General features: G+C 39.2%; 14 protein-coding genes and 1 non-coding gene across 19 annotated transcripts; 7 read left to right on the forward strand and 8 right to left on the reverse strand.

The window, feature by feature from the left end:
- Positions 1-3,351: 3,351 nt before the first annotated feature.
- On the reverse strand, positions 3,352-5,728 carry LOC131467660 (D(1) dopamine receptor-like). The gene has a single exon (XM_058641688.1). It carries the CDS (start codon positions 5,625-5,627, stop codon positions 4,251-4,253), a length of 1,377 nt encoding a protein of 458 aa, XP_058497671.1. The 5' UTR covers positions 5,628-5,728; the 3' UTR covers positions 3,352-4,250.
- Positions 5,729-6,041: 313 nt separating this feature from the next.
- On the reverse strand, positions 6,042-9,725 carry LOC131467661 (glutamine synthetase-like). The gene is made up of 6 exons (XM_058641689.1): positions 9,475-9,725; positions 9,218-9,358; positions 8,985-9,131; positions 8,688-8,809; positions 7,968-8,164; positions 6,042-6,884 (listed from the first exon to the last, which is right to left on the reverse strand). Exons 1-6 carry the CDS (start codon positions 9,641-9,643, stop codon positions 6,536-6,538), a joined length of 1,125 nt encoding a protein of 374 aa, XP_058497672.1. The 5' UTR covers positions 9,644-9,725; the 3' UTR covers positions 6,042-6,535.
- A 1,294-nt stretch (positions 9,726-11,019) lies between these two features.
- On the reverse strand, positions 11,020-13,564 carry LOC131467658 (GTPase IMAP family member 4-like). Its single transcript, XM_058641687.1, has 2 exons — positions 13,455-13,564; positions 11,020-13,161 (listed from the first exon to the last, which is right to left on the reverse strand). The coding sequence occupies exons 1-2, from the start codon at positions 13,510-13,512 to the stop codon at positions 11,609-11,611; spliced, it is 1,611 nt and encodes a 536-aa protein (XP_058497670.1). The 5' UTR covers positions 13,513-13,564; the 3' UTR covers positions 11,020-11,608.
- Positions 13,565-14,193: 629 nt separating this feature from the next.
- Positions 14,194-19,408, reverse strand: chrna9a (cholinergic receptor, nicotinic, alpha 9a). Its single transcript, XM_058640983.1, has 7 exons — positions 19,117-19,408; positions 18,890-19,035; positions 18,229-18,383; positions 17,959-18,139; positions 17,051-17,402; positions 15,445-16,037; positions 14,194-15,353 (listed from the first exon to the last, which is right to left on the reverse strand). The coding sequence occupies exons 1-7, from the start codon at positions 19,160-19,162 to the stop codon at positions 15,183-15,185; spliced, it is 1,644 nt and encodes a 547-aa protein (XP_058496966.1). The 5' UTR covers positions 19,163-19,408; the 3' UTR covers positions 14,194-15,182.
- A 4,493-nt stretch (positions 19,409-23,901) lies between these two features.
- On the reverse strand, positions 23,902-27,741 carry rhoh (ras homolog family member H). The gene is made up of 2 exons (XM_058640912.1): positions 27,228-27,741; positions 23,902-25,934 (listed from the first exon to the last, which is right to left on the reverse strand). Exon 2 carries the CDS (start codon positions 25,534-25,536, stop codon positions 24,940-24,942), a length of 597 nt encoding a protein of 198 aa, XP_058496895.1. The 5' UTR covers positions 25,537-25,934; positions 27,228-27,741; the 3' UTR covers positions 23,902-24,939.
- A 993-nt stretch (positions 27,742-28,734) lies between these two features.
- Positions 28,735-40,539, reverse strand: n4bp2 (NEDD4 binding protein 2). Of its 2 annotated transcripts, XM_058640946.1 has the most exons (16): positions 39,952-40,537; positions 37,714-38,725; positions 37,490-37,614; positions 37,229-37,317; positions 36,471-36,547; positions 36,184-36,324; positions 33,348-35,941; positions 32,753-32,838; positions 32,563-32,608; positions 32,082-32,239; positions 31,845-31,969; positions 31,608-31,734; positions 31,114-31,290; positions 30,522-30,690; positions 29,831-29,954; positions 28,735-29,731 (listed from the first exon to the last, which is right to left on the reverse strand). In XM_058640946.1, exons 1-16 carry the CDS (start codon positions 40,163-40,165, stop codon positions 29,686-29,688), a joined length of 5,310 nt encoding a protein of 1,769 aa, XP_058496929.1. In that variant the 5' UTR covers positions 40,166-40,537; the 3' UTR covers positions 28,735-29,685. The 2 variants fall into 2 exon arrangements, with proteins under 2 accessions (XP_058496929.1, XP_058496930.1); XM_058640947.1 differs by lacking the exons at positions 28,735-29,731; positions 29,831-29,954; positions 30,522-30,690; positions 31,114-31,290 and having other exon boundaries at positions 31,845-31,964; positions 39,952-40,539.
- Positions 40,540-42,713: 2,174 nt separating this feature from the next.
- pds5a (PDS5 cohesin associated factor A) lies at positions 42,714-62,591 on the forward strand. 3 transcript variants are annotated; one of them, XM_058640062.1, is made up of 33 exons: positions 42,714-42,836; positions 43,763-43,913; positions 48,729-48,932; positions 49,836-49,922; positions 50,250-50,347; positions 51,394-51,520; positions 51,717-51,797; positions 51,927-52,067; positions 52,723-52,838; positions 53,233-53,327; positions 53,457-53,602; positions 53,885-54,036; positions 54,278-54,391; positions 54,600-54,681; positions 54,785-54,833; positions 54,959-55,098; positions 55,624-55,739; positions 56,139-56,244; positions 56,381-56,541; positions 56,838-56,961; positions 57,112-57,270; positions 57,483-57,551; positions 57,736-57,872; positions 58,089-58,212; positions 58,331-58,535; positions 58,638-58,752; positions 58,873-59,005; positions 59,355-59,474; positions 59,870-59,932; positions 60,189-60,340; positions 60,424-60,505; positions 60,677-60,945; positions 61,612-62,591. In XM_058640062.1, the coding sequence occupies exons 2-33, from the start codon at positions 43,800-43,802 to the stop codon at positions 61,613-61,615; spliced, it is 3,885 nt and encodes a 1,294-aa protein (XP_058496045.1). In that variant the 5' UTR covers positions 42,714-42,836; positions 43,763-43,799; the 3' UTR covers positions 61,616-62,591. The 3 variants fall into 3 exon arrangements, with proteins under 3 accessions (XP_058496045.1, XP_058496046.1, XP_058496047.1); XM_058640063.1 differs by lacking the exon at positions 42,714-42,836 and adding an exon at positions 42,885-43,079; XM_058640064.1 differs by lacking the exon at positions 42,714-42,836 and adding an exon at positions 43,364-43,454.
- A 270-nt stretch (positions 62,592-62,861) lies between these two features.
- Positions 62,862-71,100, reverse strand: ube2kb (ubiquitin-conjugating enzyme E2Kb (UBC1 homolog, yeast)). The gene is made up of 8 exons (XM_058640068.1): positions 70,576-71,100; positions 69,434-69,797; positions 67,785-67,878; positions 67,624-67,682; positions 66,776-66,858; positions 66,574-66,673; positions 66,327-66,455; positions 62,862-65,025 (listed from the first exon to the last, which is right to left on the reverse strand). Exons 2-8 carry the CDS (start codon positions 69,494-69,496, stop codon positions 64,951-64,953), a joined length of 603 nt encoding a protein of 200 aa, XP_058496051.1. The 5' UTR covers positions 69,497-69,797; positions 70,576-71,100; the 3' UTR covers positions 62,862-64,950.
- Positions 71,101-71,727: 627 nt separating this feature from the next.
- Positions 71,728-77,475, forward strand: smim14 (small integral membrane protein 14). Its single transcript, XM_058640070.1, has 5 exons — positions 71,728-71,905; positions 72,799-72,894; positions 73,736-73,784; positions 73,929-74,080; positions 74,980-77,475. Exons 2-5 carry the CDS (start codon positions 72,820-72,822, stop codon positions 75,016-75,018), a joined length of 315 nt encoding a protein of 104 aa, XP_058496053.1. The 5' UTR covers positions 71,728-71,905; positions 72,799-72,819; the 3' UTR covers positions 75,019-77,475.
- Positions 77,476-77,565: 90 nt separating this feature from the next.
- On the forward strand, positions 77,566-83,127 carry map9 (microtubule-associated protein 9). Its single transcript, XM_058640065.1, has 13 exons — positions 77,566-78,782; positions 78,879-78,969; positions 79,850-80,314; positions 80,401-80,579; positions 80,675-80,783; positions 80,876-80,943; positions 81,029-81,081; positions 81,172-81,334; positions 81,625-81,711; positions 81,802-81,966; positions 82,049-82,194; positions 82,520-82,655; positions 82,803-83,127. Exons 1-13 carry the CDS (start codon positions 78,711-78,713, stop codon positions 82,920-82,922), a joined length of 1,854 nt encoding a protein of 617 aa, XP_058496048.1. The 5' UTR covers positions 77,566-78,710; the 3' UTR covers positions 82,923-83,127.
- Positions 83,128-84,746: 1,619 nt separating this feature from the next.
- ugdh (UDP-glucose 6-dehydrogenase) lies at positions 84,747-90,894 on the forward strand. The gene is made up of 12 exons (XM_058640066.1): positions 84,747-84,898; positions 86,118-86,279; positions 86,711-86,812; positions 86,930-87,130; positions 87,203-87,400; positions 88,316-88,463; positions 88,559-88,653; positions 88,739-88,869; positions 88,983-89,122; positions 89,914-90,005; positions 90,098-90,208; positions 90,382-90,894. The coding sequence occupies exons 2-12, from the start codon at positions 86,118-86,120 to the stop codon at positions 90,472-90,474; spliced, it is 1,473 nt and encodes a 490-aa protein (XP_058496049.1). The 5' UTR covers positions 84,747-84,898; the 3' UTR covers positions 90,475-90,894.
- Positions 90,679-97,524, reverse strand: lias (lipoic acid synthetase). Its single transcript, XM_058640067.1, has 11 exons — positions 97,367-97,524; positions 96,642-96,814; positions 95,723-95,816; positions 95,089-95,169; positions 94,546-94,702; positions 94,377-94,434; positions 94,153-94,281; positions 93,168-93,313; positions 93,014-93,084; positions 92,801-92,912; positions 90,679-91,675 (listed from the first exon to the last, which is right to left on the reverse strand). Exons 1-11 carry the CDS (start codon positions 97,475-97,477, stop codon positions 91,614-91,616), a joined length of 1,194 nt encoding a protein of 397 aa, XP_058496050.1. The 5' UTR covers positions 97,478-97,524; the 3' UTR covers positions 90,679-91,613.
- Positions 97,525-99,373: 1,849 nt separating this feature from the next.
- rpl9 (ribosomal protein L9) lies at positions 99,374-103,890 on the forward strand. Its single transcript, XM_058640069.1, has 7 exons — positions 99,374-99,420; positions 100,047-100,162; positions 100,845-100,940; positions 101,093-101,225; positions 102,325-102,405; positions 102,993-103,120; positions 103,734-103,890. The coding sequence occupies exons 1-6, from the start codon at positions 99,375-99,377 to the stop codon at positions 103,097-103,099; spliced, it is 579 nt and encodes a 192-aa protein (XP_058496052.1). The 5' UTR covers position 99,374; the 3' UTR covers positions 103,100-103,120; positions 103,734-103,890.
- A 1,787-nt stretch (positions 103,891-105,677) lies between these two features.
- On the forward strand, positions 105,678-117,261 carry rfc1 (replication factor C (activator 1) 1). Of its 2 annotated transcripts, none has more exons than XM_058641369.1 (23): positions 105,678-105,835; positions 107,361-107,510; positions 109,236-109,311; positions 109,655-109,771; positions 110,102-110,388; positions 110,510-110,584; positions 110,813-110,890; positions 111,016-111,378; positions 111,518-111,628; positions 111,721-111,900; positions 112,063-112,167; positions 112,588-113,005; positions 113,145-113,254; positions 113,379-113,493; positions 114,019-114,107; positions 114,424-114,565; positions 114,688-114,779; positions 114,866-115,119; positions 115,571-115,688; positions 115,868-116,013; positions 116,102-116,315; positions 116,394-116,582; positions 116,759-117,261. In XM_058641369.1, exons 1-23 carry the CDS (start codon positions 105,833-105,835, stop codon positions 116,852-116,854), a joined length of 3,528 nt encoding a protein of 1,175 aa, XP_058497352.1. In that variant the 5' UTR covers positions 105,678-105,832; the 3' UTR covers positions 116,855-117,261. The 2 variants fall into 2 exon arrangements, with proteins under 2 accessions (XP_058497352.1, XP_058497353.1); XM_058641370.1 differs by lacking the exon at positions 105,678-105,835 and adding an exon at positions 107,086-107,228.
- Positions 117,262-119,480: 2,219 nt separating this feature from the next.
- trnaa-agc (transfer RNA alanine (anticodon AGC)) lies at positions 119,481-119,553 on the forward strand. The gene has a single exon. It is a non-coding gene; the product is annotated as a tRNA-Ala (tRNA).
- Positions 119,554-124,129: the final 4,576 nt, after the last annotated feature.

A 124,129-nucleotide genomic window follows, 5' to 3' on the forward strand; every position in this document is an offset into this window, starting at 1 on the left:
CTTTTCTCTACGCAGCTCCCCCGTGTGCTTACCATTTTATCCAAAAAAAAAAAATAATTCTGCACAGATCCACTTTAAATGTTAGCCGTGAACATAGCCTTTGAGACCTCCAAATACAATTCATTATTTACGCGTGACAACCTCATAAAATGGAAAAAGAATAATACCAGGACACCCATCAGTCAGTCAATACTATTAAATGTAGTCATTTTTCACCTCACACTTCTGTCTGCACTCTTGCGTCAGTCGTTCCTGTATTGACTTTTCTCTCTTAACCTACATGCAACTTCTGTAAATGAGAGACACGTTATTAAAAATGTATTAGAACTCTGTTTTATTAATCCTCTTTGGTATGGTGACGACTATTGCATGGAGTCGGAAACATCTACAGCTGATGGATGTTCTCTGTGGGTTACAAGCCCATTATACTAGCCAGTGAACTTCATCAGACTGCACATGCGCTTTTTCACCCGCAAACAACTGGAACACTTTGTTATCTCACACCTGCATAGTTATTATAACACATAGACACACACATGTTATCTAACATGGTGTCTAACAAGGGTAATGCAGGTATTCATTGTGTGGGTTTTCAGTGATATCTCTGGAATAGCACTGAATTGTAATCATTTATATGGGAATTTGACATTTTTGGTAAATACAGTACATTATGTGGTTGCATCTGTCCGTAACCCACATAGCATGTGGTTATGAGCAACTTCTGGCAATAATGTGGTACTGCTGGCCTTCATCTGACTCTGAGCCTGAAGTGGCCAATATGTGAAATGGCAAAAATGGCCCAAATATCCTTAAAGAAATGTGGGCCTTTTTGGCCATAATGCAGTGCTCATAAATAATAAACATGGCCCGACAAGGATGTGGCACAATGGCACCATTCCATATATTCCATTACACTTACTATTGCCAAGAATCTGGACAGAGCTTAAAGTTCATGTTTTTTCTTTTTCTGGGTGGGGGGTTATGAAGAAAACGGCCATCATTCCTGTCACTTAAACATATACAGATCAGCATTCTTTCTCACCATGATAACTTTGGCTTCTTCCTGTGTTCCATTTATTCAGTCCACACTTTCCAGTTCTTCATCCAGGTTGCTTGAATTGTCTTAAGTTTCCTGAGAATCCTGGCTTGCTTTGGGGTTCTTCTTAGTTACTGTTCACCATTGTATACATCCACTCCTGATGAAGTGATTCTTTACTCGCTGTCCTTCCTTGAAAGTGCATGGCATACCATTGTCATTCCAGCCAAAGAACTGTTGTTGAGTACCTGTTGCTCCAGGGAGTGCAAGTCTCCCAGCATGCCATCCTCACCCTCTAGTTGTTCCCTTGCGTAAGAGTGGTGTCTGTTCTTGATTCTACTCACAATCACATCATTCATTCTCATGGATTGTTCCACTTCATCCACACGTCTTTCACTTCCTCTTCATAAATAAATAGAAATGAAACCGCTACACTGGCTCAATCTAACAAAAAAACAAACAACAACATCTGCCTACAGTTACTCAAACATTAGAATATTGATTGTACGGAAACAAAAGTGCAAAAAAATACCTGTTTCTGGTTTTATGGTAATTATAACTATTATAACAACTGTTGGCTTCATAACAATAACATCAATTGTCTTGACTCTCAACATGAATGCACAGGAGTAATTAGTATGTCCCCTCAAATTTTGGTAATCTACAGACAAAGATTTTTTCCAAATCTGATCCAGATTACGGATTTAAATTTAACATGGAAGGTCCCATTTGACAAGATTAAAAGCATATATCTCAGCAATATCTTCACAGAGCAGGATGAATGTTGTTATGCTTATGTAAGATGGTAACACATTCTACACAGATAAAGAAAGTCTTCTCGATGCAGTGGGTCAAAATGTTTAAATTACAGGTGCCAGTGTGTAAAGTGCAGGTGACAAAGTGTTGGTAGAGGTCTCTTGTTTGTTTTCTTGTCATAGTGATGTCAACAACACAACCAACTACAAAACATTTGCTGCTCACAATGACATGATTCTTATTGACTCGTCGGCTTGAGGCTCCTTGTGGCTACAGCATATTTAACACTACCAAAATAAATGTTAATCCATATATAGCTCGTCACAGAGCAGGATGTATGTCTGCAGGCTTTTCCTGCGTTGGCCTCACAACAATAACCATTGCTTGTGTTTTTGCAGGTTGTCACAGTAAAAGCTTCTGCCTTCCCACTGGTCATGGAGTCTTTCACAGGAACAACCTTTACAAATTATTCATGTTTGTTTCTTTCAGCACATTGAGGGGGAAGCAGAGTGCACGCTGCACCGAGTTGCACAGCTGATGGGTGCTAAAGGGAGTTACTTACATAATCCCATTTCTAGAGATGCAGAAAAATCCTCTAATAACCACGGGTGATGGGGAAAGAGAGTGAAGCACAGTTAAAGTGTTTGGCCTCAAATGGCCACACTGCAAACCCCCCACTGGTAGAATTAAAAGTTCAGTGTTTTTCCAAAGTAAATTGGTGGAATAATTTCCTTGCTTCTCTCTCTCAACACTGAAAGTGTAAAAACCCACTTGTTTGAGTTTAAAGCCAGAGTGTCTGTTTTCTTCCTTTCTAATTTCCTGTTAAAAAACGATACTCTTGACATATAGCCTTACTTTATCCGTCCAGATTTGACTGTTTTCAGAAAAAGAGGTAATGCAACAAGGATAGACCTGTATCGTCACCTCAGCTCATCTTGTCACTTTCACACCACCTCAGCATGATCTTATTGCACCTGACTGGAAAGCTGCGAGCTGGCTGTGAGTTGGTGGTGATTGTAGGCAGGTGTGTCTGGCTGTGTTTTCCACTCAGTTGCCTTTTTAAGTTGTGTGACAATAAGACTGTGGAGGGTTTTCTGTGAGCTCCTGTTGTGCAGGCTAAGGTCTGCTCCTGTCACGTCTTAAGACGAGAGTCGGGCTCCTGTAAAGCTGAGGGTTTCCCAGCAAGAGTATTTGCAACTAGATGAGACGTGGACTCTTAAAGGAGCATCCGACCTGCGGCACAGCTGACATTTGGCTTTGGATTTAACCTTTTGGGCAAGACTATAGGACAGAGACATCCTTCTACAAAGACTTTGAGCCTTATGGACACTTAAGACGTTTTTATTTAGTTTTAGCTTTGTATCAAATAAACCCTTTTTGTAAAAAAAAACAAAGACCTTCCCAGTCGTGTGATCGTTTCCTTGTGCAGAAACTGTTCAGATCAGATTTTAATCTAAATCTTAAAACACTTTGGGGGGGGGGGGTTATATTAGTGTTTACACAGATTTTTTTATTCAAACACCCTTAACACACAAGTGTTAAGATGCACGTTTCAAACATGAAGATATTTGTTAATGTCACTTTTGAAGCTTGTGAACTCAACCTAAAACATCCTAAAGTAAGACTAAGTTTGACAAAGCACTTTGCCTCCTACAGATTTGGTAAAGAAAATCACATTTGCATAACAATAGGGATAATAGCAGCCTGTGTATTTCTGTTCCTTGATACTTAAAGGGATATTTGAGATTTGTTTTTTAGTGGTTGCTGACACATCAGCTATGTTTACATGGACACAAGTAATCGGAATGATTTGATTGCATGTATACGCACACCACAATCGGATGGTTTAAATTGTGCGTCCATGTGAACCATGAAGTAGTAGATTCCAGTTAGAATGAAGAAATTGTGCACATGTACACGTAGCTAATGTCAGTGCTGACCGCCGACTTTGCCAAGGCTGCTGCTGAGTGCACCGTCGTCACAGAGAACCAGCCGAAAACGCCAGACACTCGCTCTCACTCACAACATGGCTGCCTGCAGCGACACAAGGAAATCCAGAATTTGGCTACAAATCTGAACAGAGGATTTCTAACACAGATATCTTGTAGTGGAACTTAGGCGCAGGGAGTGAGTGGTTTACATAGTGACACAAACTTCACTTCCCTATCTAACAGGAAAGAGTGGCAGACACAGTCTTAAGATATGAGCAGACTGAAACTGAGATAGATTTTTTTTTTATTTCGGGGGCCTTTTGTTAAATGGCTAAACTCAATTTTCCTTGTGTCCCCCCTGGCAGTCATGTTTTCAGAGTAAGCCTCCATTTATCAGTCTGGTTCCTGGTGCAGGTGGATTGCCCGGGGTGTAGACCTGTGTCATCCCTCATAAGTCTGTATCGTCCCTACCTTCTTTGCTTATCTGACCTGTTCCTGGCCTGAAACCTCATGATCCTCTTTGTGTCTTATTGTGTCCCTTGTATGGGGATCTGTGTTAGTCTGTCTGTGTCATTACTCTCCTCAGTGTCCTTCACCTGCTCCGAGGCTGTCATTCTGTGATAACACACAGTCACTGTGGTGTTCCCGCTGTCCTCGCTCCCCCTGGTCTTGGAGGAGCAGGAGACGCCCAGCTTTAAGTTTGGCGGGTGATCGTGCCTGAGGGTCACCGCCTTGTTGTTCACTATCACAGTCTCCACCTCCGAGGCCCAGCAGCCTCGTTCGGGGCAGCGCAAAAGGCGCAGGAAGGCGTCTCTAAAATCTGCGTTAAATGCATAAATGACTGGGTTGAGGGATGAATTGCTCCAGCCGATCCACACAAAAACATCAAATGTTTTTTCATTGACACAGTAGGGGCCCCGCTGTGACCCCGGGGCCCCTGGTCCGGGACAGAACGGCATTGTACAATTCAGGATGAAGAATGGCAGCCAGCAGCAGACAAAAACACCCATGATGACGCTCAGAGTTTTCAGGACTTTTGTCTCTTTTCTGATGGAGACTCTGAGCTCCCGGTGTGACTCACTCGTCCGCTCTTGCAGGCTGATATGAGACTGGAATGAGTTGGTATTGATTTCCGTGCACACATGAGGACAAAGGTCGCGCGCATTCGAGCGGCAATTCTGAGCGTGCTCCACCGCGCGCTCCAAGGAGGAGATCATCCGGATCTGCATCTGGGCTATCTGGTAGATGCGGCTGTATGTGACGATCATGATAGCGACGGGGATGTAGAAGCTGATGAGGGAGGACGAGATTGCGTAAGTGCGGCTCAGACTGGAGTCACAACTTCCGTCAACGCTCTTACCGTGAAGTTCAAAGTCCTCCTCCTCAATCCGGTCACCGATCTCCGCTCTGTGCCAGTTTAGCTGCACGGGCACGAATGAGATGACCACGGACACGGTCCACGTCACGCCGATCATAACACAGGCCACTCTCTTGTTCATACTCCTCTCGTAGCGGAAGGGGCTGGAGATGGCCCAGTACCTGTCCACGCTGATCACGCACAGGTTGAGGATGGAGGCTGTGGAGCACATGATGTCGCACGACAGCCAGGTCTTACAGAATCCTCCAAACGGCCAGAAACCGGCCACCTCAGACACAGCCTTCCACGGCATCACCAGCACGGCCACCAGCAGGTCCGAAAGAGCCAGGGACACGATGAAGATGTTGGTCACTTTTGCGCGCAGGTGCCGGTAGCGATACACGGCGGCGCACACCGTGAAGTTGCCTAAAAGCGTCCAAATGATAAGCAGCGCCAGGACACAGCCCGTTAAAGCTCGGTGGGCTGTAAACTCCTCCCGACTCCCACCTCCATCTCCCACCAGTGCCACGCTGCTCGTGTTATTCATCGCCTGCTCCTGCGCTCAGCCATTCAAAATAAAAGGACCACAATCACAAGAGGGGGGATCGTCAGTGAGCCACTGAGCCTGCTGTCGCTGCTCCTGACAAATCTGTGCTGCTCCTGCTCCAAGTGCAGAGCAGATTTACTGATGCAGCAGCAGCAGCTGACCACAGATACTCTGACCACAGAGCGCAGAGGCGCGCAGAGGCGCGCAGAGGCGCCCAGGACGCACGGAGAAGTTTGTCACCCGTGGAAGAACAAATACGGCGAGCTTTTTTAAAGCACTGCTGTGATGTCCCATCTCTTATTCACTTATTTTTCCCCATTATAATCCCACTCCGAATGGGAATAAATAAACACAAGGAGGTGGGGAAGAATTGTATACCACCAGAGAACAATCCTTTTATTGTCAGTTTGTCAGAACATCATGTACAATCACATAAGAACATGCTGTCCCCAAATCAGAGAAGTCTTTACTGAAATGTACAGTCAAGAGGCTGTAGTATTGTAAAACATTTTACCATTAAAACAGACATATGTGAAATGGAAATAGAACTAATATACTGAGTGAAAAACATTTAGGATAACAGAAGTTTGGGCACACACTAAACAGTATAGAGTTTTGAAAAAGTGAAAACACAAAGCATAGGCAAAGTTCTTGATCTCCTTTTTTTCTTGTGAACTGCTTTGGTTTGTTGCATTTTCATAATTCCATAAATTGGGTGATTTCGTCTTGAATTGTACAAAGTTTTATGTTCATTTCTTGAGTATATGGGCCACAGGTTTGTGCACAAATGCAGAACCTTCCTGTTTGAATAGATTTAAGTGTTTGCAGGGCAAACAGCTCTGTTACTGGCTTAAATATTTTAGTGTTTTTTCTTCCCTCATTCATGCAACACAGTTTATTTAGGCTGTTTAAACGTGCAAATTTTTAAAGGTTTTAAAGGTCTCCCTTTCCTTGTCATCATCTTGTTTAGTGGCTCCCAGCAGGCAGGTTTCGAGCAGAGCCTTTATTACACTGAATGGGTCACAGTTGGCAGCAGGACGTCTGTCCTCAAAGTACCCACAGCCCTTGCGAAACACATGGCCTGGGATGCGCACACTGACATCACGACGGCCTACAGCTGAAGAGAATTTATTGAATTCTGAAGTAGTCTTCTGACCGGTGAGGCGTCGTTTGTTGTCAGCGCCACCATGTGGATCGTAGACACACAGGTGCTGAGAATGATGCTTGCTCAGTCTGCTGATCGCCCCCTCGATGTACCTGCAACATCGACACATTTAATCTATGCATCTAGTTCCCAGTCCTCCCCACAGCCAACTCTGCCTAAAGCCTGATTTTGAAAAAGAAGTGGGCTGAGAGTTGAATGAGGGAGAGGGGGAGGGAGGGGGTGTGGTCTAGTAGTCAAATCTGTAACAACTGTCAAATGGTGCTTTTACATTATATTTCAAGATTTCTTCATTATCATTCCAACACACATTAGGACATGAGGTGGGAACGAAATTGCAGTCTCTCTAAAACCCAGTAAAACACAAACAAACAAACAATTTAAACTTAAAATTCAATTTAACAATTTAAACAGTTGTAATACTACTCAGCTTTACTCTATTGTTATCAGACACATCGTTTTCTGTTGTTATAGTACCTTCTCAATGTGGGTGAAGTTGTCAGGGCCACTAAATACACTAGACTCCTCTGTTGAATACTGAGATTTTAGAAATGTCCATTGCTAAATGCTGGAGTTTAACGCATGTCTGCTTTCTAAGTGATCTACAGTTCAACATTGTTCAGTTTGATTCCTGTGTCGGACGTCGTGCTCATGACTCTTCCAGTGAGCTGAACCAATACTGTGTCTGTCAACGTCAGACACAGTATTGGTTCAGCTCTCTTGGAACCTTTTAGCAGGTATTTAAAAAAAAAGCACCAGATACCAGGTACTAATAGAAAAGCATGAAAAAAAATAAATAAAAAATGAGTAGAGCCGAGCTAGAACTGTATAGCAGAAATGCTCCACAAGTAAATGCTGCTCACACTGTGCTTCATGTGGTGGAAAATGTATAATTTCAATTCTTTCATAAAAAAAAATTAGAGGTTTAGTTACATCATTACATTACTCCACATTATGGAGACTTGTATTGCTAATATGGACGAAGACCAAGTGCCCATAAAACAAATAATTCTGTTATAATTAAAAATACAAAATGTAATGGTTATAATTATTCAAAGCTATGAAAACCAAATAGTTTTTATTTTAAAGCAATTGTTCACTCATAAAACACCATTTCTGACAAAAAGCCCTGGTAAACAGGACCCTTGAGGTTAGGTGTGTGTCGCCTGTAAACTTACTGAAGTCCCCCTTCACTCCTCATCTCCTTAGTGCTGAAGTTGACGTGGCAGCCTGATGTAGTGCTTTCATCAGCAGGTTTCACGTCTAAGGAGGCAACAGCATCAAAATCTTCACACACGCGGTGCAGAATGTAACGGGCCATCCACAGATGGTCCCCCAATTCGGTGCCTTCACAAGGGCCGACCTGGAACTCCCACTGATCAGACAAACAGAAATACAGTGATCACATGGACCAAATAAAACATCCTTCATTCTGGTTTTGTGCAGAATCAACAATGAGGCCTTAAGGTGAGGTTTATCTAGTGATTTGATTATGCTGGCCTTTATTTGGATCCTTAAAGTGTAATTACAGGCAGGAAATACATAGATAAGTAAGTTGCATGTAAAGGCTCTGAGCCAGAATCTGAGGTGCATATGTTTATAGATCTTAACCACTGGAATATTAAAAACTAAACACAGTAAAATATAAAATGTTGATGTCATATGAAGCATAGTCGTAAATTTAGGGATTGTACTACTGCACACTTGGTGCCCAGTTTACTATGTTCGAATAGCCAAAACTGTTATTAAACCTAACTTTTTGTCTGAGCAGCAGTTTTTGGTGGCTCGTGTCTCTTTGGCTGAGAACAATTACCTGCACCTCCAAGAGAAACAACGATGGTAGATACAGAATCAAAGAAGTTCTGGACCAGTGAAAAAAAAAAAAATGATGTTCTTACCTGGGAGCCTAATGTCTCTGAATTGGTGCCACCGATCTTTACCCCTGCATACAGGCAGGCTCTGTAGTGACAGATAGAGATGTCTCTACCATACACGTTGTCACTGCCCACAGAACAACTGACTGAGAGTAAAACCAGCACAAAAGAGGTTTTGGTGAGGAAACTGTTTCAATCAAAAGTCACAGTCATGATTTGAACTGTTCTACTGAATTTGAAATGAAAGTTTTATCATTACACTTAATCTGCTATCAACTATAATAGGTTTTTCTTGTATAACTTGAGTATTCTTAATTTCACCTCCTCTAAACTTCCACCCTTGAGCTGGCCGACCGTACGGCTTTCCATCCGAACCACACAGCACGTACTCCTGCTCCATTCCAAACCAGGGCTCAAACTCTTTCACTTCCTCCGTCACTTTAGCACACAGCGAACGCTGACTATTTCCTGTCATTAGAAAAATAATAACAGTAAAACACAAGGCTAAGAATCATCAGGAGCTGTTAAGTTGATTTTGTGCAGTGATCTCTTACCTGTTGGAACATATTTATCAGTGAGCACTTCACACAGCACCAGTTTATTCGGGTCAAGAGCGAAAGGATCTCGAAACATTCTGACCGGGACCAAAATTTTTTCATTTAAAGCATTCGAGGCAGTGTCCCACTCAGGTATATCTTTAAGAAAAAGAGTCATGTAACAGAAACATGTCTGACACCATATCTGTATAAAGCAGGAAACTCTCTGGCTGAAGGCCTCCAAAGATGTTTCAATATTCAGTCTTCTACTGTACCTCTGATTCCTGCTGGCTCTTGTTGTAGAGTCCTGGTTTTACTCAGTAGATTTTCCTTGTCTTCATTAATCCAAACATATGTGACCTGGGACTCTGCACCAAGGGTAAGAGACAGATAGTGCTTTCTGGTTGTCTTGTGAAGAATGAGAGTTTCTGGAAGGAGCGACATGATGATTTTTTCTTTTTTACCCCAGACACTTAGAACAGAGCAGTCCTGCTTACAGGCGGATAATCACTCTGGTGTAATTTGGTTCCTAGACATGTATTATTATATATCCTAGATTCATATATTAACATCATTTCTGATGGTAATGATTTTAAAACCTGCTCAACAACCCCCTTATCTTAATCTTGCTGTAGGGCTGCGTAGTAGTAATGTAGTAATTTATGTTAAGATGACGGGGGAAACGAGGACATATTCTTCACACCCAATTTTTTCAATGATGTTCATTACAACCCAGAAAAATCTCTGGGTAAATGTGAGAAAAGATCAAATTAAAAAACATTCAGTTGTACTTTGTGTGAAACACGAGTACTTGTCGTCACAATGCTTATCATAAATATCCTACAAGACAAATTTAAAGCCCTTTATGCATATCTGACCTACTCCCTGAATTTTAACAGCTTGTGTCTGTAACTAAGCACTACATGAATGTTTTCCAACTCAATAGCTCGACAAACCTAATGCCTTTTGAAATTGATTCTGTTCAAATCTATAGAAACAGAAGATATAAAATGTATAAACTTAGAAAGACTCTACAAAGGATGTTACAAAAATTGAAATGAGCCTTTATTGAAATGGAAGGCTGTTCTGCAGCCCTGCTATCCGTCTTCCAACTATCTCTCGGGAAGAAAGTGAATATGCACACAAAGCATTCATATACTTGGTTTTTATTACCAGAACAAGATCCTTTATTTATGTGTGAAACAGAAACTGGTGGAATCTGCCTCAATTTTTGATAGGAATGCCTCTGCTTATTGTACGACAGAGATTCATCACAAAGTGTGCTTATTTTACTCACCACTGTGTCTTCTGTTCTGAGTGAAATGGTCGTCGTTATGTGGTCGTCTCTTCAGTCAGTCAGTTCATCTATAAAACCACGCTTGTACTTAACTTATTTTTATATACAGTGGAAACATGGAGATCATCACTTTTGGCCTTTGGTCTGATTGTGATTTCTTGTTCCTAACGTTCATACTGAAATGAAATGGAACAATTTGTTCCAGTCTGATCTAAACCTTCAAACCCCTGAAGCCCAGTGTTTTGCATGAGCAGTGTTTTTAATGTGTTCTAACTGTAACTGCTGCAGTCTTGGCTTCCCTTATAAAATGATTTACATGCTGCCACCACAGTGTAAATATAACACTATTCTTCCTTCAACACCTGAGGAGATAGTGTAGTGTGTGGACAATGGATACATTCTCTACTGTGAAGACTTCCTTGAATGATGAGTGCATCAGGAATCATTTACACGTCACACTTTCATGTCAGTGTCAGCACAGAAGAGATGAGGAGGATTTTCACTGATACACAGAATCCATTAATTCAGGAGATATTATATTTATTTACATCACATATCCAGTACATGTCTTATATTACCTTAACCAAAACCTAATTGAAACCTAAGCCTTAAAACCTTAATCTTAAATTCTAACGATATACATACTAGCACATTGCCTGTGTTCCTATAAGTAAGATAAACCACCTTAAAATGTTCTTATTCAGGTCCCCACAACATGAGTAAAACACAAACACACACACACACACACACACACACACACATTTATGGGCACATATGGCTAACGTTACAGCATCAGCGAGGAAGACTGAAATTGTAATGGTAAAAAGTGTTTTGTGTAAATACAGATTTAGATGATGGAGTCAGAGGCAGAGTCTGAAGCAGAGGGCGGGGAGCTCATAATCAGATTATCTCCCACTATTTTTGTGGATTTGCTGATCTAGGACACACTGGAATTACATCCATTTGTTGAAATGAAAATTGCTTTTCATGTGGCATTCATTTATTTCCTCTCCTTAACTGTGAGTTAGTGGTTCAATCGAATAATAATTGTAATTTTACAATCACAACAGAGTTAAATACTGTAAATGCTGTCAGTATAAATATTCATGCCGTTACTGCAAAATGTGAACTCCAATACTCCCTAAAGCTGCGTTCAGGCCCACCAGCCCCATCTCTTGTGCATATCCAGTCACAGTTGTCAACACTCTGTTTTTCTTTGCAGAACACATGTTGTCTGTCTGATCGCACATCTCTGGACACTTTTTGTCACACTGTTTTTGCAACATAGAGATTACTTTGAAATAGCTTTCTCTCACGCACTGTAGTATCTCCTCCAGGTGTTTCTTGAGACTTTCCTCGTGTGCTTTATGTTTCTCCATCGTCATCTTGATAACTTTTAGCTCGTTGCTCAGAGCCTCGGTCTTCCTTTCCTCTGTTCTGTGGTTTTCCGTGTGTTTGTCCAGTTCTCGCCGATTCTTAACCCTTTCATTCCTGAGCATGTCCTCCATTCGCTTTTCTTCCTCCTCTTCTTTCCGTCTCTGCTGCTCCAAGCTAATGATGAGTTTCTCCAGCTGTTTCTGCAAAGCTTCCTCTTTCATCAGGTTTTCCACTCTATCCTTTTGCATCTTCTCCTCCATTGCTCTTCTATTTTTCTCCTCCTGCTTAGCTTGCTCCTCCAGGAGTTTTGTAACCATGTCAAGCTTTTCTTGAAGAGCTTCCCTCTTCTTCTCCTCCTCTTGACGTATCTCCGTTATTCTCATCATCTCCTGTATCTCTCTCTCCTCCTTCTCCTTCCTGTTATTTTCCCCAATCTCTTGTTTAAAGGCCTCCACTCGTTGTCTTACCAGTTTCTCATCTTCTTGCTTCTCCAGCTCCCGTTCTTTCTTCAGCTTCTCTATCACTCTTTTCGTATTTTGCAGAACAATTTCCAGCTCTCCTTCATACCACTCTTTTATTGCAGCCTCCTGTTTCTTTTTTTCAAGCTCCTCCTTCTCATTCTGCAGCCTCCTCTCCTCCTGCAGCTCCAGCGCCAGCTCTTCCTCTGCTTTTTGGAGAACCTTGCTGGTGTAGTAACTTCCTTCATTACTCTGCATCAGGGTGTCCACTATGGTGAGCAGCTCATACACCTGCCCCTTGTCCTTGGAGTTGTGGTTGTTGAAGACACAGTACCTGCCCCCACATTCATCCACCAGCTCAGCGAGATCTCTGCACCTGTCAATCAGACACTCCTTCACAGATGTTCCTTTCTGCAGAAGGTCGCCATGGGTGAAAACCACAACTGTAAAATCCAGAGCCTTAGAGCCCAACGCCTGTTTGAACTGCCGCACTGCCTCCTTCTCCTCCTGAGTGAACCTCCCAATGTGAATAACAAGTAGGACTACATGGGGCCCAGGATACAGGAGGCTGACACTTCTCCTTAGCTCCCTTTGCACATCCTGCAGAGTCTGATGAGTGTCCAGCAGGCCTGGGGTGTCCACGAGTACCAGGTGCTTCCCACGAACATCTCCATTGACACTGCGACAGTGCTGCGTGACGGAAGAGCTGTAACCCATTGAGTCAAAGGCCTTACGACCCAAGATGGAGTTGGCAGTGGAGCTTTTTCCACTGCCGGTCTTCCCAAGCAAAACTATTCTGAGCGCAGTCGTGGACGGAGGTGGCTTCCTGGCTGAAGAGGCAAACAATTGTGAGAAAAGATTGTGAGAGAAAATAAGGTGAAGTTAACGTTGTTGTCCATAATGTGGACAACTGCCTTTGGCTCCATATGAAAGCACAGCATATACACACAAAATACAAACTTCAAAGAGCCCAGAGTTAAGTTGCAGGTAATCAAAACCAATTTAACAATTCAACCACTTCATTGTACTTGACTTAACCCTAACCCTCTTTTAGGCATTTTTTGTGGATTGTAACAAACATTGGTTTCACAAGAAAGAAAGACTGAAAAAAAGAGACATTTACCTGCAAAAGTGTTGGTAGACAGTTGCTTGCCGTTGACTGACATTTTGTTTCTGTTCATTCTGCTCCTTGAACTGGGAACAAATGACTGCAGTTCATCTCTATTTAGATTCTGGCATGGTGGGCGTGTCTGTCTCTGTGAAACATCAAATCCCATCTAAACTCTAATATCATCATCAATCTCTAAATCCACATGCTCAGCTGCACTGTCTGAAGATAGACAGATAGATACTTTATTGATCCCGATGGGATACATTTTGCCTTGTGGGAGGGGGCTTATCTGAGCAGTGATCAGTTTAATCAACATCCAACAGACTAGTCACGGGACGGTTGTATTGTTTGATCTTAGAAGGAAGTTGATTAGTTGTTGATCAAGAGCCGCCAGGTATTAATGCCCCTTTTCCTGCCAGTGTCACATGACTGGACAATAATGCTGACAGGCAAGCAATGACACTGCTGAAGGATAAAAAATAAGCAATGTTGCAAATTTCATGGATTGAGGAAACTTCCTGAGCAAAAACAACTATTTGACTCCAGGCCAGTGTGTACAGATATGTACTGTATGTATTCCACTAGATGGAGGCAAAGTTCAATTCAACTGATCTGACGTGCGATTTGGGGAGAGTCACAAACAAAAATGACCTGACAAACTTTGTTTTACAGAATTTATCAGTTCTTAAAATATACTTTGTGAGCTGATATTGAACAATCTCCCCGTATTTTGTGTCCCTTCTGAATAACTGCTTACACTGCACTGTTTGCACTAGTCCCACTGTATACATAATGTATACACACGTAGATGTCTCTATATTATTTTATATTGAATGCGATGAATCAGGATGTATCTTTTTTTTTTAAATGAACAAAGCAAAATAACACCTTGTATGCACTAAAGCAATACTTTTTTTTCAGAAAAAACATGTAGACATAAATGAACAATTTATAAGCAAACGCATTATCAAGTGTCGTGAATAAAGCATGTAAAACTCTGGATGCAGGCTTTAAGGTCTAAATGTTGCATTATCAGTGTAGGGCTCTTTTCAAACACACATGAAAATGCCACTAAATATGTCACATTCACTACTCACAATCATAAAACACAAAAACCAATCCAGACTAGAAAAATCGCATCCGCTATCACCAGGCTTTAATGTCTAAAGCTTGTGGGAATCACTGGTGGCGTGATTCACTATTCGTTTACAGCCTGTAGAATGTCTCACTGACCTTTGCCCTGTTTGTTAGATGACCTTTAAGGTTGTTTTACAGGTATTTAGGTTATTCAACTGATGCTATCACTGTAACCGTCTCTGGAAAACAGTTGCTTTAAATGTAATGTAAATAATGAAATGCCTATAGCTGGATTTCTGGCTGTTGGCTCATCAATAATAGAAAGATCATGCATGTCCAAGGCGAGGCCCAGATTGTCTTACCACTCCAGTGCTCATGACACATGGAAGTAGATCTGACTTTAACTAACTGAGAGCCTTGGGTGATTCTGTTTGTAAATGGATGTGTTGTGTGCGGTGACCTTGTGTCAAAACAAAAAACAACAACATGTAACCCACACAAGCACACAACACAACACCGCTGTATCAGTTGCAAGCTTATTTTAGACAAAAACAGTTTTAGAGTTTTTAAAGTAGAAATGAGGTAACTCTGGAGTAACACTGAGGTCCAGCAGCGTCCGGGAATGAATGTCTCAATGAAGGTCAAAAGGAGAGGATTGGGATGTCAGGAGGCCTTGGCAATGATGAGGATGCTCATGAGGAAGACCATAATGAAGAAGATCCACATGAAAAAACGATCCATCACCTTGGCAACCTTCTTCCACTCTGCTACCTTGACACATGTAGCTCTCTGCTCACGGAAGCAGTTGGCGATATATTGGATGTTGCTCACCACCTAAGGTCAAATCAGGCAGATAGGACTTAAAGGACTGAAATTAATTGTGATCAGAAATGTAGGTAAAGCAAACAGCGGTAATTTCATGTACCTTTTCATGCTGGCGACAGGTACAGCAGCAGGGACAGGCAGGGATTTGATACTTCTCTGTTGGATAAAGGAGCTGCTCCTTCAGCACCTGATTGAGGTGCTGCAGGTTTTGTGGATGAGAAGGGACCTGATGGTCCAGTTCATCTTGTCTGATGTGGTGGTAGTGCTTTCTCTCACCCCTCTCCAGTCTGGAAGCGTGGTTGTTATGGTTGTTGTAATGGTGATGATTCTTGTTCTTGGCAGAGCCATTCACCTGACTTTTGTGATGCACGTTGTTATGATGCACACTGTGGCCATTGCTGTACTTGTATTGGTCATGATTGTGGGTACTTTCATGGAAATTGTCCTCATAGTAGCAGCCTTTATCGCCTAAGGGTTCCTCAGGGTACAGCGGTGTCCGTTCAGTCTCTGGTGTGGTGCAGTTCTCCCCCACCTCGTAGACGAAGAAGATTTTGGACATGTAGTCGATGATGAGCACCTTAGCCCAGTGAGGCACTGGCTTGGCCTCAGCACCACAGAAATGAATGTTCATGATGAAGATGGTCAGAGAGGTAGAGGCTGTGATCATAGTCATGGTGGCGATGTAGTATTTTCCTTGGGGGAAGAACAGAGAGAAAAAGGTTCTATGAAAGGGAATGGGCCCTTTGCACAGCAGCCATTTTAAACAGCTGACAGTTAGAATAATCGAATGATAGCTTCCTCAGTTTCTGGGTGTGTGTTGTTTCACTGTCACACTGTCCTGCCTGACATTAATTGAACAGAGCCATTGTTAATGTGATCAGTATCACCTATGCTTTTCCTGCTAAAACATCAGATAACATTTGTATTCTATTTGTATGTGGCCTTATGTGACCCCCTAGCTGAGTGATAACGGCACATATCACATGGGTGATAAGCCCTGAGCAGCTGGTCACTCCTGCTCTCAGAGATCTATTGCATGTCTCTTCCCAATTCTTTCACCCTGTGTCCTGTCTCTATCCCTCTATCTCTCACTGTCTCCATGCAAATAAAGGCAAAGTGCAGCAACGAATAGAGTTACAAAAATGTTGGCCTCAAAGCAAGAAAACGTAACGTAACGTAACGTAATCAAGAGCTTTTCTTTGTGGAGTTTGTAAGTTCCCCTGTGTTCGGGTGGGTTTTGCCTGCAATATGTTGTCACTCAATGTCAACTGCAGCCCCCTCCCCTTCGAACTTCATACAAATACACAAAGTACAATGTGTGTGGATTGATATTACCTCAAAAATATGAGCCACTCAGTCAACATTATTAGATCCCCAATCAGTATTACAAGCTTTTAGATCAACGTCATGAGACAGGGCGTAGACATTATGAGCTTTTAGGCCAAGATGGAGATTCATTCTTTACAGGTAGTGTAGAGTCACCAGGTAACCTGATGTTCATGTATTTGGGCCAAGGAAGAAACTGAATACCCAGAAAAAAACAACACAGACACAGGAAGAACATGCAAACTCCATATAGAAGGGCGCGGCCAAGCCTTCTTGCTTTGAGGCAAACATTATGTTTGCCAACATCTCGTGTATCTGACTTCTTCATGCTTTTCCTGGTACAAGAATAATTCAACAAATATGCCAAGACAAATGCAAACCTATATATGGCATGCTTTCTGCAGGAGGCATGCTCTCAGCCACCAGCAACTGGAACACAGTGAGTGCCAGCAGCACCGTGACTCCAAGGGACACCTTCTCCCCAGAGTCGGCCGGCAGGTAGAAACCCAGTGGAGCGAGAAATGAGATGAGGAAGCAGGGCAGGAGCAAGTTGAAGATGTAGAAAGAGGAGCGGCGCTTCAGGAGCAAGGTGTAGGTGATTTCAGTGTAGGGGTCAGAGCAGCAGCCATACATCATAACATTTCTGACTGCAGGCATGCCATGGCACTCCCATTCCACATTGTCCACAAAGTCAGACAAGTCTCCGCTGTCCATGCCCAAACTGATGTCCACCTGTATGGAGGATACACAGACAGTGACAGTTTTCTATTGTATTTAGCAAATATATGTAAACAAGTAGAATGTGATGCTCACAACACGCTAAAAGAAGTTGGGACAGTTTGCAAGACTCATACAAGTAACATTGTTCTGGAAGGTTCCACAGGTTAAATGGCAGAGAGAAAGGGTGTCGAATGTGTGTGAACATTGAGCCCAAATGTATAACACAGACGTATTTAAGGTCATAAATCCATAATCGAATTTTTAAAAAAAACTCATCTGGGAAATTTCCCATATTTATATTTCAAAATATTTAGAAGACCATTGTAGTAATCCAGAGGCTGGTATGTCCTGTGTGGTGATTAATACTCTGAACAAGTATTGCAACATGGAAACCAAGAAATGCATGAGAAAAACATTACGATTGGATTGGTATCTGTCATTAATATACCAAGTTTCAGCAATATACGAAGTATTTCATGGACAGCACAAAAGTCGACCAAGGAGTAAAATGTCATGAAAGAAATGATTTCCTCTAATTCTCTCCCCACATTACACTGTTTATACGCACTTGGTTGCCGTTATAGGTCCAGGAGCCAAAGGTGAGGTTACACTGCTGCCAGTCAAAGGGGAAGTAAGCGACATCCACAACACACGTGCTCTTTGTGATGGCAGGAGAGTCCCAGATGATCTCTCCATTATAACGCAGCTTTACATTAGTGCTGGATGGATCTGACGGGTCCTCATCTGCTCTACACAGACATCGAGTGAAAAAGACACATTTGAAGGTATTTGTCTGCACCACATCACTGTTGTTATATATATACTGTCTATGACTGACTTGTTGTAGAGGACAATGTCCGGCTTCCAAACCAGGTCACTGGGGATGTTGATCATCTCCAGGTCATCATAGTCCTCCTTTTCCCACTTCAGGTAAGCATCGTACCAGACCTTCCTGATCCACAGGTATGTGGTTAGAACCTGGTTCCTCTCATCCTGCACAGAGAGAGATCACAATGATTAAACTGAACAACTTCATATTCCAGTACAGTGAGTGTGATGATAGATAAACTATAAAAACTTTAAACTATAAACTAAAAACTTTGAAAACGTTGAAGCTTTACGGAAGGATGGGTTATGATCAAATGAATGGGTTATGATAGAGAGAAAGATATATTAATGACGTCTTTATGACAATAATATACAGAAAAATGAAAATAAGTCTCTTTTCCTGTTCTACACAGTGGTGCAGTGATAAAACGTCCAACAGATTTAAAACAGGTGCAGAATATTGAGTGTTTGTAACCTATATTTTTAACCAGAGTTGAATTATCTAAAGAGATATGGAGGAGCATCTAAAGACAGTTGGTATAGTATGGATTCAATGGGTAAAAAGCGGTATGTAATTACAAGAATAAATCACAGAGATAACAAATAAGTACATGTTTCTGATCTATGTTAGTCCGTGACATACACAGCATTAAAGTTTCCTCTCTATTCACCATGTCTTTGATCTGTGACAGCGTGATCTGCAGCGAGACGTTCAGGGCTTTGTCTGTATCATCCACGGGTCTCAGAGCATTGGAGTAGTTCTCCATCAAGTCATTCAGGAGTTTGTAGGCATAATGACCCTGGGCACCCTGGGACACTGAGTGAGCAAGGGCAGAGCAGAGGGTGGGTACAGCACGCAAAGACCAAACATCAAACTCAAACATCACGCAGAACTGACCTTGCACCAAAAGACTGATCCAAACCATCAGCACTGCCTTCCTCATTTTCAGCCTGACACGAGCTGAGGGATCAATTATTCAGCAAAACACTCACTGACAGAGCTGGGGCCAAAATCTTGTGTCACTCTATTCTGATCTCCATTTTCTTCCTGTGAGGTTGAGCAAGATGAGGCCACAGAAAATGCTCAAAATCTTACATCCTCTCAGACGCTCTGAATGCCTCAGTGGTTGTTAGTCGCCGGTAGTCTCTGTCACCATGTCTCTCTGTGTGATCGCCGCTCTGGAACAGGACCTGGGGGCTATCATTCACACACAAACACACACACATATAGGTAAAGTGCAGTATCGAATAGCCCACAGGCAGCACAGGGTGAAATGTGATGCCTGTTGCTCTATCCTCTCGTGTGCTTGACCAGCTGTACAACACACACACAGGTTTGCACAGCTATCCTTTCAAGGACTTGCACTGAACTCATTTGGACAACCTTAACAAAGCATTATCCCTGATCTTAACCATATCCGGGTAATGACTAACCCTAACTTTAATCGAACCACAATTCAAATCTTAGCACTAGACTTAACCAGTTCCTCAGAAATTAGGTTCTGCCTCATAAAGACCAGGTTTTGTTTTTCTCCATAAGGTATACTGGTCCTGACAAGGTCAGTGTTTATGCCAGAAAAGCTCCCTAAAGAGGTAACAAATACAAGCACACACACAGTACAACACACGCACACACCTTACTGCGTTACACAGTCACACAGTACAGTGACACTTACTTACCCACACACATGTGTCAGTGATGATGTGACACATGTCAAACATATCACATGATAATGAACATAACACAGAGCCGGGGTCAGGTTTCAGGGGTCACGTACACAAACAGAGCTCCTTGATGAAATATGTGGGTCAACTAATGTAATACTGTCCAGCCATGATGACATCACTAAGGTTACAAAGCATCAAACTAGTGTGTGACCTTTTGGGGTTGTGTTGAGTCAGTGGAAAACATGGCTGCCACAGGGACACCACATGCAGCTTACAGTTTAAAGTAAATGGATGTGATCTAACCGATGAGAATCTGGATCAACAAAATACATGACTGGATACTCATAACAGCATAATTGCTGTGTCTACAGAGTATTTGTTTACTGTAACTTCCCCGTTGTGCCATGTATTACTGTGATTAAGCAGTGTTTTCTTAGAAATACTGAACTGTGAAAAAGAAAAAAAAAGTGATAAGCCACACACGTGGTGATTTCAAAGAAAAGCACAATTTTGAATTATCAGATAAAGCCTGTGAAATGATGAATTGTCTACTGATAGTCTGTAAAACTCTGGAAATAATTTCAAACAACCAAAAAAACGACTAATCTTTTATTTTATAACAGTTTTCTTATACTAATCATTTCAGTGGCTACAAAGAATAACTTAAAATCAAAACTTCCCAGCGAGATTAAGAACCTTTTGTCAGTTTAACATATATATGTATATATATATAGTGTATATGTATGTATATATACTGTATATATACATATATATCAGCAACATAAATAAGAAATGTTACTGACTTTGTTCACCACTGCAGAGTAAGACACGCAGTGATGTGATGTGTTAATATGTCACAGTTTCTGTGGTAGTGAGCGTGCATATAAGACAGGTGTTTCCTGTGTGTGCGTGCATGTGTGTGAGAGAGAGCAATAGAATCCAGTGAAAGAGTTAAAGTTGTCTGTTACATGTGCAGGTTATGTGCAAGACGGACTGAAATATTGTGTTTTTTCTCAGACATTAAGAAAACTAACAACAATTTAAATGTATCCACTATGAACGATAGAGACAGTGTGAGTTTGTGATAGATCAGATAGATCAGAACCGTGTGATCTGGTGTTCTTGCAGTAAATGGGGGAGAGATGGGGGCACAAAGGAAGGAAAGCATGTGAGAGGAGTTTCAGAATCGGAGACAGTGTGTGAATCTTACCTACAACTACACATGCGATGTTAAAGAATGATTTAAAAAAATCATTCCTGGACGCATAACCCATCTATTGATCATAAAGTTTTGTCAAAATCTACTTTATTTAAGGTTGTATTTAAGGTTTTTACATTAAAATAAGTACACAAACCAAGCATCTGTTAACTAAATGAATTGAAAGGTAAGAGATTGTTAAATCAAGCTCTGTATAGCTTATTAAGACATCAAAATAAACAAATACATAAGGAAAGAATACTTTCATCTACCAGAAGAGTCATACACAATCAAACAAGAATGCAGAGGAAAAACTAAATCAAATCTATAATCTTCTATAATCTTGATGAGAAATAAAGCAACAGGTGGCTTTGGGGGAGGCCATTATTGAGAGGACAACACATTGTTAGTTTTAGTCTTTAGTCAACCCACCATGAGTGGTACAAGGCTGGGAAGTATGACATGAGAAGTGGCTGCAGAGTCTTTGTTACCAACAGGCAGGAAAAACACAGGTATAGGGAACAATGATGGCTCATTTCAGTTTATTCCTCCATAAATGTGTCTGTAATTCAGTGTGCACAGAACCACAGCCTTGACTCCTCAATGAACTGCAACAGTTGATAATGTTATTGGTTATAAATGCTCTTCATCTTCTTCTGCTGTGTCAAAATGTCTACTGTTCACTGTACAACCCGTCAAAGGTCCTTGAGAATGAAGTGACTTGCTGTTGACTGTCTGTGTGTGTGTGTGTGTGTGTGGGATAAGACCTTGTGGTAGGTGTGGGAGAGAACACAGTGATGAGACATGACAGATGTGACCACAGTAGAGGCAGGCAGTCAAACTTTTAAAAGTGTTACATCGCAGAAACGACAAATAAACAGACTTTTTCAAATGTATGACTACATTTTAAGAGAAGTAAAAAGGATTTACTTTTTTACTTTTCATACTGCCTCAAGCTGTACAAAGTTTTCGAGGTATCCAAGGTTGCATAATTACACAAAATGTGTAAGTGTCACACGTATTAAACTCACAAGTGTGTGTGTGTGTGTGTGTGTGTGTGTTTGCACAAGGTTCACTATTTAATCTACATATTGTGTGTGTGTTTATGTGTGCTGGGATGTGGTTTGGTGTTTTTCAGCATATCCTTGAAAAGCCTGTGCTGTACCTCTCATCCTCAGCAGCTCTGAACACCACATGACAATTCGTAGAGAAAGAGCGGGACAACATGTGAGGGGGGAAGGAACAGCTTCTCTAAGAAGTAGGGTTTTTTTTTTCATTGCCAGGCTCCTGCTCATCTTTCAATATCTTTCACTCATTGCGTTAAATAGATGACCTCAAACGGCTCCTTATTTCCTGATGCTGTGCTTTAACATGTTGAACACGTGTCACATACGTGGACATACAATAAATAGTGAACAGCCGGTTCGAAGAGGCTGAGGAGGACGAGAAAGCATGGCCACTTAATTACTCACACCAACGCCAAAACCTAAAATCATCATTTCCTCCTAAATCACAACCACATTTACATCAGAATCTTTTACGCTGCTCACAACCAGACATGCGTGGCCTAAAACATGGCCTGTAAATTTGCTCTGAATTATTGAAACCTTCAGACTCCTCTCTCATTTATGCGTGGAGCACAGCACACATATATATATATCAAAAAAAAGCATATAATGTTTGATAACGGCATGAAAAACTAACAATCATTCAAGAACCAGTTCGGGAAAAAATCAAAGTCAGCGATGTGACACTAAAGCCGACGTGCATCCAAGCGTCTATGAGAATCACATGGACAATTTGGATTATTTCGATACAAACCTTTTTGATAAGTGCTTTGAATTGCAGCCTGCTACCTCCACTGTAACGTCTATACTGTCAGTATAGTATATAAACTCAGTATCAGCACACAGCAGTTACAGTATATCCTCCTATAGAACAGGAGGTGAGGAGGTGAACAATAGACTGAATGATAGAAAGACAGTAGTAGTGGCCGACTGGATCCAGATCTTTCTTCTCAACGCAAAGATGCTTTCCATTGTTTCAAAAAGCCTAAAGACTTTTACATGCATATACATATATATATATATATATATATATATATATATATATATATATATATACCCAAAAAATATACAGTAGACATTACTGTGCAAAAGTCTCAGGGCACCACCAGCTCTGTTGTTTCTATGTCTGTCGAATTCTGAGTGAAATAATGTGTCTCATATATTAGCAAACAATGAGTTTAACTTGTACAACATGTGTATGTGATGCTCAGGCACGTCTTGAATAAACCTGGGGTAATTGATCACAGCAGATATTTCTGTACAAGAAATAGTCGGACAAACACAGGTTTTACCACTAACGTTAATTAGGGATCCACTCCAGTTTTGAGAGTTTTGACAAGTTCGTGCTATTCACTTTAACTTGAACACTTGAACAATTGAACAATAGCTGTTTTTTTTCCTAAGAAATTGTTATTTATTAGTTATTTCTTCTCCCGGGCATCTTTTTGATATATCGTTTCATGGACTTCTCCCCTCATTGTGGATTTCCCTCTCATTTATTCCTATTTATTCTTATTTCTAAATTGCATTTTAGTCATTTTAAATGATTGTTAGTGTTTTTAAGCTGCCAATAAATGTATGTGTGCAGTTTTTTTTATTCTGAAAGTGCATACATTTCCATATCTTTTAAAACTAATCGACTTTTGCACAGTACTGTATACCTCCAAATTCAAAAAGGAACAATGTGCCCATTTCATGTTTTTGGTAGTATGGTGATTCTGTTATATAATATACTATATTTCCATGTGTGTATATGAAACAAACGTTTAATAAAAATTAGACATTACACACAAAGTAGACCATATATTCACAAACAAAAAGTATAAATTAGAAGGGAACATTGAAAGATAACACATCCAATGCAAAAGATCGCGCACTACGTTAGTTTGAAATCCATGGCATAAAAAACATCACAACAGTGACAGTCGCAAATCATATCTTGCTATTCATTTGTTAAAAAAAAAAAAAAAAAGGTTTACAGTTCACTGAAAAAGTCCAATGAAAAATATAATGTACAAAATATCTACTGTTCGTATGTGTGCCATGTTTCTATTGTGATAGCTCAAAATTTCATACAACGTTATCCATGCGCCGTTATTTCAGGTTCCTCTAACTACAGAGTTCAAGACAAATCTCGAAAAAGTATTCGTTTTTATGAATAATATGTGTTGTTGACAGTGATAACATTTCATTTGAACGTACAGGCACGTTTGTCTGTTCTTGGCTGAGTTTATATCAATGTCATCTGCCTAAAATGACTCGTACCCTTGGACTCTTTGTGAAGATACCCACATTACTGGATTCTTAAGAGCTGAAAAACTGCAGCACTTGACTTGAGCTTCTTAATTCATTAATAGTGATGTATTTTTTAAAAGTATTAGAGCTGAGTGACAATAATTGTCATGGTGTAATTTTCTTCAGTATCAGTATAACAAAGATTCAGTGGATATCGATGCGTTTATGCACAGTTTGGGAAAAACAAGTGTTTTTCATTTTCCACCAACAAAGTTCAAGACCACAATTAACTTGTTTCTTTTCCTCATCGCATCTCAGATATTAATAATTATAAAAATAGACAAACAATGTACTTTATACATCCATATTAAAGCTTCAATTGTTTCAATTGTCTGATGTCCCGCTTGAAAAAAACTGGACGTAATGTATCGATCATGACAAAGACTTATATAAAACATATACAACTCGGATTTCTTAAACCTCCTCATGGCTTCGCTGAGTTGCAACAGCAAGTCATATCATGACAGTTCAAAGCAAGCCCCCAAGTCAAAGGTCAAAAGACTTTGCACTGGTTTATGCTGAACATGCGTCTCCTGGCCTGCTTCCTGACATGGTTGACAGCCATCCGCACAGCGTACTCAAACACCTGCTGCACACCTCGGTTGCTCAAGGAGGAGCACTCCAGATATCCTTTAGCATGGAGTTCCTGAGCCACACGTCTGCCCTCAGCAGCAGAGATGCAGCTTCCCCGATAAGCCCCCACTTCCCGCAGGTCCGTTTGGGTGGCCACGACCAACACTGGCACCTTGGGCAGGTTCTCCCGAACCTCGGCGATCCACTTGTGCTGAGCGCTGGCCAGAGAATTAGGGTTGGCCACAGAGTAGCAGATGAGGACGATGTCGGCCTGCTGGTACGATCTTGGCCGGATTTGTCTGAAGTTGTCGTTACCTGCTGTGTCCCACAGCCCCAGGCTGATCTGAACGCCGTCCATGTACACCTCCACTCCTGTGTTGTCAAACACCGTAGGCTTGTAGGAGTCTGGGAAGGTCTCTGAGGTGAAGCGGACCAGCAGGGCTGTCTTTCCTACTGCGCTGTCTCCGACCAGGACACACTTCACCGCCATCTCTTCTATGCCATTCATGTTTGCCATTGGTAAACTGTAGACGTGATTATTCGATGAAAGTCTTACTGTACGTTGTTGACGCGGAGAGACACCGGATTAACAGGGGAGTCAAAACCAGCACTGACTCTGTGTTTGCTGTTCTTCCATGTTCTGGTGGTAATTGTGGTAATTACATTCCTGCAGATAAAGAGTCATTCAGCTTCTTAAACTGAACTACAATGTCCTTAAACATCTAACGTACACAATGAAAATGTGCAGTTCTCCAGCAGTGGGGTTCATACACTCTTCACAGTAGGCTCGCTCGGCTCACTGCACTTTGCGACGCAATCGTGACGGTGGTCATGTTTTGCTCCTTCTCTCTGTTGATCTTCAATACTGACATTCTGTCCGGTCTGGTCTCACCTCCCACCATCCAAGAAGTAAATCTGTTTCCAAAAGATAGGCAAAGGAAGAAGATGTTGGATGGTTAAAACCATTATTTATTATATGTTTCTCCAGTTGACAGTAGAACTGAACGATTTTGAATAAACATCTATTTGTGATTATTTTGACAGCAATTGCAATAAGATTCGCGGTATCAGAGGGAATGGTCATTTTTACATCATTATTCTCATTTTCATTCGAAAAAAAACATATTTAAAAGGATTACTGTGTGGTATACTGTGTGAAACAAAGATGTCCTCTTCTGTCTGTAGAATAAGATGTGTATCGATCACGCCGTAATTAATATAAAAGGATATTTAGACACACATTTTGGCTTTAACAAATATTGCGCCTCCTGCGATTTGAAAATGGCAGCAGGCTGTATTGCGATTTCGATAAAATTTCGATTAATTGTTCAGCCCTAGCTGAAAGATTATGTAGAATATACGGATATACATAGAAGATGTGATGGAAGCTCTTTATTAAATACATTTTGTTACAAATGACAAAGTTTGGCTTTAACAATATGGAAGCAGTCAACCGAACAGCTCTTCTGAAGCAGCAACATTTGATTTTGTTAATGTTGTACACACGAATGTGACAGAAAAATCATTACAAAAAGAACTTGAATTGAATACGGAAGTAAAGATTCATGTGTTTGGGTGTGACCCAGAATTCACAGCTTGCTCCTGAAGGCATTAATAACAACACATATCCATGTGCATTGTTGTCAAGGTCATAGTCATATAAAAGACAAGTCTCCCATCACTTCAATATTTATCTTTAAACACATGAATAACCATGTGGTAGTAGGTGCGCTTTAATGGCAATGATATAGTTTGAAACAAGAATATTATAATGATAAAAACAAACTCCAAAACGATGGTTTCTTACCATGATTTATGTGGTGCAATAAACAGTTTGATAACTGTATTAAATTATTATCTAAGAGAATAAGACCTGACCTCAGAACTGCTTGTTAGTCACAGCACAGTCTTCTAGCTGGAATGAGACGTTCTCACTTTCCTCGATTGAAGTTTCTACTAGGGTTAGGGTTAGGGTTTCCTCACGAGAAGAACATGCACTTTAATATTTTCAATCTATTTACAGAAATTCAAAATACAAACATTGAATAAAGAAGAAAATGTATTATTGATCATATTTCTGATCATAAACTGATCCAACTCCTCTAGCACAAACCATATTTTATTCCATTTTACACATTCTTGGTAATCGTTTTATTCCGATGAAATACGATAAAGTAAGTGCGGAGAAAATAAAATAAAGACAATTACCTGATTCTCTTGTCAGTGTCAAAGGTTTCAGTCTTCAAAAAGGACGCACGCCTTCAAAAAGAAAACATCCTTCAAAGTCCTGACTGAGGTTTGCGATTAATTGATGAATTCATTAATTCTTAATTCTTCTGCCGACGATGCCCCAACACCCCATATCCATATCCACCGCAGTCCAGTTATTAATTAGACCAAAAGAGGAGGCGAGTTGTGTCTGCACCTGCCTGACAAAGCTGAAGATGGAAGGAAGACGAGGGAAGTGAGAGAGAGAGAGAAAAAAAGAGCCCAACACATCCGCTCGTTTTAGTGTGAAGGTGTGAATCACTCACTCACTCACTCGTTTTGTTCGCCTCCCCCACAGCAGATGCGCTTTAACATACGACTGTAATGTTCTGTGTGCGCATTGTGCCATTTTGTTTGCAACTTTACGCAGCCGCAGCAGCAGAGCGCGCAGACACAAGCCCATGACGACGATAATAGACATGAGTTAAGTTCACAGAGAAGGGAGACACTTTACAAATCACCATGTTCAGCAGTCCTCGTGTTATCCACACTGACTGAGCACACATGGATGCTTAGTATAGGAGTTACCTATGATTATTTACGGATGATAAGTCAATCACAATCATTGAATAGTCATATATTACATCATGGGGCCCATTGCACAGCAGCCATTTTGATAGTGTGGTAGCAAACCTATCTACATGAGAGGTCAAAGTTCAGAGAACAAAAACAAGGAGCCAAACTTGGCTCCGGCGAGCTGGACACACTGGAGACAGGAAAACATGTTCTTAGTGTTCAAGTAGTCTTGGGGAAATGATCCCCCTGAACTTATAGGAAGATCATGCTGACCCTGTGAAAGTGATAGAGTGGCTTTAGATGTTAATCAACGGAATGGGAAAAACATTTGGATTCCTGGTCATGTTTCCAGGAATAGGGAGGAATTCCAAGTGACACACACACATCCTCTCACACATACACACACATGGGTGCACTATCATTGAGCTACAGTATGTGTGTGGAAGTTCAGGAGAGGCTATTTGACTGTTGCTGCATTGCTGTGTAACATGTAAATTGTGCACATCTGTCTGCATTGTCTATCATTTATTCCACAATAGGTGTTACTGAAAATAAGGAAGATAAACAGCCATCATTCATTTGATCACTTACACTCGTCCCTCTCCCACTGGGACCTGTCAAACGGCACACAGAGGTATTCATTGGTGCCAGAGTGAAGGTCATGGGTTCACATACAAGTCCCTCACTCGGCAAACCCTGTGGTGATCATGTCATCAACCTTCTAGACTTGTGTTTAGACAATCACTCAATTTAAACACTTTTTAAGAAACGGGAAACAGGATTAAGGATAAAAAAAAAAAAAATGTCTCAGGCATCTCATCTTGAAACACAACTTCACGCGTTCACACGTGAGTGAAAAAAGCCCACAAGCTAATTTATATTGTCAAAAACTACAGATTGGTCCCAAATAATTATGTACACCTACACAATGTAAACAGTAAACTTGTTTTATTCAACAACATAGTTTTCTCTGTAAAACCATTTGAACAAATGAATAATAACAATGATAAAAAAAATACAATCTTCTCTTTACAAGTCATATACAACCAATAAAATCTGCCAACACTGCTGTTGTACCACTGATAAAAGCATCACAGGGAGGAAGACAAAGGTGAGTTTAAGCACCCAGTATAGGTTGGGAATAAAATTCAACAGTTTGATAATTACCTGAGTTTATATAAAATGTACAGTATAAGCAGTTTATCTTGGCCTTTGGCACTGGGCTAAAATATGACAATTGCATGAGTGACTAATGTTAATTAATTAAACCTATTTATTGGCCATTGATCATGTGAAATTTTTTTTGCAGTGTTGCAATGACGGAAAAATCCCTAAAGCAATGCTAAAAGTGTTTCAAAAAAGATCATACTGTTTAGAACTCTCAAGAACAACGTCCAAGCAAAGACTATGCAATTATGATTCATACACGTTTTCATAAAACACTTTCATTATGTCTCAAACAGGAAACACTTTATACAACATGGACCAATCTAAATGCAGGGATCTTTTAAATGTAATTACACCACAGTATAAGTCATTTTAAATATAAAATATACTGTACATACATTCTAGCAGACACATAAAAAAATACCCTGGCTGTGTTTCACAACAATGCACCTCTGTTTCATGAACACAAATGAAAAACTATGTTCAATTAAAAACAATTTCACAATATTCACAATTAAGATTATATTTCTGGCATTTATGTGGATGTCTAAGAAGAGAGATGAGTATAAAAAAGTATCATACCTATATACCTAAGAAACAAGTGTAACACACCGTTTACTGTATATCATAATTACTGTAAATGTGGATGAGTTTAAGAGACAGAGTGTTGTTCGTCATAGCAGCTTTAGTTTGGATCCAGTAAACCAGACTCTTTTCACTTCAAAGAGACCAACACGAGGCCTGGCTTCGGCTCAGTGAACCTGGGAGATAAGCAGATAGCAGGAGAGAAAGAGGGAGACGATGAACACATCACGTGTGTGTATATACACACTGTATATATGTGTCTTGAGTGTGTGTACCTGTAGTGTTTGTTAGTGAGGTAGTCTATAACGGCGGGGCGGATGCGGGCCACGCCCCCCTGGCTGTGGTTCCCTCTTCCTGTGATGACAGAGAGCTGAGGTCGACACAGACCCTGCTCACAATCTACACAGAAAGAAGCCATAGAAGAACAAAACACATAAAACACAGAATAGGGTTAACACGGGTGTGTATGCACACGCCTTTAAATGGTGCAAAAACAGACTTAGAAGACAATTGTTGGCTGTTGTGAGTGTCCACAATCATTCAGATACACATCACCCACCCTGACAGGAGTCTGGACTCATGCCAGGGATACTTTTATTAGTTGTAAACATCATGCTCAGTTTACTCATCATAAAGAGTGATGCACAGAGGTGTGTAGTGGAGAAAGAGAGATTTGGTTAACTGGAGAATACAATTATATAAATCGATGTTGGACATAAAATACATAGTGATAGTTTCATCTACTGTAGCTGTTAAAGTGATTGATTTTGTTATTCAGACAGAAAGGTCGTAGTGATCTTTCTATGTCCAATCAAGTGAGATAAGATCAAGTAAGCAAAGTTAGTTGACATTAAAGTATTCATACAGTACCTTCTGAGACATGAGATTGACATCTTAAATGTTCAATTCTGCCATCCAATAAACAGTGCAAGCAAGGAAGCCACTATACACTACATTGTTAAATACCTGTAACTTTCTCCTCCAAGACCCGATCCAGGTGCTGCAGGGCCTCATCTACATGAAGCCCATGGAGGTCCAGAATGTTCTGGGGCAGCAGTGACGAGTTAACCCTCTCAAAGATCTGAACCGCTGCACGGTGATTGGCATCACGCATCTGCTGACCATGTAAGTGTCCCTGAGAAAAAGTTGATCAAAATGAATTCTTCAGCAGAGCATTTTTAACCATGAACAACAGGATGGAAGTACAAAACAAAGAAAGAGGACAATTATACTCAACAAAAAAAATAAACACAACAGTTCTTTTTTTCTCCCATTTTCCATTAATTGAAGTAAAAGACTTTCTAAATGCAAACAAAAGGCTTATTTCTGTTCACTAATCTGTTAAAATCTGTATATGGAATTACTTGACATCAACATGCAAAACACTGACAAGTTTTGAGATGGTCAGAGATCATGCACCCAGACAGCTGATCAAACAGTTTTTACTTCAATTCATTGAAAATGGGAGCAAATTCAATTTGGAAAAAATGTGATGTGGGTGAAAATAGAGCTGTAAGATAGAATCCAAATTGAAAGTGTGTTCCTCAGTGTAGCTTGCCTGCTGTGCGTAAAATGAAGCCACTTCTTTGTGTCCTTGTTTGTAGGCCTCAGCAGCCTTGGCAAAGTTCTCGAGCTGCCTCTTCCTCTGTAGGCTGGCCTCAGCCCTGAAGTCATCATATTCTGGGTCCTCTACATCCTGATAGTTAGGAGGGGGTCGCTCTGGAGGTTTTTGCCTCTGACAAATTAAAGGGACAGAGTCAAACTGATTCAAATCAAATATACATTCTCTTAAGGTATTTTCCATTATCAGGTAGAGACCTTACACTATTTGAGAGAGGAGCAGAGACACACAACAGATAGCACAATGTGCAACCAACTACCTTAAGAGGAAGAAATCTTGTGGAAGAACCAATCTCAGGTATTTATCAAGATGGTTGCAATATTGTTTATAGTAGTTTTATATTATGGTCTCCTGCTAGTGTTGTTTGTAAAGATAGTGATTCTTCCTTTTTTACTGCACATATTTGAAGTGGACAGTATTTGTGAGACTACCTTTTCCCTCTCCTTGCTTGCTGCTCTGTGGTGATCAGACCGAGGAGCCTCTGGGGCGACGACTGTCTTGACAGGTTGTTCATCCAATAGAGAGCGAAGGAACAGCTCAGTCTGGGTCAGGTTGGAACTACACAAGTAGGAGCACACACAGAAATGAGTCTCTTGCATATCTTTTTTGAACTAAAACTACACTGAAATCTAAATCAGAATGTCAGTTGACATGGATAAACAACTCACTTGTGGTCTCTAAAGATGTCCTGAAGGAAATGTCTGTCAATGTTGGGAAAGAGGGAGAACAGTTTGTTCTCTTTCAACTTGGCAGATCCATCTCGCAGATTGAGGTCTGCGCTGCTTTGTCTGCTCTGAAAGGGAAACCGTTGGTGAGTAGTGAAGTTGACAGACAAACAAAGAAAAACAAACAAGAGAAGTATTATTCAACCACTGCAGGTACAGTAGATGTCTTTAATGTATTACCCTCTCCACATTCTTCTGTAAAGCCTGCTCCTCTTTTATAATATCTCTTAGAGACACACGCTGAGGGGAAGCATTCCAGTGGTCCATGAATGGCAACTGACTGCATTGTTCTCGTGAACCTCGCTTGGCCACCTGTGATTCACCCCTGTGTTCTGGACCTTCACATTTAAAGTTGAACATTTCATTGTAGTGAAACAAAACCATTATGTCTCTATTCTCTCATTTATTGTACGTATTTGATTAACAATACAGGCAAACATATCCCCATAGTAATTTTGCAAGAGATTTAATGTAACTAACGTAACTATCTTGCAGAAGGCAGACATGGATAAAAGACAGCAACTCAGCAGGTTTGTGCTTTAAATTGGTTCTTGTGAATGCAAGTACTACATATTAGTTACGTAACACAGCATTGATCATATATACTATACTATATAAATGCTCTGTGGATCTTAATTTTGTTTCAAGTGTGTGAACTTACTTTCCTGAAGCAAGTGGAACGGAAGTGATGCTTGTGTATGCCTTTCCTGTAAAACACCATTTAAAGTCAGATGAAGCAACAGAGTCCATCCCGTTACAAGATGTATGAAGAAATCCAAATATCAGAATGGATTAACATTTTGATTAATTATTGATGGTACTGTATCACCGTCAGACATTTAAGAACTTACCTGAATTGTTTCCTTCCACTTCTCGTGGAGCAGTTTAGCCAGGTTCAGGTCCATCTGCACTGCATAGTCGTCAGTGGAGCATGAAGCTGAATTTCATGAACCAGAGAAAACGGATACACCAGGATAACAGAGAGAAAGATAAAGAATTATTACTGTTACTGGTTCAGCAATTGATTAATGAACAGCAGAGGCCTGACTTTGCTTTGTCAGATGACCAGAGAGCGTACCTTTAGAGTCATCTGGTAAAATCACATTCATATCAAACAGTGACTTGCCAAATGAGAGAAGCTCATGTACAGGCTTAAAAAACATAAGCAAATCATTTTGTGGCATCTAGTGTTGAAGCTGCAGATTGCAACCAACTAAAAGAAGTATTAAGAACTGTACTGAGGCAGAAAATGTGACCCTTCATGTTAATATGAAAGACTCATTCTAAAATAATGAAAACATGATTCTGTTTCAGCCAAATGTTCAATAATGAAAACGTACTTATCAATATAGTATTCAGTTTCAGTCTTTTAATCCAGTACAATGGTTATTTAAGAGCTGCATTGTATTTATCCATTAAATGTACATTTCTTTTTGAGTGAGTTACCTGGGTCTACTCCCACAGGACCAAAAAGTTCAGTTAGCTGTATTGCCAGCTCCGTGGGAAGTTTCAGCTCCACACTTTGAACCTCAGCCAGGCTGGCAATCTCATCCCTGAAATATTCACTGTTCATATCATCATCTTCGCTCCAGCCACAAGCTCCGCCTTCTGAGTCAGGTGCGGATATCACTTTGTGTTCACTGTCATCCCTTTCTCTTGTGTCTTTCTGCAGATCCGTTTCAGAGCAGGATGTTGTATCAGGATCGTCTCTGTTTCTACCTGGAGCAGCTTCATCTTCATAAGTTGGTAAGTCCACATGATTAAAACTCTCGTTTGACTCACTAAGTGCTGCAGAAGGTGACAGCTCAGTTTCCTCTTCCAATCCAGCTGGCCTTCCTTCTGCCAAGTATTTAGAGTGGCACTCATTTGACACATTAGGATATGTGCTGGTTTCTACATCTCCTAAAACTCCACATAGATCAGGTGTGCCCTGGTCATCTTCATTTTGAGCACCATCATCATCCTCCTGCTGCTCCCTCTCCTCCTCACCATCCTCATCTTTAAAGAACCGCTCCCCAGAGTCCAGCAGCAGGTTGGTGGTCCATTCTAGGTCCTGATGGCATTTGTCATACAGATCTTCTAATGTATCAAAACTAACTAGTTTAAAGTGACGGCTGAGAATGCATAAGCTTTCAAGTCGGTCTTGAGTTCCTCCAAGCTCCTTCTCCTCCACTTGTGTGCCTTTCTCATGCACCACTCGATAGAGTACTTCTTTGTGGCTAAAGGGGTGAACTGCAACTGCTGCAAAATCTGCAGAGGTCTGTGCCGGCACAAAGCGAAAGGAGTCGCCATACAGGACGGTGAAGTCACTGGATTGGCTGTGTGCACCAAGGTTGTTCTCGTCACAGCTATCTCGACGATTGAGACGCCAAAGAACGGCAAAGTCTTGTGGTTCTGTCTGGGTGAAGCAGCCTACGTCTTCTAGAGGAAGAGGGGGCGAAGGAGGTTGCACCTGTGTGTCAGATTTGGACTCGGTGAACATCTCAAAGTCTGGTTTGAGGTTTAGGCTGGTGTTACAGTTGGGACTAAGGCTGGGTGTGACGTCTATGTTTATGCTATCCAGACTACTGTCCATGTTGTGAGCTGTGGTATTGTGGGATTCATTAGTATTCAATGAAGCACCAAGACAATTTTGAGTGAAGGTGAGGGCGAGTTTGCACTGCTTGCCTGATCGGCGACGCTGCTGCTGCTTTCTCTCCTGAGAGGCTCCACTGGCAGTACTGCCAGTGCCTTCTGCTTCCAAAGAACCTTCACTTATCAGACTCACCTCACTAATATGGCTGCCATCACCCTTGATTCCAGTCTCTCTCCAATCCGGCGTACAGTTATCAGTGTCTAAATCAGCAGGACCTGAAAAAACACCACCTTCATCATTGTGGCTTGTTACTGCATCATGGCATTTACTTATCTCTGGAGTTGTCAAGGTAACAAGTGACTCAGCTGAGATAGGATTTGTACTACTGCTGGTTTCTCTGCCATTGTCTGGCACATAGCCATTCCCCTCTGGTGTACTACTTGCTTCCTTTTTCATTTTTAGTTCCTCTTCATCTCCATAATCAATTCTTGACTCACTGACTCTAGAAGAGTCAGCTAGCCTCCAGTCTAACACACAGTCAGGCAATTCACCTCTGCTGTTATTAACACAACTCACGTCTTGCTCTCTTTCTTCACTCGCGGAGTCCTCTGTCCTGCCACATGCCTCCACTTCTTTTTCCTCTTCGGATTTCAAAGAGAGGGGAGAAGAATGGGTAGAGCTGGACTCAACTGCACTTACACCTGTCTGAATTATATCAAGAGCCTTCTGAAACTCTGATAAATCAGGTCTAGACTGCATTTTCTTTTCATGTTCATTTACTTCTTGAGACACACAGTCATTTTCCTTCGCATTTCTTTCTTTGTGCCTTTCTCTTCTTATTTGTCGCTGATCAAGGGATGCTTGGGAAGGCCAGTCACCTACAAAGTCCAGAGTTGTACTAATTTCCCTTTCTGGCTCATCTCTCAAAATCTCAAATCTCTTGGCTTCATCTCTGATTGTTTCATCTTTCTCCATTCTCTCACTCTCCGATTGGTTAGCATCTTTCACCAGATCTGAAGGCTCCATCCTGTCAAAACCAGACCCCCTGCTGGGCCTTTCTCTCCTCACCCTCTGTCCAATAGATTGTGAAAAAGCCACAGGTATTTCATCATCTCTGTGATCTTCATTCATCACCGATTCCACAATACAGTCTGGGATTCTTTCATCTCCTACTGTATTATTCATCTGTAAAAGAGCATTCAGCTCACAATCTATTTCCCCAAGATACAGGTCATCATCTCTATTGGCTATTTCAGCATTTTCTGTGGGTCTTCCAGAAAGTTGGAAATTGAGTGACTCAGTGGATCTGTAGGTGTCATCTTCCAGCTTTCCCACCTCACTGGATTGACCAATAGATGACACATCAGGCAGGGAGGAATACAGCTGAGAGCGGGATTTCTTACTGCCCTCAGTTAATCCAGGTTCCCCTACCAGATCTGGGCAAGGTGCTTCAGAGGACACCAGCCTGGAGAAAAATGGAAGTATGAATGGTACAAATGCAATAATCAATTACTAAGTGTCTAATATATTGGTCCATAGTTTACATTTTTTACTATAAATGTATTGGACAAAACAAGAGAGCTTTATTCTGCAGTAATAATAATATAAAAGGAAGATTTTTTAAATTTTAGTTTATACAGAGGCAAGTCACCATAAATGAGATAAAAGTAGATAGGTATCAAGAAAAAAGTTGACAATGAAACTAACTGTGAGCTTTTGTTCTCCAGGAGCAGTCGCTGTTTGCTCTCAGGCATGTGTGAACCCATAATAGACTGGACTGTGACAAAGCGCTCATATCCATTAAGCATGCGGCGAATTGTTTCCACTGGCACCCTATGTGAGGAACGTCTGCACATGCATGAAGAAAAAGAAACAAACAAATGAATGAATAAAAAGGCATAAAACTGGAATATACAACCTTTCAGCTCTAAAAAAAACCCCAAAAGGTTTACTTATGAGATCATAAACTTGTACTACACTAATGCGTCTCTCACCTCTCCAGTTCTCTGGGCTTGTTCTTCCACCAAGTGTCTGGTTCTCGAAACAACACTTTGTATCTATGTTTCAGTGCCTAGGAGAGATATGACCACCAATCATTATTTGCAGTGCATACCTAAGTTATGTGAACCAGCAGCATTACTTAAAGAGAGTAATGAGTAATAAAATGTATATAATCCTAACTTTTACAATTAGGCAAGGGCCGATAGCTATCAAGGTATTAAAAAAAAACAAAAAACACAAAAAATCCATCATACCATGTCTGAGGTATGAGCTGTTTTTAATGAGTCAAAGTGAAGGAATTACTCAACCCAGGGTTGGGGATGTTTTTCAATGATAAATGGCTAACGGAGGTATTGTTTTAAAAACTGCAATCACAATATTATACAGTTGTAATCTCATAATGTCCCAGGCCTATTCACAATGTAAAGTAATCTCAGTTCTTTTGGGTTAATGTATTTATTTTGATTGGCCAGTGCAGCAGGTTGTGGGATGACATGGCATTGCATTTGAATTGCAGTAAAAGGGGAACCAGGTTTTTGCAGGAGGTCCTGCATGATTTACCCCAAGCCACATTTACATTCGAATTAATAGGCAGGTGGTGTTTTTGATTAGTGGATGTTAGTTTGAGCACTGCCAAAACCATTTACAGTGCTGTGCATTCACAGGATTAACTCTTCTCCAGGGTAATTAGTGTAACAGCAAATTTCATGAGTTATTACCCTGCTGGACGGATTTCCTGAAACCAACTGACCTGAGCCACGTAGGGTTTCATCTCCCAGCCCTGCATGTTGGTATTGTCAATGATGATGGGATTACTGCCTCTCTCAAAAGCGTCCTTCGCTATGTGATAACATTTGCATAAGAGACAAGACAGGGGTCGAACAGATTGCATCCAGAGGGAAACCACAGCAATCAGTTACAGAGATGAAAAATCTTTACAGGTCACAGTGGAATGTTGACTTGCTGGTGCTGCATCATTTTCTTATCAAAAGTGTGTGTGTGTTTTATTCACCTCGTTTATGATTCCACTCATGGGCCTCTCCCAGAACAGTAGGGTCAAACCGATATTCTCCGTAGCGAGTAAAATAGTCATCAGTGCTCAGTATAATTCCACCTGGGTTATGCTCTAACAAGGCTCTGCAAAAAAGAGGTATACATGCGCCTTTAAGTGGTGGACCAGTGGATGCGCTTGCTGCTGTGGTATGTCAATGACGATGTTACACTGTCAATATTTACCTTGCCATAGTTGACTTGCCAGACCCTGGAGCACCACGTATCATCACAAGCACATTCCCTTCCAAATGAAAACGATGGGCAGGAAGCCGTGGAGCAGCAGACAGCGCCAAAGACTTTGGAATAGTTGCTGAAGGTACAAGAGGTGCTTCACTGTAAGGAGCATGGATCAGCCATGGAGAAACTTGCCTAGCTTGGGCATGCCAGTTGGAAGTTGTTTGAGCCCGAGGAGTAATGAAGATAGGACCCTGGTTTCCGGGATAATGTGGAGAAAATGCTGGTGCCTCGAGGTTCCAGGACATATAGCCATGCGGTTCCCGATTAAACATGGTCCCCTTAGATCTTGCTCCTCCAACTATCACATCAGAGGGCAAAACCCCTGCAGTCTCTGGCAAACTATGTGACAGGTCTTGTTTTTTATACACCTGGAAAGCTGAGGGACGACCCGAAGCTGCCAAGTCCAAAGGAGGATTTGGCTTGTCTGCAGGTATTGGTGTCATCAGATGTGTGAAATCCACCTCTAACTTCTGCTTCTCAACAGTTCCATCGTGGCTGAGCTGGTTGACTGCAGACGGAGCAGACTCTTCCACACTTCTTTCTGCACATGGCTGCTCAGCCGAGAACCCTGTAGATCTGGGTGTCAGGCTGGACTGAAGAAGCTCAGGAAGAGGCTGCTGTAGAAAAGATGGTGGAGGAAAAGATGAAAGCGGTGCACCAGCAGAAACATACTTGCCACTGTGATGCTCTTCCATAACGCCATGCGTTGCATTAAGTGTCTCCATCTCCTGATCAACTAGAATGTCCAGCTCATCGGTCAGCAAGTTAACCAAGGGAGGAGAAGAAGGAGGCTGCTGTGATGGTCTGGAGGAGTCTGGGTCTGGTCTTGGTTCATGGAGGTGTGGTGCACTGAGGAGGGCTGCAGCAGTACGATCAAAGCCAGAGATGGGAGAGGGAATAGGGGCTACAACTTCAGCAGCCTCAGACAGCTGCAAGAGGGAGTCCATTGCATGTTCAACTACATAACAAACAGAGAAAACAAACATAAAAAACAAGCATGAAAATAGGTGAAAAGAAACCATTTCTATATTTAACCCAAAAGACTGATGATTCTTGTTTGACCAATGTTTGAAAGTAGTTTTAAATTCCAAACAACTAAACAGAAATGTCAGGAAATGGCACTGAACAAGTGGTAAAAACTAGCCATGTAAAACTAAACCTTCCATGTTTAAAATACTCCAAGTGGCAACAAATAAAAATTAATTATATTTACATATCAGTATATCCGTCTTTTAGTCTTCAAACACAAAAATGTTTCAGATCTACTCCACCGGTAGTTGCAGGCCATACACAACTGTTAATGTTCAGGCAGGGCTTAACTTGGATTAAATGTTTGCTGCCTCTTGGCTCATGAAAAACATAACACTGTACACACATTGAGACATTCAGCAGGGTTCTTTCATGCAGAAGATGGGAAATATAGAGAATAGCTTTCATGTTGTACTGTTTTTGTTTTGTTTTTTCCTGACTTCAGTCAATCAGGTAGTGATAAACAAGACAGACAACTTAATTTAAAAGAAACTAGAGTAAATGGGACACATAAATTGATGAAGCAGATTGTAAAATACAGCTGAGGTTTGCAATTATGATGATATAGGATCATCTTGACTTGTGCCATTTACTTTGTACATTTGAATAAAATTGCCCTATTATTATCATCATCATCTCTTGTATTGATAATCAATTGAACTGCACTTATTTATGAAGGTTGATGTAAAAATACAACTGTAAAACACTCTAATTTCAGGGACTTTTTAAAAGATAAACATGAAATTGTTGCAGGAGGAATGTACCCGATGACACTATTGATTTCATGGAGTGCATAAACCTGAATTAATAGAACAGAAACACAGGGAGACACATTTTTAAGTGGTAGATGGTATAAAATACAAGTCTGTTATATGTAATGGGGATCAGGTACTAGTGTTGTCAAAGGCACAACAGGTGGATGGTGCACGGGCAGGTGAAGTTTTACTGTTAATATTTGCTGGTAATATTGTTATTAATACACACGAGACCTTAACTGAGCAGGAATCTCGTGGTAAAAAAATGCTTCTACCTTATCGGAAATATACATCAAACAGGGTATCTGCTCACTTCAGTGAAGGAAAAACAGTATGCACAAAAAAATACAATCACACAGCAGTTGTTGTTTGTTGGTCAGTTTCCCGTGTTTGGTGCTACCTTTAAAGTCACACTCGGACAGCACGATGTAAATTACTTCTGGGTCCAGGTGTGAGAACATCTCCTGCATGCTTTCAGCGATATGCTCCTTGGTGCCCCTGTCGTGACCCTGCGGGAGTCGGTTGCCCGTGTTGTAGCCGAGGCTTCCCTCTCCTGACCCGGGCCCGCCAGGACCTCTTGCCGGGCTCTGACTGCTTTTCTTTCTGCGAGGCATTCTGTCGCTAAAATGTCGCAGCCGGTTACTCTCATGGGAAGCTACACGGAGCTAACTTAATAGCCGGGGAGCTACAGAGGGTGGGGGATGACCGAGAGTTGAAAACCTGCTAATGTTATGGCGGTGACATTAGTAAAGTGAAACAAGTAAAGATAGTGATGCTAACCGACAGCACTCCAAGTGGTGGAAATGCAACGGAAACACAAAAAATGCTACTGTGTCTTCTTCTTCCTTTATCTTTGCGGCTCAACCTACTTGAGTTGCATTACTGCCACCTTGTGGTGTCAGCCTACTCTTCAGTCAGTTACAATTTCCATAATGTACACTCACTAGCCACTTTATTAGGTTCCTGTTCGACCGCTTGTTATCGCAAATATCTTTACAGCGAAATTGTAAGGCAGCAACTCAATACATTTAGGTGCGTAGACATGGTCAAGACGACCTGCTAAAGTTCAAAGCAAGCATCAGAATGGGGGAAGAAAGGTAATTTCAGTGGCTTTGAATGTGGTATTTCAGAAACTGCTGATCAACCATCACTAGGGTTTACAGATAATGATGTAAAGAAAAAAGGGAAAAAATATCCAGTGAGCAGCAGTTATCTGGGTGAAAAATAATGATGAGACCAGAGAAGAATGGCCAACATGGTTTTAACTGATAAAAGGGCAACAGTAACTCCTTCACATTCAAGGTCTCCAAAAAACACAAAAGACTCTGAACACACAACCTTGACCCAATTCACGACATAAATTGTGACACAAGCAAATTTGTGTGTAACATTTCTGACTATTTTTACTACAATTACTGCTAAGAGACAGAGTACATGTTTTATAAATAAATGGTGTGTGTAAGGTGACAAATCTTAACAAAGTCTGGGGGAAAATTCAACAAATTTATGTGGCAACCAAAAAAAAAATACCAGTGAAGTCAGACTCTTCCAATCAGTCCAGGCATCTTAGTAAAATCAACAACATGTGTTTAGCCATTTTAATATTTAATAGCTAATTGGTCTGGATATGTATTCCAGATATCCATAATTAAATTCTTCTTAAGATATAGACTATTGATATTATGGATGGTCATAATTTAATTGCAGATAATCACAATTTATATTCATATCTGCAAATGAATTACAGATAACTGTAATGACAAACCCTTAAAAACTGCTGTGTCCTATTTGTAGTCTGCATGCTATCGCCTCCTTTTTCCTCCTCTCTATCTCTGAGTCCCCACTCTGTCATGTATATAAGGTAATGTATGTTTGTATGTATGTATGTTCTGCTGCCACTCTCTTTATTGCTCCATTCTTCTCCTCTGATTGTGAAAGTTTCGTTTTGGTGTCTATTCATTTTCACAAAACTTGTCCAGCCGGTTTATCTGCTCTTTTATTTTTCCTGTGATGCACATGTGGGCAAGAATCCAGATGCATGTATGATAACAGTACCTTATCTACTCACAAAAGTCATGCTTTGTCCATCACAGAGCCTAACACTGGAAATCAAGACAGAGATTTCAAAGTAAAAGTATTTCAAAGTACTTAGAAGAAATTATATTTAATTGAAACCCCCATTTCTCTCTAAAAAAAAAGGATTTTGACACCTGCTACTTCTATTCTTTGTTTGTTTTGTTTTTACCTGCTTTCTTACAATACAAATATTATGTCTGTTTTATTAATGTTTAAAGTTTAACAAAAATGTAACATTTCAAAATGCTGAACATTTAAGTTGTAAAATGTGTGACTGTAGACCTTGAGGCATGCACAAACTGAGCTGCCCTCTTGTCCACAGGAGGCAAATCTCATGATCAGATGGACTTTTTTTGGAAGACAATTTAAAAACCCCATATGATTACAGTGACTTTAGTCTCTGCATTTGTGCCGGGTGTCTCAAAAATACATAAAACTGTATAAAACTACAAATAAACACTCAACATACAGATAAATATTGCTTATTATTGGAATACATATCAGAAATGTATTGGTAAGAGAAGTGGGTTTGAATGATTATAACTTGAGCCATTTAAAATGAAATGTTTAACTAATACAGTTATCATGGTGATAATTATGATGATTAATATTAGTATGAAATATATTTTAAACATTATAAACGGCATACTGCCACTTTTACACAGCTTATATCTATATATTGGACATTATTAATTGTATATACAGTTGTATTTCTGTATTTATATGTCATTTATTCAACATTTTACCAACATTTGGTGCCCATTCTTATTCGTCTTGTTTGTTTTTTAGTCTTATTGCAGTTTGCTGTTAAATTCCGTGCTGCTGTGTCAATTTAAAATGTCCCTGTGTGAGATAAATTCAAGTAATGTAAGGTATTTTTTCTTAGATAAATGAGCAAACACGCATAATACAATCATGAAATAACTAAAACGTTATAATTACTTTTAATAAACAAAGGGGGAGAAATGTGCATATGCGGGCGATAATTTAATAATATTATACAAACAGAGTGGTGAAGACATGGAGATGAAGGAAGACGGTTTTCCTCCCGCCTGAAATATGGTGGTGCAGTACTCCTAAGAAACCGAGGGGGGCGCTCTGCACCCAATCTTCACACAGACAGAACTGACTGAACGGACAGAGAGCTTTGTGCCGAAAACTAAACCTAACCTGTGTCAGACAAATGAATTAAAACGGCCCACTTGAGAGGTAAATACTAACGAGGAAGCGTTTGGCAAACATTTTCGGGGTTTCCGCTGCAGTTGTGTATCTGAAAGCAGATCCATTTTGCATTTGCTAGGGTGTTTAAAATCTTCCGTGGGGGCAAGTTGTTGGTGAGAGGAGGGTTCAGGGCGACGGTAGCAGCAGAAGCAGCAGCAGCAGCCCTTCTTCGCCTGTGTGAACTAGCGGCAGTACGGAGCGATGCGTTGAAGTTGAGAAAGACAGTAACAAGTAAACAAGCTTTATTCTTAAACTTTACAAAGTAGTTGCATTTGTGGAAAACCACAGAAACTAACCAGGGACTTAGCTGTTTTATGTGGAGATGTTTGGACTCTTCACTTCCTCTGTGATAGTCTGTAGAGATGTGATGGGTACCAGAGTAGTTTGCGGCCTAGGCTAATCTGTTAGCATGTACGGCTAACGTGTATTAGCCGCTCGCTGCTGGCTATCACGACTTCCCGCAAAATGCTAGCCGCTAGCCAATGATGTTTGCACTGCAACAACTAGCTAGCTGATTTGATAACCTGTGTGACAGTAGACGTTCATACCAGATGCTACCATGTTGATTTAAAGTGGTTTTCCAGCGGTTTAGTTGTCCAAATACATGTAAGGTTACCGACAGTGCTGCTGGTCTTGTTTGTGTACATACACAGTGTTCGCTTTGAGAAATGTACGAAAAATAATGGAGCTGGTGTTTAGCTGGGACACTTTAGCATGCAAGCTAATAATATGCACAGTAGAGCTTTCAGTTTGAAGAGTCTTCTGGATGAGGTTGTTATCACATGTTGACGCACAGTTTGCGCCCATTCTGGCGATCGAAACGGACGGTTGGCAAATGGGAATAGTGTTTATTAGGAGGTTTTTGGAAAGTGCGGTAGCATCGGTGTGTTGAACTTTTGTTTTCCGACCCATAGAGGCCAGTAGAAGACCGTGTGGACTACATCAACAAGCATGGAGTTCCCGCAACAGCAGAAACCGGCGGGGGACGCAAAGATCGTCTATCCTCCTGGAGTAAAAGAGATTACAGACAAAATCAGCAATGATGAAGTGGTCAAACGATTGAAGGTATGTTGACGAAGATTCTTGCTGTCATCAAATGTCTCAGTCTGGTTTATGAACCCCTGACACGATGACATAACCCTTCTAACTTTGCTCTTATTAATAGATGTAGATTGATTAATAGTCAGTTCTCAGAAACTTGATAATTATTGTTTTCACGCAGTAGTTTCATGTGTTTTATAGTTAGTTCAGGGGTGTCAAACTCAAACGACCTGGGGGCCAATGCTGTCCAGTCTGGTCATGTAAAAAAAAGTTGTACTATGTGAGAAAGTCATTTAACAAATCCATCACGATAACACCATCACAATATTCATGCTATTTTCAAACATTTCAACGTAGAAGTGTTTGTTGTGATATGGAACAATACACAGTTCACAATAAAAAACAACATATTTTTGATGCAAGATGAAATAAAACCTGTTAGGGCTAAATGATTTTGAATAAATATCTAATCGCGGTTATTTTGACAGGAATTGCGATTGAGATATGATTGTGTATTTGCTTGTTTTTTATATATATGTGTGTATATATGTTTATGTGTGTGTATGTGTGTATATATATATATACATATATACATATATAGATACATTGACATTAAATACCTTTAAAACTGTGATTCATATAACCTTAGGTGTTATTATTGTTATTATAATAACAATAATAACAATCGGAGGCATTTCCGATACTGGTATCGGAATCGGAACAACTCTTACTTTCATACACAGTTTCTATGTGCAGTGCAGTTTTTCTATCATTCATCCTTCATACCCATTCACATGTTGAGTGTCTAGCCCAAGGACACATCTGCATGTAGTTGTGAATCAATTTTTGAATTTTATTTATCCTTTATTTAGCCCGGAAGTTCTCATTGAGGTACACAATCTCTTCTTCCAGGGAGTCCTGGTCAAGATAGCAGCATAGATAGTACAGAGAGTTACTGAGACAAGACAATTTCAGAAAGGTAACAAAAGAGAGTAGAAAAGATAGATATAATAGTATATAAAATTGAAGAAGTATGCAGGCCATACCAACAAGATACTTAATACAAACCCCTCAAAAGGGTTATGTAAAACATGTTTCTTTCATGACGGTCCATAAAATGCCTTTGAATGTGTTTAAAGAAGGCTGTGTCTGTCGTGAAATTAAGTTTTGCAACACATTCCATGTCCATTGGGTATAGAAGGAGAAAGCAGTTTTACCAAATTCTGACCTCATTCTGGGACTTCATGCGTTGAAAGACGACTCTCTAAATACCACTGAGCTACCGTCGCCTCTACTGATGTTTCTATAAATCTTGAATGCAGTTATGCAATTTTGTGTATCAGATGGCATTATTTAACTGTCATTTACTTTATTGGATGAAGGGGAAAACACTATCCCTAGAAATGCCCCATTGGTCGACCTCTAATTGTTAAGTAATGGGAGAAAGGCAGTTTTCCCATTCCTTCATCTTCTCATAGTCTATACAGCAACACAATTACATTATCGCTGCCAGAGTATTTTGATGTAGTCGAACTGTAGGTTAACATATTATAAAATATAATTTAATAAATACAAACTTTGAAGGCTTCAGCTTTACCATCTCTTCATCATATTCCCTTGAGCTGTGAACAGTGAGACAATCCTAAAATGTGATTACATAAAGGAATAATTTCAGCAAGTCATGTTTTTAGAGAAAAGGAGGAAAACATGCAATTCAGTTCCAGTTGATTTTTATTTTTGTAATAAAAGCAGGATTCAATAATTTAAGAGGATGATTAATTGGAGTGTACCATCTTTTTCAATATTAAAATGTTCATTGGAGAAAGCATTGGGATCACAGCCCTCCACCAATGCAGAAGTTTTGATCTTTGTCAATCCACTCCTGAATCCAGATACGGATTGCCAACAAACTCTACTCATTTCTTTTTTTGTTCATAACTTATATTTCAAGAAAACTTTATTTAAATCCATCTGTTAAATCCTTTTGAACAGATGTGTTATACTGTACTCTCCCCCACCATCATCAAAATTCAAACAAAATGAATATTCTTTGGAAGAGAGTTAGTGTTAAGTGACAAGGAATCAAGGCATATGAATCAATGTTAGGGCACACTGAGGCTGCTCTTGCCAGCTGTTAATGTTTTTTAAGGTCCCCTTTATTATTGTTGTTTTACTTAAAATTGTGTCTCTGTGTTTAATATATCAGTGTCCTGAAATTAGAATCATGGCTTGTAAAGGGAGGGAATGGAAAATAGATGAAACATATGTGGTGATATTATGAATTTAAATACTCAAGTTAATTATTATCTCACATGATTTTCCTTAATTTGTAATACCACGATATACTATTATTGTACATCCTTAATGGATATTTGTTAAAGTTGACATAGCAAACCTGTTAGCAAGTTACTTAAGCCAAAATTCATGCAACTACAGAGAAATTGAATTATTTATTTCGAGTTGTGTTTCTCCCTGAGGGAAATATCTGGCTTTTTTGGCTGCTAAATGTTTCCCATGTTCACAGTTAGTCACAGCTGGGTTTTTCTGTTAATAAGTGCTGGCCAGGCAGCATACATTGTGTTCACAGGAAACCTCCTTGTGGAAGTTGTGATGGGGTAGTTGTTAATTTGTATGATTATTCTGTGAAGTATCCTTTCACAATACAATTGGTTTGCATAACCTCTTCCTTTAACTATCTTGCTCTAATTTGTACACATGAGATCTGTGTCATACCTACAGATCCAAGAAGATTTTTCTTCACTACTTTTGTTGTAAAACCTTCCCTGATTAAAGGGTTTTAAAGATTTTTTTCTTATCCAGTTTGAGAGTCTTGGATAGAGTGTATATTTTAAACCCCCTGCTGCGGGGTTGTTCTAGTGATATAAGGAGTTTGACTTCACAACTTTTTTTTTTTACAGTCTGCTATTTTACTTCAGAAAGTCATTGTATTTGGAATCCATTTCTTCTGCAAAGATGGCTTTCAATAACATTTCAAGCAAAGGCCTGTCGATAAACAGGTTCAAAGGTGATATAAGTTGCTTGTATGAATTACACATGTTAAGGACAAGTACAGTTGAACAATTTGCAAACAGTGAAAAACATGCCACTCATACATTGTGTTAAAAGTGTTTCCAACTACAGTGTGAGCACTGGGATCAGAGATGCATGCACAGCATTACTCTGCAGCTCAACAAGCCCACACACTTGTCTCTGTAGTCTGTGCTGGCTGTGGTGTGACTGTTGCTCGTAAGACCAGCAGAAGAGTTTGTGTGTGATGTGTGTGTGCAGGCAGAGTGTGGTGTTATGCAGTTCTGTTGGAGCTGTGGACCCATCCCCCACCCCAGCTGGCTGCCTAGCTGTTCAGCCTGCTCCACTGCTGTGTTTTACCTCTCTGCGTTTATCCATGCTAATACATATCAGACTACATTGACTCTACTTTGTTTTCTCTTTAATGTGCATGCACTCTGTTGGTGCTAGGCCTATCATGTGTATGATCGTGGTGTTTTACGCTAAAAGGGAAACTTTTGAAAATACTGCTATCTCCCTCTTCATTTGAAAAACGAAGGGACTGCTTTTACAGCCTGACCAGGTGGAAACAGAGACCAGAGACCTCTCGTTCACTTGTCAGTCATAACTTACCTATTAACTGTGAAAGAGTAGCTCTGTTAAAACATAGTTTTATTTTAACAGAAGCATTCACTTTAAAACATTTTCGCCTCTGTTTTTCTGAATTAATGAAATTATTTTTGCTGATTTGTTTCTCTTCTCTTTTCTGAATGATATAATTTACCAGAAAGATTTTTTGGCCCTATATTTCTGAGCTAATGTGAAAAATTTTCTACAAACTCTTCAAGTCCGATGGTCTTTTATCAGTTTATTATTGAATCTAGAGCTGAAACAATTATTCAATGAATCGATTATTAATCGATTACTAAATTAATTGTCAACTATTTTGATAATCAATTAATTAGTTTGAAGCTTTTTTTCATGATTAAAACAAGATTTCCGATCTTTTAAGCTTCTTAAATGTGAATATTTTTTGTTTTTTTTTTCTTTGCTCTGGATAACAAAAATCATTAAGTGAATATTTTGGTTTGTGGACAAAACAAGACATTTGAGAACATCGTAATTTCCAGGTTTGACGAACACAATCAACATTTTTTAAGGTTTTCTGACATTTTATGGACCAAATAATTAATTGAGAGATTAATCGATTATGAAAATAATCGTTAGTTGCAGCTCTAATGGAATCTACGTGCCACAGAAATGTTGTGGCATGTCTACAATGTGTGCATGATGCAAGTCTATCTGTCGCTCTTGTTTATACATGGTTGAAAACATAGCCAATTTTTCTAAGTCCCTAAATATCAACATCTGTAGCAGTATATCACCCACTCGAACATGAGACATAATAGGAACAACCTTGATAAGAATCTTATCTTATTAATATTTCTTTTCAGAATGGTACCCAAAATATGTAGTTTTCTGTTTTAAATAAATTGAGAATTCAATGTGTCGCAGATCCAGATAAATTTTATATTAAATTATATTAGATTAAATCTGCTAATTTATGAGTCAAGTGTGAGTTGAAGACTTTGTAATAATGAAGCTATTTAATATTTAAAACACCTGTCCCTGAGGGTTAACAGTTAAAAATAATTAAAAAGAAACTGAAATTGGTTGATTCCTCTTTTGAATTTTTCTGTATTTTCTGTACTTTCTTCACAGGAAGACAACATATCAAAGGACACTGGACATAATCATATGATTTTATTTAAGCTGTCAAATTTAAGGTGCTGCTTTTTTCATCTCACCTCCTTTCTTGTTCCTGTTTCCCAGATGGTGGTGAAGACCTACATGGACATGGATCAAGACTCTGAAGAGGAAAAACAGCAGTATCTCAGCCTAGCACTTCATCTCGCCTCAGAGTTCTTCCTCAGGAATCCAAATAAAGATGTACGGCTACTAGTAGCCTGCTGTCTGGCTGACATCTTCAGGATCTATGCTCCTGAGGCCCCTTACACCTCCCACGACAAACTCAAGGTGAGGAAGTTGGGGGAACTCTATAAAATTCTCAAATGACTCAACACTGAACCCACGGAGTTACTATTCAGTAGCTGTGCTGTGTAAATGTGCCATGTGGTCATTGGGTCATTGAAAGTGCTTGCATTTTGTGCAAGAAAGAAGTTCAGTTGATATTTAGGAAAATGTTTCCCACCACCGTTGTGCCTTATGACGCCACCAACTGTTTCATGTGCCCTGTATTGCTTTATGTACATAGACTAGGCCTACGCAGAACAAACATTGAGTCATAATTACTGGTGGTGTTGACACTACATGGCCCCTGGCATGAGATTCCATGCAGAACAATGAGCGAGGAACATTTAAGAACATTAAGAGCACAAATTACATGATGTCTGTAAAATGATCTCTGGCTCACCAAAGTAAATTACAAAGACTGAAGATTACGAAGACTTGCCCAAGATCCCAAGGACAATTCACTTGTCCAAATGCAGAGTGTGCTGCTACTCAATAAATGGGCGAAATGGCTCTTACAAGTTGCCCTCCCATCTTAAGCTGTGTCAGCGCATTCGTTCCTTGAATTTGAGGAAATTGGTCCTGAAAAGTTCTTAAAAAGCCACTGAATTTTATGTCAACCAAGGTGTGGGAACACTGTAGGTAGTTTGAATTGTAACTTGTAATCACCAGGTGCTATACGCTGAAGTTTCAAAGTGAAGTTACTGTATATTATTTGGCTTGTTTGCAACAGGATTGCCATGTGAAGGTGCTGTCCAGAAACTTATGTTTACTGTAAAACCACAGTGATCCATTGCTTTACTGCAATGTGTATGTGCTGTGCTGGGAGCTTTTCAGAGAGCCAATTTGTTTTTCGAATCTCCATTAACTTGATTACATTCCCAAATGTTCCCCTGTCTCTTTCCTCAGGACATCTTCTTGTTCATCACCAGACAACTAAAGGGGCTAGAAGACACCAAGAGTCCTCAGTTCAACAGATATTTTTACCTGCTGGAAGTAAGGCACTTATTCTATAGAAAAGATTTAAAAGATGAAGATGTCCTTATTCATCATGTGTCAGAATGTGTTCTCTGTTATTTATCAAAGTATTACAAACCCCTGGTCAGAGAAAAGACATTTTAGGACTTGGGCTCTGTGGGGTAGTTGTTTCCACAATTTTAACCCTTTTTGACATTTTATAAATAAAACAATTGCAGAATGGAAGCTACATAATAATTAGAATGAAAATGATAACTGAATTGTTGTCCTACCCGTGTTTTATGAAACGTAGCGTGAAAATACACTCGTCAGCTTATTGAGGAATCACATTTTCTGTTTCCGCAGAACCTGGCATGGGTGAAGTCGTACAACATATGTTTTGAACTGGAGGACTGCAACGAGATCTTTATTCAGTTGTTCAAAAGCCTCTTCTCCGTTATTAAGTAAGTCCCCTGTTATCTGCTGCTGTGACCTTGTGTATTCTCCTAGTTGTATGTGATCATTTTCCATCCACATTCTAAAATATAAATGAATCAGCCATTATGGTCCACCACTGTTCTTCTAGTAGCCCTTGAATCTGTCACACACCTCCTTTTTAACACCTGATGTGTCAGTTGGAAACTGATTGGTTTATTTAAATGTATTTTCTAACTTCCTTAGTAATAATTACATAACACAAAAAATTATTAAATACACTCGAGCACAGGATTTGCATACATAAATTCTTAATATATCTAATCAAACATAAAACTATGGTGTATGAATGAGTAGTATTCATTAATATATGCAGTAGATAAAAGTAGTAAAATCAACTAAATGTGCCTTATTCTATGTCTTTTGAATGTAACATTGATATATTTTATGTCACTCTAAATGGACCTAAATTCTGCAGTACTGTGCAAAGGTTCTAGGGCACCATTAGATATAGTTGTTTTAGCAACGCACTATTGACCATACAGTTTAATTATTTCTCAATCACTTCATTGGAACACATCCAGAAACTATGGGAAATGTGTTTGCAGTTTTAAAATAACATATTTTTTTAGAAAAAAATCATAGCTTCTACAGGTTATAGTGTCAAGTATTTAGTGTGACCTACCCTTACACTTGAATAATAGCACAACCCTGTCTCTCTTAAAACTGGACTGAAACCCTAATTCCTGTTACTGGTAAAACCTGTGTTTTTCATGTGCAGGAATATCTGTTGTGAAAAAGGTCTGTTACACCAGGTTAATTCATGCCATGCTTGAGCATTACACACACATGTTGTGTAACTTAAGCTCATTGACATCTTACTAATACAAGACCAATTTTCTGTCACATTATTCCAATCCAAATGCCAATGATCACAGACTTTGACGGACCTAAAACAACAAAGGTGGTGGTGCCCTGAGAGTTTTGCATAGTACTTAATATTTTCAATTTCATCACCTAGCACTTGAGAACAAAATGTTCCAGTCTCAGACTCTCTGTCCTTCTCTCTCCACAGTAACAGCCATAACCAGAAGGTTCAGATGCACATGATGGATCTGATGAGTTCAATCATCATGGAGGGAGACGGAGTAACACAGGAGCTGCTGGATACCATCCTCATTAACCTCATTCCTGCACACAAGGTAAAACACATGCGTACATTCTGAGTTCCACATGTACAGTGTAAGAGTCACTATGGTTTCAGCCACACCATTCTCAAGCACTAATTGTAGGTCTGGCTATGCAAGACTCTATCTGACAGACTGAAGATGTTGAAGTTCTGTGCATCTGTTCTGACAGTTTGACTTAAATATCTGTGATTAACTTTCCTCGTAACAGAATTTGAACAAGCAAGCGTACGACCTCGCCAAGACTTTGCTTAAGAGGACCGTTCAGACCATAGAGACATGTATCGCAAATGTGAGTAGTATCCTTTTTATTTTCTCTCCATATCTCAGTTATTCATTGTCATTTGTACCCTGTTGGTTTCCAACATCAGAATATATTCCTGTCTTTCTCACAGTGTTTTTTATTATTATTTTCCCCTAGTTCTTCAATCAGGTTTTAGTGATGGGCAAATCATCAGTCAGTGACCTATCAGAGCACGTCTTTGACCTCATCCAGGAACTGTTTGCCATCGACCCGATGCTGCTTACCTCCGTCATGCCACAGCTGGAGTTCAAACTCAAAGTAAATATCACACACAATGATAGCAGTACACCTCACACCTTAAAGCATAGGTTTCTGTGCATGGCTTTACAATATTAACATCGACTATACCACTGCTGAAATACTTTCCGATCGTGTTTATGCCTCTGTGCCTCAGATAATCATTTGTCCTGTTGTTGTGGATGTTTGTTTTGAATTCACTCCTACTGTAAGATTAACTGACTTGAATGTCATGGTCAAAGTCACTGTGCCTCTTGGGTAACAGCATGAGGGAAATCCTTTGATTTCCCTCGCGCTATTTGGTGTGTGTGATACTAGTTTTCCCCCTCAGTAGTGGAACATGGCCTAACCATTTCCCTTACACTAGTAAAACAATTTAGAAGCTTCATCAATTTGTACTTTTAGATAACTTGCACAGAACATAAAAAGTGTAAACTAATGAAATGGCACCTTTTTGTGATCTTTACTGTGATCTTTAAAGCCCATTGTTATCGGACCATGGACTCTTGCTACTGTTAATACCACTGTAAAACACTAAAGACTTGACTTACTCGTATTTCTCAGTGGTTGTTTTTATTTGGAGTTTAATTATGACTGAAAATAATCATGGCGTGCATAAAATATAGTAAAGCATCCAGTCAGATATAAGAGAATTGTATGTATATGGTGTTTGCAGAGCAATGATGGCGAGGAGCGTCTTGCTGTTGTACGGTTGCTAGCTAAGCTGTTTGGGGCCAAAGATTCTGAGCTGGCCTCACAGAACAGACCACTGTGGCAGTGCTTCTTAGGACGGTGAGTTACATGACTGTTGAATTAATTATTATTATTATTATTTTTTTTTTAATTACAACAGCAATAGAATGTGAATTAAATATCAATTGAAGAACATACCAGCAACAAGCTTAATAGATTGTGTGCCACAACATGATTCTGTAATGGAGGATCATATGAGGTAACCAGAGGGGAACTCCCACAATCAGCTCACTGAGTTTACATTGCGAGGAGTGTTCTTATTCAAAAAGAGAGCAAACAAATTTAGAGTTGTCTTCTGAGATATTTATTTTTTGTGTGGGGGATGGGGGGGACTGTATTATCATCTTTATTATTATTGCTATTCTTCTTATTATTATTTTGTTCGCTTTCTCATAACTCAGTTGAATTTACTGTTTAACCGCTTTTGTTCCAGTTTTAATGACATCCATGTTCCAGTGAGACTAGAGTGTGTTAAGTTTGCCAGCCACTGCCTCATGAATCACCCAGACCTGGCCAGAGACCTGACAGGTGTGCTTTTATTTTACTTCCACTGCACTGCCTTCTTCACTCTCCCTCCCCCTCGAATCTGGTAATCTGGTAATCTTATTGTCTGGGTAATATTGTGATAACTTGTCTATGTCTTCTTTATGCAACCAGAATTCTTAAAGGTACGTTCCCATGACCCAGAGGAAGCCATTCGTCATGATGTCATTGTTACCATCATTAACTCTGGGAAGAAAGACCTCAACTTGGTCAATGATCAGCTGCTGGGCTTTGTACGTGAAAGGACTTTGGACAAAAGGGTGAGACAAATGTGTACTCAGCTGTGGTACAGATTCAATTATCTGCAAAAGTGATTTTTGTGTCGTAGTAGACATTCTTTCATTCTTATGAGGATTTAGATCTAAATCTAAAAGATTTAGATATTATCAGCAGTCTTGGACATCTAATCTTATCCATAATTACATCTCACATACATGTAACTACAAACTGCACAGGAATTTCCCTCAACACTTGACTCATTTGTCATAAAACAAGTAATTTGATCATCCTCAACTCCACCCTCTTTTTCTCTCCTCCTACAGTGGCGTGTGCGTAAGGAGGCCATGATGGGTCTGGCTCAACTTTATAAGAAATATTGTCTGCACCATGAGGCCGGAAAGGAGTCTGCCCAGAAGATCAGCTGGATCAAAGACAAGCTGCTGCACATATACTATCAGAACAGTATTGATGACAAGTGAGAACATTCATACTGAATTTTCCAACTCATTAGCATGCAGTTTGTAGAGAAATCAAACTAACTTTTCAGAACAGAAACTTACAAAATATCTTCTCTTATATGCAGAATGACACAAAGGATCAATGCACAAATCTTTATCAATAATACATTTGAGTTTATTTTGCAATTCTGTTAAGTTTGTGTTATTTCGCTCTTCATTGACACATCATTTATTGTAAACTTTTTTTTTTCCCTACAGATTATTAGTAGAGAAGATCTTTGCCCAGTTCATGGTCCCTCACAGTCTTGACACAGAGGAGAAGATGAAGTGTCTCTACTACTTGTATGCCTGCTTGGACACAAATGCTGTCAAGTCAGTAAACCTGCAATTTGACACCACTCTTTTGAAGCAAACGCAACCACACACTTTATACTGTACACATAAATACTGGTCTGTTTATTGACCAGTTTCTCGACACAAGATGAAAACAAATGGTTGGCAAATATGCATCACAAGGACAATGTATTGATTGCTTCCTCACTCACTTTTTTCTTATCCCATTGTGTAATTGGTCTTTCAGAGCTCTGAACGAGATGTGGAAGTGTCAGAACATGCTCAGAGGCCTTGTCAAAGAGCTGCTGGACCTTCACAAGCTACCAGTGGTGTGTTCACACAAATACACATACAAAACACAAAAAAATGCCAGTGCTATGTTTTTAATCCAGATATCTCAAACCGTGACTCTTTTTCTATTTCCCATTGTAGTCTGAGGCCAATAACACAGCCATGTTTGGGAAACTGATGAGTATTGCCAGTAAGTTGGGAACTCCCTAACATAAACAACCTTCCACTCATAAATTCTTAAAAATAGAAGTAATGCCAGAGGCATCCTGATGCTAGATGGTAAAACCTGATCCTATCTTTGATTTGTCTTTCCAGAGAATCTGCCAGATGCAGGAAAGGCCCAGGACTTCATGAAGAAGTTCAACCAGGTTCTTGGGGAGGATGAGAAGCTCAGAATCCAGCTGGAGATGCTCATCAGCCCGACCTGCTCCTGCAAACAGGCTGAGATCTGTGTGGTGAGAGGACACTGAACATCACACTCACCCATCTGAGCATTTACAGTCACTCGCACTTGGACAGAAAACTCATCGGCTTTTTCAAAGTGGCGGTTGCATAAAAATTGTATTCTCTTTGTATGGTAGTAGTAGTAAATTATATCATGCTATTAAATGGTCTAAAATTAGGAAAAGTGTCTGAAAGTAGATAATTGATTCACAAATAATTGACACTTGGGCCCTGGCTCACATAAAGCAAATTAAGCAGCATCTATTTTAATTTTAATTTTCAAGTAGGTTATTCAGCTGTTACATCATCGTGGTGACATCTCTCATGGTGAAGTGGGTTGATCATTATCTCTGTCCAGTGAAAAACAACATCTACAAAGGCACCTCCTGTTGTGTTAACATCTAGTTAGTGGAATATGAAACGGCACAGATTGGTAACACAATTCCTGGAAAAATCTAATACCCTGTCCTAAATCCATTATAAACACAAGTCCATGAATGTTGGTATTAATACCATTTGTGCTTTCATTTGTGTAGAGAGAGATCACCCGGAAGTTGACGTTTCCTAAACAACCCACCAACCCCTTCCTGGAGATGGTGAAGTTCCTGCTGGAGCGCATCGCTCCCGTCCACATCGACTCTGAGGCCATCAGGTCAGTTATGTTTTTTTTTTTTGGTTTTTGTTTTTGAGCATGCTCCTGTGTTTGGTGGTTTTGGATTGTTCCATCTGATTTCAGTGTACTTAAAATACTTTAAAATACACCAGAAGCAAACTAACTGTGGGCATTTCCCTTTCTCAGTAAAAGAGAGTTCTAAGTACTCTGTATTATCATTGTGTAATACCATGAAACAGGCTTTTCTCATTCACTGAGACACCTAGTGGGGGAGAGTTGTAACTACAGGCCTGAGTTGGGGCACATATTTAACCCATTGTGCTTTGTGGAAAAATACCATGACAGAGGAACTCAAACCAAATCCTTTTTGCTTATTAGTGTTTTGTTGATTTTTTTCTTCAAAAATAATTTTTATGATTTTCTGTAAATTTTTCCTAGTGCTCTGGTCAAGCTGCTTAACAAATCCATTGAGGGCACAGCAGATGATGACGAGGAGGGTGTAACCCCTGATACAGCCATCCGCTCTGGTCTGGAGCTACTCAAGGTAACGTGTCATAGACCAAGCATAGAGGCTTGAAGATGGCAAAATATTGCTAAGTCATTAAAGCATCAATAACGTACCTCTGTAGAACTATTCTTTCTAATAGATAATTATTTCTATCTAATCATATTCCCTCTAGGTCCTGTCATTTACTCACCCCACAGCATTCCACTCAGCGGAAACCTACGAGTCTCTGCTCCAGTGTTTGAAGATGGAGGATGACAAAGTCGCAGAGGCAGCAATCCAGATTTTCAGAAACACTGGACAGAAGATCGAGACGGAGTTACAACAGATAAAATCGTAAGATTGCTTATAAATTATATATCATTAAGTCAGTGCCAGTGATACATTCAAATATATGTAGTTTCATTTATAAACATCATCAAGACAAGGTTTATATACACTGTAGTTTTTGTTTAACAGGCCTATTTTAATAAATATTATTGTATAGTGATATGGTGAATATTTAGTCTGTATTACTTTTTCTATTACACACACATATTAGACAGTGTATATGAGAACCAGAATGACGAAAACCAAAGCAGATGTCGTCTTTGCTTTGTGAAAGTCTCCTTAATAACTGCCGTATCCATTAGGACCCTGATTCCCGTCCTGCATCAGAAAGCTAAGCGAGGGACACCTCACCAGGCCAAGCAGGCTGTCCACTGTATCCATGCCATCTTCAACAACAAGGAAGTGCAGCTGGCGCAGATATTTGAGGTAGGTGATAATTTCCTGATGTAAAAATGTTTTATTTTTTTCTTGTTAACTAGCATTGTACAGTATGTCCTTATCTCCTGTTTTTTCCACCACTTTTTAATGACGTTTGTGTTGCTCACATGCCCCTCCTCTGTTTTACCTCACTCCCAGCCTCTGTCACGTAGTCTGAACGCAGATGTCCCAGAACAGCTCATCACTCCCCTCGTGTCATTGGGCCACATCTCCATGCTGGCCCCGGATCAATTTGCTTCACCAATGAAGTCCATCGTGGCTAACTTCATCGTGAAGGACTTGCTCATGAATGATCGAGTATGTGTGGATCAAACTATACAGACACATGTAGTCTTGCCTATTTAATTGCCCACTTTGCATATCTGTTTTTATTGTCATACCCGTGTCATGGGAAATGTTGAGAAATGATTATATCAAGGATTTAACAAATCGGGGTTATTCACATTAAGCAGTATTAAGAAAGCAGTGATGTGGTGCATAAAATTTGATGCATATCATTGTATCTACAGTCGGTGGGAAACAAGAATGGCAAGCTGTGGACCACCGATGAGGAAGTCACTCCAGAAGTTCTAGCGAAAGTAAGATGCAACTACATTTGGGATTTATTCCTCTTCAGTTTGATGAGATTTTTCCTCTCATGCACAATCATGTGTTGATTCAAAGATTCCAGCTTTGGTGGTGGTTGTAAACAAAAAGTTAAGGTTGTTTATAAGGATAAAGAGACCCCGCTTTCAGTAATCATTCATCACCTGTTTTCCATAGGTACAGGCCATCAAGCTGCTGGTGCGGTGGTTATTAGGAATGAAGAACAACCAATCCAAGTCGGCTAACTCCACCCTGCGCCTGTTGTCAGCCATGTTGGTCAGCGAGGGCGACCTCACAGAGCAGAAGAAAATCAGGTAATACTCTGTGATTACTGTGCTGGGTTAGAGCTGGCGTGATGTATAAATCAGAAGTAGATGCATGTACATTTCTGTAGATTTAGAGTTAGTGTGTTATTTGAGTTACACAGAAACTGACAACTCTATAGGGAAATAAATGCTGTCCACAATGTTTGTTTGTTAACACTTCGGAAGTCATAAATATATTCAAATATTTAATTTTCCTTCCTCCAGTAAATCAGACATGTCTCGCCTGAGGCTGGCCGCAGGTGGAGCCATCATGAAGTTGGCCCAGGAGCCCTGTTACCATGACATCATCACACCTGAGCAGTTCCAGCTCTGCGCCCTTGTTATCAATGTTAGTCTTGCTTTTGCATCCTTTTTTTCCTTGGCCTGATTAAATGAAAAGAAATATTCTCATACGCTCTCCATTTGTATGAGATGTGTGAACCGAGTGTCTTCCTTCATACGTGCAGGATGAGTGCTATCAGGTTCGTCAGATCTATGCTCAGAAGTTGCACCTGGCTCTTGTCAAACTGCTGCTGCCTCTGGAGTACTTGGCTGTCTTCGCCCTTTGTGCCAAAGACCCAGTGAAGGAGCGCCGCGCCCACGCCCGACAGTGCCTCCTTAAAAACATCTCCGTCCGCAGAGAGTTCATCAAACAAAACCCACTCGCTCAGGGTTAGTGTTCCTGTCTTTTGCAAATATTGAAAATGCTCAAACTAAAAACTGTAAGGTGGATACATAATTGTGGACTTTAAAATGAAATTTTCTGTCCATCAGAAAAACTTGTCTCCCTCCTTCCTGAGTATGTTGTTCCCTATATGATCCACCTGCTGGCTCATGACCCAGACTTCACAAAACCACATGAATATGATCAGCTCAAAGACATCAAAGAGTGAGTTTTGACATCCTGTGTCTTGTGTCTTTAACTTTCTCTGACATTTTTCAGCAATGACACTAAAACAACTCTCACATGTAGTCGCATGTATGACCATGACATGTTTATGTTCTGTAGGTGCCTGTGGTTCATGCTGGAAGTACTAATGACCAAGAACGAGAACAACAGTCACGCTTTTCTTAGGAAGATGGTTGAGAACATCAAACAGAGTAAAGATGCACAGTGTCCTGAAGATGCCAAGGGCAATGAGGTACACACACACACACACACACACACAAAACATGCATGAATACATCAAACAACACAGAGGTTAAAAGAGGTGCTGATGTTAAAAATGCTATTAATGCTTTTAATATTTTATTTTAAATTTTTTAACTTATACAACAAATAGAAAAAACCTACATACAAGATGGAATACAGCACCTGACATTGCTACATGAAGCAATAAAAGAGAGACAGAGGCTATATGAGAATATATACAGTAATCAAAGTCGTCCAGTGAATTTCCCTGATTTTTAACAGCAGACTGTAGAAATGTGACACTTTTTTTTCTAAAAAGAAAGGACACTCTATCCTAACAGTGGTTTTTGTGTTTACAGAAGCTTTATATCGTCTGTGATGTTGCTCTCTTTGTGATCGCCAACAAGAGCACTGCATGTCACCTGGATTCCCCAAAAGACCCCATCTTGCCTTCCAAGTTCTTCCTCACACAAGACAAGGTAATACACACACTCCCCATTGTATCACAGTCATAGTTGTTAGATTGGTAAATATCTCAAAGAAACCCCTTTTAAACATAAATACTTTACCTCCAGTCAGTGAACATTTCTGTTCATGACTTGATCTTTTCAATGATCGATAAATATGAGTGCACACAATAATAGAGCCAGAATTGTGACATCTGTGTTAGAGATGTGTTAAAGTCTACTGAGAATAATAATTTTAACTAATGGTCAGTGCCAAAAAAAGTAGGAAATATTCATAATAAAAAAAAAAGTCACACAGTCCAAGGTTGGGCAGCCCGTGGCCAAGTGGAAAGTTTCACTCCTATGTAGATATTTCACATCGAGCTGTTCATGCTAATGAAATGATCTGTCGTGATTTTTCTCAACAGGACTTCAAAAATGATAAAGAATATCTGATGGCAGACATGAGACAAATGCTGCTCACTGGGAAGGTAAATACACAACACTTTCTGCTTTCATGACCAGTGTGAACTACCCACTAGTGCTGAGAATCCATGTTGATTTAATAATCAGGAGGTTATTTAGATTTAATAGAACTGTGTCATTAACAGTTTTCCAGGGTCCATATAAAAATATTTGTGTACTGTGTGTTTATGTGTAATTGAGTGCTGTTTATAAAATATTAATACAGACTTGAGTGAGTTACTGAAGTCCATCACTTTATATCACTATCATAACGCTTTGCAGCCTAAACCGGCTCCAGTGCTGGGAGCTGTGAACAAGCCCCTGACACTACCAGGGAGGCGGATCTTCATCAAGACCACCACAGCTTCAGACACAGCCACTAACCCCAGCACAATCTCCTCTCCACTGAGCTCCTCCACCATCAACAAAAACAGGTAATAAGCACACGCTCGGAAATCATTGCCCATTCCAACCAGGCAATTGTTTTAAAAATTGAAATGCGTCTTGTGTTCCTTAGCAATGCTGTCATTGAGTCGTCAGAGAGTCGGGTACAGGAAAACAACGAGAACCCTACGATCAAGAATGAGGAGGGGAAGAAGGCAAGCTAATTTTTTTAGTTTGTTGTGCTTTGAAAAAGCATACAATTGTTTCAAAACATGTATTGAGAATTATAACGTATTTATTTTCCTATTTGTTTAAAAACACATTTCTATGGATGCCTTAGAAATGTCAATCACGTCAAGATTGTTCACATAATTTTCGTTTTTCAGGAGGAGCCGAGTCAAAATAAGACTTCTGATGCTGGCACAGAAGCGTCACCCGTCAAACGGCGTGGTCGTCCACCTAAGACGGCTGCCGCTCCTGTAGCGGCCGAAAAAGAGGGAACAGCGGCACCGACGGGGGGCGGAGCTGGCAGAGGCAGGAAGAGAGCAGCCGACCCCAACTCCAATCCATCTGCAGAGACCGTCAATATCAAGATGTCAAAACAGCAGCAGCAGCAGAATGATGAAGGGACAAAGAGACAGATTGACTTACAAAGGTAAAGGAAACGGCTTTGGCTTGTCTTGACTTCTTAGTGTTGGATAAATAAATAACGAGTGAACACTGAGACCTTCACAATGGTGCTTTTAACCTTTTAGCTCCACTTTGGACCCTTGTTATGAGCACCTGTCCTCAGTGATCTGATCACATGTGAATAGACTTTTCACACCTACATTAAAATGTTCTATGATCACATATAATCGGATCTGGCTTCATGACTATTTGCAAGTAAACATGTTTTTAACGTGTGTGTGTGTGAGCGTGTGAGCGAGCAACAGCAACAGAGAGAGGGAAGAAAATATATAAATAACCATTAGAAAAAAAATATATCATATGGCGATGCAAAATTTTGTTTCGCCAACTTCAGCTGAGGAGGTGGTTTCCAGTCCTTCCTGAGGCTCAAGGATGTGTTCACTTGCGTCCTCCAAGCACCTCAGAGTGTGGTTTCTGTGATCAGATCTAAGGTGGCCCTCAGTACACCTTTTCTTTTGATCATCACACATAAATGAAGCAGCTGTTACAGCCAGGTCCAACACACACATTGTCCGGGGTGATACCAAGTTGACAAGGAGGGGAGCTCCCTCTGGAAAGCAGGGAGAGCCCAACATTGGAGAGAAGGCATGCATACTTCTGCACACCGTGTAAAGCAAACTTTGTCTTTCAGGTAGAGAGAAAACCAGTGAAGGGGAAATCAAGACTGTAGAGAATGGGCCGGACTCTCCCCTGTAACCCTCCAAACCTGACGCACATGCTCCTGACTCTTAAAGCTTTCCTGTTTCCTGGACACATTATGGACCTTTCCTAAGACACACAAGTATGTATACACAAAGTATACATACATACAGTACATGTACACAAACACAAACCACTGACATCCTAGGTTTTAAACACCTTGTTGTCTTGATTTAAATCTCACTGTATGTAGGTGTTATATAAAAAAACGTTCCCCCTTTGTTTGTTGCCCTTTGCTTCTTTTGTGGAGCTGTTTTTTATTTTAAAGAACAGGATGGACATTTTAAGAACATTTTAATCTGATTATGATTGTTGCTTATTAAATACCCTGGGAAAAATATTTCTGTCTGCTTACCTCTTCCTCTTTTGTGTCTTACTGTCCTCTGTTGCACAATACTCTGACTTTAAGCTCACCCTTTTACTTAACATTGTTGATTTTTTTGTACATACATGTGTGCAACTTCCCAGATTAACTTTTTGAATATTCAAGACGGTGACAATTGCAGCAGATAGCTAAAATATGGGAGCACCAATGCATTTAACAAAAGTACTGGCACCAAAATTTGATATACTTTGGTATGTTTAGGTTTCTAACTTTGGTATGTTTAGGTGCTTTAGCTTGGTTTTAGTGTTCAAAGCCAGGTAGAAATTGTCAGTGGCTTCCTTGTTGCCACTTGTAATGCTTTTTGAAGGCCTTCTGATTTATTTCCAGTGTGTTGATGGACAAATTTAATTTTTCAGACATTTCTGGATACTGTGTTCAACCTCTGGTTGCCTCCTTGTTCCTAAACTGGTCTCTCAGTTGTTTTTTTACTGCTCAAAATCTTTGGAATGCAAACATGATATATTACAATACAAGTATGTGTTCAGGTTTTTGCTCATCTTTTACAATTAAATATTTTTTGTACTTTTCGTCAGTTTTCTGTTTTTAAGCATCGAGTGAGTGGAAACCTTGCAGGTTGTGTTAAACAACATTTTTTATGTAGTTAAAGTATGCCTATTCATGATCATATTTAATTTTTTTCCAGAAAATAAATGCTTTTTAGATGTAACTGTGTTCTGCGTTCTCTTTGCCCTGGGTTTTAAGTAGAGCAGCTTTGCAAGAGATGACATAAACAAACCTGATATTGCCACTTTCTTTTTTTTTTTTTTTTGTTTTTTAATCAAAGAAACATGACACTGTCACAATAAATAACCATGCTTTATATACTGCTGATGCTTGCTTCCAAGAAAACAAAAAAGGAAATCTTTTTCAATCAAGTTTCAATCAAAATGGAGAAACTGAGATGCAACAGCCCCTTTTTTAAGTTGTCATCGTGCAATATTGTACATAGTGAGAACACCAGGAAGACGGGGGGAATGGGGCGGGCTCTTTTTTGTTCTTTCTTTTTCTTACAAAATATAGATTCGGCCATCAGTGGTGCACACTCATAACAAGACGGCTCTTAATCAAGGACCTGGCTATTTACACAAAGGGGATATTGTGTGTGTGTGTGTGTGCGTTCAACCCCCTGACAGACAGTACCTATTCATTTTTTGGTTCTGGCTGGGAACATGATTAAAGTCATATGAGGAGACTGCACGATTTCTCAGTGTCGTACTGTGATGTACCACTGTGTTGTTAGGGACTGAGCGGGGGGGGGGCAAGCATAAGGAGGTTTTTAAACCAAAGACTGACCACGTGTGAGGATGCACCGACACCCCACTTCTTTACAAGAAGCATTAATTTACAGTTCATGAACCTCAGGTCAAAAACACTGCAGAGCTGCTATCTGCTTCACAGAAGAACAGAGGAGTTCCAGCCTCTTTCAGAAAACCTCAATGAGCACTTTTTTTTGGCTGTGTAGTAAAGCATGTCTGGTAATATAGAACATCACTTATAATGCCTGTACATATGGCCAAAGTTTTTGATTGAATTACGGCTGCACTACCGCTGTGATCAGTGATAACGCTCCTTGACTGAGACTGAGGATGAGAAAACCTTTATCCGTGCCTGTGGTTGAAACCGACTCCTCCGAAAATCCAGAAATAAAAAAAACCCACTGCATTGCAATCTCAAATCCTTCGTGACATTCAGACACGCACGTTTGTTCTTGAAGCGTGTCGGATTAATCTGTTCAGAGCAGAGAATTTTCCATCAACAGAGAAGGCCGTTTCCCTACAGATGACACGACAAACTTGTGTGCTCGAGTTGTTCCAGGAGTCTGAAGGGACTTAAATCAAGCAGACACCTCACCACATATTGGCTCAACTCAATATCAAGGCCGCATAGGACATGCAAGGACAGTTAAAGACGTGTGAAAAGGTTGGACTGTGGCATGTCATGACCTTTATGGGCCTGAGCTGGCGCTGACCTCCGGAGCCATTAGGGCCAGTGTTTTGGCTGTGCCACCTCTAAACATCAATCTTTAAAATTAAAAAAAAATATTAAATAAAACTAAAAAAGTCAAAGGCATTTCTTATGGGTTCCAGAAGCATAAAAAGATCTCTTCCATATAACTGTAAACCAGGCATAGATTATATTTAAAATAATTTCTTTTACAATGCCATGTAAGAAAAAAGTATATCCCCATTGTATTTTCAAATGTACACGCATCTATTTACAGATAACTTGTGTGTATGTATGCGGATGTTGGAGGATGTCGGCGAGATCTTTTTTTTTTTTTCATTCCTACAGACATCTGCAAATGATTGATGCCTCTAAAAAAAAAAAAAAAATCTGTTACACTGCTCATACAGAACACAATACAGTCAAGTGAATCTAAATCCAGCAATAAATGTCCGTGAGAAAATAATCTTAACACAAGGTCCAACCTTCAGCTGAAGGAGTAAATGCTGACGTGGTGAGAGAGCAGTGTGAAGATTTCCTTCAAATGTTTCCGTGGGAACCTCTACCAGGCAGCGGCAGTAATTTGATTCTTCGTGATATTGTTTAACACATTTTAGGGGGGAAAATATTTCAGTTGCCAATGTGTTAAAATGAAATGGAAGACGTGATGCATGACTGAAGGTTTTCGGGGGTTATTATAATACACATTTTGATTATGTGACATCAGCAGAATGAAGGCAGGCAACAGTGTGGTGTGTGTGCATATTGGTGATTGAGGTGCTACCGCTGTCAAATTTGTAGCAAACAAAACGGCTTGGACTGCTTCGGTGAACAGGGTGTTTTTCTGTGCATTGAAAGGCGATGATGGTGGAATGTGCCCGGGGAGGAGCCGATGCTGTGACGAAGGGAGTTTTGTTAGGGATCCTCACGCCTGGTGGTCTCTCAGTTGCTGAGGAGCAGCTCTGTTGCAGTTTCCACATCCCAGGATCTTGAAGACAAGGCTGCTATTACTGCATTCTGTATGAGAGGAGAGAAGAAGCAAAGAAGTCATAATCTGTGTCATCCGGAATATCGAGCTAGCAAAAAACTGAAGGGACAATTCGTCGTATGCCGGGGTTCTCAAACTGTGGTACAGGAGAAATACTGTTCTACTGTATATACGCTAGAGTATGTGATCAGAGTGAAGCTGAGGAATTGTGTGATGAAGATGATGATGAGAGAGCAAATTATGTTATTGGGAAAAAATCTGCCTCCTGTGAGAAGTCTGTTGCTGACTTTGCTTGGTCTATTTACACAACTGTACTTTAACATTTGTGATAATGGTTTTACTTTGAGAGCTCTATATTTTCTCAGGTGGTACTTGGTATAACACGGTTGAGAACCACTGCTCTAATGATTAGTAAATATGCAAACTGTAAAAGCTTTTGTCAACAATGCCATCTTTTGGCTAAGTTTCTGTCCGTTGCTGCTACGAGCATTCATCTCATCCTCAGAGATCTGATCACGTCCAGATCCGAAGACTCCCAATCTATTCTGACTGTGTCCTCAGATCCAATGAGAACACCATCTGTCCTCAGGATTGATTCGAGATCGCCTCCTCAGCTAATTTTCTACTAATTCCTTTACCAATAACTGAAGCTGTGAGGGCAAGAAGAACTGTGATTCATTCGGGCTCCCCTCGTCTCTTTTCTCTCTCGGTCACCTTACATGCAGGTACACACAGATATTTTTGATATCCGTGCCAGTTTGGACCAGCTCTGCTCAATCTTGTTTTCTTTCTTCAAGGACAGAAGTGCTCACACTTTGGCTGAATGTCACTCTCTCCTACAGACTGTTTACACACTTGGCATGACAGTTTGTCCTCTTTGCAAAGAACAAACTCATAAAAGACTATTTGCTTCTCAAGCAATAAATTTGGATCTCACCAAGCAAAAATTTCCATAACACACCTGTACGGTCGTCTTTATAAGCATCATTTTCTTCTTCTTACAAACAGTCATAATGTCAGTTTGTTTTAATACAGGGTGTAGATCCGATAATTTGTGGTGACAGGAGACGCATCCAAGATGTATTTTATTGCCAGGTGTGAACAGTCCTGCTAAGTGTTATCCACATACAATCAGATCTCTGAGGAAAAATGTTAATTACAAGTCTGCACCAAAAAACTGTTCAACTTCATCAGAACTGTTGATTGTTATTTTCTAACAAACAACTCACTATTTTTTTTCTGGCAAACCAAACCATAAAAAAAACCAATACACTTTTTACAATGATTTAGTCATTACATTAATTCAACAAAAACACACAGTGATACTGACCTTATCAAAGCCCATGGCACAGAGTTTGTCTATTTTACGTGTGTAGTCGGGACTGGAGACAGGAGCGCCAGCATAGATGTGAGACCACAGCCTTGCAGTCTGTTTGAACATTTCTGGATTCTGCTTATACTGAGGATGCAGAGAAAGAAAGAAAGATTGTTTTGTTTTTGTATTTTAAACAAAAATGTAATTTCCCATCTGAATAAAACATTAGCTGGGGCAGAATTACCATAGATGTCCCTCTCACCTGATTGGCTACTACTGCATCCTGTGGGTCATCTGGTTCTGCTGCAGCAAGAAGAGCCTGTAGAGACAATAGCACCGTCCGCAGTGTCATAGCTGCTGCCCTGAGTGACACAGATGAAAAGTTGGAGCAGATAAGAGGGTGCTTTCACTGGTGTAAATGCTAGAGCACTACAGTTTAGAGAGTTCCAGCATGTCTCACTCACCACTGGTCTTTTAAAATATCCAGACATATTGCTCCTGTCACAGAACTGATATTTGGGTGCCAGATCTTAGTGATGAAACGAACCTAAGATAGACACATGTGAGACGTTATCTCTAGGTAATTGGGAAAAGTGAGGTCATGGAAAATCTCAGATACACAGGAGACATTTACATGCACATAAACATCCTGATTTTCACCCTCATCCTTATTTTTAGTATATCTGATGTAATCAGACAGTATGAAAGCCGTAAAAAATGTATCTACAGAGATGATTCTGTCACAACTTCTGCTCTCAGATCATCCAAAACAATGAGCATATAACTGCATAGACTCTGGCATCACCAATGTTGTTTTTGAGGGAGCACTGGGATTTAGGGTTCTTTTTTTTCTTTTTCTTTTGTTAAATAACAATTGCAGAAATAATAGACCACCTATAATGAAAATAATTGTTTGCTGCAGCCATAGCTGTGTCTTGGAATCCTCAACTTTAATATAAATCAAAGGATATTTTGTTTGTGTGTTTTTGCTGCCAGAAATTTGATTTGGATTTATCCATTTGGTCAACAGTAATCACCAAAAAGTTCAGAATCAATACTATCAACTGTTGGAACACATGATGTGATCGGATTTATGCGTTAACAGCCAAAGCATCCTGCTTTCTGCGAAGAGTACATTTTGCAAAAATTGGATTAAGAGCATCATATCATGGTTTAAAAAGCACAAAACCAAATTGTAAACTCCAAAACCCATGCTTTTAAACAGGATAACAATGTACACGTAAAGGCACTGGAGTGAGAGGCAAAGGAATACAACAGGTACCATAGAGATTAAGGATAGTGGCTCACATACCTTTGGTGGGTTAAAAGGATAGGTTTCTGGGATTTTTATTTCAAGCTGATACCTTCCACCTGGAAACCGAAAAATAAAAATGTAATGTTTCATCACAAGTAACCATACAATTAAAGTCTTGCGGAAAATAACTCAGTCTTGATGCAGGTGTGTAAAAATACCTTCATATGGTGTATCTGGTGGACCTGCTATCTCCCCCCTCAATTCTGTGAAGTTCTCGTCCACCAAATCAACTTTTATCTGGTTTTTACTCGTCTATAGGTTGAGAAAAAATGAGAGGGACACAGTGAAACATCTTGCACATAATGAACTCACAGTTCTGAGCCTTTGTCCTGACATGTTAGTGTCAAGCATGAAATCACATTCAAATGAGAAGCTACAGACTGTGCTAAAGGCATCACATGTTTATGACGTGCCTGTAGGACATATACAGTGTGTGTATAGTGATGATAAAAACTAAAATAAATCGATTTGAACTGTATATCATCAAATCAAAATATACAGTACATGACCTCAAATCACTCAGTTTCTCGATATACATATGCTGAAGTATATGATGTTAACATTTTTCTGATTTGAATTCACTGCTAACAGACCAAGACAGTCAGAGCAGCTTATGCAGACACTGGAATACAACACCTTTTCTATTCCGACATGGTTCTATATTGGGGGAAAACCTCTTCTACTACTATCTTCTCTCAACAAAAATATCCTTTACTACCTGTAGAGTATAAAGAAGTAAAATCAAGCTGCAAAGTCTCTCACTGCACTTTCAAAACAATCATCTTCTCATTTCCCAGCCCCCCCAAGTCGATGAGCCATGAGGGGGATTTAAGTCAAGTGTCCTAGATTGCCATTATGGGAGAAAATGAAACAATAACAGAAACAAAAACATGTCTTCATGGTAAGTTACTGGCCTCCAATTATTGCAGTTCAAGCTCTCTTTGGGATATGAATATTTACTGTATAGCGTAGTGTTGCTATAGGTTTTGATATATTGTGCAGCTTTAATTTACAACAATAATAATAACGATAATAATGATAATAGGGCATTCTTTAACTTATATTTTACCATTTTAGTCTTTCAGCATTTTATACTAAAATGGTTTATGTGCCTGATGTAAGAAAATTTCCCAGTTTTGGAATTAATAAATAAATAAAGTATGTCTATCTATTTCTCAACCATGACAACAACATAGCTTGCTTGTACAGCCATGCTGGCAAAAGTTAACATGAAAAACCACCAAACTGACACAGCAGATACATTACACGCTTAAAAGATTATTTGTCCTTCCACATTAAAACCGACGTCTATTTGAATGTAAATAAGTTTGTTTACTGAAAGACCTCACAGCTGAACAACACAAGCTAATGCTAGCTGTGGATGAGATGTCAAAAAAACATCAATGCTAGCGATCTTCTAAGAGCTGCCAAACCGACCTGACAGTCACTAAACGAGCGCCAGTACACAGGACTACTGTCGTCCTTACAGGGATACGGTTATTTTAAGCGAGGTTATTAAAAGCTAGGCGGTATTATTTGTTACAGAAACACTGGGCCTGTCAATATACATCCCCGGTGTTTCCTGCACACGCCCACCCGACATAAACACGACAACTTCAGCCGCACGCTGCTACCAAGCTAACAGCTAAAGTTGTTGTGCTGCCTGAGGCCTGAGCTACTGCTGCTACATGGGACGTAAGCGAAGGTAATTCAAGTCTGCTGACACTTAAAATGTTCATAGAGTTCAAATAAACAACACAGAATTAGCTGCATTTGGGTAAAAAAACAAACAAATGTGTGACCGCACCTCTTCGCTTTTGAGAACTTCTTTGAACTCCCGCTTGATCCTTTGGACCGCGATGTTAGCCATGACTGTGTCCGCTGAGCTGCTCCTGCTGCTGCTGAAAGGAGTGATAGTCCGGGGGCCCTTCTGTTTCTCTCTGCCCTCAGTGTTGTCTGACTGTATGGAGACTGCGAGGTCGGAGCTTTCACAATTATACGGTGTCCTTTTGTCACTTTCACATTAGTGGCAGCTTCACCGTGGCCGTCGACTACCTGCCTGCCTGCCTGCCTTCCAGCGGACAGCGTCAGTCAGTCAGTCCAGAACATGCACTCAGTGCTGCGGCTAAACGGAGCACCAACTGGAACTTTTCATTCATGAGCTCCGCAGGCTGGAAAAAAAACGTTTAGGTTCGTGTTCTTTTCAAACTTACCTTCAGGATATTTCATCATGTGACGAATACAATGCATTTACCACAGGCACATTTAAATGCCACGACCTTAAATCTCTGTAAATTATTGATTTAAAAAAAAGAGGCAAAAGTTAGAGAAGCAGAATACAGAGTGGTACCACGAAAATATTCTTTGCATGGAATAAAAAAAATGATGAAATCATCATCATCATCATCACCATCATCTTCACCAAACTCTATGATCCAATTTGATTGCAACAGGCAAAGCACACATCACCATCAATACTTGTAAACAACACAGCACTATTAAATAAAATGTGCTCAAATGTGCAAATTTCTTTTGCCAGTGAGACTTATACATCTGCATATATCTGGATAAATGATGACCAAGCCAGGGCAAAAGCTAAGTATATATTAAAATAAGAATACAAAAACAACAACAATAAATAAGTAAAATTAGAGGTCAACTTATATGGGTTTTTAAATATACATTCATGTCTGTTGCATTGAAACGTTCACCAACAATGCTGACTCAGCTCAACATGACTCTCTTTGTGTTCCTCAATAAAACTGTTTTGTTTTCGTGTCTGTGGAAGACAGATTAGCATAACAGATACAATGGGCAGATGAGATGGCAGCAGACTTTAGATTAATACATTATCCCCATCCCCGGTTCTCCAAAACATGAGTGAGGTAGTAAGATACTGAAACAAATGTTGAAAGAGAACAGTTCGATCAGAAACTGCTCTAGACTCACCTGAGGCATGGAGGGAAGCAACACTAGCAGTGTATTGGCAACAGAAATGACCCACTATAGCTTTAAGATATCAGGGCAGCTGATGGCTAAAGAATGATTTTAATTTTATTTCAAACATTTGATTATTTTTCTCTTTTGGCTTTTCCCTCTCTACGGGATCTGATCAAATATGACAATTTACAAGAGTCCTTTGATGACTTTGAAGCAAGTGAACCATTACTCACTGTCATAAGTAGTTGAAGCCCAGGTATTATAACTGCAAATTTCATGGCAAGGTAAGGCAGCTTTATTTGTAAAGCACATTTCATACACAAGGGCAATTCAATGTGCTTTACAAAAACAAACAAAATGACTTTGGAAACATTAAAATGTACAATTTGAACATAACCTAATTACAACATAAATAAAACAAAATACAGAGTAATAAAAACAATGAAAGAAAACAAAAACTTAGACTAAAATGGAGCATAGGATATGATAGCGCTGCATACAACAATACTTTACACTTATTAAAAGAATGTTAAGTGCAGGAGATTAAAATTTAAAATATGCCTTAAAGAGTTACATTATAAACATATGAGAAAAAACTGTTTTTAAAAATATTCTCCTTTGGTGCTTTCAGTTTGTAGATTCACAAATCAGGAGGAACAATAATACAAATGAGGATAAAGAATATAAAATAAGGGATAAAGGGAACAATAATGGGGAAGTTGGTAATCAAAATCAACAATAAGGATTTCAATTGAAAGAGCAAGTAACTTGGATATTGTTTCACATCTATTGACTGATTTTGTTTAGATAGCATCTTTTGATTTCAATTCACACCTGTTTGGGCAGACCATTCATGTAAATTATTTACTATAATATAATGAATTCTTTATTAAAAAAATAATTGATCCCGAGATTTTACCAGCTATATAAATCTTTCCAAAATTGCATTGTGAAGCCGCAAGGATCTACTTCCAACTTGAACCTTGAATTTACCACCATAGCTGAGCAGCAAGACAGACATTGGAAATCCTCTCTGTGACAAACAGTTGGACTGTTTGTTTACTAGGCAGGCGTTATAATCGTGCCTTATTGTGATTGGCTGAAAGTCCCGTTCATCAAACTCGTAGCCCAATCAGAAACGTGTAACCTCGCCCCTCACAGGAAGGTCCCGGATGTCCGTGCTGAAGAATAGCTGGTTCACGTGCACTTAACAAAACACAGACGGTTGACATGTTAGCAGTTTGTCGGTGAAGGCGGAGGACACCCGGGCGCCAGCAGCAGCAGCAGCAGCAGCAGATGTTAAGACACAAAAGGGTTTGTTAACAACTACCAGCCTCAAGTAAGTGATCGTTGTTTGTGTACCTGTCTCTAATCATGGTCGTTAAGAAGACACGGCTATGTGTGTGTGTGAGGGGGGGGGGGGGGTGAGTTTGTGTACACTACAGGCTGCGTTAGCACGAAGCTACAGTACAGTCTCTGGTGGTTTTAAATTATGTCGAGAACGTGACAGTGGATAATCTTAAACAAACTGGTTGCTTTATGAGGAGCGGTGTTTTCTGTAGACTCGAGTTCAAATGACAACAACTAGATTTTTGTCATTATAAAAATAGACAGGCCGCTGCCACCCATGGAAAATATAACGCCCCTAGCAAAACAAGTCAATGCTAATTTATTTGCATTGCACTTTTTGTCATGGACAGCTCATTTGATGTGCTATGCATAAATAAGAGTAGAACAAAGAGCTACACATTAAATTTGTGTAGTGGAAGAACATGCAGATACTACAATGTATTTAAAACTAATCAATTTCATAGATAAAAGTATGAAAATAATGCTAGAATAACAAAACAATTGCTAAATCCAAGCAAAGTTTTCTTTTTCTTTTCTTTACAGCACATGGGATTTGTTTATCCTTAATGTAAAATGCTATTTATAAAAAGTTTAAAATACCTTTAATGCATTTATATATATATATATATATATATATATATATATATGTGTGTGTGTGTGTGTGTGTGTACAAGATAATTAAGTAAAAGCAGTAGCTTAAAGAGCAGTTTTTACCTATTTTTCAAAACATGTCTTAGTTGGCCAAATTGTAGTGTCCTTACTCAGTCTCCTCCCTTATAATCTATGCGCCAGTGAGACAACAATAGAGCGCAGCATTAGGTTTCTTTTTCTTGTTCATGACTGTCCCAGTTAAAGACAGTACTTTTTGGCTTGGTTTTCAAGGTGGACTCCATCTGGTGAGAAATGGCAGAGGGAGGCTTTGACCCTTGCGAGTGCATTTGCACCCAAGAATATGCTATGAGGCGTCTCATCAACCTGGTAAGTAATGGAGCTTATCTTAAATCTAATTGACTTGATTATGACAAAGTTGAGGTGCAGTGACAGGTCAAAGTATTGGTGTTTGCTTAAGTTGCGAGAAGGAAGCACACAAATTAACAAACAGCATGTAGATTTAAGTCTGTAGAACAGTAGGGAAGTGGAAAAACCGCTGAATGACGGAGCCACTAGATCCTGGTTCCTGCTCAGTGTTTATCTTGAGTCAGTTCTACCACACAAAGATGTTTCATTCTTTCTGTTGTCAGGTTTTCTTTTCTTGGGAAATTTTATCTAGATTCCCTAAAAGTGTGTTGTAAAAGATAAAAAATCGATAGCTTAAAGGAAGGATTACAGCTTGTGGTTGTGTCAGTTTCGATGTGACCTCATTGGCTCTTTGTGGACAGGTGTAGCTTGCATGGCAAGCTGCAACTGGCTGAAAGCCCAAAGCCACTGTTTTTTTCTTTTGTTTTGTTTTTTGCTTGCAGCAGGAACGGGTGTAGTCTAAATAACTAAAAGAATTTGAGCAGCATACCCAGTATACTGTAAGAACATGCCCTTGTAACCAGGATAACAAAGTGAGGGCTCAGATACTGTAATTGTTATACACCATCCCCTTGTATATTGTGAATGATTCACATGTGTTCGTGTGTCTGATGCAATGACAAACAATTATTGTTAATGTCATAAAGTTTTATTTGCAGTGTAATTATAGGGTGGCCACCTGTATTTTCTCTCATGCCAGATGAGGGCAGTGGTACCCAGAGTAAATAAAGAAGTCGTTATATGACTTTTCCTGCTCTGTATTTGTCCTTTTGATTTGTTCCCTCTGAAATGTCTCTTTCAGCTGAGGCAATCCCAGTCCTACTGCACAGACACAGACTGTCCTCTGGAATGTATGTATGACCACTTTCGTCATGTTACAACTGTAGACTATATCATAGCATGTGGCAGCTTGCCTATTCTCAAGCATCTCCTCAAGTCAAGAATACTAGTGTAGGGTTACATTTTTGGCATACAAAAGATGTGTTTGTGTGCAGTGCCAGGTCCAAGTGGGTCAGTGGGAGGAGGTGACCTGACCTTCCCCATGGTCCTGATGGGATGGGTAGTCGTGGTTCTGGTCCTGTTCCTGCTACGCCCATCCAGTCTCAGGCGTTCTCTCCCCTCAGGGAAACCATCTGGACCCCACAATGTTAGTACTGATCACACTCTCTTTACATCAGAAACAGTATCATCTCGAATGTGTAGCCACTTCCTCACCATGGTTTCTTCAAGGTTTACAGAGGTCAAAAAACTAAATTGGGCTTTTATATAATTTCTCAGTTTATTTTACGCTGTTTCCCGGTATACAGGATGCATTGCCTTATATGTTGATATAAAGCCGGACATAAGCTGTTTCTGTGAACTCATCAAATGTCTTTTTAGAGGCTTGTACTTCTCACACAGTACATTCTAAATACTGTGATATACTTGAAAATGAAAGGGAATATCTACCTTCAACAATGAAATTGCTTATAAATATGGTCAAATTCTGTTGCAGCACAAGAAGGCTGCAAATTGGATTTCATTTCATTTATTATCTGTCATTATATCTATCTAAATAATGGAACAAGGCAATTGGCAAATTGCAAAGGCTACAATTTAAGTGTTCTATTTTTGATTGTTTGAGAATTCATACTTTTAAGTTATAATCTAATTTTGGTTGTGTCCTTTCGTAATGCTCCATCTTGCTTTCAAACTATAACACAGTAAATAGTATACTTCTGCTTTACTTGCAGTCACAATATCTGTTAACAAAGGGAGTGTAGTCACTCTAATCACCTCCCAAATGCTGAGCCATTAACAACAGACACCTTTCATGATCCCACTGAGAGCTGCCTTCAATTTGTATAACCTTTTAACCTTAGCTGTGGTTCCGTGTGTATTCACTTCATTGTTTACTGTAGTCAGTAGCATCTTTTTCTAACCATATGATTGACTCAGACCCTATATGTGTATATACTAAAACTAGATTTATTTTTTTTTTAAAGTAAAATACAATACAAGCAAGGCTGCTCATTTGAATTGATGTCTGTCTGATTTGGGTTACAGGGCCATGGTAGAGAGCCCCCAGCACCTCCTATTGACTAGCATTGGAGCCTGACTACCAGCTCTCCTTCATCTGCTCTGACTGCAGCTGCACAGTTAAATACTAGCTGTGACCAAGACGGCTCCATCTCCCTGTCAACCTTCATACACGTATTTTTTTTCTCTTTCTAATGCCACAGTTTTGCTGGGTATATCTGTCTGTTGATTCTTGTTACTAGAGCCCAGCTGATACATGGTTGATGAGGCCAATGCAGATATGAAATTTGAAAGTTTAACATTTCATAATAAACGATTGCATTACATCAAACAAAAATCTTAAAAATTGGTTTTGTATATCTGCATCAGTTGGGTTCTGCGCTGTGATTCACCATCAGATGGTGTGGTGCATTCTTCTGAGTCAGTTCCTGATCTCAGTTCTGGTGTTCAGAAAATGAGACGCAAGCCGAAACTAAATGAATGTGTCACATGGGTTGGAGGGAAAGTGTGAGCTAGCCGAGTTTCGTTTGGCAGGTAAATTGTTCCTCTTATTTTCGCTGAGTAAGTTTCTTCAGACTCTGAAACATTCCTCCATTTCTTCTTTGAAGTCTGTAAACGGTGCCAGTAATGATGTCATATCACATTTCATAGCACTTTCAAACCAGCACAATTACTTTTTAATTAATTAATTTGTTAATCTCTTAATTCAGAATTAGCTTTGGTTACCATAACATTGCATATTGATTTCTCGTCTCATCGCCTTCCACTTATCCGGCTCAGGGTCGCGGGGTCAGTAGTCTCAGAAGAGAAGCCCAGACATTCCTCTCCCTGGCCACTTCCACCAACTCCTCTGGAAGGATCCCCAGGTGTTCCCAAACCAGCTCAGAGATGTAATCTCTCAAGCAAGTCCTGGGTCTGCCCTTGGTCTCCTCCCAGATGCCCGGAATGCCTCCCAAGGGAGGCGTCCGGAAGGCGTCCTGGCCAGATGCCTGAACCACCTCAGCTGGCTCTCAATGTGGAGGAGCAGCAGCCCTACTTTGAGCTCCTCCCGGATGTCTGAGCTCATCACCCTTGCATATTCATTTTTACGCAGTAAAATCAAAAGAGGGCCTTTTCTCTGAGAACAGCTGGCTGTACAACAGCATCACAAAAGCAATGAGAGTGAACAAATACAGTCAGGGGTTTGGCCAGATGGCTAAACTATGAGCTGAACCTCGTCATAGCTACAGATTCAGGTGATCATTTTGTGTATGTTCATTACCACAAACCTCTTTCACACTGTCTTTGTGTCTTATTTTTTGTTTCTCATTATAAGAATGCTGTAGGCACTTTTAAATATAAGATTTGGTTTATCTCGTACAAGTGATGTAGAGGGCAGTATATTTTCAGTAATTTTGATGTGCTATTGTATAAAATGTAAACAAAACATTTGATACACAAAACAGTAGAATCTCCTTTTACTTTTGCCAAAATTAAGAGTTTCAGGAAAGTCTGGTTTTAAGAAAGTACAACATATTCTAGTCATGTTAAGATGACTGTATTATAATACTATTACTTAATGAAGAAAATCATTATTGTATATGGACTTTGTAGTACCAGTAGTCAGGTGTCTTTGTTGGCACTTTTGTTGAAGGTGTGTTGTAGAAAGTAGAAAATGTTGATCATGTGTGGATGAGGGCTTTTTGTCCTCACTGACAATCACAGTAATGTGATCATTGGTAGCAGAGTTACATTTTACCTCACAACTTCTGTATCATAACATGTCCAACAAATATTCAAACAGACATTTTCAAATTGTGCCAAGTTATTTTTATGATTCTGGTCCAAGGGCCGATTGATAGAACCCTTAACGTTTGTGAATGAACAGCAATAATTTTACATACTTTTTATTTTATATTTAAGTTGCCAAAGGTACATGGTAAACCCCTAAATATTGTTAGCACTGTATATGTTACAGGATTATCTTATTGTGTTTATTTAATTTGCTAAATATGTGATTTGACATCTAAATTCCAAACATTTCAGCGATGAAAGGTTTTGTTTTTTTGTCCTCCAATATGTACTGTATGTAAATGTAAGTATCAACCCCTCTTTGATACGATCTTAAGAAATGTCTCCTGTTTTGTTAGTCACTATTATGTGAAGTTCTTCTATGCCCCCTATCATGGAAACAAAATCAACATGTATATCTGGTCTTTCTCTCAAAGGTGTCATTATATCTAATAACTAAAGGGTGTTTTTAAACGTGGTCTTCAGTGGTTGACAACTCTTCATTTTCTTTTTTCTTTTTTACATCTTGCTTCTTGACTTTTTTCTAGACTCAGATATGACAGGGAGGAGATGAAGGAAGAAAGCAAGCAGTTGTAAATAATGAAGGGGGAAGCCATGCTAGATGGTTGAGATAAACAACTGGTCTAAATGATACCACAGGAGACCTTGATTTACTGTTAATGTTTTAGAGTGGAAGGGCTTCAACTATGCACTTTTCCTATAACAAAACAAAAATAAAAAGTCTTAACAGTGTCACTCTCTTGAGTGTGTTTTGTTTGGATCTTCATTGGAGATGGAGATGTGTATCTTTTTTCACCTGCATCTGCATTACTGAGGGTTTAAGTTTCAAAGCAGTTCAGAATATAAAATATATATCATAAAATATGAGCTGCTTCATACTTATATTGTAGTTTTTACTCTGCTATGCTGACGGTATAATTATTTTTGAGAAGTTGCTTTGCATATTATTATTATGATTTGACATGTTTCTTCATTTATTTATGTAACCTGTCATTGTAAAATGTTGAGTTACACATTGAGCTACCTTTCATCCATGATAACATGCTGCTTACAAGTGCAGTATATTCTACTGAAGCATTATTGTAGTACCCCATCAATCTGTGACATTAAATTAACATATATTAATCTATTTGGAGTCAAAGGTATTGTTGCACATGAAAGTAACGGATAGATAGATATTTCAATGTGTAACTTTAACTTGGCCATATCCAGAGAGAGAGATATTTAATTTTTATGAGAGGCGGTCTAATACGGAGATCTCAAACTCACGGCCATGGCCCCCCAATCGATTTCATGCAGCCTGCAACTTAATAAGTTATGTTTTATCTCTAGCTTAATTTTGCTTCCTAAATGTTTGAAACAAACTCTTTTACTTTGAAATTTTAAGCTAATGTCACCCATCCCTACTGAACAGTTGCTTTTCCCAAAAATTTTTTATTTTTTGTCGCTTGACCAGCCCCTTCCGATTTTGCATCATGGATGCATTTTTTTGTTCCATATTTGACACTTTTATTTTGAATCTAGGCAAAATATCATTACAAATATTGTTAAATTCCCTTAGATGATGGAATTATGTGATATAATTGGTCCCACTACTAAACAGTTGCTATTCTCACCGGACCGGCCCCTTTCTGACCAGACTGGACGCTCAGTGTCTCCCAGGTCATTTGAGTTTGACCTCTGGTCTAATACATCTTTGTTACGCTCAATGGTTTACGCATGCGCAGTGTTTACGTGGGTTTCCCTGGGTTACCATCAACAAGTCTGTTAGGTCGCTGTAGCTCCTTCAACTTGCCTTTAGATAAATGCTTTTACAGCGGTGTGTCGTGCGATGAAACAAACAATAGGAATGCGGCAAGCGGACATTTTCCAATAGCTACAGCCATAATTAGCCACAGAGCTAGGCTCAGTAGCTAAGTAGCTAAGTGGCGAACAGTGGCTAATGCTAATGTCAGTGTGTTTTCAGGATGACAGACCAAGAGTTCGGGACTTTGGCTTATACAAAAAGCCCGAAGACATCCAAAAGAACAACATTTCAGGTAAAATAAACAAACATATAATTGAGAAGTGAGAGGATTATTAAAACTGACAGTCTGCCTGTGAAGCGTTCTCATGAAGCTATAATGTCGTCTAAGGATGAACTACAGGCTGCTGTCTCTGCCAGGGCGAGCAAAAGCAAAACACCTCTCTACTCCTACTCCGATGATTTCGATGAAGATGAGGATGGTAAGATAGGAGAGCGTCAAGTCCTCCACATAAACATCTATGTAATAATACTAGATGAAGCTCTCTTTACTGCCTTTACTATAGCTGATGTTAAACAGCTATACATTATTAAAAAACTATTATTTTAACTAATATTAACTACTAATTTATTATTTTTCAAGTATTCTGTCTTCTGTTCTTTATTTAATTATGGTCACAATTAGGGATGGGAATTGGTATCCAATATATTGCATGCTTTGCTAGGCACAGTCTAAACATGTAAATAAAAATCAGCAATAACATTTTAGCTGAGTCATGTTTGGGCTGTTTATTTCTTCTGTTTGGCAGAACAATATTTGTTACTAGTGATGGGACAATACAAACTTGAGTAGATACCGATACCCACATTAATCCGATACAGTCCTTTTAGATAGATAGATACTTCCCTAGGGAAATTAAAATTTTAGACCCTTTGTGAATTATGAAGCTGTTAACAACACATTTGTGCGGAGTCATTTCAAAGACACAATTCTCCAGCTGTGTAACAAATATTGTTCTCCCAAAAAGAAGAAACAAACATCCGATACTGACTCCCATCCCTGTTTGTTACACAGTTGGAGAATTAGGTCTTTGAAATGACTCGGCACAATTGTGTTGCTTACAGTTTCATAGTTCATAAATGGTCTAAAGTGACTGTGTTGGACTAATATCGTAGCTGATATTGGTATTGGACACAAAAAAGTGGTATCGTACCATCCCTAGTCACAAGTGAGCTCTGTTTTTCAAAAGTGGTTAAAATTCCTTAAATAATTATTTATTTAACAAATAGTTGCCAATTGATTGCAGCTGAATCTCTGTTGTTGTTTTTTTTCTACATTAAACACATTTCTCTATTTCACAGATTTTTTCAATAAATTGCTTAAATCAAGAAAAGAGAAGACTGATGCATTTAAGGCCGGAAAGTCTAGAGCCAAAATCAACGACTTTGATCTTTCAGACGATGAAGGAAAACGTCAGAAAACAAAGAAAGTTTCATTCCTGAAAACGCAAAGAATCAGCTTTCCCTCAGAAAACACACCAGTGTCACATGAAAATGAGCCACCGGAATCCCCAATCAGTGGACATGATAACAATAACTCATCATCTTCCTTACAAAGCTCTAGCAACAGCAGTAAACATGACACAGGGTATAAAAATAGTGTTGGGGAGCCTGTTGATCCCCAAATCCTGAGAGAGAACTCAAACAAATCTCTCTCACACCAAACCTCAGAGGACACTCTTCTGGACCTTCCTTTGTCCTTACCCTCTGACAGTAGGGAGACAGAAACTCCAGGACCTGAGGAGAAGACTCCACATCTATCAGCAGGTGTGTTTACTCTGTTTTACAAGCCATGTCTGTCACAGTCAGTGCAGATGTTCAATGCAGTTTTCCACATAATTGTTATGATTCAGAGCCACCCAGGCCCAAACCAAGACAACGGACTCGGGGGTTAAGCTTTCACACTGCAGAGAAGTTGCTTGAAGGAGCTGAAACTCAGGAACTCAGCAGCAGACCCCAGACTTCCTCTGCATCCATTCCCCTCTCCACTGATGCATCCAGCACCGCTGCTGTGAGGAGCTGCAGTCCACATGTGTGTTTAAGTGTTTGATTTTTCAGCATTCTAGAGTTCAGGATTAATGGACAGCTGTCTCATAAAGGCACATTTGTTGTGTTGTCTTTTCACAGTGGACAGAAGACGATCACCCGATTTCACATAGCCTCAGCAAATCCTCTTCTGATAAGAGTGAGCAGTCACAGCACCTCACCAAGTCCACGGTAGATTCTGGATCCATAGGTACTAACTGGCATGCTCCGCACACATTTTTTTTATCTTTTATTAAAAGTTTCAACTCATTGATCATCCTGATATTTAATTTCTCGTTTCAGTGGACTTTACCCCAGATGACAACAAGGAGCAGGAGAGAAAATACTCTACATCATTTGAAGAATTTCATGTAAGAAACTGTGCCTCATATCAGATCTACCCTTCCTCTCGACCTTATTTTAGTTTCACAAAATCTACGTTTTGTCTTCTTTCAGGAGTGTTCTGCTCCTCAATTCTCACACACCCAGGAAAAATCAACTGACACCAGGTAGGTGCAGTAAATCTCTCAAAACGAGACCATCAGACGCTCACATCTTCATGAATAAAACTGACAATCGTTTTATATCATTTTAATTAGGTCTTCCAGTTCTCTCTCAAAAGCCACTCAGAGGTCTCGGAGTGCGTACCCCAGAAAAGTGGAATCCAAGTATTTGGGCACGCTCAAAGTTCTGGACCATAAAGTTTCATTCCGAGAGAATCAGCCACAGATAGCAAATTCTCTCAGAGCTGCCATTTACCAGGTCAGTGTGATAATGAGCATGAATGTAAGGTTATATCATATTATTCTTTGGTATCAGGTACAGAGGACAGGGTTCTGAAAGGCCACTTTGGGTTCACAACTCTTGACTTTTCCTAAAGTAAAAATGTAACATTCGAAACATTGGAATCTTGGTCAAGATAGATGTGTCTATGATTTGTACATACATCATTTATCATTGTATTAACACGGTTGTCTTACTCACTTATTGTCTGCCACTTTATCCTCCACATGTCAGTAAACTAAAATACTGCTCCACTCTCCATTCAACAGGAATGGCTTCATAAGAAAAAGGAAAAGTCAAGAGAGAAAATGCAACTAAAGAAGAAAGAGGAAATACTCCACGAAAAAAAGAAAAAGGTGAACAATATTTCTTTTTCAAGCAAACATCTCTAAGATTACAAGAAGCATGGTAATTGAAGATATATGCTTCCTTCTCATAACAAATAGGATGAAGAAGCAGCAAAAAAGGAAGACGCTGCTGTATCATATGAGGCTTGGAAAGAAAAGAAAAAGGGGAGTTTGCAAGCAAAAGTCAAAGAAAAGAGAGATATGATGAGAAAGGAGCAGCTAGCGAGTGAAGATAAAGAAGAAAAAAGGCAATCTGCTAAACAGGCATGTGATTGCATTACAGGATATTAAAAGCATCTTTGTGTGTAGACGGGAGTATGAATTAGTTATGTGAAAATCATTACAGGTGTTTGAAAACTGGAAACAAGAAAATGATCATCTACTCCAAGAGAAGTACAGAAAACGGAAAGAAGCGGAAAATAAACTGAAGCTAAAAAAGCAACAGAAGGAGGAAGAAAGAAAGACAGAGTGTGTGTCGGCTTATTCTAAATGGTGAGTATAAATCACTGACCTCTTCATGTGTTATTCATTTAAAAATTATGAAATATTCATTCATTCTATGTTTGAACGGGCCGTTACTGAAAGAATGGTTAGTGTCTGTTTAATGTAAACTTGATTAAATATTTAAAGCACACAAGAGGGCATTCAGGAAATACAGGTTTTCGTTGACAAAAAGACACTGATCAATCATGTGAATTTAGTGGGATGGGAAAATGCTCAACCACTAGATGGCAGCCAAAGCTTAATGTGTAGCCACGAGTTATAATGACCAATAAATGAAATAAACTTGTTTCTTTATTTTCTGTAAATGATGAAGGTGTGAAAAGAAGACGGATGTTCTTTATGAAAAAGCCACAAAGGAGCGCAAAGAAGTTAAAGATAAGACGGAAGAGGAGCGATACATGAAAGAAGAGAGAGATAAGACGGCTTTAGATACGTATGAAAACTGGCTGGTAAGTAGATAAACTTAAATTATCAATAATTAATGTTATCCAGATATGCTTAGTCCTTTTCATCTGTTCATGCTCAAAGAGGTGCTAATAGAGGTCCTGTATGAAATGTTTGTGTTTCTTATCATTGATTATATTTTCTCCCAACAGGCTAGAAAAGATTTAGAACACAAAAGACAGAGAGAAGAAAGACAGATAAAAGAGATTCTCCGGGACAGCCCACCTCCACCATGGAGCCCGCCCAACAAAACTGTAGCATTTCGAAAATGATATTTGAATATTTCCATGCTACCTCATTCAAATTCAAATTTGTTCAAATCTGTGTTTTCATTTGTAGCTGTTAGATGTTATACTTTAGCCAGGTGTTGTATTAAAGTGTAGTTTTAATGTTATGTACAGGGTGACATGTCATATCAGTATAAAAGAAAAGCTAATGGGATTTTCTGCACTAATAAATTTGGTCTTTTATACCGTATTAACATCAGTGGTTTTCCACTGTTGAATTGCCGTTGACCTCCATTTAAAGTTAATATTTGTCTTTGGGGTTGCAGGAGATTACAAACCACGACACCACATTGTAAACAGCTCTGTATTACAACAACACATTTGTGCTGAGTCATTTCAAAGACATAGTTCTCCAACTGTGTAACAATATTGTTCTCCCAAAAAGAAGTAGAAATATAAACAGCCCAAGCGTGACTCAGCTAAAACGCTTTTGCTGATTTTTATTTACATTTTTACAGTCTGTGCATAGTGAAGAATGCAATATATTGGATTCTTGGATTGTATTGGATTTTACAGTTTGTTTTTTGTTTTTTAACTTTTTATTTAGACATTTTAATCATTTTACATAACATTTCCTGATAGATACATAAATGTGACAGGCAATATAGAATACAATAAAAATAAACAAAAATAAAATAAGAGTTGTTACTAATAATAGTGACAACCACAATAACAGCAGGCAGAAGAGAAAATAACTGTAAATATTGGCTAAGCAAAGTTTTTCAAAGAGGAATTTAGATGGGCAACCCTTCCCAACAGTTCTCTATCACATCATCCCATCCATCAGACCCCCAGGTACCTTGAAGTACAAGTCCATCTCTGCAAAAAAAAGTACAAAAAAAGTAAAATATCGTCCGCAAATAGAGCTATCTTATGAGTTGACCCCCCTTCATCCTCTATCCCTTCAATCTGTATATTTTGACGTATCACCTCTGCCAAAGGCTCAACACTAAGGGCAAATGGGCGACAGTGAATCCCCTTGTCTCACACCCCACTCAATCCTGAAAAACCTAGAGCAGTGACCATTAACTCTAGGCTCTTTATACAATAGGTTAATCCAGGATACAAATTATTTCCTGAAGCCCATTTCTATCAGTGTCTGCCTTAGAAATACCAACTCGTCAACTCGATCAAATGCCTTCTCTGCATCTAAGCTGAGAAGCATCGACGCTTGTTTGTCCTCTGTCGCTATTGCCTGCAGATTCAGGGTTCTCCTTATGTTATTTGTTCCTTGACATCCTAGTATGATAGACATCTGATCTGGTTGAATTAATTTCTTTATATTTTTTTGGATTCTTGTAGCCATTATAGAAATCAGGATTTAAAAAAAACTATACAGTAAAAGTGTCAACACAACCTGAACACGACCTAGTCAGACTTTGTGTATAATCCCCATATATATATATATATGTGTGTATATATATATATATATATATATATATATATATATATATATACACATATGTATATATGTATATAATCCCCATATATATATATATATATACACATACATATGTATATGTATATGTATACATATTTGGTGTTTAGATTTTAATAACACATACAATTAAGTTGTGGGTCGCAGTGGTTTTGTCATCTTTAAAAAGTGGGGCCCATGTAAAAAGCATGGGAAATAAACTGATGCGCGAATGACTTTATTTTGAAAATATCGGCGGAAGTACTGCCGGTGAACGTGGCTGCTGCCTCTGCAGCTAGACCTACTTGGGTTCTTGGGTTGTTTCCATGTTGTTCCTCCTCCTCCTCCTCCTCCTCCTCTCAGCGGAGGCAAAGGTGGTACCGACTGAAAAAGTTGTGGGAGTAGTCAGCGGTTGGTTCAGACAGAATTGTAGTTGAGTGAAAACAGCAGCTCCGGACTCAGCGTTTGACTCAGCGAGGAACAAGGAGCGACTTCATTCTGCATTCTCCTCACAGCTACGGACTTGACTGTCGAGTTGGCAAAGGTAATGTAACGTTACTTAATGCGGGGAGGCTAAGACGGCTACACAGACGACCATTCATCTCTGTACCGTGTGGAGTTATTTCACCTCAACCAGAAATACAATATATATAAAAAACAAGTACCTTTACTCGCTGAGTAATGCTCGTGTGTGTGTGTATGTAGTGGCGGCATTCGCTGTGTTCTTCCGCTTATGTTAAGATGCTGAAAAGCAAACGGGACAGAGGGACATTTTTTCATCCTTAGACGTGGCTGAGCTGCCGTGAAAGAAAGACTCTTTTATCCTCGACCAGGCTGTAGCGGTGCGAATGGTGATCATCACCAGCACCGGAGCTAAAACAGAATCCCTTTTTCTGCTATATTTTTGTTTATTTCATAATAAAGGTCACTCTCGTATAAACCTGTTAATTTACATAGGTGATTTATTTTTGTGGCATTTGGGATGCCGGTGCTGTTAAACTGTTATTTTATAGATGTTCCTCTTATTACAGCTTAATAAAATCTGCTGCAACAATTCATTAATCTTTAAATCAACCGACAACTACTTTGAATTGAGTAATTAAGTAACTGAATTTATGAATTTTAGTTTGTGGAGTAAACCGTAATTATTGTGGCGTTTTCACCACTTTCTGACATTTTATGGACCATGATTACTTAACTGGCAGATTAATCAATAATTTTATAAGAAAGAACTTTATATGCAGACCTACTTGACCTTCGGACAGGGATGATTTATTGCAGAGCTGTAGATTGCATTATCACTAATCACTAACACTAATTGTGTCTAAGTCTCTGCCACTTGGATGAGTGGGAAATGTCCTGTACAGTGCAACACATGGATAAGAATAATAAATCTGCTAATATGGTAATTAGTCAAATATAAAAAGTCAGCGGTGGACTAGGGGATAGGTCGTACATAGTGATAAATTGATTCAACCAAAATCAACATTAAATGTATTGTAGGTATTAATTAGTCTCCGGTGCACATCATGTCAAACTTTAAATTTAAGAACGGTTTTTCCTAATGTAAAATTGTAGTTCTTTACTTTGGTTTTGGACAAAATAAGTTGCCTGTTGATTGGAGAAATAATGAATCTGTGTGAATTAGTTGCAGTGCTAGTTAAATGTAACCTCTTATGGATGGAAAAGGATTTTATTTGGAGCTGATCTGCATTGTATGTTTCTAATGTTTGGATTTGGTTGTCCTGTCTTTACTTCCCCAGATGTTTCAGATAAAAAAGATTTGTTGCATTGGTGCTGGATATGTAGGAGGCCCAACATGCAGCGTGATCGCCCAGATGTGTCCAGGGATCACCGTAACTGTTGTGGATATCAACGAATCCCGCATCAAGGCCTGGAACTCGGACACTCTGCCCATATATGAGGTTTTGTATAAATGCTCTTCTCTACAAAACTGTGTCAGAGGTATGAGGTGTGTGACCTCTCTGTTAAACTTTAACACTGGAGTGGATTATGTCTTTTCTTTCCTATAGTCTTATCTTACATTTGAGATCTATTAATTGTGAGAGAGTGTTGAAAAATGTGAAAAACGTCTTTGCCAGACAAAGCCTGTGTTTTGTACACGATTGCTCAATCACCATGGGCCCAAAAAGAAACTTGAATGAGTCCCATACTTGTAACTCCTCTGTGTCAACCATGACTATGCAGTATTGCGTCATCATGAGTAACTAGAGAAAAGAGCAGTTGATGAAAAGGCACTATGAACTTATGTGTACATAAGCAAAACCATATGTTTTTTTAACTCATTCACTAACACACCCTCTTTGTCTCATATTTCCACTTCCTCCAACTTCAGCCTGGTTTGAAAGAGGTGGTTGAATCATGCAGAGGGAGAAATTTGTTTTTCTCTACAGACATAGACTCAGCCATTAAGGAAGCAGACCTCGTCTTTATCTCTGTGAGTTCATTTGTTCCCCCTGACAACATATACAAACACTCTTTCTGTGGTTTAAATGGCTACAGATAGAAATCATCATGTCATTTCTAACACGTCATAGTTGTACTTGCATCACAGGTTAATACTCCCACCAAGACCTATGGGATGGGAAAGGGTCGTGCAGCTGACCTCAAGTACATCGAGGCGTGTGCTCGGCGAATCGTCGAAGTGTCCGATGGCTACAAGATTGTCACAGAGAAGAGCACAGTCCCAGTTCGAGCTGCTGAAAGTATTCGTCGTATCTTTGATGCCAACACCAAACCCAGTCTTAACCTACAGGTCTGTATAATGACACCAACACAACTCTCACATCTGTCGCCGCATGTTTCTGAAGTCACGTTGCTGCTTTAGGTGTTGTCCAATCCAGAGTTCCTCGCAGAAGGAACTGCTGTGCGAGATCTGAAGGAGCCTGACCGCGTCTTGATAGGTGGTGACGAAACACCTGAAGGTCAAAGAGCAATCAAAGAGCTGTGTGCCGTCTATGAGAACTGGGTTCCCAAAGAAAGAGTCATCACCACCAACACATGGTCATCTGAGCTCTCCAAACTGGTGAGTGTTAGGCTGCAGCTCACAATTAGTCAATTACTGTAGTTTGCATGCATGTTAAAAGTCCGATTTTCGATAATAATTTGGTTTTCTTAATGTCATGTAAACATGTTATTCCGACTAAAATCGAGCTAGTCTTAGTCAGACTAACATAGCTGGATAATGCGATTCAGAGTCTGATTACTACTGCATGTGAGTCAGACTTAGAGTTCTGCGCATGCACCAAAATTTCCTACCTGGTCTTTCATCTGCAAGTAGAAGGAGACGACGTATAAACTTCAGTACTGTTGCCTAAAATCATACGGTGGTGGCGTCTTTCTTCGGACAACACAGCAACCACAAGAGCCACGCATCATCTAACTTCTAACTATCACAATTAACATGTACTGCAGGTATGATGCATTATGATCCAGCTTACACGGCCAATACATCGATTTTCTCCTCTGCATGTTTACTCAAGACTCTGCAAGTTGCCCTTAGCTCGATTAAACTGTGCATGTAAATGTACTGAGTGTGAGTTCATTTACTTTTTTTTTTTCAAAGAATCTCTTTGCTGATATTAATTTTTTTTAAATGCTCAACGGAATTTCTCAAATACCAAGATAATGAATTAAGATTGTGTAATCCTACCAACAAAACTATAGATTAAGTTTAGATATTCAGCTCACTATCAGACACGCAGATGATTGCAATTAAGGATAATTTTGTTTATTAAACAAAAGAATTAACAGCAGTAACCTGCCATAGTTTTTTATTGCACAAATGACTTGTTCTGTCTTTGAAAAATTACCACAACTAAGTGACTCATCGTGTGGTTCCTTTTTTTTTTTTTTTTTAAACAGTATCTTGTCTTATTGTTGCATGTCTTTTAATGAAATGTATTTATTAATCTAAAACCCATTGTGTGTGTGCGCATAGGCCGCCAATGCATTCCTGGCACAGCGAATCAGCAGCATCAACAGTATCAGTGCTCTGTGTGAGGCCACTGGAGCTGATGTGGAGGAGGTTGCCAAAGCCATTGGCATGGACCAGAGAATAGGCAGCAAGTTTCTCAAAGCCAGCGTCGGTAAGAGGCGCGGCCAGAACAGATGTATAACAGTAGTGTCTGTGTGAGGAGATAAATTGTTGCACTTCATCTCTCACCTCTGTAACACTGGCCAGGTTTTGGTGGAAGCTGTTTCCAGAAGGATGTGCTTAATCTGGTGTATCTGTGTGAGGCCCTTAACCTGCCAGAGGTGGCCACTTACTGGCAGCAGGTTAGAATTATTTTTTATTTATTTTTTCTCTGTGAATCTGTGTTCTTGAGGTCACTGTATTCAATATCGATGTGTTGTTCCTCAGGTGATTGACATGAATGAGTACCAGAGGCGGCGGTTTGCCTGCAGGATTATTGACTGCCTCTTCAACACTGTCACTGGCAAAAAGATTGCACTCCTCGGCTTTTCCTTCAAAAAGGACACAGGTGACACTAGGTGAGTCACATTTCACTGTGTTTGCTTTCATCTTTAGTGTATAATTATAGACCTGTCATTGTTTGCATGAAAAGTTGTTACAAACTAGAATGTGTGTCTATTTCCATAACCAGAGAGTCGTCCAGTATCTACATCTCTAAATATCTGCTGGATGAAGGAGCCAAGCTGTTCATCTACGACCCAAAAGTCCTTAAAGAACAAATCATTTATGACCTCTCCCAGCCCAACATCTCAGAGGACAACCCGGAGAGAGGTTTGTGTGTGTGTGTTAAAATCTCTTGTGTAAAAACGTATTACATAAAATACTGCAGACACTTTAGAGACAGAAGTGAGAAGACACTTTCAGGAACATCTCCACAGCCAGCAACACTTTGTTTTGGGTCTTTTGGGAGAACAAGATAAAAAATAACTGCCACAATATGAAAACATGAAAAATAAGGGTTTGCCAAACACCTGTTGGAGTGAGAGGAGAGCCATTTAGGATAAGTATTGCAAACAGAGGTGATTGGTTGACCAATACATCTGTCTTAATTTTTAAGCTAAAAAAGTTGAGTAAGTGATGTACAATATATTTCCATTTTGTTGTCATGGTAAAGTCAGTGTTTAGAATGTCACTATTGTTGGTTTTATAAACCAAATGAGAGACCATGACAGAATAATCACAACTAAATAAATGAATAAATAAATAAAATAAATTACCCATAGAGAAGGCTCAACAGGTTGGAGACTTTGATACTGACTGACATTTTGTTGTCAAAGAATTATTCAAATTGTATCAGTAAAGTTTTTTTAAGATGAAATCATCAGTTTTCTGTGATTCCTTCCATTTTTTTATATATGTATATATATAATGTGTGTATATATATATATATATATATATATATATATGTATATATGTGTGTGTGTGTGTGTGTAATAGATAACATGGGAAAAACGCAGTTCCCCTTAAATGTAAGAGCCTTATTAAAATGCAGGATCACTCTGCTTATAACTGATTTTGTAAAAGCTACGTGATCTGATGTTTTTTTGAATTTACCTTTTTAGTGAAGGAGCTGGTGACTGTAACCACAGACCCATATGACGCCTGCCAGAGTGCACATGCACTGGTCATCTGCACTGAATGGGACATGTTTAAGGTCAGAATGAACCTGCCCATCTTCATAAACTGCCCAACCAACTTTAAGAAATCTGTGTCTCTGACTTGCAAACCCCTTTAATTCAACTATAGGAACTGGACTATGAGAAGATCTTCAAGAAGATGCTGAAGCCAGCTTTTCTATTTGATGGTCGCAGGGTGCTGGACCATCTCCATCCTCAGCTCCAGAGCATTGGCTTCCAGGTGAGCAGACATAAAACACACCTCACACACCATCCATCTTCTACCACTTTATCCTCCACGAGAGTCGCAATTTGCCTAATGCCCTCAAACACCTCTTAATCAAAATGAACAAACATGCAATGGTTGTAAATAAGAGGCAAAGTCAGCTGACAAATTTATTTTCCTCTGTGCAGATCGAGACCATCGGTAAGAAGGTGTCGGCAACAAGAATCCCCTACAGCGCGACAGGTGCCATCGAACCTCCCGTCAAGAAAAACAAAGTTTAAAAACTTGCCTCACCCCCTCATCTCACACACACACTTTTCTCTAGCACATTCACTCTGGCTGGTGTAACTGTGCATCTCTCTGATCTGCTAATCAAAAAGCTAAACCGTGTGACTAACTGCTCCCTGCAGTGAGTAGGACAAGGTTGTTGAAACCTTTCAGTCGGTGACTGATCAGCAGTAAATCATTCCAAACACAAACATTAATTTCATGTGAACAGCATTTATAAATCAAACATTTCATTGTTTTCAAAGAAACACTATTAGACGATCTTCTTATGGCATTTACTGTATAATCAAATATTACGATTTTTATACTATTTTTTTAAAAACACATTTGTATTAATCATTTTACTATGCGTTTATCAGTATGTCTCAGCAGCTGTTGGGACCAATGCAATAAAATGTGAGGTGTGTTCTTAATTTGTGCCAGTTGTGTATTCTTAAGAAGGGGAAAAAATATTGAGCTTTAACTCTTTAAATTTACAGCACATTTATAAATTATTATTTTGTCTAGCCAGATACCATATCATTAAAACAAACATGTTGTGATACAGTAGTATCTTTAGACACAGCTACTGAGTGTAGCTGTAAAAAAACTACTTTAAAAATACAATCCTTGGCAGACAGACTTTGCCATTGAACATCTCCTGCTAGAAAGAAAAAAACAAACCATCTGCTTAATTAAATCATCATTCCTGAAACGGAGGACATTGAAGTCCTCGTAAACAGAGGTTGATGTTAAAGGTCAGTGGTTCACTACCTCAAGCCCTGAGCCCCCGAGGGAAGGGAGCTGACGGTCGATGTGATTTAGATGCAGACGTGGATAATTACAGCTGTTAACCACTTGTATATTCCCCCTGTCAGATTGATGTGGACCCTCTACATGTCTACAGGCTTCTTACTGCTCTTCGTTCTCTTTGTTCTCTTCCTAAACTGTACTCTGGATTGTCCCAGGTGTTTATTGAAGAACAATGAGTGCAGATGTTCTTACCAGTCATTAAGAAAAAGGCTTCCTGTGTTGTGGGTCACATCAGTAAAGTGTTGTACTGCAAACCAGCGAAGCTGATATTGTAACTGTAGGGAGGTGGTAAAAAAATAATGTGCAGTGCAGATTGCAGGAGCTGTTGGTTTGCTGCTTATCATTCAGATTCAGTGACTTCTGCTTTTCTTTCCTCCAGAAGTTTCTTCAGGAAGAACTCGCCTGTACAAAAAAAAAAACTCTTTTTAAAATAATTTCCTCATTTTCATTTTTACATTATTCCCCTCCTGGTAATAGTGTATTGAAATTGTTATACCTTTATATAGATATAAAGGGGTAATAAACTCTTACAATAGGGGGAAAAATATCTTGTGTTCCTTCCCTTCCCACAGCCCCACACAAAATAGTAAATAACTTGAAAATACTTCAATATAATCTAAATTAAAATGATGGAGAAAAGACGAGATTAGGGAAATTAGTTCATGGTAAAATTTCGTGCTTGGCTTCTCCTAATTCATATGTAAATTAGTCTTATCACACCTCAGGGTGTAGCTCCTAATTCTCAGTTTTTAGTTCTCTTAAATCTGATAAATTAGCTGAATTCCTTACCCAATCATCTGATTTCATCAGTTTTCCTGATTATGGTGCAGCTGGTTTTAGTCACTTCCTCTCTCTAAAAGAGGTCTACTTATTACTATGACAATCCCTGAAATCTCAAATGTCAAGTACTGTTATAATGAACAACTTTCAATGACAGAAAAACTGTTTGAATGTCTCTGGATTATCCACAATTACTTTTCCCCCTCATTTTCAAATGCTCTAAAGCAGTGGTCACCAACGTGGTGGTGCCCGCGGGCACTTGGTAGCCCGCGAGCAGCCAGCGAGGTGCCCGTGGGCTCATTTCACTTCACCTCACTTGCATGTATCCAAATGATCACTGAGTAAAATGTCCTGATATTGTTTATAAAAACTGTGATAATCATTAGGAGTAAGCACTGGATTTAATGTGTATGCAATTAAATGCATAATATTCATCATTTAAATGGTAAATTGCATAAAATGTTAATATGGTAGCCCTCCATATTATTCTCTACCCTTCAGGTAGCTCTCGGTCTCAAAAAGGTTGGTGACCCCTGCTCTAAAGAGCATAAACCCAATTCTATTCACATTCATTACAATGTAGAGAAACCTGAAACCTGAGTAAAACACTCAGTAACCTGCAAAGTCTACTTAAAGAATATTTTTTTTTTTTTTACATTTATTGACCCTTTAGGCTGCTGTAATACTCATCTAGCTAACAATGTCAAAGGTATAGTACTAGGATGTGTGCTATTACAAGTTTCTCACCTGCTTTGTAGGAGGATCGCACCAGTGGTCCACTGGCTGTGTAAACAAAGCCCAAATCATTCCCAACTTTCTCCCAGTGGGCAAACCTTTCTGGAGTGACGTATTCTTCCACCTGCACTCAGACACACACACACACATCATCATTTTACAAAATGCGCTTCTCCCTGCTGACATGCTCAATCAGAAATCCCGCACAGAGTACGAAGTGTTTACCTTTAGGTGGCGTTTCGTGGGCTGCATGTACTGCCCGAGTGTTACACAGTCCACATTTGCCTCTCGCAGCTCTGCAACAACAGTTCCATCAGTAAATTGTTTATGTCAGATTATTTACAGATTATTTTGTATGCTTCGTGAGTGTTCACCACACCAGTTAAAGTGTTGAGTATCTCTTGTTCAGTCTCCCCCAGTCCCAACATGATGGACGTCTTGGTGAGCACTGTGGGCGTGACCTTCTTAGCGTGTTTCAGGACACTCAGAGACTGGTCAAAGTTTGCTCTGGGGTCACGCACATACCTGGAAACAGATGGGAAGTTAAAAAAAAAAGGAAATGTTCAAGACAAAGTATAAAACACAGAGTAAACATGTGAAGCAAATTCAGCGAATCTTTTCAATAAATAACATTTGTCCTGTGGTATCCAACCATGTCAAGATAACTCTGAAAACAGGTCTAACCTCTCACAAATGTGTCCTGAATGCATCCTAACCTTAGGAAGCATGTGGCCACATTCCTACACCGCATGAAGTCTTTCCGTCCTCAGGACAGATTAGATACCACCTAATGAGCTGACGTCAACTGACCAATAGTAGTTTCACAGTTTCTTTCTTCTTTATTTCAACAATATTAACTCTGATCGTTTTCTGATGTGAATACTTATTTCTTGTTACAGCAGCACATTGAGCTTTGATTCACTTAAGCTCCTCTCATTTGTTCTCTCTAACCCTAACAGCAGAAACATCTGTACATATTAAAAACATCACAACAGTCAGTCCAAATCACTGAGGATGCACAGATCTAAACAGGGCAAATGTGTTGTTTTCAACAAATACTTTCATATTATACAAACAGGTAAATAGCTCATATGCACTACCTGCTGGTAAAAATGTGAACCACCATTTTCCTGCTGTGCCATCGTCTACCCCATTTCTGGCAGAGCTATGACCAATATGACAACTTTGTATTTATATAAGAAGAGTTTTGCTTCTTCTTGTACGATGTTTGATCTGATGTATGAGCAGCCTTTGAATTCTGTTTTCACTTTCATTTACTGGATCACAGTTTAACATGTGTATGTACTGCATGTAGGACAAGATTTGAGACCTGCAAGCTGGTAAAATACAGAAACTCTAAGTACCTTTGTAGCTCGCGTACAGTCTCCACGTTATGAGCGTACACATCTAACCCCGACAGGGCGATTTTCTCCACTGCTGCCAGGTCACCACGAAAATCGGGGGTCAGACATTCGACCAGGATCTCACGGTTTCTGAATGATGGCAACAAAAAGGTGCTTAATCATTCATTTTCACAAATATGGCGATACAGACATCAAGTGAGCTCAAAAGTGGAGGGAGATTTTACCGTTCCTTCAGGTTTGTGACAGTCTTAGCAAAGTGCTCTGCTCCACCATCAGCAATGTCTGCACAAAAAAGTAGTTTGTAAACCTCCTTAAATTGATTTATAGGTCATGTGTAAAACGTTTTTTTTTTTACAGAAACCAGACAGATACAATGGAGAAGGAGGCAGTTACCATCTCTGTCAACTGAGGTGAGAACCACGTAGTCCAGGCCCCACGCAGCGATGGCTTTGGCTGTGTGGAAGGGCTCGTCTGCGTCCAGAGGTGGAGGTCGACGGGCCGTCTTAATCGAGCAGAACCTGCATCCGCGAGTGCATGTGTCTCCCATCAGCTTTATACAGAGAGATAAGCAGAAGTATTTATCTATGGGGACTATGGTAAAGGGCCTTCTCTGGATACAGAATGATTTGCTGAGCATTTTAAAGCCTCGGGATATAATCCCTGTGGAAATGTTGAAAACTAGACTAAGGGGACAATTGCCGACTGGCGTAGCTGTTAAGCTTCCACGCTAATAAATGTATGGATTATGATTTTTTTTATCTTCAATGTGCTGTACTTTTTTTAAATTATTATTATTTTTTATAAATATAAGCTTGTACAGTCAATTATGCCTGTACTAGACATACAGGGAGGGATATCAAAGTTCTGACTTCTTTTTCTATAATTTTCGGTTCAGTCAACTTCACATAAAGAGCCACAGTGTGCCAGGAGACTGACCATGATGGTGGCTGTAGCCGTGGCGTGCTCCCCTCCTCCCCAGCATTCCCCAATGTTTGGACACCTGGCCTCCTCACACACCTGAGAAAACAGACAGGGAGACAGACACATGTCTTCACAGGATGTTTGGTTACCACAGGATGTTAACTAAATTGAATTTAAGACATTTGTAAATATAACAGATGATGCAAATCAGTCACTGCAGTACAGAAATGGACAATAAACTATAAGGTTCCTGACAACAAAAAGACACAAAACAATTACAATATCCAGATGTTTTATAAAATGTTAACTTGTCTATAATAAGAATATCAGCTTACATTGTTACATAAAAATCTCAAGTTATAACAAATGGTATATACATATATTCAAGACTTTGTAATGTCTCATCCGGGATCAGATTATTGATATGTGGATAATTTGTAAAATAAAAGCCTCATGCTTTAGAATTCTTGTAATGTCAAGATAAATATGTCCGTATCAGAGGTAAGAATCCATGTTCTGCTAATGTAAATCACCTGCTTCAAAGTGACATTTTGAAACGTCTCAATATGTTTGTGCACACCATTAGTTGAAAAAAAAGCAGATGTGTTACTAACGAAGACATTTTTTCACTCACAGACATGAGACTTACCGTGTGCAGGTTGAGGTCTCTCAGCGTGTTCTTCAGCCTGTTGTAGTTCTTTCCAATGGGAATTTCTGTCTTCAGCCATGGAGGAAGTCGGAGTCTGACATGACACAAGAGCAGAAGAGTCATCATCTCGTCTCCAAGCAAGTAGGTGTAAGACAATGGAAAAAAAAAGAAAACCTGCTACTACGACTTTATTGAGTAACTTTTGTGGGAAACAAAAGTAAAAATGTGTGGAGATAAAATAAACATGAGAATGCCAACTTCAGGGTGGAAAAAAGGAAACAACTAATATCAAAGCTCAGTCAGATGGATGGACCATGAACACATCATGAAAACAATTACTGTCTCTTATCTCCAAAACTAAATACTTTTCTACAGATGGAAATAATCCACTCTTGACATCATCTTCTGTTTACTTGAATTTATCATTAAAGATAAGAAAAACTGACCAATTACAAAACACCTACAAAACTAATTCAGATTCAAATGAATAACTAAACTCCGTTCAGCAATAGGAATTTTGTGTCAAGCAAGTCAGGGACCTGGTCTGAGATTATGGCCATCAATGCAGTAAACGCAATCACTTTGTCTCTAGTACCGGCTCCAGTGTTTTTTCTACTTTATGTACTGCATGTAGTTTTTATATCTGTGCTCCTGCTCGGTGCACTGGATTTAGTGTCTAACTAGAGAAACACTCCAAACCTCCACCAAGGCTGCTCAGTTTTCCCACACTGTTAATGAGCTCCCTTATCTTGCAAGGCTATAATAGTTGTTATATGGATCACGACCAAAGTCACCAAAGTCATGTCTTTCCTTGGGACATAACTTACATTCCCAGACAATTTAATCAAAATCTGACCTCAACTGTTTGAGTTATGCCGCTCACAGATATTAACACAAGCAAACATGTGATCTATCTCACCTCTCTCCCTTCTGTCTCTTCAGGTTGCCTCTGTATTCTGTCCACTTGCTTTTATCAGAAAGGTCTCCTGAGATAAAGTCTTGCAGATCAGGCCCGTCATCACTCAGCAGCTCCTTCATCTCAGTTTGGACAGTGGATGATTTGGCCACAGTTGATTGACTGGTGGTGTAAACCTACAGAGGCAGGACTGGTGTTTAGTTCAAGTACAACTGTCTTTCTGACACAATAATAGTCAACATGTGAGCGACTGTGGTAAGCAGATATCTGCAATTCGGTTTTTACTAGACAGAATTACGTCACTTTTGCCATTCATGTGTATGGGGTTTGTTATTATAGATATCTACAATCCAGTTATGGATATCTAATTCCAGTTTCGTAAATTCAAGTTGGTGATATCTACAAGTTCACTCTGACTATCTGAAACTTAATTCAGGGCAATATAGATGTCTTCAACTAACAGATATCGCCATACACATGAACGGTAGAACTGACGTCATCCTGACTAGTAAATCATGAATTACGGATGCCTGTGACGTCATATTAACTAGAAAAACTGAATTGCGGCCACAATTCAGAGCTTTTCAGGAGCATTACATTTACTCCAGTAGAGTTACGAAACACACGACTGTGACCTGTACTTTCAGGCCCGTAACACACAGGCTTCGGCGCCGGCGTTTACCGTGAACACATCGCCCGCAACGTCGAGCAACCACGGACACACTTACATGTGGGAAGCACCTGGGACTCAGCCGCATGTGAAGTGTGGAGAATCGCCCCGCGACGCAGCAACTTTGTTTAAGCAACGCCATGACTTTGTTCGACAGGCGACTTGTCATTTAGCAGCAGATCTCGTCTATCTGTTGCTTTGGTCTGATGAAAGCAGTAAATACAAGCAAAACCGGATGTTGGCAGTAATAATGCTCCGCTAAGGATGTCAACCGTTATTACAGTCTACACATCAAAGGGCCTTTATTCAAACTTAAAAACAAACTATTATTATATATATTAAATGTAATATTAAATTACATAATATTAACTTGCATGAGTAGTGATTCGTGAAAGGCAGATACATATGGCAAGCCGTTTTAACATTTAATATATTACAGATATATGTAATACACATCTGTAATACAGCTAGACTGGATATGTATTACAAATATCTGTAATATATATCCAGTCTAGCGATTAAATGTTAAAACGGCCACTTGTACTTTTTAAGGATTTAAAGATATCTTGAATTGAATTTTGACTAGGAGAAATAAAGATTTAGATATCTCTAAATACAATTTCTACTAGTCAGAATTTTATTGCAGATATCTATAATGTAATTATGGATAGGAGTGTGGTTCGGTTAAATGTTAAAACGGCTTGACATAGATACATCCATAAAATGTCCAACTCGTCCTTAAACCTCATGGATCCGTTTAATTTACTACCCTCTGAAGTCATTACAGGACAAAAAACGTTATAAAAACATATATATACATATCTGTCTTGAATATGTCAACCATTAGCCAAAAACTATAGACTTTGATGCTTTATTAGGTTTTGTGTGACATCAGATTTGAAATGTACTACCCATGGTTTATGGAATTCCACAAGAATTCAGCCTTGCATATCTTCTGTCAATCAAAGAAAATCCAAAGTAACATTCCAAAACTACAGGTATCTCCAAAATACAAAGAAATACAAAGTATTCAATAACATTTAACTCTCATGAGATCTCCACAAACGTTGTATTGAATAACAGTTCCTTCTGCGTGGGACCACATTCTTCACTTGTCCACACAATGGTCCCTTTAAGTGTGACAACTGTCTGGAGCCCATTGTTACATTGTCACAGCAGCAAAAACAGCAAAGATAAAGATAATAAATAATCTGGTCTGCTGCCTGTGTTATGGCTGTTCTACTTTGATAGGTTCAATTTTTTTTATGTCTGACCAACATTTTTTTTCCTAACATATGATAACAATGATAATTATAAAATTAATAATAGTAATAATTATTATTATTATTGTAATAAAAAGAGAGATAAATGTATCTAGACTGTAATTGAATAATTCACCAATATGTGGTGCTCGTGCTCTGAAATGAAAGCGAATGAGATCGGCGATCGTCTCGTCATGCCTGATGACGGCACGTACGTGCGCTACAACAGCATCGTGACGTACTTCCTTCTTCCTTTCCTCTGCTACCGGCGAGGTGAGAATAGCCGAAAAATGTTCCCTTGGTTCCATCTAACTCCATCTAAGTCTATTAAACACATTTCGGTGTAGATTTTAAATAATCACACACAGAATAGTGTTGTGTATCACAGCACAGGTTGTATTTAGGCTCGATTACAGGTTTGTGAGGAGATATATTAGTAGTTTTTACTGCTGTCTTGAGTTCAGGCCTGACGATGCTGAGGGCCGCCGTGAGTGGAACGTTATTATTTGGAACATGTGATTTTCAGTCAGGTTGTTACTAACGTTCATTAATTAAGTCGTAGAAGTCTAACTGGAGTAAAACACACGTGAAACGCTGGCCCGATGGAAGTAGCTTCACTTTAGCATTAGCGCTAGTGCTAGTTTGTAGCTCAGTGTGGCTGTATGGAGTTTGACAGTCAACATATTTTTATGTGGCTGTTAGTTTGGTTGGACCGTTCTACTCCAGCTCTGAATAGTAATCTACACTAACTTGACAGTGATTCCAGATGCTGAAGTTGACACCGAGTTTGTCTGTTTCCATAGAATGAAGACCATTCTCAGCAGTCAGACTGTCGACATCCCCGACAAAGGTAAGTCATTCATACATTAAAGTTAGTGTCTGCAGACTGCAAGGTTGCTTCCCGAGAACTGTAAATCGTGGAACTTGTTCAGACTGCCAGATATGTGTTGTGTATACCCATGCATTTTCAGTTAGGACATTGATAAACCTACGTGTTTCACATTTATGTGAACCACATCTGGAAATGAGAATTACATCAACTTGCTACTGACGTCTCGGTCAGAATCCTTTGGCTGCTCACATTGGTTTTCAAATGTTACTTTTTAGTCTCAATCAAACAACAACCTGGGCCAGTCACAACTGGCCCATGAAGTAGTCACTCGCACCTTTTCACTGCATTAAATCTGACCCCCGATTTCAGCACAGAACATTGAAGTATATTTCAGTGTTTCTATTGTGAGATGGAGTCCTGTGTTGATTTCTTGGCTGATTGTTCAGAAAAGGAAATGATGCCCATCTGTTTTTCCTACACCTGTGTTTCAAAGCCACACCACTGATGTGAATACACTCAGTTGTTGAATCAACCCATGTTGATAAATTGGTTTACTGACAAATAGTGGGACAATTTGCCTGGTTCGAGGAAGGCAAAACCATGAATGTGGACTGAACACTGACCCTTGTGTTTTCTTCCTGCAGTCGAGGTGAGGTTGAAGGGGCGGACAGTGATAGTCAAGGGACCCCGAGGCAAACTGACCAGAGAGTTCAACCACATCAACCTGGAGCTCTGTCTGCTCGGCAAGAAACAGAAGAAGGTAAGCACAAGCAAAAAGACGGGAAGCATAAGTCCTTATTTAGTGAATTTGGTTACTGTAGCTAGATCCTCAAAATATTTAATCAATATTTGTTAACATTGAGAAGTGACGCTCACAAATACAAATTCTAACGAAATAACCTGTGGTAAAAGTTATTAAAAAGGTGCACAATTAATGTTGATCTGTCACTACTGGACAAGTTTAAGTGTCGACTTATGAGCTGTCCACATGAAAACACAGCACAGTAAAATACAAAAGCTTCTGATTTATGATTGCAATTTTTCCAAGTATGTGTGGTTTAAATACATGTAAATTGTTTCTTGGATTTCCTTGAGGATGCATTGTATTTTAAGTAAACTTAATTTTCTAACTGGATTCATAAGAGGCATTTTCTTAGCCCCCAGAAGCAGAGTAGACCTTCAAATTAACAGCTGTGTACTGAATCAAAAAAATATTTGGAATTGGAAATAGTTTATCAAATAATGACCAAAGGTATTGAAATTGAATTGAGTCATGAGATTCTAAGTGATTCACACCTAATAGTACAGCATATTTACCTTTCTGTTTCTTAACTGGTGATTAACTCATTGGAATTGTTTGCAGTTGTTGCTGTTAGAGCTACCTCATTAATTGTATCATCACCTGTTCACAAGTCATGACAAGCATCATCTGTCGTCCTCAGCTTCGTGTGGATAAATGGTGGGGAAACAGGAAGGAGCTGGCTACAGTCCGCACCATCTGCAGCCACGTCCAGAACATGATCAAGGGAGTCACTTTGGTGAGATTCCAGTTACTGACTGACCACAGTCAAACTGTTGAAAGAAACTCTTGTTTATTCCTGATATAATTGTTGTACCTAGTAATTTTGATGCTTTGCAACTGTAAATCCACATGCTCACTGGCCCTTTCCCCCCTTCTGTTTGACCGCAGGGTTTCAGGTATAAAATGCGTTCAGTGTACGCCCATTTCCCCATCAACGTCGTCATCCAGGAGAGTGGCACTCTGGTTGAGATCAGAAACTTCCTGGGAGAGAAGTACATTCGCCGTGTCCGAATGAGAGCTGGTGAGTCTTAGTGACATAGTTTTGATGAAATCACATCTGTAATATCTTTGAAATTAAATTATAAAAGAGCAGATCTGTTTAGTGGGTTTTCAACTTTTGGTCACATCTTTGAACACTGTGGTTCATACAGTAGTAAAATATAGAAGTTATGCTTCCACTGTACAGTATCTGACAGGAATTTTAATGCCACAACTCTATTACATGAATTATTATGCTTTTTTTCTATTCAGTACTCAAAGTAGGACATTTTTGTAATGCACTCAATTTTGTGAGAGGTTTGCTTGAATGTGGTAGATTGTATTTTCTTTGAGTTTCAATGAATGAGAAATAATATTCTGTGAATTATAAATTTAACCCCGAATCAGAAAACATAAAAAAAAAATACATTTGACAACACTGATGTAATTTATTTACTTATATATTTACTCTTGCCGTTCAGTACTGTGGGGGTTGGAGCTCAGGTTAGCGTCTGAATCTGATCCTGATATGGAAGTATTTTTGTGAAAAATATTCATTGTTAATCAGCTTCATTTCCTTAGTATGTGTGCTGGTGAATGGGCAGTTCTGACTGCACTAGGGGGGAAATATTTATTGGAGGTTCTAGCGCAGGAGTGCAGCTTTTGGTATACAGATAAATGGTTGTCTGCCTGGGGACCTTGTCCTCTTCCACAACTGCAAAGCTTTTGGAGGGGCATTGTTCATATTGGACAGATTCTGGTTTAGAGAAAGAAATATATAAAATCAGTCCAAAATGTACCAGCCTCTATTTCACCATAGTTCTCTTCCAAAACCAGTTCTCTTATTTTTCTGTGAATTGGCCTTTTCCATTTCCAATTTTATGCTGGGAATGTGAACAAGGGACACATGCAGATCGCCCTGGCCAGCTTGAATCGGACTCTGGTCTGAATGGAAGGAATTCATGCAGCATTAGCTTGACTCCAGTTGCGTTATCCGGGTGTATTTTATTCCGACTTTGAGAAAATTGATTTGTTACTGTCAGTTGGCTTACATTGAAGTCTTGTTTTAGTCTTAACAATCACAATAGTTTGATTCCCCTCTAATGTCACATACTGAATAATTTCTCCCATCACGCTCTCAGGTGTGGTCTGTTCAACATCACCTGCCCAGAAGGACGAGCTGGTGCTTGAGGGCAACAACATTGAGCTGGTGTCGAACTCGGGTAAGCGGATTTTTTTCAGTTCACACACACGGCACTGTAACATAACTTTATTTTCTCACAAGGTTCAGTAAAACAATGATACCAAACAAATTAACTTACTAGATAAGAGATGTACTAAGGGATCACTGATGCTGGCATGTGATTTGCAAAGCCCTGGTATCTCATCTGTAAAGCTAAAGTTTATTCCTACTTAGTCTTCAGTAATTTCGATAAATAAAGTAAACCAACATAGGAAGCTCAAACCCTAAAATACTTAATCTGAATGAATAAAATTACCACAGCCCCACTGGGAGGACACCCTGAACTGCAGAATAAGAAATATAAACTTGAGTAATGTCAACACATGGCACCATCATTGTCTACATTTTAAAAGAAATAGCGTTGGTGAACATACATAGCACAGTTTATTTTCACTTTGTCAGTCAGATTTTTTCAGATTACAAACCATTTACTCCAACTATAGATTTTTAAATGTCACCTTGTTCTCTTGACTGCACTGCCTGTCCATTTCTGCCCTCCACCCTCCTCTGTGATGTTTGTGATTCCTATTTGATGTGCTACTCATCACCCACACTTCTGTGTTGCAGCTGCTCTGATCCAGCAGGCCACCACAGTCAAAAACAAGGATATCAGAAAGTTTTTGGATGGTATTTACGTGTCTGAGAAGGGAACAGTAGTGGATGCGGGACACTAAAAGTGTCATCTGCAGTCAGAGGTTAGACAACGCCCTCTACTTTCTATAGTCTTGGTGTTCATTCTCTTAAAATGCATGTTTTTTTCTGTTATCTTGTCTCCAGAGGTGTCTGCAAGTTCAAGTTTTTGGTTTTACATTTGATGTTTGATGTTTTAGAACTGGGCAGTATAAACTAAAATGTCTTTTTTAATTAAACAGAGCCAAAGATGATTAAAATGTATTTTCCGCTAATGACAATCTAGTTCGTAATCCTTGTATTACTTCAATGGAAAATTGTCATTTGAGAAGCTCAAACCAGTAAATGTCAGATTTGTTTGGAAGAATTACAAATCTTTTTATTTTGTTTTTTTTAAGTAGTAGCTAGTTTTTGTTAAATTTTGGCAGTGTAGATTTCATTTTAGTCTAAAAACATTTAGAATGGAATATATTTGTGTGCTTTAAACATTTTTAAATACTTGGAATGCTGGCTGAGTATGCATCAAAAATCTTGTTCTTTGGCTTTTCCTCATTATCTGCTTCTAGGCGTTCAGGCTATTTGTTCAGGCTACTTGTTTTTTTTTAATGTTAAACCACCAAACTGTTTCCATGTGAAAATGTTTCACTCTTGGCACCTCTGTGTGTGTCTGTCTTTCAGCGGCCTCAATCCAGCAGGCCACCACGGTCAGAAAGAGACATCAGGAAATTCCTGGACGATATCTACATTAGTCAACAGTCAACTGGTGGAGCCGGATTCTGAATAAATATGTTCACTCTTCTCTTATGACCAATAAACTACCAACTTTTCCAATTAATCCTTCTGCTGGTTTGTCGCCTTTATTTGACAGTGAATTTTTTTTAGGTATACTTTTGCAAGAGGATGTGATCATGTGATTAAACTGGATGTTTAGCCATGAAGCTTGTTTATATTTATTCCTGTAGCTCTTCTGGGGCCCGTTTCAGAAAGCAGGTTTACTGAAAACTCTGACTTAGTTAACCCTGAGATGAGGGAAACTTTGGTTTTTCGGTTTCACAAAGCAAGTTCAGCTTAACTCTGAGTCAGTTACCCTGGCAACATACTCCGTGACCCTAACCTGCTCGCTGGCAGGTTTTCTTCAACAAACCCTGAGTTTCTCTCGGGCAGCTGTCTGACACGCAGTCTCATTTCCTCATTCATACAGTCGATATCAAAACACAACAGAGCGCATTCACCTGCCAAATTAATGATGAAATTTACGTCTTTCAAAACATCGAAATCCCAATCAGATGTTACTTCTAACCTCCACAGACATCTGAATCAAATCCCACACCCTAAAATCTCACAAATCATGTTTCATGGGGAGCTCATGTCTCATTAAGGGGGGCTTAGACGCCTCTGGCTCCCTCCTAGTTCGCACCAACACTGACTCTGCACATTTAGACTGTTGGATTGTTTTACCGTGTGTTACTGTAGGATAATAATCACTGTAGACACTGGTACTGTAGACATCATGTGTCAGGTTGTGAAATGTTCCTATCATAGATCACATCATGATGGAGATTATAGCTGATGTGAATATTTCTGATGCAGCTGGAAACACTTCAACTTCAATGTAGTTTAAAAGTGACGTTTTGATCTAGCTGCAGACAAAATCTTAATGTGCTTTGACAGTATTTCAGTGACTGCGTTTATATTTACACGTCAAAATATAGTCATGATACGGCATTGAGCAAGATGTTGTAATATTAAATAGAGTCAAAAAAGTTAGTCAGTACATCGACACTTAAGTTGGACTTTATAATTACAGGTCCATAAGTAAACTATCTTTTATCGTAAGTTCCTGGCATCTTAACACCCCTGTGTTCAAATCTTGAGTATGTTTCGCATGTTGGAATAAATCTTTCAGATTTGTATAATGAGGCAATATTTGTCTCTATCCAAAATGCTCAAGTAAGGAATGAAAAAGTACAAAAATATTAAAAATAGAACCAAGCTGAACTGCACAAACTTTATATTACAAAATTACTATAAAGAAATTTGGTAAATTGGTAAATCTAAATTTACTATAGTGTGATTTTGATTTTGATTAAATTATTATTTTTTCAATGGCCCATATCTTATTCATTATTAACAGATGGAGGACAAAACTGTTTTGGTATTTTAGTGTTGCTTTTTGAACATTAATATTTAGAACTTGTGTTGAAGTCAGGGGTAGTAATACAACTGGACACCGGTCTGGAGTAGGTGACCTTGCATTAAATTAAAGCTATTGAAATTATTTATTTATGTATATATATATATATATATATATATATATATATATATATATATATATATATATATATATATACAAAAATGACTTTAAAATCCAATAAGAGATCCGTCCTGTTTGAACAGGGCAGCAGTGATGGAGTTTTTACACATCTATATCCATGTTAAATATAAGAAGCACTGAAAATGTCTTTGTCTGTTATTTAGTTTTAATGTATTTTTTTTTTTTTTTAAAGAAGTTGTTTTTTTTAAGTACGTTTACTTCTCAGCATATAACTTTGTTCTGAATTGTTTTGTGTTTTGTTATAGCAGCTTTTTTTTTTAACACAACAAAGAGACGCAAAGTGACGTCAGCTGCCGCACGGCTCGCGCGGCGGACGTTCGTCATCTCAGGGCGACCCTCATGATTCTTGCTTCGCGCCAAGCCGCTGCTGTTGAAACGGTTTACTGACTTTCCTGAAGAAATAACCTGCAACTAAAGCTGCGAGAAAAACCACCTATTCACCATGGTACGTTACAGATTCATGTTATTAACATGTGTGACGGTTATGGACGGAGTGAAGACGACGCTGGCTGCGTTCGCTGCAGCTAAAAGAGAAGAAACTTGTTCAAAGTGAAGCTAGGACCACATTTACTGCTGTGTTAATTACATTTAAACAGTGGAGGTTTTTTTCTTTGCGACACACGAAAAATAAACTACTTCTTGTTATTGTTGATATTTGAAATATCTCATACTGATTATTTTTTGGGTTTGTTAAGGTGCAGGATGTTTTGTTATTTGAATATTGACCAGATCTGCTGTCAGTGAAAAATGACTGATAATTAAGATTTACCGATGCAATGGTCACAACATGGCCACACACATTTTGCCACAGTTCCAAAAATTAAATACATGTATTACACAGAACCTAAACCTAAATCAACAAACACTGCTAAATATTAAGGCTGGGTATCTACTGATTTTCTGAATTTATTAGTTAAGTCAAGTCAACTTTATTTCTAGAGCACATTCAAAAACAACCAGGGTTGACCAAAGTGTTTTACAAAGTAAAAGGCATTACAAACGGCAAGGGATAAATAATAAAATGGTAAAAATCTAGGTAGACGTGTCAAGGTCGACTATCCTGAAGTGACGGCCAAGGAGATTCTATTTCGATTCAGTAGGTCCCGATTTGACTCAATTTGATATGGTTTCATATGGATTCAGTATCAGATTCTACATTCAGATTATGGGATTTTACCATGGGAGATGCTGAAGATCAATCTAACATAAATTTAATTGGTACAAGCTCTTCTCTCTCCCATCTTCCATCACACTGCTTCATAAACAACCGTCTTTATTTAAATTACTGTTACAGTATTACTATTTTTGTGTCTCGATTATTTATTAATTATGAAGTTTTATTGAAGTCTAAATACACAGATTCATTGCACTCAGGTGACTGAATGCACTGTGACGCCAGATCAAATGCTGCTAGTTTTAGTATTATAAATGTTGTTGATTCTGTATGATTACTATGAATGACTGTTTCTATATTGAGCACCGGCCGAAGTGGCACTGTTGTCCAAGACAAATTTCCCCTTTGGGACAATATCATGAATCTTGAAGTAATGACTAAGTTGTCCATCTGAGGGTGCTATGAGCACAGCATTGTAGAAATGGCAGATATTAAATCAAAGGAACAAAGGAAATGATGAATGTATCTTAAAAATGGAAGGACTTTGGACTGTGGTAAAGAACTTAGTTGAAGTACTTTGAACTGCGCATGTGTTCAACTCGGCAGGTACAAGAATGAAAATGGCTGGGTTTTACAGCAGCAGCAGTCAGACCCTCCTTATCTCTTGGCTGTCTCTTCCTTGAGTTTCCCTTAGACCTATGTGCTGACTGATATTCACTCAAATGTATTGTTCTTTTTTATGTATAACCCAAAATAAATGTATCATCATCAAAGTGCAAAAACCTTGTATATTGTTGTCTGTGGTGCTCGATTTCATTATGAACTTACGTCATACATGTTGTCTGTGTGTGCTCAGGACATCAGGCGGTTCTTTGCACCGGCCGCAGCCAAACCTGCGGTGCAGAGACCCCAGAATGGAAACCTAAAAGCGGAGGACAAGAAGAAGAGGGACAAGTCTAGGTCTCCAGATGAGGAGGTGAAACAGAAAAAGAAAGACAACTCAAAGGCAAGGAAACTATGACACCGAGGATTTGCACATCTGATATTTTCTGAACAGGCTGTGCACTCTCGTTAATTCAATCCTCAATGGATAAATCTAATCTCCCATTTTATCTATTCCATAAATCTCAAATGCATAGATTTATTTATTTTGTACAATTGAGTCCACATTTTTTAAGTAAAGATTTAAGTAAAGATTATGATTTTACAAATGGCACAAAGGTTAACTCTTTATGTCTTCCTGGTGTGACATGCCTGAGTGCAGATCTTTATAATGTTAAATTATTCATCAGGTGCAGGTCTGAGGAGCTAATCCTGAACGATAGAGCACCTAACACCACATGACTCAGTTTGCTCACATTGCCATGTTGGCAGGAATAGCTTCTGGAAAAAATTAACAGTTAACTTTGATCCTTACAATACCCCTGGGTGCGTTTCACAAGTATGGGGACAACTGGATTATTCCAGATCTGCAGCATTATGACATCTTCAAATTACTGATAAACCTTCCCTCATTCTACTATTATACAGTACAATAAAAGTATGTTAAATAAACCAGATACTTAGAGCACTGTGCAAAAGTCTTAGGGTCCCATCAGCTTTGATGTTTTTATGTCTGTCAAATTCTGTGATCATTGGCATTTAGATTGGAATGATGTGAATGAAAGTTGGTCTTATATTCTAGCAAGCTGTCAGTGAGTTACAACACGATACAACACGTGTATATAATGCTCAAGCATGATTGGACCTGGTGTAACACACCTTTTTTTTTACAACAGACATTTCTCAACACGAAATAGTTGGACAAACACAGGTTATTCAATAACATTAATTAGGGTTTCATTCCAGTTTTATGAGAGCCAGGGTCATGCTATTGTTCAAGTGTAAGGGTAGGTCATAATAACACCTAAAGTAAAAAACATTGTTATTATAAAACTGCAAAAATGTTGACTGTATTTTGTGGATGTGTTCCAATAAATAAATAGACATTTTGACCATTATAGAATTGCTAAAACAACAAATCTAGTGGTGTCCTAAGACTTTAGATTGAACAACGCTAAAGTTGCCGTTAGGATTCACACCTTACTGGTTGGCATTTAAGGGGAAACTTGACTGGATGCCAACTTGATGATTTGGTACCTGATATGAAGTGAACACTAAAAGCAGAATCCTTTGCTTGTGGTTTCCCATCACTCCATCTTCTATGCTCACTCTGAGAGTTTTATAATGACTTTGGTGATCTGGTAAATGCTCTCAGATTAGCCTATTAGAGCTGCAACTAACGATTATTTTCATAATCGATTAATCTGTCGATTATTTTCTCGATTAATCGATTAATCGTTTGGTCCATAAAATATCAGAAAACCTTAAAAAATGTTGATCGGTGTTCGTCAAACCTGGAAATGATGATGTTCTCAAATGTCTTGTTTTGTGCACAAACCAAAATGATTAACTTTTAATGATTTCTTTGTTATCCAGAGCAAAGAAATGAAGAAAGTACTCAAATTTAAAGTTTAAACAATCGGAAATCAAAATGAGATTAATTTACATCAGTTTTTAGAGCTGTATTGGTGATGATGGTTTAGTATTTTCTTAACACTGTTATGACACTAATTTAAATTTCCTTTATCCTTTTGTTTAAAATTTTCTTTAATCCAATTTTATCTTCTGCCTTTGTCATTGTAATGATCATCATTGTATTGATGTGGGTTAATTTTGGTTTGCTTGTCAGGTCAAAGGCTCCAAAATGGAGGAGAAACGCCACGATGGTGAGAAAAAAAGGAAGAAGCGTGCCATCATAGAGTCAGGTAAGGATGATACAGCGGTGCTATGCGACTCTCCTCAGGAATTAAACTAATGCTTGTCATTTTTCCTTATTTCACAACCTGCAGTTTAAATGATTGGTCAATTGATTTCAACTTTTACTTGAGTTTTAATATTTTAAATTTGTTCTTAGTTTTTTCTCCACATCATATCATTAAGCACAGGAATATGATTTAAGGCTTCTATGTTTAGATATAGCATATTATATGTGTGTGTACATTTATACAGCTACATTCTATAAATAAGAATGGAGGAACATGATGGCAGAATGGGATTAGGATGAAATGGGCCTTTTCGTCACCTCATGTGCTTTTGTTTTCTCTCTAGACTCGGAGGAGGAGCAGCAAGTGAGGAAGTCAAAGAAATCGCCCAAAGAGAAGCAGAAGACCAGAAAGGTGGTGCCACCTCCCAAAGAAGATCCTGTGCAGTACGTCTCTGAAACAGGTGATGGTTGACTCCCTGTACACACTGGGATCTTGTTATGGATTTTCACATTGACCAATAATAAGTGAAGTAAAATTGTCTTAAAAACCTCTTCACTAATAATTTTCGTACGCTGACTACTTAATTCCTTGTCAAGTCCACTAGCTTATTTATATTAAGATGTGGTATTATAATAGCAACAATAACCCAGAATTGTAATAAACATAACAAGAAACTAGTCATGTTTAAAACTGTGACGACTTAAAAACATTCCCACTTTAATTTTAGAGATTATGTTTGCTGTATTTACGAGAAGGTCTCTAATTATATGTTTATGTGACTGAACTGTAGACTCGGACAGTGACAACTTTCTATCCTTGAAGAAAGTTTCCAAAACCAAGCAGGACACGGCGTTCAAACAAACAAAGTCTGGGCCCAAAGAGGAAGTGAAGACTCCTGTGAAGTTGTCGTCTACACAGGGGAAATCTGGACTCAAATCTCCTCCAGTGGCCGCAACCTCAAAGCTAGTCCAGCCACCTCAGCCCAAACAAACCCCCACATCAGTATTTGACTACTTTGGCAGCGGGAATATTCAGCGCTCAGACAAGAAGCTGGTAGCCAGCACTAAAAGAAAAGCTGTGAGTAGTGACCTAGAAGTCTTCCACACTGATCCCTTTATTTAGTCATCATTTAGTTGGTCTTTCACCATTGTTTTAAAACAGCCATTCATGTTTCGATAAACTGACTTTTCAAATACAGCCAACTGAGGACATGCATGATCTGATCAGTGACGAGGAAATTGCCAGACAGCTGCAGATGGAGGACGACGTGGAGGTAAGAGAAATATAGAGTACTTTCCGGTTTTGTTATGTTTACGATTTGGATTATTAAGAAATTTGAGCAAGAGTTTAGGAATTTTTTGTGATACAGTGATTAATCTGAAAATAATATAAATTAATATGGTTCAAAAAAGGTTATTTAGGTTTTTGGAAATTTTACTGAAGGATTTGCCTCTGCTTTTCTATTCTCATGCCTTTGCTTTCTTCTTCTAACTTAATGCAGCTGGAAAAGCAGGTCCATGAGGACATGGAATTTGCCAAAACTCTAGCCATGCTGGACAAGGAGCCACAGGCCAAGAAAGTAATGAACACTGTAGCAGAGTGTGATTGTTTGGTTTCTTATAATGCAGTAGTAATGTGCGGTATGATCAAAAACTCAGTTCTGATACTGGTGGTTGTAAAATATAAATGTGTGTCCTCAACCAGGCTCGTACAGGCTCAGGTGAAAAACAAGCACTTGCTGCAAATCCCAAAAAGAGCAGCTCAGACTCCGCTGCTGGCAGCACAAGCAGCACTTCGAAGAGCAGGCGGAACATGTCAGAGGATGTCATCAGCCCGTCTCCAAAGAAGAAAGTTTCCCCAATCAAAGCAAGCTCCAGACTGGCTATGATGAAGAAAATGGATGAAGAGAAGAACATTGGGCCAAACGTCAAAGCCCACATTTCACCCACAAAAATTAAAACCTCACCCAGAATGGAGCCACTCGCTTCATCAAGCTCAGACATGAAGTTTACACCCAAAATGGCAACAACACCCACTTCACTTAAAACATCTCCCAAGAAACCAGAGGTGAGCCTCTACTAATATGTTGAGAAAATCTGTTTATTTGTCCACAAAGGCCACCTGTTTGTGTAGCACAATAATCTACACAAGTACGCATTATAAGAAGAAGTTAAATGTCTTCCTTCTTTCCATCTGATCTGATCAGAGCACAAGCACAAGCCCTGACGACGGTGAGAAGAAGAAAAACTCTACAGCATTCAGGAACTACCTCAACAGAGATGGACCACGTGCTCTGGGCTCCAAAGAAATCCCACAGGTAAGACAAACGCACGACAGCTGTCTGACAGTTGTGGGAAGAAGAGTTCACTGTCATTCCTAATCGCCGACTCTGTGTTGTCTTTTTCACAGGGAGCAGAGAACTGTTTGGAGGGCTGTGTGTTTGTGTTGACGGGGGTCCTGGAGTCCATGGAGAGAGATGATACCAAGTCACTCATCGAGCGCTACGGAGGCAAAGTGACAGGCAATATCAGCAAAAAGACGACCTACCTGGTGCAGGGCAGGGACAGTGGAGTCTCAAAGCTTGAGAAGGTGACCAACGTGGTAGCCAGTAAAAAAAAAAAATCCAATGATCTTCCATACGATTGCACTATGTATTGATGCTGAATGGCATGTTGTTTTTTTTTTTTTTAATTCTCCAAATACTTCCTGTTTGAGTTTTTCCTCTTATATCTGATTTCATGCTCTACGCAGGCTGAAAGTTTGGGTACCAAGATCCTGGATGAGGATGGTCTGCTGGATCTGATCAGAACCAAACCTGGGAAGAAGTCCAAGTATGAGATTGCTGCGGAGGCAGAGGTGAGCCCAGGATGCATCTGTTGACCTTTCATGTCTCTCACTGTTCACTGGGTTAATTCCTCTGTTAGGTCAGTAAATTAACATAATCTGTATTAGGTGGTTTATATAAACTGTATATATATGTATGTATGTGTATATATGTATATATATACAGTTTATATAAACCATGTGTATATGTGTGTTTATACACACATATACATATATTTTTATTTTTTATTTTCACTGTAAATAGTTCAAGGTCAGAAAATCTTGTTGCTTGAAAAATTTAAAGGTTTAATTAATTATTTCAACTGGATGATAATTAGATCTTCCTAATTGATGATTCCACTCATCAAGTGTTTTTATTTTTCTGTAGATTTGATCTGTTATTTCAACGCTACATGTAAAGATTACTTTTATTTTTTCCCTCCTCTCAATTAGAGCAAAGCCTCAAAAACGAGGTCTACCCCCACTCAGAAGTCAAAGGTCACCCCCACAGCCCAGAAGATCTCTCCTTCCAAAGGTAATTCCAGGTCTCCTCACACTCCGAGCCCATCAAAGACTGGTCTGACACAAGGTTACAGTAGCAAGAGGGGAGTTGGTGTCACTCCACCTGGGAGACGCTCAGGTCAGAGGGCTCGGAGGGAGCTGGGTCTGTCCTCCACTTGTTTACCTTCAGCTTCAGACTCTCCATCAACGGCCGGAGAGGATCCCAGTCTGCTCTGGGTGGACAAGTATCGCCCACACTCTCTGAAGACAGTAATTGGCCAGCAGGGGGAGCAGAGCTGTGCCAATAAGCTGCTGCGGTGGCTGCAGAACTGGTACAAGAACAACAGTGGCTCTGCCTCCAAAGCACCAGGTAATGGACACTTTAGCTTTGTTTGTGTCAAAGATACAAACTTAAAATCTGAGCTAAGCTTTTTTCAGTGAATTTTAGATTTGAATCATGTATCTAGCTGATATGCTTTGTGCTGGCTGTTTTTTTTTATGTACTTTAGCGAGGTTTGGTAAGTTTGGAGGGAAAGATGATGGATCAGGATTCAAAGCTGCTCTGCTCTCTGGACCTCCGGGTGTGGGGAAGACCACCACTGCAGCCCTGGTCTGTGAGGTCAGCCTAGTTTTTGTTGCTGTTTAAGTGTCACATCTCCAAGCTGTGTCATATAATATTTACATCTAAGCAAATATATCCTGATGACAGCCTCGTTTTGACCTAACTTTCTCTGTGTCTGTAGGAGCTGGGTTTCAGCTACGTGGAGATGAATGCTAGCTGTACTCGCAGTAAAAACAGTCTGAAGGTAGTAGTCGCAGAGTCACTTAACAACACCAGCATTGAGGGCTTCTACAAAGGTGAGTCCTCATCATTTCTCTCAATTGTCAATTTGTTTGTTTTTTCCTTCACATTTTAAAGTGGGCACATTTAAATAGCAAGCCATATTATCAAAAAAGAGTTGGATACCAAATCCTTGTCGATGATGATATTATTCTGACTTTGTTTAGTTTTCTTGACCTGAAAAGGTTTTTTTTTTTTTTTTTTGAGCAGAAGAATTCACATCTGAAACTTTTCGTGTTTCCAGTTCTCAAACATAAATAATGCCCAATGTTGCTGCTGTCTGTCAGCGTGGAAATGTCTCCGGGTGACAAGAGCTCTAAACACAGCAATACTGACAAACAGTGTGGAGCTGATGGGCTTATTTATTGTTGGATTAACTCATTTGACAAATGTAACAGACATTTGGTTATATTTAAATGTTGCAAGAGAAATCATACACAGTGATGTTGCCTATGGAATCTGGATATATCATGTGTCATTGATAAAGTGTAAAACGTTTGAGAAATTTGTCTCATGTTTATGTATGTGTGTGGTTTCTGTAGGAATGTCTCAGACGGTGAGCAATAAACACATCCTGATCATGGATGAGGTTGATGGCATGGCTGGCAATGAGGACCGTGGAGGAATCCAGGTACAAAAACACTTGTCCTTGTTAGTTGCACCATTTCATAGATGTTAGGCCTTTGCATATATCACTCAGCAAAATGTCACTGATGTAAAAGCTGGATACAAGTTTGTAAAATGTGTCTGTGTGCAAAGGCCTTTACAGTTGCGGTTGGTCATATTTCTTCCCTTAAAACAAAATTAAGTAGACATGTAAGGGACCTGATTTAAGATGCTGTAATGAAGCCACAACAAACATTTAGTCTGATATTTAGTCCAACACAACTGTCCAAAGAGTTCACTGCTCATTGTTTTCCTCCACCATGTTGTCTGACCTCCTGTAGGAAATGATCGGCCTGATCAGAACTTCAAAAATTCCTATCATCTGCATGTGCAACGATCGTAACCATCCGAAGATCAGATCACTGGCCAACTACTGCTATGATCTGCGTTTCCAGAGGCCGCGAGTGGAACAGATCAAGGCATGTGGGCACACTTAAGTGGGCTCAGATTAAAAAATAATAATAATAAAAATATGACTATATATTTAAAAAAGACTAAGTGAATGTATTTGCTTTCCTTTCCTTTTCTTCAATTTTTTTAGGGAGCCATGATGTCCATTGCTTTCAAAGAAGGAATCAAAATCCCGCCCCCAGCTCTTAACGAAATGATCCTCGCTTCCAATCAGGATGTACGACAGGTAAAGAAGATCAATAAAGGTCAAATTCCTGCTGGGGTTCTGTCATTGTTTACAACAGTCACTCAATGCTGGTTGTTTTACTGTAGGTGATCCACAACCTGAGCATGTGGTCGGCTAAAGACAAGGTGATGACGTACGACCAGTGCAAGTCTGACGCAGCCAATGCCCGCAAGGACATGAAACTGGGGCCATTTGACGTTTGCAGGAAGGTGTTTGCCTTGGGGGAGGAGACTGCGCACATGAGCTTCATTGACAAGTCCGACCTCTTCTTCCACGACTACTCATTAGCACCGCTCTTCGTCCAGGAGAACTACCCTCATGTTCGTCCAGCAGCTGCTGGGTAAGAGAGAGGCTGGCTATTTGCACCTAAGTGATAGTCAATTGTCACACATAAGAATTGGAACTCTTGCTTTGAAGCTTGGAGATTGGTGATTTGACTGGTGACTATCTTGAGTTTTGGCAACCAGAAGTTCCCTGACATTACCTGCAACTTGCTCGTATATGCCATACATTGTCTACGGCTATGTCCTCGATACGAGTATAGAGGCAGAGAAGCCACGCACACAAGGGATGAACATGCAAACTCCACACATCATGTTCTGTTGTCACCTGAAACTAGCAATCTGGAAATCAAGTGAGATATAGATCAAGTGAATATATTCTTACTTCCTGGTCGGCCTCAGCCAACAAACTGGAAGACTCTTCATGGATGGTTGATGTTTCCACCTGACTTTGGATCGAGTGGATCATTTAATGTTTCTGTATTTTCTTGTCTGTGTCTACATGCACAGTGGAGATCTGAAGTCCCACCTGGTGTTGCTCAGCAAGACAGCGGACTCCATCTCTGACGGAGACCTGGTGGACAGACGTATCCGCTCTGCACAGAACTGGTCACTGTTGCCTACCCAGGTAACACACACACGCGCAGGTTCACTACACTGACTAAATCACCCCCACAACCTGCTCATCATCTCCTCCAGCGCCTTCCTTCTGGTTGGTGCTACAGATCACTGTCCACCAAAAGCAAATGCACTTAAGTCAAATTCCGCTGGCCTTGGTTGTGTGTCTAATAAATGATCATCTTTTAGGCCGTATATGCCAGTGTGTTACCAGGTGAGCTCATGAGAGGCTACATGAGTCAGTTCCCAACATTTCCCAGCTGGCTCGGCAAAAACTCCTCCACCAACAAACATTCCCGAATCGTTCAGGAGCTGGCTTCACATATGAGCTTAAAGTGAGTCGAGCCTTTTTGTTGTTGTTGTCGTATTTGGTTAACAATTTACATGTTTTCACACCAAAAAATATTTTCTTGGCTTCTGCAGGACGTTAAGCAGCAGACAGGCAGTGAACCTGGACTACCTGCACTACCTGCGTCAGGCACTGCTGAGCCCACTTCAGAAGCGTGGAGCAGAGGGTGCTGGAGAAGCTGTGCAGCTGCTGGACGACTACCAGCTTATCAGAGAGGACGTGGACAACATCATGGAGATCAGTGTCTGGGGTGGAAAACCTGATCCCTACTCCAAACTGGACCCCAAGGTCAGGAAGAGCTATAGTTTATTTTTTTTGGCTGCCAGGAGCATTTAACTGATACAACAAACATCATTCTACTCTCAGGTAAAGGCAGCTTTCACACGCACGTACAACAAAGAAGTCCACCTGACGCCATACTCCCTGCAAATCGTGAAGAAGGGACGCCGTGGTGGAGGTGAAGGAGAGTCAGAGCTGGGAGGAGAGGACATGGACAACGAACCTCAGGAGCCTGAGGGTGAAGAAGAAGGCCTGAAAACAGATGCTATGATTAAAGTAAGTATGCTCACACTGTGAAACACAACTTATATTACATCTCCAAAGGTATATGTTTATATACAGTGTTTCCCACAAACCAGACAGCAGCACCGCGGTCACTGTTGAATTGATCAATCTATGGGAAACCCTGATGTATCATGTTTATCTCATCTGTGTCTTGTTTGTCCCTGCAGCAGAAGAAGGCAAAGGCCACCAAGGAGACGAAGAAGGAGAAGAAAGAAGATTCTGGGAAGGGCAAAGGAAAGGGGAAAGGCAAGGCTAAGAAATGATGGGAGGAAAACAAACTTCCCTTCTGCCTAAAACTGCTCTCACAGAATGAAATATCTTTCTCTGCACTTACAAAGATCTTTAAATGAACATTGGAAGGAAGTAACTGAGAGATGTTTTAAACTTCCTGTCAAAACTTTCCAAATGATGCCCACAGTCTGCTCGTGGACAGTCTGTTATCATGTCTCTCCTCTTGAGTAAGGTGCATCGAATCAGGAGCATTTCTTCAGTCATCTGTGGTCCAGGTGTCGCGGCTGTAAATAATGTGACTGTTACCTTTTGCTAACAACAACAGTATATTAGTACTTCTGCTTTGGTTCTACGGTTAGCAGCACTAATGACTGTAAATTTAAACTCTGTAAAAATGTCATGAGAATTAATAGATAAATATGTAGCTCATGAGTGTCGACGTGTCTTTGTTTTGCTGTCTCTTGTTTTCTAAAAGAGGTCAAGTAATGTTTACTCCATTCACTCGAAATTACCTATGCAGTAAATTGAGAACCATATTCAGTGTGAGCATGTACAAAGACTTGTAGGCTGAACCTAACCAAACCAAGAAAGTCACTAAATAATCTCAATTATCAACAACAGAACACATTTATGTATTTTTCCATAATTATTTTGATTAAAGATTATGTAAAAGAAATGTTCAAAATCAGCCTTAATTTTGTGTTGGTTAAAATGATGTCTTTCTTTGTCAGGTAGTTGATCATTGAATTTATGATTCAACTTTAAATATAAAACCACAAATACAGTGTTAAAGGGAAGTTAAGTGTCATTCATGCTTCAGTGCTGAATGTCTATATATGTGAGAAAAAAAAGCATTCTTCAAACAATTAGACAAAGCCATTAATAGAAAATGAGTTTTATATGGATGCTGTGTACACACACCAACTGATGCCTCTGGACGCATCTTCAATGATGTTCCTGGAATCATCGGGTGTTTCGGGTCTTTCAACATCATACACCCCCTCCAGGTGACCCAGCCGGGGCTGATCAGACCCCAGCTTGTGTCCAGATGGCTCAACTACCAAGCCTCCATGACTCACAGCTATCCAATGGCCCTCTCTGCCACTTCGGTGATACTGTGGATGGCTTTCCTCTTTCTCGCTCTCTCGATACCTAAAATGCTCAAGGCTCTGGCCAAAGAATGGCCTGCGAGGCACTGAGAGGCATCTCGCTCTCCATCCAGCCTGCAGGCAGTTGCTGACCAGTCCTGCATACTTGCAAATATGATAATACCACTGGTACAAATTTATTTTATTACATATCTATGAATTAAGGCTAACATCTTACAATGACATTTTGCGATTTTGGACGACATACTAAACTATGACTTTTTTGTCTCATTTTGGACGACATACTATACTATGACAATTTGAGTGATTTTGGACGACATACTATACTATGACTTTTTTGTCACATTTTGGACGACATTCTATACTATGACGATTTGAGTGATTTTGGACGACATACTATACTATGACTTTTTTGTCACATTTTGGACGACATACTATACTATGACGATTTGAGTGATTTTGGACGACATACTATACTATGACTTTTTTGTCTCATTTTGGACGACATACTAAACTATGACTTTTTTGTCTCATTTTGGACGACATACTATACTATGACGATTTGAGTGATTTTGGACGACATACTATACTATGACTTTTTTGTCACATTTTGGACGACATACTTTACTATGACTTTTTTTGGTGTCTTTGGACGACATACTATACTATGACCTTTTTTGGTGATTTTGGACGACATACTATACTATGACCTTTTTTGGTGATTTTGGACGACATACTATACTATGACCTTTTTAGGTGATTTTGGACGACATACTATACTATGACTTTTTTGTGTCATTTTGGACGACATACTATACTATGACGTTTTTGAGTGATTTTGGACGACATACTATACTATGACTTTTTTGTCACATTTTGGACGACATACTATACTATGACTTTTTTTGGTGTCTTTGGACGACATACTATACTATGACTTTTTTTGGTGTCTTTGGACGACATACTATACTATGACTTTTTTTGGTGTCTTTGGACGACATACTATACTATGACTTTTTTTGAGTGATTTTGGACGACATACTATACTATGATGTTTTAGAGTGATTTTGGAAGACATACTATACTATGATGTTTTTGAGTGATTTTGGACGACATACTATACTATGACTTTTTTGTCACATTTTGGACGACATACTAAACTATGACTTTTTTGTCTCATTTTGGACGACATACTATTCTATGACTTTTTTGTCTCATTTTGGACGACATACTATACTATGATGTTTTTGAGTGATTTTGGACGACATACTATACTATGACTTTTTTGTCTCATATTGGACGACATACTATACTATGATGTTTTTGAGTGATTTTTGACGACATACTATTCTATGACTTTTTTGTCTCATTTTGGACGACATACTATACTATGATGTTTTTGAGTGATTTTGGACGACATACTATACTATGACTTTTTTGTCTCATATTGGACGACATACTATACTATGATGTTTTTGAGTGATTTTGGACGACATACTATACTATGACTTTTTTGTCTCATATTGGACGACATGAGAGCATTGGAACAGGGGGATTAGCTCAATTGGTGGAGCGCTCGCTTAGCATGCGAGAGGTAGCGGGATCGATGCCCGCATCCTCCAGTAGTGTTCACTTCACTCTTAATGTTTCATAAAAATTACAGTCCAAGTTATTTCCTTGTAATAGGGCAAAACATAACTGTGTCCTTAGAAATTAATAATTGCAAGTCAACAGAGATGTAGAAATAAATGTAAAGCATTTATTTATTTACTGATGCAATTATTTATTTATTCATTTATTTATGGTGATTTTGGACGACATACTATACTATGACCTTTTTTGGTGATTTTGGACGACATACTATACTATGACCTTTTTAGGTGATTTTGGACGACATACTAAACTATGACTTTTTTGTCTCATTTTGGACGACATACTATACTATGACGTTTTTGAGTGATTTTGGACGATATACTATACTATGACTTTTTTTGGTGTCTTTGGACGACATACTATACTATGATGTTTTTGAGTGATTTTGGACGACATACTATATACTATGATGTTTTTGAGTGATTTTGGACGACATACTATACTATGACTTTTTTGAGTGATTTTGGACGACATACTATACTATGACGTCTTTGAGTGATTTTAGACGACATACTAAACTATGACTTTTTTGTCTAATTTTGGACGACATACTATACTATGACGTCTTAAAGTGATTTTGGACGACATACTATACTATGACTTTTTTGTCACATTTTGGACGACATACTATACTATGACTTTTTTTGGTGTCTTTGGACGACATACTATACTATGACTTTTTTTTGGTGTCTTTGGACGGCATACTATACTATGACTTTTTTGTCACATTTTGGACGACATACTATACTATGACTTTTTTTGGTGTCTTTGGACGACATACTATACTATGACTTTTTTTTGGTGTCTTTGGACGACATACTATACTATGACTTTTTTGTCACATTTTGGACGACATACTATACTATGACTTTTTTTGGTGTCTTTGGACGACATACTATACTATGACTTTTTTTTGGTGTCTTTGGACGGCATACTATACTATGATGTTTTTGAGTGATTTTGGACGACATACTATACTATGATGTTTTTGAGTGATTTTGGAAGACATACTATACTATGATGTTTTTGAGTGATTTTGGACGCCATACTATACTATGACTTTTTTGAGTGATTTTGGACGACATACTATACTATGACCTTTTTAGGTGATTTTGGACGACATACTATACTATGATGTTTTTGAGTGATTTTGGAAGACATACTATACTATGATGTTTTTGAGTGATTTTGGACGCCATACTATACTATGACCTTTTTTGGTGTCTTTGGACGACATACTATACTATGACTTTTTTTTGGTGTCTTTGGACGACATACTATACTATGACTTTTTTGTCTCATTTTGGACGACATACTATACTGTGATGTTTTTGAGTGATTTTGGACGCCATACTATACTATGATGTTTTTGAGTGATTTTGGAAGACATACTATACTATGATGTTTTTGAGTGATTTTGGACGCCATACTATACTATGACTTTTTTGAGTGATTTTGGACGACATACTATACTATGACCTTTTTAGGTGATTTTGGACGACATACTATACTATGATGTTTTTGAGTGATTTTGGAAGACATACTATACTATGATGTTTTTGAGTGATTTTGGACGCCATACTATACTATGACTTTTTTGAGTGATTTTGGACGACATACTATACTATGACCTTTTTTGGTGATTTTGGACGACATACTATACTATGACTTTTTTTGGTGTCTTTGGACGACATACTATACTATGACTTTTTTTTGGTGTCTTTGGACGACATACTATACTATGACTTTTTTGTCTCATTTTGGACGACATACTATACTATGACGTTTTTGAGTGATTTTGGACGACATACTATACTATGACTTTTTTGTCACATTTTGGACGACATACTATACTATGACTTTTTTTGGTGTCTTTGGACGACATACTATACTATGACGTTTTTGAGTGATTTTGGACGACATACTATACTATGACCTTTTTTGGTGATTTTGGACGACATACTATACTATGACCTTTTTAGGTGATTTTGGACGACATACTATACTATGATGTTTTTGAGTGATTTTGGACGACATACTATACTATGACGTTTTTGAGTGATTTTGGACGACATACTATACTATGACCTTTTTAGGTGATTTTGGACGACATACTATACTATGACTTTTTTGTCTCATTTTGGACGACATACTATACTATGACGTTTTTGTCACATTTTGGACGACATACTATACTATGACGTTTTTGTCACATTTTGGACGACATACTAAACTATGACTTTTTTGTCTCATTTTGGACGACATACTAAACTATGACTTTTTTTATCTCATTTTGGACCACATATTATACTATGACGTTTTCGAGTGATTTTGGACCACATACTATACATGGCTTTTTTTGGTGTCTTTGGACGACATACTATACTATGACTTTTTTTGAGTGATTTTGGACGACATACTATAATATGATGTTTTTGAGTGATTTTGGAAGACATACTATACTATGATGTTTTTGAGTGATTTTGGACGACATACTATACTATGACTTTTTTGTCACATTTTGGACGACATACTAAACTATGACTTTTTTGTCTCATTTTGGACGACATACTATACTATGACTTTTTTGTCTCATATTGGACGACATGAGAGCATTGGAACAGGGGGATTAGCTCAAATGGTAGAGTGCTCGCTTAGCATGCGAGAGGTAGCGGGATTGATGCCCGTATCCTCCACCAGTGTTCACTTCACTCTTAATGTTTCCTAAAAATTACAGTCCAAGTTATTTCCTTGTAATAGGGAAAAACATAACTGTGTCCTTAGAAATTAATAATTGCAAGTCAACAGTGATGTAGAAATAAATGTAAAGCATTTATTTATTTACTGATGCAATTATATATTTATTAATTTATTTATGGTGATTTTGGACGACATAGTATACTATGACCTTTTTTGGTGATTTTGGACGACATACTATACTATGACCTTTTTAGGTGATTTTGGACGACATACTAAACTATGACTTTTTTGTCTCATTTTGGACGACATACTATACTATGACGTTTTTGAGTGATTTTGGACGACATACTATACTATGACTTTTTTGTCACATTTTGGACGACATACTATACTATGACTTTTTTGGTGTCTTTGGACGACATACTATACTATGACTTTTTTTGGTGTCTTTGGACGACATACTATACTATGATGTTTTTGAGTGATTTTGGACGACATACTATACTATGACTTTTTTGAGTAATTTTGGACGACATACTATACTATGACGTTTTTGAGTGATTTTGGACGACATACTATACTATGACGTTTTTGAGTGATTTTGGACGACATACTATACTATGACCTTTTTTGGTGATTTTGGACGACATACTATACTATGACCTTTTTCGGTGATTTTGGACGACATACTATACTATGATGTTTTTGAGTGATTTTGGACGACATACTATACTATGATGTTTTTGAGTGATTTTGGACGCCATACTATACTATGACTTTTTTGAGTGATTTTGGACGACATACTATACTATGACCTTTTTTGGTGATTTTGGACGACATACTATACTATGACCTTTTTAGGTGATTTTGGACGACATACTATACTATGACTTTTTTGTCTCATTTTGGACGACATACTATACTATGACGTTTTTGAGTGATTTTGGACGACATACTATACTATGACTTTTTTGTCTCATTTTGGACGACATACTAAACTATGACTTTTTTTATCTCATTTTGGACCACATATTATACTATGACGTTTTCGAGTGATTTTGGACCACATACTATACTATAACTTTTTTGTCTAATTTTCGACGACATACTAAACTATGACTTTTTTGTCACATTTTGAACGACATACTATACTATGACGTTTTTGAGTGATTTTGGACGACATACTATCCTATGACCTTTTTTGTCACATTTTGGACGACATACTATACTATGACTTTTTTTGGTGTCTTTGGACGACATACTATACTATGACTTTTTTTGGTGTCTTTGGACGACATACTATACTATGATGTTTTTGAGTGATTTTGGACGACATACTATACTATGATGTTTTTGAGTGATTTTGGAAGACATACTATACTATGATGTTTTTGAGTGATTTTGGACGCCATACTATACTATGATGTTTTTGAGTGATTTTGGAAGACATACTATACTATGATGTTTTTGAGTGATTTTGGACGCCATACTATACTATGACTTTTTTGAGTGATTTTGGACGACATACTATACTATGACCTTTTTTGGTGATTTTGGACCACATACTATACTATGACCTTTTTTGGTGATTTTGGACCACATACTATACTATGACCTTTTTAGGTGATTTTGGACGACATACTATACTATGACTTTTTTGTCTCATTTTGGACGACATACTATACTATGACGTTTTTGAGTGATTTTGGACCACATACTATACTATGACTTTTTTGTCTCATTTTGGACGACATACTATACTATGACTTTTTTGTCACATTTTGGACGCCATACTATACTATGACGTTTTTGAGTGATTTTGAACGACATACTATACTATGACTT

The sequence above is a fragment of the Solea solea genome, chromosome 10 (genome assembly GCF_958295425.1).
Source record: "Solea solea chromosome 10, fSolSol10.1, whole genome shotgun sequence".
In the NCBI taxonomy this organism is placed as follows: domain Eukaryota; kingdom Metazoa; phylum Chordata; class Actinopteri; order Pleuronectiformes; family Soleidae; genus Solea; species Solea solea.

Coding starts and splice junctions, on each gene's coding strand:
- LOC131467660 (XM_058641688.1), bottom strand. CDS start 5,627: ATGAATAACACGAGCAGCGTGGCACTGGTGGGAGATGGAGGTGGGAGT.
- LOC131467661 (XM_058641689.1), bottom strand. CDS start 9,643: ATGTCGCTCCTTCCAGAAACTCTCATTCTTCACAAGACAACCAGAAAG. Junction 9,359..9,474: donor AGAGCCAGCAGGAATCAGAG/GTACAGTAGAAG, acceptor TTTTTCTTAAAG/ATATACCTGAGTGGGACACT. Junction 8,810..8,984: donor AGGGTGGAAGTTTAGAGGAG/GTGAAATTAAGA, acceptor TTTTACTCTCAG/TCAGTTGTTCTGTGGGCAGT.
- LOC131467658 (XM_058641687.1), bottom strand. CDS start 13,512: ATGAACAGAAACAAAATGTCAGTCAACGGCAAGCAACTGTCTACCAAC. Junction 13,162..13,454: donor GTCTACCAACACTTTTGCAG/GTAAATGTCTCT, acceptor TTGCCTCTTCAG/CCAGGAAGCCACCTCCGTCC.
- chrna9a (XM_058640983.1), bottom strand. CDS start 19,162: ATGAGGAAGGCAGTGCTGATGGTTTGGATCAGTCTTTTGGTGCAAG. Junction 18,384..18,889: donor TGTCACAGATCAAAGACATG/GTGAATAGAGAG, acceptor CTCTCTGTGCAG/GATGAGAGGAACCAGGTTCT. Junction 18,140..18,228: donor GACATTGTCCTCTACAACAA/GTCAGTCATAGA, acceptor ATGTCTGTGTAG/AGCAGATGAGGACCCGTCAG.
- rhoh (XM_058640912.1), bottom strand. CDS start 25,536: ATGGCAAACATGAATGGCATAGAAGAGATGGCGGTGAAGTGTGTCCTG.
- n4bp2 (XM_058640946.1), bottom strand. CDS start 40,165: ATGCCTCGCAGAAAGAAAAGCAGTCAGAGCCCGGCAAGAGGTCCTGGC. Junction 36,548..37,228: donor TGAAACCCTACGTGGCTCAG/GTCAGTTGGTTT, acceptor TATCTCTCCTAG/GCACTGAAACATAGATACAA. Junction 30,691..31,113: donor CTTCATTTTACGCACAGCAG/GCAAGCTACACT, acceptor ACTTTTTCTCAG/GGACACTTACATGGTCAGCA.
- pds5a (XM_058640062.1), top strand. CDS start 43,800: ATGGAGTTCCCGCAACAGCAGAAACCGGCGGGGGACGCAAAGATCGTC. Junction 51,521..51,716: donor ACCTCATTCCTGCACACAAG/GTAAAACACATG, acceptor TCCTCGTAACAG/AATTTGAACAAGCAAGCGTA. Junction 54,834..54,958: donor GAAACTGATGAGTATTGCCA/GTAAGTTGGGAA, acceptor TTGTCTTTCCAG/AGAATCTGCCAGATGCAGGA.
- ube2kb (XM_058640068.1), bottom strand. CDS start 69,496: ATGGCTAACATCGCGGTCCAAAGGATCAAGCGGGAGTTCAAAGAAGTT. Junction 67,683..67,784: donor ACCAGATACACCATATGAAG/GTATTTTTACAC, acceptor TTCGGTTTCCAG/GTGGAAGGTATCAGCTTGAA. Junction 66,859..67,623: donor ATCCTTTTAACCCACCAAAG/GTATGTGAGCCA, acceptor TGTCTATCTTAG/GTTCGTTTCATCACTAAGAT.
- smim14 (XM_058640070.1), top strand. CDS start 72,820: ATGGCAGAGGGAGGCTTTGACCCTTGCGAGTGCATTTGCACCCAAGAA. Junction 72,895..73,735: donor TGAGGCGTCTCATCAACCTG/GTAAGTAATGGA, acceptor TGTCTCTTTCAG/CTGAGGCAATCCCAGTCCTA. Junction 73,785..73,928: donor CACAGACTGTCCTCTGGAAT/GTATGTATGACC, acceptor GTTTGTGTGCAG/TGCCAGGTCCAAGTGGGTCA.
- map9 (XM_058640065.1), top strand. CDS start 78,711: ATGACAGACCAAGAGTTCGGGACTTTGGCTTATACAAAAAGCCCGAAG. Junction 81,082..81,171: donor GAAAAATCAACTGACACCAG/GTAGGTGCAGTA, acceptor CATTTTAATTAG/GTCTTCCAGTTCTCTCTCAA. Junction 81,967..82,048: donor AAAGGCAATCTGCTAAACAG/GCATGTGATTGC, acceptor AAATCATTACAG/GTGTTTGAAAACTGGAAACA.
- ugdh (XM_058640066.1), top strand. CDS start 86,118: ATGTTTCAGATAAAAAAGATTTGTTGCATTGGTGCTGGATATGTAGGA. Junction 88,464..88,558: donor GTTTCTCAAAGCCAGCGTCG/GTAAGAGGCGCG, acceptor AACACTGGCCAG/GTTTTGGTGGAAGCTGTTTC. Junction 90,209..90,381: donor TCCAGAGCATTGGCTTCCAG/GTGAGCAGACAT, acceptor TCCTCTGTGCAG/ATCGAGACCATCGGTAAGAA.
- lias (XM_058640067.1), bottom strand. CDS start 97,477: ATGACAAGTCGCCTGTCGAACAAAGTCATGGCGTTGCTTAAACAAAGT. Junction 95,817..96,641: donor AAGAGACAGAAGGGAGAGAG/GTGAGATAGATC, acceptor GTGTCATGTCAG/ACTCCGACTTCCTCCATGGC. Junction 94,282..94,376: donor GTCACAAACCTGAAGGAACG/GTAAAATCTCCC, acceptor GCCATCATTCAG/AAACCGTGAGATCCTGGTCG.
- rpl9 (XM_058640069.1), top strand. CDS start 99,375: ATGAAGACCATTCTCAGCAGTCAGACTGTCGACATCCCCGACAAAG. Junction 100,941..101,092: donor TGATCAAGGGAGTCACTTTG/GTGAGATTCCAG, acceptor GTTTGACCGCAG/GGTTTCAGGTATAAAATGCG. Junction 101,226..102,324: donor CCGTGTCCGAATGAGAGCTG/GTGAGTCTTAGT, acceptor TCACGCTCTCAG/GTGTGGTCTGTTCAACATCA.
- rfc1 (XM_058641369.1), top strand. Junction 110,585..110,812: donor AGATGGAGGACGACGTGGAG/GTAAGAGAAATA, acceptor AACTTAATGCAG/CTGGAAAAGCAGGTCCATGA. Junction 114,780..114,865: donor CCAATCAGGATGTACGACAG/GTAAAGAAGATC, acceptor GTTTTACTGTAG/GTGATCCACAACCTGAGCAT.